The sequence below is a fragment of the Rhea pennata genome, chromosome 14 (genome assembly GCF_028389875.1).
Source record: "Rhea pennata isolate bPtePen1 chromosome 14, bPtePen1.pri, whole genome shotgun sequence".
NCBI lineage: Eukaryota > Metazoa > Chordata > Aves > Rheiformes > Rheidae > Rhea > Rhea pennata.
The window spans coordinates 20,282,012-20,416,667 of NC_084676.1; the positions used below are offsets into that span (position 1 = coordinate 20,282,012).

General features: G+C 48.5%; 4 protein-coding genes and 3 long non-coding RNA genes across 7 annotated transcripts; 5 read left to right on the forward strand and 2 right to left on the reverse strand.

The window, feature by feature from the left end:
- The first annotated feature begins 6,250 nt into the window (after positions 1-6,250).
- SLC22A4 (solute carrier family 22 member 4) lies at positions 6,251-37,621 on the forward strand. Its single transcript, XM_062587129.1, has 10 exons — positions 6,251-6,655; positions 13,932-14,035; positions 15,611-15,765; positions 21,847-22,018; positions 26,246-26,372; positions 28,626-28,726; positions 29,700-29,914; positions 30,646-30,828; positions 33,353-33,488; positions 34,742-37,621. The coding sequence occupies exons 1-10, from the start codon at positions 6,263-6,265 to the stop codon at positions 34,815-34,817; spliced, it is 1,662 nt and encodes a 553-aa protein (XP_062443113.1). The 5' UTR covers positions 6,251-6,262; the 3' UTR covers positions 34,818-37,621.
- LOC134146680 (uncharacterized) lies at positions 23,154-40,524 on the reverse strand. Its single transcript, XR_009959868.1, has 5 exons — positions 40,183-40,524; positions 30,951-31,120; positions 29,691-29,908; positions 29,393-29,528; positions 23,154-24,451 (listed from the first exon to the last, which is right to left on the reverse strand). It is a non-coding gene; the product is annotated as an uncharacterized LOC134146680 (long non-coding RNA).
- A 332-nt stretch (positions 40,525-40,856) lies between these two features.
- On the forward strand, positions 40,857-71,931 carry LOC134146780 (organic cation/carnitine transporter 2-like). Its single transcript, XM_062587311.1, has 10 exons — positions 40,857-41,306; positions 49,809-49,912; positions 54,597-54,751; positions 56,006-56,177; positions 58,750-58,876; positions 63,586-63,686; positions 66,966-67,180; positions 68,018-68,200; positions 69,350-69,485; positions 70,487-71,931. Exons 1-10 carry the CDS (start codon positions 40,914-40,916, stop codon positions 70,572-70,574), a joined length of 1,674 nt encoding a protein of 557 aa, XP_062443295.1. The 5' UTR covers positions 40,857-40,913; the 3' UTR covers positions 70,575-71,931.
- Positions 71,932-96,353: 24,422 nt separating this feature from the next.
- On the reverse strand, positions 96,354-102,876 carry IRF1 (interferon regulatory factor 1). Its single transcript, XM_062587663.1, has 10 exons — positions 102,751-102,876; positions 101,725-101,816; positions 100,726-100,825; positions 100,359-100,535; positions 99,934-99,983; positions 99,674-99,809; positions 99,374-99,499; positions 98,830-98,873; positions 97,876-98,011; positions 96,354-97,413 (listed from the first exon to the last, which is right to left on the reverse strand). The coding sequence occupies exons 2-10, from the start codon at positions 101,809-101,811 to the stop codon at positions 97,313-97,315; spliced, it is 957 nt and encodes a 318-aa protein (XP_062443647.1). The 5' UTR covers positions 101,812-101,816; positions 102,751-102,876; the 3' UTR covers positions 96,354-97,312.
- A 325-nt stretch (positions 102,877-103,201) lies between these two features.
- Positions 103,202-106,344, forward strand: LOC134147031 (collagen alpha-1(I) chain-like; the record flags this gene model as incomplete). The annotated part of the gene is made up of 2 exons (XM_062587732.1): positions 103,202-103,713; positions 106,338-106,344. Coding segments are annotated over 2 exons (519 nt in total), but the record flags the coding sequence as incomplete, so codon positions are not given.
- Positions 106,345-110,385: 4,041 nt separating this feature from the next.
- On the forward strand, positions 110,386-116,405 carry LOC134146973 (uncharacterized). Its single transcript, XR_009959930.1, has 3 exons — positions 110,386-110,526; positions 112,221-115,270; positions 116,010-116,405. It is a non-coding gene; the product is annotated as an uncharacterized LOC134146973 (long non-coding RNA).
- A 4,749-nt stretch (positions 116,406-121,154) lies between these two features.
- On the forward strand, positions 121,155-124,950 carry LOC134146929 (uncharacterized). Its single transcript, XR_009959910.1, has 3 exons — positions 121,155-121,275; positions 122,821-123,014; positions 123,959-124,950. It is a non-coding gene; the product is annotated as an uncharacterized LOC134146929 (long non-coding RNA).
- The last annotated feature ends 9,706 nt before the right edge of the window (positions 124,951-134,656 follow it).

Below are 134,656 nucleotides of genomic sequence, written 5' to 3' on the forward strand. Positions count from 1 at the left end.
AGCAATGGCATATTCTTTGCATGTTCTGCAGTGCCTCTAGCTTGTGTAACGTGTTGCCAACTTGCTCTATGCTTCTCGCTTACTTTAGAGGTGGGGGAAGGGGCACCGTCTTGCATTTAAAGGGATGAATTTGCTCAAGTTGAGTAAACGTTGGCAAGATCCACTGCAAGAGATGCAACCTGCAACTTCCGACAGAATGGACCGTAACTTGCAGTGGTTAACGGGTGATGGCCAAGGGCCTGAGTGGCTCCTTGCATCAGGATCTGGGGTGGATCAGAGTTCAGGAGTTAAACGTGCTTTGTGGCACAGCCCTTGTCCTGAGGGAAGGACGTTGTCTCGGATGGTTTTGCGAAGCTGCTCGTTGCTGCGTGAGTGAGGCTCGGCCCCTTCTGCCGTCCGTGCTGCGGGGTGACGGGCGTTCGGCGACCAGGGACGCGGTGTGAATTAAGGAACGTGCAGCCACTGCTGGTAGCTGTCATGGCCTTATCTCTGCTCTTTATTACAGGGCTGCAAAAAGGACAGAAACATTTAAAAGGGGAGAGAAATAACCGGGACGATCCCTAGCTCCCGGAGCAGCCCGGGAGCCGCTGTAAGGGGGCTCGCCGCGGCGGGGGACCTAGCGGCCAGCAGACGTCCCGGGCAAACTGTCCCTGCTGCTTCCCGCGCCGCGGGTCCGTCTGGGAGGCCAGTGCTGGCGGGAGGTGCTTTTCGCTCCTGAGTGCCTGAACCCAATGGGCACCGAGGCCGGAGAGGGCCCCGAGCTTGCTCGGAGGCAGCGTTTCTGTCCTGCCTTCCAGCACGGTCTCCGCTTGCCGGGTCGTGGAAAGCGCGGCCCCGCCAGACGCCGCAGCCCCGGCGCGCGCCGCGGCCGAGCCGCTTCCCCGGCGTCGCCAGCAGACTGTCTGCACATGTTGCTGATTTTTTCCTGCGGAATATTTTTCCTAAACCACATCTGTAAAAATGTTCCCCGTAAAGCATGAAGTCACCCTCTTTATTTATTTGATTTTTCTCTTTTTTTCGGAGCACGGCGCGTACCCCGAAGCGGACTGCCACGATAGCGCGGTCCGCAGGTAGACGCGCAGCACGAGCGCTGCACGAAGCAGGGCGCGCGGCACGGCGAGCAGAGCGAGAGGCCGGCCCGGTGCCGCGCCTGCGGAGCGGAGTCGCTTCTGCCCCGCGCGCGGCCCCCGTGGGTGCCCGGGGCGGCGTCGCGGGCGGCCCAGCCCCCCGCCGCAGCCCGAGCGCACCACGTTTCCCGCGGGGTGCTGCCGGGTCTCTCTGCTCCCGGCTGGCTCCGCGGCGGTGCGAGGGGCTGCTCCACGCTGCCCGGCACGCTCGGGGCGCCTGGATCGGGGCGGGCGGTCTGCAGAAACAGTGCAGAAATTTCACCAGTGGCTCTTGCAGCGTTCGCACCCAGGGCGTCCGAGAAGCCGCCAGAGCCGCGGTTCCCACGCCTTTCCCACCACGCCACGCCAGCGCCCTGAAAACGCTTATTTTTGTTTTCATCCTTTTGGTGCCTTTCAACCGGAATAGAGAGGCAAAGCAGCTTCCTTTAATTTTCAGACACTGTCTGGTCCCAGAGCCTGGAAGAGCCGGGACAGCCGTGGTGCCGAGGGCGCCCGGTGAGACCTGCCCCGCCGGCACCGTCATCCCTGTTTGCAGGCGAGGTGGTTTCCACGCGGCCTTCCTACTGCAAACCCTGCCATGCCGCGCTGGCGGGCATCCCGCATCCCTGCATCCCGCATCCCTGCATCCCGCATCCCTGCATCCTGCTTCCCACATCCCACATCCCTGCATCCCTACATCCTGCATCCCGCATCCCTGCATCCTGTTTCCCACATCCTGCATCCCTGCATCCCACATCCCTGCATCCCTGCATCCTGCTTCCCATATCCCTGCATCCTGCATCTCACATGCCTGCATCCCACATCCTGCATCCCAGCCCTGACACTTTCCCTGCTGCCCCTCCAGCGCTGAAAACATCGGGAGAGCTCACAGAGCAGTGGCGGAAGCTGGGAAACGCGGGATTTTCCTGTGCCCTGGGGCAGCGCGTGGGGCAGTGGAGGCTGGGAAACGCGGGATTTTCCCGTGCCCTGGGGCAGCGCGTGGGGCAGTGGAGGCTGGGACACGCGGGATTTTCCCGTGCCCTGGGGCAGCGCGTGGGGCAGTGGAGGCTGGGAAACGCGGGATTTTCCCGTGCCCTGGGGCAGCGCGTGGGGCAGTGGAGGCTGGGAAACGCGGGATTTTCCCGTGCCCTGGGGCAGCGCGTGGGGCACCAGCCACGCGGCGCCGGCACGAGCTCCACGAGGGCCTCGGCCGCCAAAGCCTTCCCGGTTCTAACCGTTCGCCTTTTCCCATGTATCATCGTTCAGGTTTCCGACCTGGGGCGTCCTCTCCACCACCCCCCTCGCCTTTATTTTCCTGCCACTTTTGTTTGGAATTTTGGCTCGACTTCTGTAGCTGGAAGGCGGCTGGGGGCCCTGAAGAGACCCTAGCTGAGGGGTGGCCGAAATGCTCCCTCCTCCCCTGCCCCTGGGCGCTGCCCCGCACGGCAGGCTCCTCCTAATTACTCCGGGAAACAAAATTCCTCTGCACACCGGGGCTGCGGGGTGCCCAGCGTGCAGCGGCTGCAGGGGCTGGGGGGTGCAGGGGGTGCAGGGACTGTGCAGGGTGCAGGGAGCTGCAGGGATGCAGAGGGTGCAGGCGGTGCAGCAGGGTGCAGGGGTTGTGCAGGGTGCGGGGGTTGTGCAGGGTGCAGGGACTGCGCAGGGTGCAGGGGTTATGCGGGGTGCAGGGGCACGGGCAGGCCGAGCCCCAGCACAGCACAGGCAGCACAGGCAGCGCTGCTGCCCTCTGCGCCTTCCTCCTGCACCATCTAGCGATGGAAAGCGAAATATCCAGGCATTTCCAACAGGAAATGTGCACCGCGAGGACCCCCCGCCCGGCCGCCGGCTCGCGGGGCAGGGCCCCCCGCGGCAGCGCAGCCGTGGCCGCGCTCACGCACCGTGCCGCGCTGCTGCCCTCCGCGCTTCCCAACGTGCTGCTTCGGTCGGGGCTCCGCGTCTCTCCACAGCAGCAGCTGCGTGTGGATCGTCACCACGCCAGGAGCACCCGTGCAAGCCTGGGCACCGTGCGAGCAGGCAGCGAGGCTCGGGCACTGTGCGAGCAGGCAGCGAGGCCTGGGCACCGTGCGAGCAGGCAGTGAGGCCCGGGCACCGTGCGAGCAGGCAGCGCTGTCCGGGCACCGTGCGAGCAGGCAGCGAGGCCCGGGCACCGTGCGAGCACGCAGCGATGTCCGGGCACCGTGCAAGCAGGCAGCGAGGCCTGGGCACCGTGCGAGCAGGCAGCGAGGCCCGGGCACCGTGCGAGCAGGCAGCGCTGTCCGGGCACCGTGCGAGCACGCAGCGATGTCCGGGCACCGTGCAAGCAGGCAGCGATGTCCAGGCACCGTGCGAGCAGGCAGCGAGGCCTGGGCACCGTGCGAGCAGGCAGCGCTGTCCGGGCACCGTGCGAGCAGGCAGCGAGGCCTGGGCACCGTGCGAGCAGGCAGCGCTGTCCGGGCACCGTGCAAGCAGGCAGCGCTGTCCAGGCACCGTGCGAGCAGGCAGCGAGGCCCGGGCACCGTGCGAGCACGCAGCGATGCCTGGGCACCGTGCGAGCAGGCAGTGAGGCCCGGGCACCGTGCGAGCAGGCAGCGCTGTCCGGGCACCGTGCGAGCACGCAGCGATGTCCGGGCACCGTGCAAGCAGGCAGCGATGTCCAGGCACCGTGCGAGCAGGCAGCGCTGTCCGGGCACCGTGCGAGCACGCAGCGATGTCCGGGCACCGTGCAAGCAGGCAGCATTGTCCAGGCACCATGCGAGCAGGCAGCGAGGCCCAGGCACCGTGCGAGCAGGCAGCGCTGTCCGGGCACCGTGCGAGCACGCAGCTATGTCCGGGCACCGTGCAAGCAGGCAGCGATGTCCGGGCACCGTGCGAGCAGGCAGCGATGTCCAGGCACCGTGCGAGCAGGCAGCGCTGTCCGGGCACCGTGCGAGCACGCAGCGATGTCCGGGCACCGTGCGAGCACGCAGCGATGTCCGGGCACCGTGCGAGCAGGCAGCGAGGCCCGGGCACCGTGCGAGCAGGCAGCGCTGTCCGGGCACCGTGCGAGCAGGCAGCGAGGCCCGGGCACCGTGCGAGCAGGCAGCGCTGTCCGGGCACCGTGCGAGCACGCAGCGATGTCCAGGCACCGTGCGAGCAGGCAGCGAGGCCCGGGCACCGTGCGAGCAGGCAGCGATGTCTGGGCACCGTGCGAGCAGGCAGCGCTGTCCGGGCACCGTGCGAGCAGGCAGCGATGTCCAGGCACCGTGCGAGCAGGCAGCGAGGCCCGGGCACCGTGCGAGCAGGCAGCGCTGTCCGGGCACCGTGCGAGCAGGCAGCGATGTCCAGGCACCGTGCGAGCAGGCAGCGATGTCTGGGCACCGTGCGAGCAGGCAGCAAGGCCTGGGCACCGTGCGAGCAGGCAGCGAGGCCCCTGCAAGCGCCCGGAGCAGCAGGGCCGGCGGCACCGGCAGACCCGCCCGGCCCTGCCCGGCTGCCCCGGCGTCTCCCCCGCAGCCACGGCCCGGGGGGGCTGCCGGCAGCGCCGTGCCGGGCTGCGTGCCGGGATGGCACCGGCGGCACGGCTGCGTGCCGGGCGCCGGGCAGCATGTCGGGTGCTAGTTTGCCCAGAGGCGGGAAGGGTCCGTGCGGCACTGCTGGTACCGGTACCGGGCGACGGTCGCGACGGCTCTCGGAGCCGCTTCCCGCGAGGTAACGACTCCCCGGAGCAGCGTCGCGCTGGGCACTTGCTGCCCGCTCCGAACAGGCGCTAGCGGGCAGCAGCGAGGCGCTGCTGCGGCAGCAGGATGCTGCGAGATCACAAAGTATTTCTCGCCCTGCTAATTCATATATCTTCACTATAAAGGGGGAAACCCAGTGGCATTTCTGTTAAACCTGATGCATTAGGGATCATTGGTAAACTGGATAAACCTGAATACATTATATCCGCCGCCTGTTTCCCTCCGATCCTGCAGCTTTGCAGTCTGGCCACAATTATTTATTAGCATTGCAGATTGTTCTGATGTAGACAAATAACTACTATTTTCTGAATAATTATTATTTTTACTAATGTGCTGTTAATACAGACAATTGCGTATTTGCTGCAAGGAGCTGCCGTGCCCAGCACGTTTTTGGTGCGATCCCGGCCGCTGCCTGCCGGCGAGCTGGGGCCGGCTGAACCGCGCAGCATCTCCCGGCCGCCGCGGCCGCCCTCGCTCCCCGCCGGCGGTGCCACCTGCCCGCGCGGCCCCGCGCTGCCTCCTCCAACGTGCTCGCCGAAGCACTCCCCTTTTGCTGGCTGCTTTTAAAAAACAAAACAAAGAAAGCCCCAAGGCAGCCAGCGAAGGGCCCCTCCCGCCCAGCTGCTGGGGCAGCGTTTCGGGCAGGGGGGCTGCTCGCGGGGGGCTGCTGCGCCCCGCTCCCAGGGGTGCGCGGCCGCGGCCGGTTAGTACTTCTGCCGTTTCGCGGCGAATGCTGCTGGCAGCCGGGGCCTGCTGCGCCGGGCGAGGGGCAACGCAGCAGCTCTGCGCGATTCGTACACCACCTTTTTGGCTGCTTCGGAAGCGGCCGGCACGGCTCGGCTTTCTCCAGTGGCTTTACCAGCCACCCGAGCGTCTTATTCCAGGTAAAAGCAGGAATCACGCGTAAAGCAGTTGGGAAAGCAGAGCACCAAAAGCCTCCGGGGCGGGGGGAGCTGCGGGCCCCGGCCCCGGGGAGGGACAAGCGCGGGGCCATGGCAGGTTTTCGGGCCCCGCCAGCGCGGGCACAGCCGACCCGCGCAGCCGGCTTCGCTCCCGCTTGCGTTTCCCTCGTCCGCTCCGCAGGAGGCGCTGGCGCCGCGGGCTGCGCGCCCCGAGCCGCTCCGCCTGCGCGGTGCCGCGCGGCGGCATCGCCCCGCCAGCAGCGCTGCCCGGCGCCGGGCGAGCCGCGGGCGCGCAGCGCCGCGCCGCGCCGCGGGCCCCGAGCCGCCCCCGCTCCCCGCCCGCCGCCCGCCGCCGGCCCCGCATCCTTTCCGGCCGCGCCGCGGCAGCCGCGCTGCGATGGGTGCGGGATGCCGCGGGGGGGGGGGGGGGGCAGCTCCGCGCAGCTCCGCGCCGCCCCCCGCGGGGCCGGGCCGGGGCGGGGCGGAGCGGGGCCGGCGGCCGCGCAGAGCCGCGCGGGAGCCGCGCAGGAGCCGCGCGATGCGCGACTACGACGAGGTCAGCGCCTTCCTGGGCGAGTGGGGCCGCTTCCAGCGCCTCGTCTTCTTCCTGCTCAGCGCCAGCATCATCCCCAACGGCTTCAACGGGATGTCGGCCGTCTTCCTGGCGGGCACCCCCGAGCACCGGTGCGCGGTGCCCCGCGGCGCCAACCTGAGCGGCGAGTGGCGCAACGCCAGCATCCCGCTGGAGCTGCGCGACGGGCGGGCGGCGCCGAGCCGCTGCCGCCGCTACCGCCTGGCCGCGCTCGCCAACTTCTCGGCGCTGGGGCTGCGGCCGGGCGCCGACGTGGAGCTGGGCGCGCTGGAGCAGGAGCGGTGCCTGGACGGCTGGGAGTACAGCCGCGACGTCTACCGCTCCACCATCGTCAGCGAGGTGCGGGGCTGCGCCGGGGGCGGCCAGCAAAGACCCCAGGCGGCCTCCTTTCTTCGGCGGGGGGTGGTGGCGGGGGGGGGGCGGATAGCGCGGTGCAAAAGCAGGGATGTCCCCAAAGCCCTTCTCCTCCGCGCATCACGGGGCTGCCGGCGGGCGAGCAGCAAGGCCACCGCGCCAGGCCGCTTCCGAGCCCCGCGTCCCCGGGGCTGCTCTCAGCTGCTCGCAGGAGGCAGGTGGAGGGTGGCCCACGCGTCCCGCCGTCGCCCGTGACCTCGGTGTCGCCCCCCCGAGGGAACCGGCTTCCTCGTGGGCCGGGGCACCCTGCCAGGCCGGGTTTGCCTGGGGTTGCTGCAGGTGCTTGGGTGGGCGGTTGCGTCCTGCCGTGGCCAGGCGCAGGGCTGCAGCGGGCAACACTCCCGCTGCGGGCGCCGAGCGCCTCTGCCCCGGGATGCGGCACCGCCAGCCCCGGGGACGCGGAGGGAACCGCTGTCACCGCTAAACCCGTGTCTGGCCCACGGGAAGCAGCCTGGACTGTCCAGGTGTGCTTGCAAACGCTTCGGCTGCGGGCTGGAGCTATCAGCCACTCCGAGGCAGGCGGTGAAAGAAGCAAAAGGAGACGAAAAACTAATCTGCCTTAATGAAGGGGGTTGCGACAACTTGTCTTGGCAGGTGCCGAGCGAGAACCTTTGGTGCCTGATCCGGACGGGACCCCGCAGGGGGGGTTTGTTGTGGGAGCTGGATCTGCCCTTACCGGGGTGCACCAGAGAGGCGATTGCAAATGAAGGTGATGGAAGCCAACTGCCGGGTTTCCATCTGGAAGCCAGATGGAAAATAAAGATACTTGTTTTGGTTAGAACATTTGGAAAAAAAATCTGAATTCAGTTTTTAAACAAGGAAAACAAGAATTGATGAAAAGAGGCAGTTCAGTTAAACTTTGGATGATTATTGTTGTGGCCAGCAGTTTTCACTGTATTAGCAATGAGAAGCCGTCAGAAAAGCTCAGTGAAAACACATCTTCAGTTCTAGAAATCAGTTGAGGAGCAAAGCTCGACAGTGCCCGGTTAAGTGCTTGCTGTGCCACGTTGTCCAACATCGGTCTCGCTCGCGGGGATGGCGCATGAGCGAGAGCGGTTGTCCCAGAGACCGCGTGTCTTCTATTGTCTCTGCTATAAAATGAATTTAAATTTTAACATATGAATTATTGTTTCCTCTGAAACTTAACCAGCTTCTGTGTTAATTCCAGATAACTGTGCTCAGAGCTGACTGTCATTATAGGCTACGGCAGAAGCACTGCGTTTTGCCTCTCCAGGAGAGGTGTTAACATGCAATTAATTCCCTTGGGTCTTCCTGTCTTCCCTTGCCTTCCCCCCAGGTCCCCTCCGCTCCCTGGGATGCAGGCTGCCTGCCTGCTCGCCCCACCCAGAAACACGGCACGTACCCCCCAAAACCTCCGCACCCCCTTGCCAAGGGCGGCGCTGGTGAGGAAGGCTGGGCTGGAGGCTGCCCACCTCTCGTCCACGTTACTCTGTCCAGACCCGTTTTCCCAGCACTGAAGTTGACTCTTCCATGAAGGTGGAAGCCAAAAGCTTTGACTGGGCTTCTGGGAAGAAGCAAATGCCAGGAGAGCTGACCCATGAGTAGTCTGCAAAAAGCACTGAAAAGGTAGTGATCAGCCCTGCCCGCGGGGGAGGATTTGGGGAAAAATCCCGTGCTGTTGTTCAGCAGATTCTGGCCAAAATGTTGCTCCTTCCTGCAAGGCCTCTGAGCTTCTTGCTGTTTCTGGGATGTCCCTCTTGAAAGCAGGGACCAGGCTGCTTGCTTCAGTGTCTGCCACGATGGGATGTGCATGTCCCCACGTGTGCAATCAAACGGGGAACTCATGGTTAGCAGAGGGTGCTTCCCCAAAGCCATGGGCAGCAATGGTCTGTGATGGGCACCCTCCGTATTGGAAGCTGAAAGCTGGTTGCCGTGGTTTGAAGGTGTCTGAAGAGATTTTCTGTTCCTTTATGGCTTTTTCTCAGTAGTGTTTCAGTAGACCTACCAAACTAGTAGCCTGTTCTGTGCTTTGGCATGGAGGCATCTGCTCTTCTTCATCCCTGATGGATGGGGTGGAGATGGTCCCATGGCGAGGTCTGGTACTCGTGATACAGCACACTCAGGAGATGTAGACCACGCTGCTGCTGCAGTCATGACAACAGAGAATATTTTGAATTTCTCTTGAGCTGTTTGTCTTCAGATTTACTCTTGGATGCATGGCCCAATTTTCCAGATTTTATAGCCTTACTCCTTTTTACAAATCTGCATTAGCTTTTTCTTCTTTGATGTGATCTGGCTGATATTCAGGACGGTTAATTAGTGGTTTCTGATTAATAAAATCAGATGGCACTTTCACTTCTGGCAATGAGGAAGGTCTTCTCTATTATTTCTGCTTGGTGATTTTCAGAAAACTTGTAGATCTGTAGTGTTCCTTGCTGGCAGGGTCGGGCAGAACTTGCTGCTCCATAAGCCCACAGTGAGGTAGTTCATGGGAAGGGCTTTGAGGTATCTGATGATCGTAAAGTGATTAAATGGTGTTCTTCCCACGCAGTTTGTATATCTAGAGGTAAAAGCATTTGACTTGAAGCTTAAATGAACTTTGCTTTCTGGTATGCTTAGCCAGGGACTTTGCAGAATTACTTATTTGTGGGTTAATGAATAATTATTCAAGTAAAGATAGTTTGGAAGTTGTAGCTGCAGTTAATTTAGGAAAAAATCTATGTTGTGATTACAGCAACGTTGTAATTTTAGTGTTACAGTAACCGAACAGCTATATTGGATCACCCCGTCTTCCCGTGCTCATGACAAGAGCTGAGCGTCGGCACTAAAACCGTCCCGGGGGAGGACGCGCTGCGCGGGAGTACGGGCTCCGTGCGGCAGGGCTTGGGCGCCGTCCTGCGACCGTCTCCCAACGAACTGGTTCGTCGAAAGCCTCCGGGCAGGGTTGGGTGAGAACCTCTCCCCGCGGAGAGGATGCCGCGGTTCACGGTCAGCCCGGGATGCCGGGGAATCTGGACAGAAGCTCTGGGATGGAGCAGCGTTGCGGAGGCCTGGGAGGGTGGAAGAGCAAAGGTGCGTCCGCCCGCCTCGTTCGCCTCCGTGCCCGCGAGCGCCTCCGAGGGAAGCAGCTCGCCTGACCTGCCACGGAGACGTGGAGATTTTAAGAAAACCTTCCTGCCTTTGAGGACGGTTGAGCATCGACAGAGCGGCGCAGGGAGGCTGCGAAACCTCCCCGGGGGCTCCTGCGAGCAGGGTAGATGCCCTGATCCGTGCTCGCAGGAGGTGGGAGCCCGGAGCGCAGCAGGACTCGCGTCCTGCACCGAGCACGGGGAAACCCTGGCCCGCTCCGGCGTCCGCAGCTGCCTGGTGCCGGAGCAGCGCCGGCGAGACTGGTCCCGCACCGCTGCTCAAGCAGCCGTCGGCGCTGACGTCGAGCTCGGACTGACGCGACCTGCCGAGGGAGATGTGCAACACGCCGCCTTTCGCCGTGTCCCGAGGCAGCCGGGGCCGCTCGTGAGGCCGCCGGCGCCAGGAGGGTGACACTGGGGAAATCCTGCCTCTCCGCTTTGCGCCTGCTCCACCGCTGTGTAAGGACAGGGTGGAAGTTTTCCTCCGTGTGAATGCCATTAGAGGAGGAAAATTTGCATTTTTATAGAAGACGAGGTGTATCTGTCCATGCCGAGCTTTATAAATCACGGTTCAGGTCCTGGGCACTTTGTGATATTTGACCTAAAATGGTCAAATGGATTTAATTGGCTTGTTCGTTTTCTGGTTGGATGCAGTGAGTTCATTTATCTGCATTTTCTCTATCCAGCCAGTTGTTGTATGTTCAGCCGGCCACATCCTGCAAACCTTAAAGAACTGATATTGCATAGTTAATTTTCGCAGCATACACAGTATGCCCTAGGAAAGAGTAGACTTGAACAGCTACGTAGGAGGCATTTGGCACCAATAAAATGCAGGAAGCAACTTAGTTTCATGAGTAAATATTATTTAGCTGGTTTTATTTAGTAGTCAAAGTGCCTTTGGTGCAGTGTAGGCATTTAAAAAATGTTAACGTTTAACCTTGAATGTCTGAAGTCTGAAAGTCGAGAAGCAGCCGCTGCACTGTCAGGCTGCAGAGTGAAATGCCCGGTGGTGACGCAGTTAAGAAATGGCAAGCGTTGAGCGTTGGGGTTTAGCTGCTGGCCGCTATGGCCGGGCCGCCGGCGTCGCGCCGGGAAGGGGCCGTCACCGGTGAGCTCTCAGCCCGGGCCGCTGGGGCACGTGCAAGGCTGGCGGGAAGCTTTGTGGTTTCCAGCAGTAGCACTTTGTTTTGGAGGCAGGGCCTGCAGCTGGGCTGGATCGGGGTTTGTGACTGTCCGGAGAAGGCCACCCCAACCCATCAGATCCCAACGTGAACATCCAGCCATCCCAGATATCTCGCTCTGAGATATTTATCCTCTGCATTGTGGTTGAACTTGGACATCAGCAGTTGCATATCTCAAATGCTTCAACTCCTAAGCGCCTAGCAGAGAAGGATGAACTTGTATCTCAGCGTTTGCAGTGTCCTCTGGGAGCAAGTTCATCCCAATAGCTGGGCCTGCAGCCAGCATGTTGCTCTTGTGCTCGTAGGGCAGCGAGCACCGAAAGCCCTGGGGACTAGCGATAAGTCTCCTGTGCTTCCCTTAGGAGTGATAAAAGGTCATCTGAAGCCCATCGCTGGGGAGGAAGTCACCTCTCCCACAGCCGGGGTTCGCCATCTCCCACGCCGTCTTCAATTTCATTCGCTCCGTTGCTGGCTGCTGTCGGTACCGTGGGGTTCCTCGGCAGTTTTGGGGAGCTCGTCTTGCATTTTAATATCCTGAATAATAGTTGGCTTCATCTGCAAATTTTGCCGCCGTGTTATTTATCCGTTTCGCTAGATTCGTGCTGAATGTACCAAGCAGCGCCGCCCGGGGTATTCGGGGAACCTTTGGCCTCTCCGCTCTCCACGGGACCCTCAGGCGGTGGGTGAGCTTTCCCGAAGATCTGGGCACTGCCAAATCGCAGCCTGGGTCCCTGCGGAGCTTTTGCTCGTCGACGCGCTCGAGGGACGCTGGTAGACTCCTGAGGTGCAACTTTCGTGCATTTGTTTTGTGTTTGAGGGGGAAAATGTAGACTATTGCATGCTAAATGAATCACGTACTGAAAAAGCAAGAGAAACAAATTATTTAATGCAAAAATGTGTCCAGCGTTCATAATTTCCAGCGGTACTTTCGAGTGACATTCCCGCAGCTCCTCGTGCCCGAGGAGGGAACGTTTTGTTTCCGGACAATCTTCGCGTGGGGAACGCGGCGGCGGCGGCGGCGGCGGCGGCGGCGGCGGCGGGGAGGCGGCTCGCGGGTGCCGGCCCGGGCGAGGACGTGGCCCGAGGCGCTCAGCAGGGCTGCGCCGTGCGCACGGGCCGTCGCTGCCTTCCCGTTTCCTTTTCCCCTGCTTTTGTCAGGTAAAAAGCTCGATTTCCTTTCACGCCAGCTTTCAGGAAGCTGCATTGCAGAATTTTGCTTTATTTTAATGTGGGGCTTGATTTCCAGCAAGTTTCTTTACAGAAATCTCCGTTTTCTCTTACATGTGAAACAGACACTTTTCCTTGAAAACAGAACTGTTCTACAGATGATTTTTTTTTTCAGGACTATCACCATCCTTGAAGGCATCAGAGCCTTCCTTATGCAAACACTTCTGTCTTATCAAACACAACTGAGCCAAACACAGATAAACACCCAGGCCTAGTCCACGTCTATCGGCCTTGTTTCTTTTTTCCTTTTTCCAGCAGTGACTAGAAAACGTTGTACAGAAATGAAATATTTCTGTCTGCTGTTAATCAGATTTAAGCATTTGAGGGACGTTCCGTTCATCAGGCCCGAGTCTCCCCTTCACCCGGCCGCGCGTTCGTGTGCGGTTTTCGGCAGCGGCCGTGGGCTGCACTTCGCAGCTTGGCTGCCGGGGTTATTCGGGCTGCTTTGCCCTGCAAGCTGAGGGGACGGGCTGCACGCAGCACCCGCCCCGCCGCCGCGGGGCGACTTCATTCTGGTTTCCTGAATTCCTGAAACAGGCATTGATTCTCTTAAACTACGGTCCAGAGCACACTGCATCAGAGCGCACCGAGTCTTCGTTCGGGCTGAGGTTTGTTTTTGCCGGGTTTGCTCCCAAGCAGCGCCGGTGGCAGGGGGATCCCGACGCTGACCCGTTGATCGCTCCGAGTAGCTTTGGCAGGACTCAACTGCTGTCAGATGGTGTCTGGATCTTTTTTTAATGCAAGAGTTGCTCTTTTTTGTTGTCTGCAACTTGGATGAAGAGCAGACAAAAGTTTGAGCAGCCCACAGAGGAGCTTTCAGCTCACGTGCCCGCGCGGTTTTCTGCTGCTCCTGCCTGCGGAGATGCCTGGGCACCTCATCGCCCCGTCGCAAAGGGCACGTCGTGGTAGAGGAGATTGCCCCGCTCTCTGATATCAAAGCTAATTATTAAAACTGCGGTGTACTTTGATCTGAGGTCTAATTAGCTTACCTTCGTGGCAGAATTACCTAATCGGAGGCCGACACGTCTGAAGTCCGTACGCATGAGCAGCCTTGGCAGGCGTGCCTCCACCGGGGGACGTTCGTTTGAGCAGGAGCAAGCCGCGGCAGAGGCACGCTCGGCTGTATCCGGGGTGCCCCGCGGCGCAGCACGCAGCTCCTGTGTTTGGAAACCTCCTCTGGGGTTACTAGAGGCTCTTACGAGGTGGAAGATTCCACGTTGGCTCCGGTCCTAAAATCGCAGTCAAAGCCAGTTCCCCTAACGAGGATGAGCAGTGAACGGTGCATTGCCTCTGCAGGTTGTTAGAATGAAAAAGACTTTGAAAACACTTTAATATGAGGAACGAGATTTTATTCTATGCGTGCCTTTTTATCAACCCCCCACGGTTTGATAACCCGGGGTCGGCATGTCCTAGAGGGTGGAGGAGCCCCGCGGCCTCCTGAGGTGTCCTCCAGTTCCACCTGCCCGTGGGAGCTGATCACGCTTCTTCCCGTTTTTGCTGGCCCTATAGCAGCATCTGAGGAGCTGGAGACAGGCAGAAACACAAGTGTGGGCAAACAAGAGCAAACTGCCTTGAAACCTGCGTGTTTTCAGGCACATGCAGTCAGTAAGCGACCGGTTTCGTTGCTCCGCGGTGGGTTTTGGTGCACATGCCTTTGAACGCCGCGTTGCCTGGAGGTCTCAGCCTCTCCCGCTTCTCTTGCAGTGGAACCTGGTGTGCGAGGACGACTGGAAAGTGCCGCTCACCACCTCCTTGTTCTTCGTGGGGGTGCTCATCGGCTCCTTCGTATCGGGGCAGCTCTCCGACAGGTAAAGCCACTGCTCCTGCACTTGCTTTTAAAGAGACTGGAGTTAAGCCTCTCTGCTACGCCCCGACCGATGTGCATGCGCAGAAAACGGCCAGAGATGGTGGATTTTTTAAGAGGCGTAAGGGAGTTAAATGCCCAGTTCTTCTCATGTCCCATCAAAATTAGGTAACTGACTTTGTTTCCTTGAAAATCCCAACCCAGTTCCACCAGACACCGAGATTTATGGTCGCTCACACCCGGCAGGATAGAAGGAACCGCTCTCTGCGGTGGGTGATGGCCTTGCTCTGTAGCTTGATGTGGTCGCATTCACAACCAAGTTTGTTTCTTTAGCCATCCTTTCTAATAAAGATGTTATTCTTCATAACATGTTAATTCATTCTAGGAGCTGTAAGACAGGAGAAAGCCTTTCCCCTTAAGGGGGAGGAAGCTCTGCACAGAAAAGATGGTTTGATGGAGCTAAACTACATGTATCCAATAATAAGAAAAAAAGATGACCCATAAAAGGATAGCAATGAGGTGACACTCATAGATGTAAAATGTCAAGCAAATGTTACAGACATTGGGCAGGTATCTCCGCGGCATTTACTCTGCCCTCACGAGTGCCCGGCGCAGCGTACGTGCGCCTCTTCTGAGCTTCTGCTTCCCCGTTGGTCTCCTTGGCCGCGGGGTTGCAGTGGGGTCCCACGCACAGCTTGGCTGCGCCCTCTGCGTGAGGACCTCCAAAGAGTTACACGGGAACCAACTTCTGGAGCTGCTCAGCCCAGGGTTTTGGAAACCTGACGTGAGCTTTAATCTTAAAGCCTCGCGTATTAAATTCCATGTGATCTGAATTTAATCTGATGCCTTCTGACCCCAGTACAAAAGTCAGTGAGCGTTACTGTCTGAAAGGCAGACGAGATAATCACTAAATCTCTCTGCTGCCATTTGCCTACCGGGAACATCTGAGAAAATGCCTGGTGCACGCAGGCTTCGGCTTTGGGGCAGGTTCACTTGCCCCGCTGCCACCGGGCCGCTGATAGGGCGTTTCGGTACCAGCTGGGAGGTGAATGCTCTTGGAAGCGTTCTGGCAGTGAAGGGTCTGCTCGAAGCCCGTAACTGAACGGTTTCGCCGATGCTGCTGCAGGAACCTAGGTAATCCCAACAGAGACAAGCGGAGGAGGATATATTTATGGTGACTCACAAGAGAAAGATTGAAAACAGTTGAAAAAGCTGTTTAACTCTGAAAAGCTGCACTGCTTTCATAACGTGTCAATGCCAGCATCTGTACGTTCCCATCATTTCCTAACTTCTGGCTGCGAGGCTTGCAGGCCTCCTGCTTCTCTCACTTATGTGCAGTTGTCTTTCTCCCTGGTCCCTGTCTACTGGCTCCCTGGAGTTTCTGCTCTTAATTTCTTAGCTCAGTTTATTCCCTGGATCTCAAAAATCTTGCTTTTTTACATCCTTATGAAAATGGTGTGCCGCTAAACTCAAAGCTGGGAAGCTTAGGGCTGCATATATGTGCTCCATCCCTCTTCTGTAGCCCAGCTCCATACATGAATGATCCCTCAATAATATTCTCCTTTGTTTTTGGCAAAAGGTTTGGCAGGAAGAGTATCCTCTTCTCCACTATGGCTGTGCAGACCGGCTTCAGTTTCCTGCAGATCTTCTCTACCAGCTGGGAGATGTTCACAGTGCTGTTTCTCATAGTGGGAATGGGACAGATCTCGAACTACGTGGTGGCCTTCATACTGGGTATGGATGTGTCTGCATTATATCAAATGTTTGCTTAATCTAGTGCTTTTTTTCCCCTCCTCTTCTTCTAACCCTGCATCATTTAATAAGAGACACTAGTAAATCATCACTAGTACGATTCCTAATTTAGGCCAGCAGTATATTTTTTTCTTGGATTCTTTAAAGAATCTCTCTGAATAGGTATAGTCTGTGCATTTGACAGGTTTTGAGAAAAAAATGATGCAGGAATTAAACACTTATTTCCCTTCTCTTCAGAGAACGGTTAAAAAAGTTTAGGAGAGTGTCACAGTTTGTTATCTGAAAAAACAGGTCTGAGATAAAAAAAAGAAGTTTCAGTCTCTTCCTTGCCCCAGCACCCTTTGGCAGAGGGTTTTCTAAATACCTACTATCAGGCAGCAAACATCTTAAACCAAATTTTCTGCTGTAAACTGCCTGATATAACAGGTTGCCCAGAGAGGTTGTGGAGTCTCCTTCTCTGGAGATCTTCAAGGCCCGCCTGGATGCAACCCTGTCTAACACGCTCTAGGTGACCCTGCTGAGCGGGGAGGTTGGACTAGATGATCTCCAGAGGTCCCTTCCAACCTTACTGATTCTGTGATTCTGCGATTTAAATGAAGGATGAAGCTTACTGAACTGACTTCCATTAAATACCTTATTTCAGTAATTAGCAAGTTACAAACTGAAACTTTCAATGATGTAAAACAATAGTAGATGAAATAATGAAAAATTCTGAAACAATGACAAAACCTTATTGAATGGCTTCTCAAGGCGTTAAGTTGCTGAATACAGGAAGATAAAAACCTGTTCTTCACAAGCAGTGGGCTAGGTTAATCCTTGCTTCTAATGTCATGGAAGTCATCAGCATAGTCTGCACTAGGGTGAATTCATTCAGAATTTCAGGAAATAATATTCTGTGTTATTTTTTCCCCACGTACTCATTTTAGAAAGCTAAAACTTTAAAACTAAATGCACAAAAGGTAGGTCTGCGAGTTTCTCTCTTAGTACACTTGTAATAATAGATTAACAAAATTGGAATGAAATTAAGGTAAATAATCTTGCTTAGTAACACTTTTGTGAATTATTTAGTTATTTGACTTTGGGTAGGTGGAGTATATTTTGCTCTAATTTTCTCCTCGTTGCAAGAAGCAGATTCTTGAGCGAGCTCATTGTGAGCACGTTGCGTTCGCCGCCGGGAGCAGTGTCAGGAAACGGTAACTCGCTGCAACGAACAGTGTTCCTCGCTTTAGTGTCTTGGCCATGAAGGAGAAATCGCATAACTGTACTGTGGGCGTTTTGCTTGTCAAGTATTATTTTTCAAGATGACATGTTTCTAAAATAAGTGTATATCCCCTGATATACAGTTTGGAACTGAAAAGGAAAATAGAATACAGAATAAACTAGGGTATTTGCACAGATTATATCTTCTCTATATTACATACAGCAAAAAGTTTGATTTGTGGATGAGAATGATAGTCCTTCCTATAAATAATCCACATATGCTCAGACAGGCTAACATTTTTCCTTCAATACAGAGTTAAGGAATCAATGACTAAACTCACACTCCGAGTTTACATCTCTGTCTCCATCTAGGAGAACAGCAGTCTCATCTGGCTTCTCCATTTGATGCGGCAGTTAATATCATTTTGTAGAATACGGAGATACAAGAAAAATGCATGAATAATTTTAATCACAATTCTAAATTTAACTTAGCTAAGAATCCAGAGGTCTATTTTCAAGACATTTGTGATTTAGGCTGTCTTTCCAAGGAGCATTAAGGGGCACGGCTGGCCTCCCTTTCTGTTTTGCTGTTACACTTAAACAAGGGTTAACGCGGAGGCACAGGCTCGCGGTCTGCCCGGCACGGGGCAGGCTGAAAGGTGCTTTGGATGCGGCGCCAGTGCCTTGGCCGCAGAATATACTTTATATTCGCTTTTCAAGCGCTGGTGTCAGAATTACAGGATTAATTCGAAGTCATTTCTAAGTTATCGTTCTAGTTCAAGTTAGTCATCAGCTATCTGTCATCAAGGAGGAGAGAGCGGCACCTCTGGGGGATGACCCTCCCCACCCTAGACGTGCAGATCTGAGCCTTTGGCATGCTCCGACCGGTGCCGGGCTCCGCACGCCTTCGCGGGGCTCCGAGCGGTGCCGGTGGCCAGGCACGCTCCGGCGCTTCCCGCAAGGAGCACATGGCAAAATACGACGATACACCCATGAAAAGAAAAACAACGTGCTTTCCCGTGCACGCCCGGGACACTGCTACAGCTTACTCGCCCGAACTAGCTGTGTGCGTGTTTTGCAATACTGCTGTCCACGTTCATGAGAACAGTCTCCTTTCTCAGCTGCCCGGGAGCGTCTGCAGAGATTTTTCTCAGTTGCTTCCTTTGACAGTTCTCTCAAACATTTTTCCTTGCCTTTAGGTTGTTTTCTGTGCTGAAAACTTTTCTGTTCAAGTTCTGAGATTGTAAAACAACAGTTAAGTTTGTGGAGGCATGTTGATACTGTCCCAGAATAGTTATTTTCTGGTCAGGGGGCTGAGGAAGAGGAGAGGAAGGAGGGAAGGTAGAGGATTGTAATTGAAAGATAGATGCACATGAGGTGTTATATCATGTTGGCTTTGAATTGCCACAAATCCTACATTTGAACATCATGCCTGGTCCATATGAATCGATGTTTCAAGTATCATCCCTGAGAGCCCCTGTCTACAAAAGCAACCAGCAGAAGACAACAGTTTAATTTATCCCCTTGCCACTGTCTATCCCTAACAGTTCATATTTTCAGTTTTCTTACTGTGAATTTGTTCAGTTACTCCCTTTTTTAAACCAAAAATGTATGTAGCTATTAAATAGATTTTTTTTGGCCTTTGGAATTTTTTTTCGTTTTCTATGCAACAGTAAATGTTGAGGGTTTTAACATTTACATAACTAAAACATAGTCTTCAGACTTCCTGAGGCCCTCCTGTTTGTTCAGGATAATCTGCTTTTTAATTGCATCCCGGTCAAGCTGGATGAGTTGTGGCACTTCCAGTGCTCTTAGTGGCTCGGAAATTTCCATAGACCTTTGGCTGAGTGCACAGAGAAACGAGGTAGAACGGGGGGTGCGTCTGGATTTTATTAAGCAGAGGCTGGGCTTTTTGTTGGACAAGAAATTAGGTGCTTTTGAAGACTTACAATGTTCTTGACTTTTGAGAACTGGCTGTTACCTTGGCACTGAGCTGCATATGATGCAGTTTGTCGGTACTCCTTTAGAGATGCCTGGTTACTTGAACAGAAGCTCTGTTAGAAGATGGTATCTTCACGTTTTACATCCTTGAACCTGTGATCTGTCCCTCCAATATTGCAGCCTTCTGTTCCAAAAAAATCAATGGTGAAATCTGTTCCCGCTTGACTGTAAATCCGCATTCTTTCCCCCAGAAGACCCTGTGTCCTCTGCCATGCCCAGACCTGTTCTTTAGTGGAAACATTCAGCAGTGAATTGCAGGTTAAATCCCGAAATGGCTGCTTTGGGGAACCGGCCACGTCCCGGCTGAGCAGGTCGCGAAGGCTCCTGAGACTCTGTGGTCCTTAGCCTGTGCTTATCTACCTTGGCTGATGTTGAATCAAGTCAAGCAGGAGTTGCTCCTTCTCTAAACTCCACGGATACTCCTGGCGTCTTTCCTTTCCTCAGTAGCTTAGTGGCTCGGTTTCGGGGAATTACCGGTTACTACTGGTGCTCGTAGTGCGTCGCTGGGCTGCAATAGGGCAGCACAAGGCTTTTGTGCCTCCCCGGGTGAGCATGTGTAAGGGAGAAGCAGATTTCCCAGGTAGGCGGGAAGCGTGGGAAAGAGTGGCTGCACCATGCCGCGAGCCAGGGCAGTGTCCCAGAGCACGCTGCTCTCCCTTTTCCGTGGGGCTGGAGCAGCCAAGGGGACCAGAGTGAGCAGCAAAGAGTTTCCTGATGGGTGTAGGCTCCCGACAGCCGGCAGCGGGGAGAAGCCCGTGCGGAAAGGAGTGCTCATCGCACAACCCGCAGATGCTGCACGGGACAGTCTGGGATAGTGTGCGCCCCGGGGCTGCTCTGATTTACGCTAGGACTGCGCTGGGACCAGGGCGAAAGCAGCAAATTCATGGTTGTTCTCCTTCTGGCTCCCGAGCCAAGATAGCCGCCTGGCCGAGGAGGTCGGGTCTGTGCGAGGATTCATAGGATAGCACTGAGCAACGCGGTGGGAGGTCCCTATCGCCCTGGGCAAGCGCAGAGCGACGCGGGCTGCGTTGTCGGTGCAGTCGAGCAGTCACAAGCGACCAAGGCAATCGTGGCGGGTGAGTGCCATGAGCGGAGCAGACCCCTGCGGGCGAGGGGAGGCAGGGCCAGCCCAGCGCGCGGTTGCTGCAGCTCGGCCGGCGGCCGGTTAAGCCAGGGGGAAGCTCACACACATCTAGTACAAACTGCTTGTACCTCTTCACAGATTTATTCTTTCAAATCAGATGCAGCTTGTTGGGGGAAGGAGTTAAAAGCTCTTCAGACTGGAGACCCTGAAGAGGGGAGAGGCAGCACAGCAAATCTGACGTTCGGTTGCTTCAGAGAAAATCCTAATATAGATATATTTTTCTGTGAAGAGCATATTCTCTTCATGAACATGCGTTCAGGGTGGTTTGCTTCCTTTTAAAGGCTTAGGATGGAGAAAAGGTTGCGAAGCAGCATAGCGGAAATGATCTAGGCAGAAGCATGAAGGATGGAGTCTGAGGCCACACTGAAAACCTGAACACATTCACACTGAGATATCTAGGAAAAAAACATCCTTTAAAAAAAGCTAAGGGCCAAGATGTTTCAAATACAGGCACTAGAAGACTTGGTCTCAGGCATGTGTTTACTCTGCCCAACAAGAAGCAATACGCAGACAATATAACTTTTATCAGTTCACCCAAGAGTTTGGCTGGGATTAATATACAACCCTAGCGCTCAGTATTTTGGAAATCAGGCTAGTGAAGATACTTTAAATGTGCCCTGCTCAGTCTTTCCCAGGAGGAGAGGCCACGCAGAGCTGTTTGGTTCAGCTGGAGCCTCCGGCACTTGCCCCTGCAGGAGAGTTTTGCAATAGCAAGCGTAGGCAGATTTACAGTTCGATCAAAGGCTCGCGGTGCTGCCCCCCAGTTGGGCTGCTCTAACTATCCAGGTGCATGCCACTAGGCTGGCAGCTAAGGAAAAAGAAACGACATAAACTCTGTCACTGCAAGCTAACCTATAGCATGGGTTTGCAGCAGGCTGCACTAGCAAAGTCGGTTTGGTCCCCGTCCCCGCGGTACGGCGGTAGAGAGCGAGGCCACGTGTCGCGGGGGCTTTACGCCTTTGCAGGAGCATCTGACGCTGGCCACTGCTGGAAACGGGATGCAGAGCTCCATGGGCCAGTTCTTTAATCCCAAGATTCGTAGAGCAAACCACAGAGGAGTTCATATTTCATTATGCATTTCCACATAGTAACTTTTATTTTCTGTTCCAAACTTATTTATACTCCTGGGAGATGTGAACAAACAAGGTTTCATTAAAAGGACACTGTCAACTGTTTCATTTTTTAATTTGTCAACCTTTGCAGCAGAGGAGAATTCAGTGAACCATGAGTCTCCTAATCTTGTGTTAGATCTGTGAGCAAATATTGATGGCAATAACGTAGAAACTGAGTAGATGTTGCTATTAGAACTACGTTTAGTGTTGAAAACAGTTTTGTCTCAGACCCTGCAGGACTACTGGGGTCATTGGAAAAGACCAGATTGTGGCTGGTCTTCGAATTGGTTCAGTGGCTCGGCTGCTTCCAAGGAAGGTGCACAGCAGCAGTCTGGAGGGGTCTCCCACCAGATCAGTATCACCTTAGAGACGATCTGTTACTCCTTGAGTGTATTTTGGACTATAATTTGCTTATAATTTGAACTGCAACTCCTTGACAGTGTCCCTTTAAGGATTATAAGAGAAACTGCTCTTTTTTTAAAGATTGTTCTAGCTACTTTTTGTAAATTTTTTTGTAAATTACTTTTTGTAAATGCAGTAAATTATTTAGTCGTGATTAAAAAGAAAGAGTTAAAATGCTAATCCAAACTCCCTTGTTTTGAACAGGAACAGAAATTCTTGGCAAGTCAGTTCGTATTATATTCTCTACATTAGGAGTTTGCATATTTTTTGCAATTGGCTACATGTTGCTGCCACTATTTGCTTACTTCATCAGAGACTGGCGGATGCTGCTACTGGCTCTGACTGTCCCGGGGGTGTTCTGCGTTCCTCTGTGGTGGTGAGTGCAACCGTGCCGCAGGCTGCTCAGCTTCAGAAAGTCCCATCTGCAGCTGATTTCTCCATTTCGAAATGCTGTATAACCAGAGGGGTATAGCTTCAACTTGCTGTGGGGTGCTTGTTTTTTTTTTTTTAATTTATTTTTTTCCCTCCTCTTCATTTTTGGCATCGTATTTGCCATGTGAGCAGACCTTGCTTTGAAGTGGAAGGAGTTTTCTTGTTTTTTCCTTTTTGCCAGTTTTAAGTCAGGCCAGCTGTCTGCTGAACCTCTCTGGCCATGTGCTTGAATCCACTTTTTTACCAGCTTTCCAGTGCAGCTTGAGAATTTTGTATTTAATTTCTACTTTTGAACACTATTAATCACCTTTTTGTTTGCCCCTATACTACTGCTGAATGAGTTGTACTATACCTCATTTTAACTTTTTTGCTTCCTTTTTTTTTAAGCCATTTTTTCATGGGGATTCAACTGTTGATTTGTACTAAAGTCTCACTGAAAAGCTAGACAAGTTTTGTGTTACGTTACACACATTTGACATGGGATAGGCGAGGGATGTTTAGTATTAGACATTGAATATATTCCCGTACAGCCTTCTGGAGTGAGATCCAGGGCAGGTTATGCTTCATGTCTCGATTAGTAATACTCTACCCTTGGAGTAGGAACTTTGTGACTTAAGATAAGTCCATGATTTTATTTTTTTTTCCAATTTGCTTGTATCCTTATTACCTTTGGCATTATCAGAATGGTTTGGAGCCCCCAGATTGTGCGGCTGGAAAATACTCATTATCAGCATCCCAGAGATGCGTTTACCGGGTTACTTTAGCTCCCAGGTGCAGCAGCTTTTTCCAGGTGGCGGAACACAAGAGATGTACTTTCTTGTAAGGAAAGGTTTCACTTTGGCTATATCAGACCCTCCACCCACGAGAGATCCTCAAAGCAGAGGAGGGTGAGTGAAGCAAGGACAGCCCTAGAAGACAAATGGGATGTTTTGCTTCTCCTCATGTTTATTTTCTTTCTTAGGCTGAATTTTAAGTTCTTGTCCAATTTCAAGGTGGATCAAATAAAATGTTCATTCCTCTAAGGCAGTCCCCAAGAAGAAAAAAAAATCTTTTAAATTAAAAAAAAAAAAAAAAAAACTAATTCTAGATTAACTCAGTAAACTGCAATGCACATTTCACAGTTTTGAAAGCTTATCTGACTTGCTTGTAGATAGTGCCTGATCCAAATACCATGCAACTCCTCCCTGAATGGCTCTCCTGATTCTTTTATAGTACTTTTACACAAGCTGAGAAAACCTTTAGTATATTACTTTGACTATGAAGTCACAGAACGTGAAGCACAGCTAATCATATGGATCTCTACTGGTTCAGCCACTTCTTCATCCTGTAAAGAGGAGATACCAACTTCCCTGGTCTTTGACAGTTGGGAGTGCTGCCTTGGGACTGGCCCAGCTTCTTGCACATTGGAGATGCATGGGAACTTAGAGGCTTAGGCATGTCTGTGTTTTAAATCTAAAGCAGAAGAGAATTGTGGAAGTCGATCAGCACAGACTGCCACTTGCATTATTCTACATCAGTGCTGATGGGCTCTCCTCCTTTTTCCTTCTCGTTTTCCTTTTTCCTTCAGCTCCTCCCCAACCACTACAAATAGGCATCAGCTCCTCTTCTGTAAACCCCGGGCAGGTAGGCACACAGTCAAAGACAACAGATGCTGTGTGCACAGCCATGGGGAGGCTAGAAGGTATTGCTTGATCTCTGAAAGCCTGGGAAAGGAGAAAGACTTGTGTAACATCTAGAAGCTCGTGTAGCATGAGCCTGAAGGTAAGTTCTCGCAAGCTGTGCTCACAGCTGGGTGAGCTGAGGGCAGGAGAAGATGAGTTTCAGCATGCACCTGGGGATTTGTTTCCCTGTTTTACTAGGAGTACCAGCATGCCAGACAGTTTTGAAAGCAGAGGGGACAGAGCCTATGCTGAATTACAGCAGTGACAGGTACCTGGCAAAGGGCAAGCAGCTCCACCACAAATGCCCACTTAGCAGATCTTGTAATCAGAGTGCTGACAGAGCATGAACAGGGGCCAGAGATAGCTCAGGGGAGCAAGCGTTGCATGTAACCTATGGCTTTATTGTCTTGTTTTGCTCGTTTCCAGGGATACCAACAACAGGCTTTGGCAGTGACAGCCTTGCCCAGCGTAGATATTCTCCTGTTTTTCTTTGCATGCAGTCCTCACTTGGCACTTGAGGAATGCAGTAACTCTGGCTAAGCTGAAGGTCGGCTGCTCCGTGGCCTGCTCCTGTGAGCCACCCCACACTGTCCTCTTGACTGCTGAGTCCATGTTTTCTTGTCATCTTTCCATCGCATTCATTCACCTCTGCCTTAACGCTCTGGTGGGAATGTGAGTGCATCTTCGCTTGCCTGTGGTTGCTCTGTGTTGTCAGGCTGCAAAAAGAGTTAAGGAAAACTTACTGCTGTTTTCAGCTTTGCAAAAGCATTATAGAAGGGCAAATATCCTTGTGCTGTTGCTGCCCTAGTCATCTGTTACTTTTTGGAGGGATAGTTATTTAGAAACTGCAAAATAAAAGAAGTAGTATCTTTCATGCTTCTAAATATAAATATAATTTGCCCCAAAAGTTATGTGAATTGGTTCTTTCTTTTCTTATTGGTCTTAACTAAGGAACTCCTTTCTTGCTGTTATCTTGAAACAGTTATATCTACTAGTAAGAAATTAATATAACTATTAGGTGATTTAGATCTACTGTTCTTTAGCCTAAAACATCTCCTGCAGATCTCAGTCCTTTCAGATATTTTGCTGGGGTTTTTTTTATCTTAAAGGCTTAAAAACAAATCTTTAAAATTATTTTCAGCTCCAACTCTGCTATCATCTGATTTTAAAGCTAGTCAGAGGAGTTTAGGAGTTATTCTGGTATATTTGACTTGAAATGTATTGAAGTTCTCTGACGCAGGTGTATTTCACTCTGCACCACGCAGCTGTGTTTTCCCCAGCGATGGGGAAAAGCTAGCTTTGATTGCAAGCCTGTCAGGTTGATGCTACAGTATGAGCACTATGAGGCATGTGAAGATTGTCAGGGCTGCTGTCTTCTCCTCCTGCCTCCAGAGGCATGGCTTCGGAGCCCTGCTCTGAGATGTATTTGGTGGGAATCTCCATGCTTCTCGAGAGCATGCACAAAATTACGATGCATTGCACCCTACAGTCTGGGACTAATGAGATGATAGATGGGGATCCAGGTGCAAAACTGTGTTGAGACAGGTTGGTATTAGATGGAATTATATATCCGGACCCATACTTCCAGGAAAATGTTACTTATGCATCATCCTTCTCTGTTACTCTTTTATTCATTCCTATTCCCAAGATTCCAAAATGTTTCCAGTATTGTCTCTGCAGTCTTGTATTCATCAACTTACCCACAAAGCAAAGCAGTGCAGATAGCTTACCTCTCATAAATTCATTAGTAGTAGAAGAAGCTGATAGAAATCATCTGACACTCAAAACCTTTGACATTGCTTTGGGTCAGCCCTTAGGGAATTCATTGGAAAAGGAATGTCTGACCTGCTTTTTTTCCAAGGAGAGGAAAAATTACTGCTAACTAAAGAAACCGAAGTAGCATCTGTTAATCTTAAAGGATTTAGTTAAGGAAAGGTGGGAATTTCTGTCCTGTGTTTTGTGTCAATTCTCTCAGCATGTGCCTGGAATTGATTTGGAAGTGTTATCTACTCTACTGCTACTAGCCTTTAGCTGAAAGAGCCTGCGTCAGACTGGTGGTAAAATCAAGAAATTTGTGTATAAGCTTCCTGTGACACAGAGCCTTTAAATATATCCTCTATGCATTTAAAGCATTTCCACACTGTAAGCAGCTTGGTAAGGGTAATTTGTTTAGCAGTAGCTAAGCTACCCATTTCTTTGTTGTTCATCTGGTAACTTCTGCCTTTTTGGTGGGCTTTAGTTATCACCCGAGAAACAGCAACCTAGAAAAGGGCCCAAGCATGCAGCTGCTTAAGCATGAAAATAAACATGTCCCATATACCTGAATTCTGCCGTTGATTCCAGCGGCACAAATTCATGAATTACATTACCCACATGCTTTTGTGTTGACTGTATACTATTACAAGCAATCTGTGAGAATAAGGGTAACTCAGAAAAGCTATAAGTGTGTTTTTAATAAGATTATGACTTTTGTGAAAACGTTGAGTCATTTATTCTGAAACTTATTACAGGATCATTCCTGAATCCCCTCGGTGGCTGATCTCCCAGGGAAGATATAAAGATGCAGAAGCTATTATCCGAAAGGCTGCGAAAATAAATGGCATTCCAGCCCCAGCGGTGCTTTTCGACACCATGGAGGTATATGTCATATGTCTTGTTACTTTACCTCTTCAACCTCTTCAAGCCAATTAATTTATTGAGAAGCAGCACAGAAATGGTTTACAGTGCTGAAGGCTGGCATTTACTGTTGGCACGAGGTAAGTGATAGCTTGTTGGGGTTAGCAACTCCAAACTGAGAAGCCAGCGCATTTGCTTATTTGTTTGTTCTTTACAGTAAAATTCTCCCCTTCAGCTGAGGTTGGTTGTGGTTTTCAGACTTAGGGTCACTCCGATTTTATCATAATTCAGGCAGTTGAGAAGATCCAAGGAGAAGACGCATTTGCTTTCCTCTCACTTTGGCACACTATTAGCTGCTTGCAAGTTAGCAGCAGCTCTTCCCCGATAGCCGTGGTCCCGCGCCGGGGGCCGGCGTGCCTGCATGCCTGCGTGGTGGGGAAGTGCCGGGGCAGTCCTCAGGCCTCGCTAACCAGTGAAAGCACCAAAGGGCACCTAAAAGTGCACGGGAGAAGTAGAAATATAGTGAAGGGAGTAAATAATATGAAGCTCTTCTGCAGTCTGGTTTCTTGCATTTTGTCTTCGCTGGTAAAACGAAGGCAGCCCAGCGCAGCAGTGGCCGGCACCCGGGCGCAGCGCAGCCGAGGGCACCGGGCTGCCTTCTTCCTGCGCTCCGCTCCCCCTCTAGCGGCTGCTCCTTCTCCCTAGCCAGCTCCTCCGTAACGGGCAGAGCAATTCTGCCTGTTCAAAAAAATCCCAGCCTCACTTCCAACCCTGTGTTAATAGCGATCGCATGTAGCTGGGTCAGGTCTTACGCTACGGCTTTACTGTTAGTACCTGCGTTTTCTGTGCCCTGGCCAGTGATCCGACAGGAAAGCAAAGCGCCGCCTGCACTGTCTGCAGGAGAGAAATGCTGCTTGCTCTGTCTCTAGTTGGCAACACCAATTTCTTCAATGTTGTGCTTAAATTTCAGCTGGGTTGCTTAAGCTCTCTTTTCAAGTGTGCATTTGAGTGCAAGTTCAAGTGTATGTTCTAGTTATGGGAAGTTCATCCTACCAAAGCTGTCAGAAAGCACTTTCCTTGCTTCCCAGCCAGAGTTCAGATGTCTTTCATACTGGAGATCACTTTTCAGTCTCCAGTGGAATCTGCTTTTCATCATTTCTGCATATTTTTGAGACCAACTGGCAGCTCATCTATCCTTCTGCTTCGTGGGAATCTTGCATGCCTAAGTGCCTGTCCACAAAAGCCGGGGGATTTCATCTGCATACTGAATCCTCCATTGAAGTATTTTTCAAACACTGCCAGGAAAGCATTCCTTGGAAACCAAAATCTTTCCCTAGGAGGCAAAATCTCCTGGCTAGCCAAATACAGAGAGCCAGGAAGGCCCAGCAGTTCCTCTTCTCACAGGTAGGTCAGTGCCATGAATTGGCCTTTACCTGAAGCCACCAGCTTGAGACCGAGGGGCTCCCTCCGCCTCCGTGTCCCTTGCCTTGCGGCTGCTCTTCTGAACCGAAGCAGGTACCAGCTTTCGCGCTGGCCCTTGTGCTCTCCAGGAAGCACTAGGTGCCTGCTGAGCCCTGCAGCGAATCCTTCCTTCGGCCTGGGGAACACCGGCTTGGGAGGAGCGCCCGGCTGTGCGCTCCCCGCTGCAACCCGCCGAGGAGGCCTCTGCGCCCGCAGCAGCAGCGTCCTGAGACCAGCAAGCAGGATCTTGCCTCAAGCCTCAGACTGGCTCCCCATCTCCAAAAGCGCGAGAACGGGGAGGGGGGATGTGGTGTCGCGTGCTGATCTTGGCACTGAGCTCTAGCCTCCCGCGCCCCACTGGGGCAGGGCGCTGGCAAGCAGGCAGCGAAACTGGAGGATCTTGTGCATTTATTTCTCACCATTTATGAAGTTTGAAGAAAAGAGAGTTGAGCGGATGCTGCACAGAAAAATGCCTTTGGTAGCATTACTACTGGACGTACTGCATCAGATCATGAAGGAAGTTGTAATGCATCTTTTCTGTCAGCTGATACTCCTTTTTAAATAGTCAGCATGTTGCTATCATTTCCGTGCTAATGCACAAAACTGGACGTTACCCTGGAGTGCAGCTGGGTGCAGAGACAAGCTATCTACTTAACGGACACTTTCCCTGATGCAGAACTGGCTCTTGGGCTGACTAGTTATCCCCCAATATAGGCGTAACTTCATAACTGCCCAAACTTGTGAGTGTGCAAAGCTTGTTTTGCTCTTAGGTATGTGGGAATTTTTTTGGTTTTGTTTTCCTTTTTCCCTCAGATGCAGGATTCGAAGCCTCAGCAGCAGCAGAAGGCTATCCTTCTGGACCTATTTCGAACCCGAAACATTGCAACTATTACTATTATGTCATTACTTTTGTGGTAAGGAAATGTGTATTCCTAAAGTACCCAGGCACAAGCTCTGATCTGAGGGCACATGTCACAGTTTTAGATAATGAATCTTAGTCTTGGACCCTACTTATCCATGGTCCTTGGCTAGTACATGGCCTTCAGTGATCCTTGCATCCACACTGGATTTATGCACAAGAGAGTACTACTCTAGGTGAGAGTAGCCTAGACTCAGATGTAAAGTACTTGGGAAAACATAAGAAACAACTTTAATTTGGGGGCTTTTTTGGTTTTGCTGTTAAGAAATTCTTGTCCTCATCATTTCTATTTGAACATGGGCAGCAACTCAGTAACACAACAAGAACTAGACCCCACCGCCAATGTTTTTGTTCCACTTTGTACAGTGCCTCACTCGGTGAGATCCTCATCCCTGCCTGGGGCAACTCCAACTGCAGGACACAAGTAATACCGCATAGGCAAACTGTGATCCTTTTCTGTACATATTTCCCCCAGCAAAAAGGAAGTGGCTAGTACTGGCATGCCATAGCAAGGCAGTCTTGAGATTTGAAACTCGAACATCCAGCTCTCTCATGAAGATTAAAATGAGATTTAATGGAACTGCCAAGGGGTGGGAGAGTCTTTCACTGGAATTTGGTGTAAATAATAACATAGTTGGCATTGAATGTTTTCAAGACTTACTTTATAGTGCTGTTAATGAATCCATTGCAGTGAAAAGCCTTTGTGTATGACTTCCACAAAGCCCTTCATTTAATATTATATATGCAGGAAGGAAAGAGAAATCAGAGGTCTCTGCAAGCTGCTGTGGATATGCTCACTGCATGGAACAAAAGAATTAGAAAGATGGGGTCACCAGTGAAATTTTTAAGCCACACTGTCCATGGTCATGCTTTGCAACACTCTTATTTCTTTAACAAGATCTGAGGTAACACTGTAGTCACTGGAAGCACAGTATTCCTTAATAATTGATTTTTATTACCTTTCTCAGGATGCTAACGTCGATTGGTTACTTTGGCCTGTCACTCAGCACTCCAAATTGGCACGGAAATGCCTACCTCAATTGCTTCCTCTCAGCAGTTATTGAAATTCCAGCTTACGTGATTGCCTGGCTTCTCCTCCGCTCCCTGCCTCGGCGGTATTCAATATCTAGTACCTTGGTTTTAGGAGGAGGTGTTGTCCTCTTCATTCGGCTGATTCCTACAGGTACGGAATTCAATAATGACTTAGTAGTGTACAATATTTATAGTATTTTATTTACCTATGTAATCGTTCCAGAAAATGTTTGGAAACCGTGATCAACCTTATAGTCTGAGGTCAAATTTATGCTGATCACTTGCAGCCATCATTTTTTAACAATGTACATATATATATATGCTGAGTCACACACATCTTCTTTATTGTGTCAAATTACTGAGCTTTTTACAGTCCAGAAGAACTAGCTTGTAAAACGAGAGCCAAAAGTGAACTGTGATTTATGTGGTTATGACTAATGGCTAAAAAACCCTGCAAGTTTTCCAGATTTCACTGTGTATAAATATCCACAGGATTTTGCTAGAGAAGGATGGTTGTAAGCACGTGATGCATTACTGTGTAAATGCAGACTCTCGTTCCAGTTCTTGATACTGCGACAGAACTCACATCTAGGAAATAACCTGTCTAGGAATAAACCTGTCTGCTCCTTCTAAACTGTGCTCAACAGGAAGCTTGGAGACAAGTGATCTAGGCATTGGGTTATTATGTTGTGCAATTAAGATCTTATGATGTAAAAAATGAGTAAATAAATAAAACACCACCAAAGCTGGGGGCATGGGGCAGGGGTGAGTGCAGGGAACGGGGAAGCGATCTGGTCCATGAGAGGTAAAAGAAATAGAAGTAGTAAGTGCAGGATGTAGTTTATTCACCTTAACTTTTTTTTTCCACCCTTCTTCCTCCAGATTTTCATGTACTGTCTGTTTTCCTGGTGATGCTTGGAAAATTTGGAATCACATCTGCATTTTCTATGCTTTATGTCTACAATGCTGAGCTATACCCAACATTAGTCAGGAACATGGCAGTTGGAGCTACTTCCACAGCTTCCAGAGTGGGCAGCATCATCGCTCCTTACTTTGTGTACCTCGGTGAGACTTCTTGCCTTGTTTCCCTTGAACTAGACAGGCGCTGTTCAGGGGACTGGGACAGGGCCGGTCAAAACCAAAGATGGTAAAATGATAATACCTGTTGCCAAGATGTGACCAATTACCTGTGATACTCCAGCTAGCTTCCCAGAGGCATCCTGGTATCAGGAGAGTTTAACAAGCAGTGATATAGCAAGTAAGCACAGGTAGGAAATTCATTGCATTGTACTCCGTGGCCGAATCCTGAGATGGGTATGTCAGAAGCTGGGAGGCCAGGCAGCAATTCAGATGCTCTCTAAGGCAAAATGGGGAAAACATACAGACTGAGAAGCACAAGAGAGTGTTTAGTTGTAAACTTAGTAAGGTGATTTTTATGGGTTAAATCAGGCACTCAGCATTAAGAAAATACCAGCATGTTGTGTAAATTGTGGACACACTGTGATGCACTTTCTGTTTTATCTGACCATGTTTTTTTCCCTCTTGACCCTCCATCTCATTCAGTGTAGTAGATGATTATGTTCACTGCTACAGAATAGCTATTCAGTATTCATTTTGCTTTTCCTTATTGTTTCATGCCTTGCATGACTTCTCTAAGCAGAATTAGTAATTTCCTCTTAAGCTTCTTCTGACATTCATTACCGTCATATTCCAAGTGCTGTACTAATATAATTGATAAATCTTAAAACAAGCAAACAAAAAAAACCCAACACTTCCAGGATACACAAGAATGATCCCCATGTTGCAAACAGGAAACAGTCACAGAGGCATTAAGGGATTACGGGTGGCAATATCTGTTCAAATTGGCGGCTAGTCTGGGATACTCCATCTCCGCCTGAGCCAGACCTAGTTTCTTTCACTCAAACACATTTCACTTCCTTCTGCCATCACTGGGTCTGACTCAGCCTCCCTTACACCTAAGTTACCCACCTGCTTTGCTTCCTGGGGAGCTGGCCCTCACCTGTGTGAGCTGGGTCCGGCTCTGCCGTAGGGGTGCACTGCTGCTTTACTGCTGACTGGGGAGGCCGGAAAAGGCGAGAGCCTGCCGCGTGCCGCTCGCACAGGGTGTCTCGCCTGCGCGCTTCGGCGTGACGGCGTTTTTAGCTCATCAATGACACTTTCATATCCAAAGGCTTTTTGATTTTGTTTTTCTTCCCCCTCCCTTCAGTATAGAATTACTTGTCGATGGCTAAAACTTTGGGTTGTTTTTGTAACAAGAATGGTGAAAAAAATGTTCTCTTTATTTTGTACTTTTACTTTCCATTTGTACAAATAACAGAGCATGACTGCAGTGCTCCTTAGGATCTTCATTCACTGTTGCAGCATAAGTAACACTAATAGAGATACATATACAAGACAGAAGTTTTTACATTTCTTTCTTTCTCACGGATTTCCTTCACGCCAACCTCTAAGAATCTTGTTTCAGTCATCAGAATACGTTCCTAAATTTTAGGAAGCTTAGGAGAAACTCATGAGCTACTGATATTTGCTACAGCTAAATTAGGACCTTGCAGTTCATCCAGCTCGTGAACACAGACGGAGATCAAATCACAAACTTTGGCTCTGTTGTGAAATACCTAGGGAGTCTTAATTTTAATCCTCATTTATTCCATACATTATTAAGTATACTGCTTTATCCCAACTAAAAAATAAAGCTGTCAAATCCTATTTGGTACTTTCTCTACCTTAAATGCATTAATTGCTGGCTAATCCCTTTACTGAAAGACCTTTTCATTTCTGTGCTATTGGGAAATGGAAATCTTGCATCCTGCCCAAACACTTGCGCACTAACTTCAGGCTTCTGGCAGTGGCCACTATTTTCTAGTCCAAAATCAGAATCTGAGTAAACCAAGGTCACAGCCTCTTGTCTGTCATGGGAAGCCTGATGCTTTCTCCACTTCTATTAAGGCAAATATTTAAGAATTCCCTTGTTAATGGCCTGCTAATCAGAAATTAGCCTGCAAAATTGCTGTAAGTCTCTTCTCTTCTTTTGCACAAGACCAGCAGAATACAGAATCCCAGACAGCTGATGAGTGTCTGGTTGCTTATGAATGCTTCTTTTCTCACACATTTTTCATCTCTCACATTCTATTATTTGACTGAAGATTTGGTTCCAGATGACAGCATAATACTGATTTTCTCCATTAGTGATTCTAGCACAATTGTTATCTTGCAAAGAGATTACCTATCACAGTTGAAAGTGTACAGAAGAACTATTTGATGCTATGCCAACAGTAGTTGGCAGTACGGGGGGACTGCATGATACTAATGATAGCTGGTGATCATTAGTATCATATATTATAGTTTTAAATTGGGGGAAAAAAGAGGTTGGCTTACTAGTAGATACCACATATACCTCAGTTTGGGGTTAATCTGTGATAATTATAAAGATTTCAACTCATTATTCCAGGTGAGTTCTCTATTACAATGATGTCTGAAACATAAATTTTTATTTATTTTGTATTTATTATCAATCGGTTCATTGATTGTGGGTGTATAATTAATGTTGTCACGTCCTGTGTTCTGCCAGATGCCTACGACAGATTCCTACCTTATATCCTCATGGGAAGCTTGACTGTGTTGATAGGGATCCTTACCCTATTTCTCCCTGAAAGCTATGGTAATTCTCTCCCTGAGAACTTTGAACAAATGCTGAGGGTGAAATGGTAAGTAAGTTTTATTCGTGCCATATTTCACTGGAATTCAGGACCTCTTTGTACATAGTCTCTTTCCACACTCAATAGTATGTTTTATCAGATCTACTGCAAAACATCAAAGCTTTCAGAATGGCCTTTAGTTTTGTTAATTCAACAGATAGTGATGTTAAGCAGTTTTTCCAAAATCTCTGAACTCGAGAGCTGATGTGGTTGAAAGTGGGCACTCACAAATCAAGGCTCACCTTCTCATTACTTTCAGACTGCTGCTTCCTATCTCCAAATCTTCCCTTTTACATTAAGTATTATTTTCCCCCTTTAGGAGAAAGTTATTTGGATCATGTATATATATAATAGTCTAACTCTGACGTATGGCAAAACTATTCATTCAGTAGAACTGTCTACATTACAAAGTACTTTACTCCTTCAGAGTAAATTCATTACGTCCTACTCAAAAAACACGAGATTTCAATATTCCAGCCTTTTTTACTTTGAGAGGGTAGAGATACTCCAGAACTACTTTTCTCTCAGTCCATTTGGTTTAGCTGTAAGCAGACAGTGTTCTCTTGTCCCACTAGATGCTTTTTGGGTTACCCTGGGCAAACGTGTCCACCTGAAATCTGTGTGCACACTTTATAGTGCTGGTGCAGTGGAGATGGCTAGAACTTGCTAGTTGCTATGGTGGGAAGAAAACTCTTGGGCGAAGCAGAGGAAAGTTGAATTAGCCCAAGTGCAGCTCCGCAGCTGCTATCCAGGTTACTGAGAATTTGTACTGTGAATAGAATTCACCCTTATAAGCAGTAATAACCTGAAAAAGCTTGGAACTGCCTATAACTAATCCTTGGTCTGTATAAGGACCTGTCATTGCATTTTCAGAATAAGAATTCTCAGGTCAGGTTCCCTAAGAAGCGCATGCTGTTCCTTGTCACAATTAGGGACTTCTCATATGTCTGACCTGTGGCTTTTAAGCTGTGCAGTTGATGAACTGTGGCTACAGTCAAACTCAATTCCCTACACAAGTTCTTGCATAAACAGAATGAAGTAACGTTCACTCAATCCCTCAGTTACTCATATTCAAGTTCCAAATGTTTGCTGCATAGCTTGTTTCATCCAGAAAGGCATGCTTTGCAGAGCAGTGACTTTTTTTTTCCTAAAGTCTGTATTAGTTATGTAACGTGATTATTTTAGCAGTGCTATTTGGGAGTGGGGAATATCTGGTGTCATTCTGTAAAATGTTCTGTAGCTTCTCAGTCTCTTACTTTCAGTTTCAGAAATGGACAACAAACTGCTGATGTTAGGAATTCAAAACAGAGTCCTAAAATTCTGGTAACACCATTGTGAAGAAGGCTGTACACTCTCAGAAGAGCTGAAAGAACAACAAAGTCTTCTCAAAATGTATTTTCTACCAGAGGAAAACAAACAGAAACCAACAGTCAATGCTACTGCACCATAGTTATGAACCTATTATCCCCTTTTGCTACTGTACCAAATACATAGTTTACTGAACAGATACTGTCTACTCCCATAGGATTGTTAGTCTGTAATTCAGTGTCCTGGTAGTTCAGCAGATACGGTCCCTGTCGAAGATGGGAGCTGCATGTGCTGCGAGTGTTTGAAGAGTAGGCTAGAAATGAGTATTAGGAATAACACGGCAATGACTCTATTCAGTAATGTACATAATGAAAGCGCTTAAGGGAAAACTGAAAGGCCAATTTTTTTTTAAAAAAAAAAAAGACAGGTAACATCATGCTGGTGTTTTCTCTCACTGTGCATATCATTTGGAAGAGGAGCAGCTGGGTACCTTTCTCAGCCTACATCTCTAAAGGAAAGATTCCAGCCTCCTTTGAAATCTGTACCAAATCCTAGTACACTTTAAATGGAATCAGAATTTACTTGTAGCAAAGCACACACAAACTTCACTGTTTTTTGTTTTTTTTTTTTTTTTTTTTTTTTTAATAAGACATTGGAATGAGTATATTTTGATGGTCTGTACTTCTCCTAGGACTTGGGATCTGGTTCTGATCCAATTCTCCCTGTAAAATCTAATGCTTTTTCACAAATCCTGAGCCCACTGAAATCACTAGGCTTCATGGATCAGCATCTTTGTGGGGGAAGAAATCTTTAATAAGAAATATAGCTTCTGACCTACTTCTGATGGGCAATTTCCACTTTCAAAAGAAACAGGCTTCAGCAAATTATTCTATTCGAACGTAATGTGCAGTTTTAGCTACCAGATTTTCATGCTATATTGGCATAAGCAGTTTTTAAGTATCATTTTGGGGGTGTTTTTTTTTTTCCATTTCATTTCTCCTTGAATATATGCCATATTATGCTATACTTTCAGAGAAAACTCCTTCCAGTTTTGAAAGCAGCTACAAAAATCTTTACACTATTTGCAGATATAAAGGGGATTTGATGCTCACAGGTATCTGATGTTCTGTATGGGAGTTGTTCACCTATAGCTGCTGAAAACTCTGAAAAGGGGCTAATTTGGAATCACACAGTTAATTCTAAACAAACATCAATAAAGCCAGTGTTGTTTTTCAAGTTCTACAGGTCACGTGCATTTTTTATTAAGTACACTAAAGCAATATTAGATGAAAAGACAAATGTAGTATAGTTTAGAGTTGTGCTATTGCTGTTTTATAAACACTACATGGTTAAAAAAATGTACAATATTTATTGGCTGCACATAGACGTTTTGGTCATATAAAGTTTATCAGACCTGGTAGACTGATTTTTATCCTCTAAGTAACAATAAGCCATGATTCACTTTCTATAACAGCCAACAGAAGCATGAAGTTTCACCTCTAATATGAGCGTTCACGGCAATTTGTCTGCTGCTGGCCCTTTACACAGGAATGAGTAAGTTCAAGCACAAATACAAAATTTTGTAATGTTTAAATACAAGTAACTTGTGCAACTATTTCAAGCTGCTATCTGAGACATGGAAATACCACTTCCTTTCATATTAATTTTCTGCGGTCATGCTTTTGCCATAAATGTAATACAGCACAAGGCAACCATTATCCTGTGATCCCTCACATTGCCTCATCTCTTCTCAAGCTGGAATCTAATGACAGAAGTATTTAATTTTGTTTTTACTTATTATAAAGATATCTATAGAATAACTATTTTGACTTAACTAGATTTCTCAACAAAACCTTTTTATCAGTGTGAGACAGTTTGGAAGACTTGGTTAAATACAGGTGGTATATTTTTATGAAGATTTTTATATTAAGTTGGTACATCTTTTATGTGATCATAGGCTCAGATACTTCTAAGAGGCAAATATTTTTATATTCTTGAACTCTGTAGTGTCTTAAAGTCTAGTATTCCTTTTTTTAACTAGGAGAAAGGGTTGTGGGTTTTTTTAATGTCTTGTTTTAATCAGTTTCATTTTTCTTCCTTACACTGTTATCTAAAACTAGTGCCAACATTTTAATATTTTAATGGCAAATTAAAAAAAAATTAACAAGAGTGGCATGCAGTTCTCAGAAGTACGTGAGGTTGTTATGAGGACTTTAAATAATGTTTGAGCTTAGTGAAAAAGAGAAAGGGAGATTGCTTCAGCTGATGAAGCATTTGCAAAGAAATTTTCTGTTCTCTGCCAGTAAGTCTTTCACAGTCTTGAACAGTGATTCCTAAAGAAACTCAAAGAGCAATAGTCTGTGAAAGACTGAAAAGGGAATGAAGTTGTATGGCAGGAGTGCCAGTTCTGGCACGCTACTATTTTTTTAATTGTAAGGCTGAAGAAAGCAATGTTTTTTTAATAGCTTTTCCCCAAAATTAAATTTATTGCTAGTGAACTATCTAAGCCTTCACTGCAATCTTCAGAGACCTGTCTACATGTCAAATACTCGGTGGGGCTCAGTATAGGACCTTTGTGTTTATGAGCAACTCGGATTATTGTGTAAAGCTCTGAGCTAAAGATGGGGAGAAGGACTGGCTGGATTGCTCCCACTGAGTTCAGCGGGAACTGTACTATTCCTCATATGTCACTTCTGTCACATTTACTAGAGTTTATCTGTGTAATCTTTTACTCTCAGTAAGACCTGAAGCTAACTTATTGGATCTGTTAAAACATAAAAAAAAGTAGCCGTTGTCACTTGTTAACTTTTGTCTTTATTGTAATAAAAATGTGCAGTGCCATTGTGTAACTTACTTTCTGAATGGATTACAATTGAAGAATAAAGTCTAACAATTTGTGCAAGGAATTTTAAATACTTAATTTAAAATGTATTTAGCATGGCTTAGATATGTGGCTTAGATATGGAACCTCCCTCCTTAAAATAAGCTCTTTTACTCAAGAAAACTATTTTGTTAGTAAGTACTAGTATAGGCCAGTTTTTATGGCCTAAAAACTCATTCTTTTGATGGTTAAAGCCTAATTTCCTGATCTTACAAATTAACTGAAACAGTAACCTTTCAGGCTGATGGGTCTCCACAGCATTCTACCACGTGCATTTGCAGGTCAAGTATATATCCTTTAAAGAAATGCTCAAAGATGATTTTGAGACTTAACTTTTACTTTATTTTTACTTTGTCCGTTTCATTTCTCATAGTAACCAAACATGCTGATAATAACCAGAAAAAAGATACAAGGTTGTGTATAATTGTCTTTCTGATTAAACATGAAGACAGAGGTATTTTATGATTATTGTTTAAAAATGATTGTCAGACACAAATATAACTTGCATAAATTTTTGTGGGAATTCTGATATAGTGATTGTGTCAGCTTATACTTTATAGTTGTCCTAAAATCAGAAAGAAATTAAAAAATCATTAGCAGCAAGCAATAGTGTAGTTTTCAATGAGATGCAAAAAACCATAAAGACTAAAAAGCAGCATCGTCTCCAGTATTTGAAAGCACCTCCACTACAAAGGCAGTCCAGGTAATTCTGTCATACTTTCCAAACTCAGAGATTAAATATGTTCCAATTAAACAGAAAATATTTACCTAACTATTACCCATCAGAAAAGCTTCCTGTAAATCACTGACCCCCCTGAACAAGATCCAAGAACCCAATACATACCAAGAGTCCAAGGTTCCTATCCCAGAGAAATTGGATCTTCGCAACAGTAGATATTTTTAAAAATCCTCAAAATTGTAAAGCAATTCTCTATACTGCAATGACACATAAAATAATCTACAAATAGCAGCAAACTGTTTTTTTTTTTTTTTTTACTAAATGGAGAACAAGACAGAAAATAATCAGTATTTTATTATATAAAGTAAGCCAGTATCCTTTACCATTAATATACATGTTTCCTAGTCTTCCTAAGGCAAACAGATAATTAAACTTTAGACATATGGGTTGCTTATAGTCAGGCTATTTTCTTCTTGTTTTAAATGGGTCCTAATCTCCTGGGCTTATTTCCTTTTTGTGATTCCTCTCATCTGTATTTTCTGATCATCTCATTTCCTGTTTTATCCTAACATTCTGTGACAATAGCCAAAATATGCTTATACTACCTATAACTCTTACTCGTATTCTGTCCATATGAAAAATTATTTTGCCAGATATACTAAAACCTATTAAATAATAAATTAGGCAATACAAAATGAAATTAAAACAGAAGCTTTACATCCTGTTATTTTGAATCTTGGTGATTCCTTTGGTTACTAGATCTATGGAACTTAACACTTAAAGAAAGGAAGTTTTTAAGCAAAATCTGTCAGAAATACATATTTTCCATTGTGAACAACTGCAGATTTTTACAGCGCTATGATTCCAACATGCAAAGAAAGCTCTTTTTAAATACAGGCATTCAAAAATAGTGTAAGATGTATACATCTAGCTTCCATCAGTTGGAGGTGGAGGAAAATAAACAAAAAAGGGCAATCTGAAACTTGAACTATTTCTGCAGAAGACGACCATTTTTTGCACTTACGGCCATATAGCTTTGTAACAGACCTCTTTATGGGAGTGGTCTTCCTGCCTTTTTGACAGCGCTGCTAGGTAACGAGCTATTATTTTTGTCCTAAGAATAGAAGACTTCCTTACATTTATCAATTGTCAAACATGTAGTACATGTCACCTCAAATGAAAAAAATCACATTACTATTAGCAAACTCTTTTTAGACCTACAAGCAATACTGCTGAACAGACAATGGGAGTTCCAGAAATAGGTTGTTGTTTCAGAGAGTGACAAGGTAAAGAACCAGTTTACATCTGGGCTTAGAGAAAGCTTTCTTCCTTTGATCATGCATAGAACAAAATAATCAGCCAAAGGCTGACTCAGACATGTGTGAGAAGCCCAAACCACGGCTTACCAAACCCCTTAGGCTGCTTGGCTCATAACCCATAACCAAACCAAGGATATTGCAGTCCACTGAATAAAGGATTAACCCTGGCTTCTGAACCTGCTGGTGATAAACAGAGATCTGAGGCCTGTTTTCATGACCTGCTTCTGCCAAGGAGTCACGAGCAGGCATAGCACATGCCAGCAAGCGGGGGCTCAGGTGCCTGGGCAGGCGGCGAGCAAAGGCATAAGCAGATGCCGCACAAACACCATGTCAGACGCTTGTGCTCGCTTGCACCTTTGAGGATGCACGTCCTGATTTTCCACACTCATAAACTGGGGAATTTATGCAAGTTAGTTTATGACAATGTCAAAGTTAAAAAGAAGTACTCCAGTAGCAGGTAGAAAAAAATCGTTTTATGTAAAGAAGAAGTTTTTTCAGCCTTAATAGCACTCCTACCTGACAGACATTCACCAGAGGCCAGGCAATGCCTCTCCCAGTGTCCCAGCATCTTCCTGCCTTCTCTCCTTTGAGGTAAACAAGAGTCCGCGGCTCTGACCAGCCCCCAGGCAAGGGCCGAGTGCTCCCTTCCTCTTTTCCTCACCACGCGTCTGCGGCTCCGTGGGTTTCAAGGGAACCGGCGCGCTAACAGGCCCAGAAATGCGGGGCTCCGCCGCCCGCAGCCACCTCAAGGCAAGGCACGGCGCCCTTCAGTCCCTTTTGCTTCGCTGCTCAGCCTCTCCGACTGCAAACTGAGAGAAAACACCCATGACTTTTACTCAGAAAACAGGTATCTAAAGGCAGGGAGGAGCTGCAATGCCCCCACCGCCCCCCTCGCCGCCCCCCGCTCTCCTCAGCGCGCCCCTCGGCGCCGTCCGCCGCCGCCGCGGGCGGGGCGGGCCGTGCCGTGCCGTGCCGTGCCGTGCCGCAGGGCATGCCGGGAGCCCGCCGCGCCGCGCCGCCGCCATCGCTCCCCGCGCCGCCATCCCGGCGGCGGCGGCGGGCGGTCGCGGCGGCCCCACCTGCGGCGCCCCCGCGGGCAAACCCCACCCCTCGCCGCTCCCGCGAGCGAGCGAGGCCCGGCCCATGGCCAGCGCCGCGCCGCCGCGCCGCTCCCCGCCCGCGCCAGACGGGGCCGCAGGTAGCGGCGGCCGCAGCTGCTCGGCGCCGCCGCCGCCGCCCGCCGCGCGATGCGCGACTACGACGAGGTCAGCGCCTTCCTGGGCGAGTGGGGCCGCTTCCAGCGCCTCGTCTTCTTCCTGCTCAGCGCCAGCATCATCCCCAACGGCTTCAACGGCCTCTCCATCGTCTTCCTGGCGGGCACCCCCGAGCACCGGTGCGCGGTGCCCCGCGGCGCCAACCTGAGCGGCGAGTGGCGCAACGCCAGCATCCCGCTGGAGCTGCGCGACGGGCGGGCGGCGCCGAGCCGCTGCCGCCGCTACCGCCTGGCCGCGCTCGCCAACTTCTCGGCGCTGGGGCTGCGGCCGGGCGCCGACGTGGAGCTGGGCGCGCTGGAGCAGGAGCGGTGCCTGGACGGCTGGGAGTACAGCCGCGACGTCTACCGCTCCACCATCGTCAGCGAGGTGCGGGGCTGCGCCGGGGGCCGGGGCCGGGCCGGGGCCGGGGGGCGCCGCGCGCCGGGCCTCGCTCACAGATGGCTTTTAGGTACCTCCACAGTTAGCGCCGGAGAAGCCTCTGTGTGTGGGGGGGGTGTGTCATAGCTTCGGTGTTCAGCGCCTTAGACTTGTCCTGCAGTCAAATCTGGCACACCAGGTTTATGTCGGAGGGCTAGCGTGGTTATTTTCTCCTGTTAATGTTAACTCGCAGGAATAGCGTCCCGAACGCAGCGGCTCTTCTCGATCGCTGGGTAGCGTTTGTGTATTAACTGCGTAATCAGTTTGGTCCGGTGTCCCCAGAAGCACAGAGGGCCGGTGCAGGAACAGCGGGTTCAGCTGGCTGCTGGGATCAAAGATGCCTCTTTGAACTCTGGAGATCAAAAGGGTTTGTTTTCTTTTTTTGAAAACAAAAAGCGGTGGGAGTCATCCGTTGTTGCACACACGGTGCAGCCAGAGCGCCCTGTTCCGATACCACGTCTGGAAGAGCCGTGCACGTTGCGTGTCAGCAACACGCTTGCCCTTGCTGTGCTCTCCACTCCACCTGCCAGGAGCGAGTCAAAATTCCCATCTGCTGAACTGTTTTCAGCAAATCAGTTTTCCAGTTAAGGTAACCAGACAAAGTTGAAGCTATGCTGACCGTGCCTCTTGTCTGAGGTGAAAGCTGTGCAGGCCTATAGGCACGACTGGCGTAAAATACAAGCAAAATGGATTTCAAGGAATATTTGGATTTCAAAATTTAGCTTTTTGCGAAGGCTTATAAGGTATTTGTACCATTGAATTGCCTGTTTGTATCTGTGAACAAGCTTTGCAGAACTGTAGCTACATTTGCCACCCAAAGGCCTCTGTTTCTTGCCTTACAGAACAGGTAGCAATGGATGTTCCTGTGCTTGCTTTCTGGACTCTGGTCTGAGCCCAGAAACGCTCCTTGGGAAGAGGGCTAGGTGAGGAAGCGAGCATGAGGGAGAAGCCACGCTCATACTAGCACGCAGGCCAGCATGGACATGGTGAAATTTTAGTTGTTAAAAACTACTTTTGAACTTAGTGGCTGAGATCCTGATTTTTAGATTTTCTAGATTCTGATTTTTACTGAGATACACTTGTCAAAGTTTGATGCACTGTTACAGGCAATACAAAAACAGTCAGCAGCATCTAGAATTAGTCAAGCTTGCAGATAAACATACCGGTTTTGTTCTGAATGCCGCAGCATAATGGTTGACCTGGCTTAGACATCGTTTCAGTTAGTACTTTGTATCCCCAAGCTCCATCTCGCTGCAAATTAATGTGTCTTAATTATCAACTAACTTTCAGAAGTTTTATAAGAAATGGAAGTTGCTAACGTTTTCCCAGAATGCTGCAGCAGCTCTCCCATGTTGTCTGTGTGGTTTGGCGGATGCTTTGTGTCTTGGGGAGGCAACGTCTGCCTGCCAAGACATCATGCTTTGAGGCAGTCTTTTTTTTTTCCCCTCTTCCTTTTACATTAATGTTTCTGAGCCAGTTTTGCAAGAGCCATGGCCTTTCACACGCTTTCAGGTTTTCAGTGTTAAACTTGTTTAATTTCTTGGCTTGGTTTTATGAACCGCTAATCTTGTGCTCGGTTGCTGAATAATCATGAAGACCTTTGTCCCAGATTTCTGTAGCTGGCCCTGGGAGGGGGAAGGGGAATTTTTTTAAAGAAAGGGGTTTGCTCAAATCTCTCGTGACTGTAGAGAAAGATCCTCATCTAGATTTCTGCTTTTCGGGGGAAGAGGAGGCTTGAAACATTTAATACTCTCACAGTTGAAGATGGACTTTTTCTCAGTTCTGCAGACTGAACAAGAAAATGTTGTTAGTCAGTCTGGAGTAGTTAACCAATCTGTGCGTAACAAAATCCCTTTTCATCTTTCTTTTTGAAATACCGTGTCTTGAGGAATAAGCAAAGCTTTGCTTTGTGTAAATAAACCACCTGTGTCATTCTTATTCCTTCCTACATCCTATAAAGAAAGAAAGGAGAAGTAATATAAATTTATATATGGTACTAAAAGGAATGCAGACTGGGATAATTAAGGGGGGAGAAAGGCTTAATTCTTATCCCAGACAAATCTGCAAAAGTCTGCTATCTGTTCTGGGACTATACAGGGTAACTGGGAATAGGATTTAGCTGTAAAGTGGTGGCAATAGTGGACTAGAATGACAGGATGATATTCTTGGATATATTCTTAGATGATACAATGATGAAAGCATTTTAGTCCATACGGGAGTAATCTTTTATACTGAAACATAAATAGAAAAAGGATTTTGTGTATGCATGCTCACCATCAACTTTTCAAGTGTCTTGTATTGTTTATCAACTTGAAATCAGTTCTTTATAGGCATGTTTTGGTATTGCAGACTTGAACGTTTTCATCCCCATAGTGGTTTTCTTAACAAATTTCAACTACTGATGGTTTCTGCAGAGGAAGGATGCTTACCATTGGAATTAGAGTTGTCCTGAGATAGAACTGGGATTCTGAATCCTGCATGAACATGCAGGGATAAAAGGATCTCATGCATATTTTAGGTCCCGGAGTTTTCCATCCCCTTTACACCAAGGGTTTAATGATGCTGCTGTGCTGTCGGATCTCAGTTCCTGAAGAGTAGTAAGTTATGTCAGACCTTCAGGAAAAAACAAATTGAGGCTGAAGTAGCAACATCTGGAATGACACAATTTAGCATTGTAATAAAAGTGTGTAATTCACTTTTTGTTGGAAAACAAAGAGGGTTGGGTTTTTTTTTTTTTTTTTTGGGGGGGGGGGGAGGTAAACAGACTTGTGTTAGGCATCTTAATCTACACAGGCTTTGCTAATGGTGGAGCCAGCAGCGAAGCATTACTCAAGGCTGTGTCATCCGGGTTCAGCTCTCACTGACCTCCTCATTCATGTTAGTGTAGGTGGCTTTCTAGACCAGAAGCCATATGAGGACTTCCATTAGGTTTCATCATCGTTTAAAGCAATGCACCTTCTTTCTTGGCACAAAAATATCAGCTTATTTTTATGGCTGAAGTTAACAGTGACAACTTTCCAGTCCGAAGAGCTGACACAACTACAGAATAACTTTTAACTGAGTTCCCGTATCTTATTATTCTTGTCAGAATAAGGACAAAAGTTCAAATTTCAGCTCGTAAGATGAGCATGAATGGCTGGAAGATGTAATAAAATGCTTGAAAATGCTGAGGTTTTCAAGATGTGGTTTGAGTCTATAGTACAGGACTATAGACTCAAATTGAACCTAATCACCTTTCTGGCTTCAAAACATAAGATAAGGTTAGTGTTTTTGAAGAATTGTAAGTTTATAGCTGATATTAGTAAAACTGAAAGAATGTTCATTTAGATATACTGTAGACAATGTAATGATAGGGTAATTTGCATGGGTATAAACAGGAATGAATTCTGAATCAAAGTTCCTAAGTGCTGAGTAGAGAGAATGCTAGATCTTTTGAAGAACCTGCCTCTATTTACAGAGAAGCAAGTGGTGGGAGACAGTAGAGTATATCAGATTAGATTCCAAAATTATTGCTAATATTTTGATTTTAAAATATTAGCACTTGGGGATATCCCACTTTTTTCAATTATGTATGTTCTTCTCTGCAACAGCAGAAACATTTTTTAAAAAATGAGAAAGGATGGGGGGCACAAAGTACTATAAAGGTAAAATTCAGAAGGATCTTCCTTATAGAACAAGAGTATAACTATGTGAGCTTCTTGAGGTATTTGGTTTTTGTCACTGTCCATCTTTGTTAATGATTCTAGTAATGCTGCTAGGGAAGTACAAGTGCTTCTGCAGGGGAACAGTTTTCTTTGTAATCTGAGAAACACATTTCTTGTAAGGTCACACATTCTATTGTTGGCTTTGCAATTGCTTTTGTAACTTTCCAAACATACAGGGTGGTGGTGGAATTTTTGTTTCTTGTGATACTGTAGTGCAAGAACTCGACATTTTGAAGAGCCCGTCTTTAATTAGATTTGCAGTTTTGATGTTGCCATGAATTACAAATATTGGGCACTATTATGATGAAATATGATTAGAATCTTGTTGTTAGCAGATAGATTTTTGTTAGTTACAGTTACGCCATCTTATCAGAGTTGACAGAACCACAGTAAAAGTTAAGCAGGATAAGGGATTTGCATCAGTGTCTGGATGTAAGCTGTTGAAAGATTTAGTGTTGGTAATTCATAAAGTGCCAGCTGTCCTATTGAGGCAAGTTGTATTCTGTGAGTGCAATGGATGCAGACCCTGTACACCCAGAATATAGTAGCTGTGATCTCCTGAGACTTTTGAAATTCCTTGAGAACTTAGAAGAACTAAACTTTTTACTTGTAGTCTGGCCATATCTTCAACTGGACTTGTGGTGTTGTGTCTGCCTACACTTCCCTTGTAATTTTAGTTTAATATCTTTATTTTATGCTTTGAATGTTACTGCACAGTTTGCTACTGTTCAGAGAATTCAAATGTTTCATCTTGGAGGTAGGTGAATTTCCTTGCGATTGTCATTTGTATGAAATTTGCAGTGTTTGCTTTTTGGATAAGGGTGTTGTGTTAACATACAGTTTAAAACTGGAAAGGCATATGACAAGAGAATGCAGGAAATACCAGTCTAGCCAGATTGACAGTTAAACTTCTATTTATGCTGCTTAGTGTAATTCTGACTAAACGTACAGTAGTATTTCTTGTTCCTTCTTTTTGTGTGTGTGATTTAAAAAATGGAAGCTAATAAAGCTTCCACATAGCTTTCCATATGTCTTGCCACATAGCGAGGGATTTTGAATTTATTTTAGTTCCAAGTAGCTAACTTACAGTGCAAGAGATAAGATAGAACTCGGAAAGTGCATATGTGATTACTGTAAATATCTAGGTCTGCTTGTTGCCCAGGCTGTAAACTGCTGATTGCAGAGCCGTTCTGTGGGCTCCTTCTCGGCCATGCCTGATGCCCAGCGCGGTGGGATGGGAGCGCCATGTAGACCAACAGCACAGCCCCTGTGTGGGGGTGCTCTTTTGCAGATATGCACTGGGGTCTGGTTCTGTCAGCTGGCTGAAAACTGACTGCTTCATCCCCTCTTTGCATCCTGCCTCACCTCAAACTGTCCATGCTGTCTGTCCCCAGCCCATCCTCCCTTCCGCATCCCCTCTGTCATCCATCCTCACCACCCGCTGTTACCAGCCCTGGAGTGCTCATCTCGCAGCCCAGCCCAGCTCCAGCACACAAGCAATCACTGCTGCAGGGTGTGAAGCTGCTGGCAGATACATCACCCTGACCTAGTGAGCTTTTCAGGAAATGGTTGCAACCCAGTCAAAGTAGCTGTAAGCTCTTTGAGTAAGAAAATAAGTTTAAACCGCAGTAGAGAATGTCCTCCTGCAAAATCATTGTAAGATTCAGTAAGAACACCATGTGCCATGTGCTACATGTTGGTGTTAAGTTGTTTAGGAACTTGATGGGAGCTGCTGTTAGGGACAAAGCTAAGTCGTGTTTTTTCTCCCGTTTCGAGCCCTGATAACTTGCTGAGGTTAACTTTATCATATTCACTGGGGCAAAGGATGTGATTTCCAGCAGCCTAATTCAAAGGGCACTGAGAAATGAAAATAGCATCTGGTGCTAGAGCACTAGATCATGATATATTGTGTCCTGACCAGTACCAAGCAGCACCATCAGCAGCAGAAGTCAATCAGGAAGTCATCCAGGGATACTTGCTCTTAGTAATGCTGGTCTTCAACTGTGGTGCTTCGGTGCCATTTTCCTGGGCAGCATAAAGGTCAGGGATGGGTACAGTGGGGGAATTAGAAGACTGATGCCATGTCACTGATAGGAGCCATACAGTAAAACTCTTTGGTAAGTCATTAAAAAGCTGAAGACTTCAGCATTGATTTACTGCAGTAATGGACCTTAAAAACCTTTTGTTCTGATTGCTGTGCATGTATCGAGTTTTATGACCTTAGGCTTTCTTTATGGCTTTAAATAACTGCCATTCGTAACCAAGATAGTCTTCCCTTGGAAAATTGATGTGCAAGTTGTTTGCTTTCATGCCTGGTTGAATTGCTGTTCAGCATAACAGCTCCTAAAATTGTGTTACTGGAGTGGATGGAAAAACAAGATGGTAATCAGAGTGGCATTTTAAAGGCTGGTATCTCTCCACCTGCCAATGCAATAAGCTTTTTGGCAGGGCAATGCAAAATGTTTTAGTCCCATGAACTTTTCCAAGTAATGTCTCTAACTCAGTGGTCACAAAGTGTTTATTGCTGGGCACAGACATGTCAGTATTTGGAAAGCCAAGTGTTGTGCAACTTACGTGTCAAAGTACAAAGTGGATGATCGATAAAAGGAGATGGCTAATTCACAACTACAGAGTGACCAGCCGAGAAGTAATGACTCTGCTAAATCTTTGACTGGTTGGATTTTAGTTCCGATACCGAAAAAGATGTCTAGTTCTAGTAGCTGCTACAAGGAGTAGACTTTGTGAATAGGCAGGTCTTTATTAATGCAAGATTTCCACCAGGAGTAGTATTTGTTATCCCAATAGATGTGATCAAATGAAGGCATTTGATAATGACCAAAACCTTTGGCTACTTAGATTTGATAATATTCATTTGCTGCGTATTTCCAAGATGCTAGATAAATTCTGCTGAAGTTTCCTGGCTGGTTTAGGCTCAATAAATGACTGTCAGAATTGTTTAAACTTTTTAAAATCTATAATGAGGTATAGTTTTTTGTTGAATAAATAGAGGTTTATTACAAATATGTTAATTATAATTTAAAATTAAAATGATATAGCTGTGGTAAGAGAAATCCCTTGTAGTAAGATAACTATGGTAAGATAAATCCCTATTGAGTGCTATAAACTCCTTAGCCATTAGAAAGCTCTGATTCCTAAAGGAGCTTCAGTAATGATGCATAACTGATGGTGTTGGTAGGATTTATTGTACCACTGTGTTAAGTGTTTGTGTTTGTGGTTTAGAATGTGTTTTGAAACTGGAAGAAGTTTTGAAAATCAGGGCAGGAATAATTTTGAGGGCTATAAAGTCTACTGTAAGAAGAGAATTCTAAGAAATGAAATCCAAGGGAGATTTATCAAAGGAAAGGCTAAGAAATGATTTGGCCACAATTACAAAGAGGGAAATGTTGTATTTTGTTCACTCTGTGAGCTTAAATAATAATAATCCTTAGAAATGAAGCCATAAGATAGTTTAAGGGATGGAAGCTGAAGTTAGGTGAATGCAGATGAGAGTGAAGTCTGCATGGATGAAAATAATTCATCTCTAGAAAAACTTATTGATGATAATTCAAAGACAGATGCTATTCCATGAAACATTCCATGAGATTTGCTGCAGGGATCTTGAAGTGAAAAACTACTTCTTGTGCTGTTCGTTCAGTGCAAACTTTTTAGTATTCCTTCCACCTTAAAGCCTCCACTGTGGTGTAGTTGCAGCATGAACTATAATAGGCTGAGGTTTGTGAGACGCCAGAGTCGAAGGCTTAATGGTAAAGAAACGACAAAGAATGAAGAGAGAGAAGGGAAAAGCCCATTCCTACTGGATTTCAAAAAATGGCCAGCAAGCAAAATGAAACGCTGACATTACCAGGTGACAGAGCAGCAACAAGGTAGATGGCTGTTTTCAGACACACAGCAACCTGGCTTTCTCGCAGGGCTGATCAAAGCAATGATATTTGATCTAGAGCAAATTTAAAAAGTTAAGAGGAAAAAACACTATTTATTTGTTTGGTTTGAGGGTCAAGGCGTGGGGAGGGATTAGTCATTGTGGTCAAAGTAAATATTTTGATTTTATTTCGACCATTTGAATGCAAATCAAATCTCTAAAACTTTCCATTCCTGAAACATCAGAAGGGGGCCTTGTAGGAGCTGTTTGAATAAATAAAGTTGGGAGGATTTGGCCTGGCCTCTGAAGTGAAATTTGGTTGCCTCTAAATTCTCTGTTTGCGTTTGGCATCTGTGGGGCTGCATCATCTCCTGCATCTCCTCCTCAAGCAGGTTAAGGAGCTTGCTCGAGAAACTCTTCCAGTCATAGCACAACAGAGAGGTAAGGGACAAGGTGTCCCTGCTGCTTTTTTGCTTTCTTTTAATATTTATGCAAATTTTCCAGATAACAAAAATAAAATTAAGACTCTTTGAATAACAGCTGTTGATACAGATTTCAAATAACATGCATGTTATTCCAGAAACATCAAGATGCTTATTCCAGAAACATCAAGCAAGTGAGAGATTGCAAATTACTGCAGTCTTTAATAAATATGGTTTTTTTCCTTCCTCCTTTTTTCTGAGATTGTTTTTGTTATGGAAATATTGGTTTGATTGCTCTATATATACATTTGTATCCCAAAGATCAGAACTGAGATTTTCCTGAAGAACTCTAGTATACTTTCATTATCTAGGCTCAGCCAAGGCATTTTTGGGGATGTTTATTAGATGTTTGTGTTCTCTCTTTAAAATTTCTTTCTCCTTGCAGTGGAATCTCGTGTGTGACGATGACTGGAAGGGACCCTTTAGTACCTCGTTGTTTTTTGTCGGTGTCCTGTTTGGATCCTTCATATCAGGACAACTCTCAGACAAGTAAAGTATATACACCAAAGCTGCTGGCTCTTTGTTTAGTACTGTTTTGTAAGCAGTTCTTCTAATTAAAACTTGCTATAAGTGTCTTTCTGCAACTACTAACAAGGAGGGTGCTGATGTCTTTATTCCATGATTGTCTAATCAGAGTAAGTGTCCTAAATTAGAACATAATGTTATGAAGATTGTTAGTGGATGTTTATCTATTTTTTCTTATATTTTTTTTTGTTTTGTTTTGTTTTCTGGATAAATCACTCTTGAAGCCAACTTGTTTTTAATGCCAGAAAACAGGTGTAAGATATCAAGTTCCTTCTGAAAAATCAAGTCCATGACATTCTTTTTTAATTACTTTGGACTATGTTCAGAGAGACCCTGGGGCTTGTTTTCCTTTTTTGATGTCAAGTTTATAATTTTCTTTATAAATTCCTGTAGCTTATCTTCCTCATCATCAAATGCAGGGTCTAAGTCCAATGTTTATGGAAGGTGGAAAGCATTAATGCTAGTCAGCTGTACTCCAGAGAAACAGTGCCTTTTTTCATTTGTGGGAATTTGGGGTTTTTTTGCTATGTTTCTAGGCCCAGAGTGTCCTGTCTTTTCTGTTTATCAGTACAAATGCAAAACAATGGGAAGCATCATGTATTTTTAATTTGTGATGCAGTATCTTTTTTTAATCAGTATTTCAGATATGATGGGGTGGGTCTTAACAGATCCATCTAGCTACTGTTGTGCAGATCTTTGGGTAATACAAAGTATATACTTCAGTTGTTAGTACTTGAAATTTTTGCCTCTCTGTCTTTGTTACTGTTGTCAAACTTGCCTTTAGACATATCTCAGTACATGCTGCAGTTCATCTGCACTTCAGAGAATCATAAGGAACCTGTGGAAGTCATCTATTGCAACCCTGTGCTCAAAGCAGGGTCAGCTAGAGCAGGCTGCTCAGGACCAAGTCTTGATTTTGAATATCTGCAAGGATGCAGACTCCACAACCTCTCTGGGCAACCTGTTCTAGTGTTTGATCACCCTTGCAATAAAAAAGTTTTTTTCTTATGTCTAAATAGAACTGCCTGTATTTTAATGAGTGCCCTCTGCTCTGGTCCTGCCATTGGATACCATTGAGAAGTCTTGCTCAGTCTTGTTTACACCCTCCCCCCAGGTATTTATACACATTGATAGGATCCCCCTGGGTCTTTTCTTCTCAAGTCAGAACACCACCAGTTCTCAGCCTCTTCTTCTTTGAGAAAAGCTCCAGTCACTTTTGTGCCCCCTTGCTAGACTTGTTCCAATGTGGCCATGTCTTTCTTGTACTATGGGACCTAGAACTGGAGATGGGACTCCAGATGTGGTCTCACCACTGCTGCGGGGGGAGAGGGGGGATTCCCTTCCTTGACCTTCTGGCAATGCTCTACCTAATGCAGCCCAGAATACTTTTGTCCTTCTTTGCTGCAAGGACACATTGCTGGCTCACATTCAGCTTGGTGTCTACAAGGACCCCCCAGGTTCTTTTCTGCAAAGCTGCTTTCAGCTGGTCAGTCTCCAGCCTTTGCTGATACATGAGGTTGTTCCTTCCCAGGTACAGGACTTTGCATTTCTTGTTGTTGAATTTCATGAGATTCCTGTTTGTCCAGTTGTTGAGATCCCTCTGAATGGAGTGCAACCATGTGGTGTATTGACCACTCTCCCCAGCTTTGTATCATCAGCCAGCATTCTGTCTCATCATCTAGGTCATTAATGAAACGTTAAAGAATATTGACCCTGGAGTACTCCAGCAGTGATGCCTCCAGCTGGACTTGTATGCCACTTATCACAGCCCTCTGAGCCTGGCAGTTCAAGCAGGTTTCAGTCCATATCACTGTCCACTAATCTAGCCTGTACTTTATCAGCTTCTATGAGGATCTTCTGAGAGACAGTATCAACAGCCTTACTAAAGTCAAGATGACATCCACTGCTCTCCCTCTTCCACCAGGCTAGTCATCTCATTGTAGAAGGCTGTGAGGTTGGTTAAACATGTCTTTTCCCCTTTGTAAGTCCATGCTGACTTCTCTCAGTCACCTTCTTTCCCTTCATATGTTTGGAAGTGCTTTCCAGGATTACTTTTTCCATCCTTTTCCCAGGGATTAAGGTGAGGACTGATCTGTACTTCTCCAGGTCTTACTTGTCTTTCTTGAAGATAGGAGTGACACCTGCTTTCTTCCAGTCCTCAGGAACATTCCCTGATTGCCATGCAATAATCTCAAAGATTGAGAGTGGCCTTGCAATGGCATTGGCTGACTCCCTTGGCATTCATGGGTTCATCCCATCAGGACCTGTGGACTTAGTGTGTCTACTTGTTTAAATGTTCCCTAACCAGATCGTCTTCCATGAAGGGTAAGTCTTCCTTGGCCCAGAGTTCCCCACTGGTCTCAGAGGCCTGGGATTTCTGGAGGCCATTCTTACCAATAAAAACTAAGGCAAAATATATGCAGAACTAACTATTTCTATTCGCTTTCTGTGCTGCATGCATTAGTATGCATGCAAGTATTAGTACTTGCTCTTGAGGGAGACACGTGGTTGTGCTGATTTCCCAGGCCACTACCTCCTTACTTGATTGTTGGTTGTCATCTCCCTCCCCTGTCCTAGATTATAGCTCTCCTAACCTATCTGACAAGCTTGTTGGCAAAGATACTTTTGCCCTACTTAGGTGGAGCCTGTCTCTTCCAGACAGTGCTTTCCTCAAAGAGGGTCCTAGAAAACAAAATGCTAGTACAAATACCAGTTGCACAACTTATTGTTGACCCACAAGATCTGTCCACTCCTCCTCAAAGCAGCAAGATCAAGGAGAAAACTACCTGAGCCAAGCAGTCATGCTTCGTGTTTTCCAGGTCTCCCCTAGCGGTATCATTGTTGCCTACATTGGAAGAGCAGCACGGAGTAATAGTCTGAGGGCTGGACAAGCCTTGTCATTCTTTCCACAAGATCCCAGATCCCCCAAAAAGCAGCAAATCTCCCTAGATAATGGGTCAGAACGGCAGATGTGGGTCTCCCATTGTTATCCCTCACAACTTCATTCTGGTTCAGTTGCTTCATTTGACAGAATTCTCAGCCCCTCATCAGCTATAAAGGTGCTAAATCACCTCTGTAGTTGCCAGTCTGCAGTGGGGCTGGAGGTGTCCTCCTGGTGCCAGAAGTCACGAGCTTCCAGCCTTCGCCATCATGAGTGTCCATTTCGCAACTGAGTAAGCTCAGCTCTCTGTTCCTCCTTTGGTAGGGCTGGGGGGTTGATATCTTGATGCTGCAGGGTCTTGGAGAAGTGCTGGTCGGTCTCTTGCTCATCATCCTTTACGCTGTGCAGTCTTCTGACCTTTCCTGCCGCTCCTTTACTCGTGACACAGATCCTCAACAAGCACCTATCTGCAGTCAAGCAGACCATCTCCTGCTGCACCAGCCTCTGCAAGAGGCCCCCGGCTCTTCCTGCAGCCCAATACCTGCAGAGCTGCATCCCTCCTCTAGAACTCCAGAAGGCATCTGATGTTACAAGGCTGGTTGCTCCAGGAGCTGCTGGAGACTGTGCCCTGTGGTACGTCACCACCGCTGCTGCAAATGTGGTTGCCATTCTGAGGAGTGTTGCTGGCCTCTTCTGTGCGAACCAGTGCACGAACTGCTGTGTCTGTTGGCTGCCTCTGCTAGCTGCGCTTTCCTTTCCTTTGGGGACTGACATTTAGACTCTGACAGCCTGTTGGAAGATGGGACAACTTCTAGAATTCTCATGTTAGCTGTGAGGGCAAATAAATGCAAATAAACTGCTAAATGGACAGTACAGCTCATCCATGTACTCTCATAACTACTAAAGGACAACTAGTTTGTGATCAAAAGACCAAGTGCATCTAGCAACCCCTTTAGACTGTTTTGGCAAGCCTGCACTCCGATGTGTACTGTTACAGTCTGCCACCACCTACTGGTCTGCTACAGAAAGAGCCTTGCAGTGCGCTTGAGCCTTGCAGTGCGCTTGAGTCCTGCATGCCTGGCTGCAGGGACAGACAGGCGGGAGTGCTGGAGTGAATCAGTAGTTCAGAAATAACAGGTAGTTGAAAAACTATTTTGCTGGTGGTCTGTTCTTAATTCATTCTAATCCATCTAAACATTACAGCACACAACTAGATTTCGTGGTGAAGCTGAGTTTCAAAACTCAACTTGAGTTTTATTGTTTGAGTTTTGGGTTTGCTGGAACCTGCATTCATTAGTCTTCCTGTCACAGGCCAGGAAGCCTACTTGGTTATGTAGATGCCCAGACCGAGACATAGGGACTGACTCTCTTACAACTGAACTCAACATGGGTTTAACATACTCATCTGTGTAACAGACTGAGTGCACCTTAGAAGAGAAAGCATCTAATACTGCTCTTAAGTTTTAATTAATTTACTTCTCAATGATTTGTCTCCCTGTTCATCTTACCAGTAAAGAGGGAATAGTGTTCCATCACTTCCTTAAAGTTTAAGTTGCACTTAAATTCTTATTTCTTCTTGGCTAGCAGAATTCTTAATGTATTTAGAGCAGTTGTATATGTCTCACGTTTCCGTAACCTCTGCTTTCTGCAGGTATTTTGTATCTAGCTAGATGTGCATATGAGTAATCTTGTCTTTTCGTTTCTGAAGATTTCTTCCATGCTGTTGTATAATTAATTAATTTATTTATTTAAATCTCTCCATGGAAGGTTTGGCAGGAAGAATATTCTGTTCGTAACTATGGGAATGCAGACTGGCTTCAGCTTTGTGCAGGTCTTCTGTACCAGCTGGGAGATGTTCTCGGTGCTCTTTGTGCTGGTCGGCATGGGACAGATATCTAACTACGTGGCAGCGTTTGTTCTTGGTATGGACTACTGTTGCGCTTAGCATGCATTCTGTATTTGTCTTCTCTTCCCTGTTTCTTTTCAGTACTGGCCGGGGTTGATTTATTTTGCCAAGCAGTACTGTTAAGAGTGTGTCCTCACCAAGCATGAATAATTCATACTGTCTTTGGAAATTTCCAGTTGATAGAAATGCAGTCTGAATCAGTTCTGTGGTTTACCATTCTAAAAGGTAAAAAACAGAAATTGATTATTTGAAGCAAAATCCATCTTTTATTTGGAGAGATGTGTAAGATGATATCCAGGGGTTGTATTTTCCATGGAAGGCCTAAATGCACACTTGAAGTACAAAATTTTAAAAGAAAAAAATATAAACATTATAAAATCTCTTTAAAACAGCCTATAGTAAAAATTAAATGGCATAATGATTTGTGATTTGTGTATTTTCAATTTAGCTAAGAGACTATCAGTCTTCAATTAATATTAATTACAGTAACTTTCTAAAGCAACAAATATTGGCAAGATATTCCTTTGTAACTGAATAAAGCCGGTACAGCCTGTGAAAACAATGTTTAGCTAACTTCACAGCAGATATTGTGCTGCACCTTCTGTAATCTCTGTAGATTTCTGTAGAAATGAAGATTATATTTTTTCAGCCTCTTTTGATTTGCAGGTCCCTAAAGGTTTCTAAAGAGAAGTGTTGATGCCTGTTAGTGCATTTAATTCAACTGACAGTAGCCTGGCATTTGATAGTTACCATGCATGTGCTTCAAGTATACGCTCCAAGAGCTTGCAGGTTTTCCAGTTAATGAAGAAATAGATAGCTTTTTAGGAGGCGATACGCAGCAGAAACTTAATTTAGGCTTCTCTGAGTTTTTCTTTAAAGAAGCTGATCTCTCTCTGTAAGCTGGAGAGAGCTTATAGAGATCAAACTGAAGTTAACTGGTGTGAGCGTTTTGTAGTACTTCTGGTGTTTTTAAGTCTTCAAGTGAAACGGAAGATTCTAAGGACACAGAACTACAGAAATTGTAGCCACTTCTAGCTACAGGAATACTGCATGGCTTCTCTCTCTTCCCTTTATAGAATTACTTAGATTGATGCAGGATCATTGCATGAAGTAGATCTGTGGTGCCTCTAAAATTGGAGAGCAGAGAGTGTTATTTGCAGTAACTACCCCATGTAATGTATTTCAAAGACAATTTTTAACATTATTTTTGATAAGTTATTTGGTTGCTCTTAAGTTAAAATGTTAATCTTCACTCTCTTGTTTTGAATAGGCACTGAAATTCTTGGCAAATCAGTTCGTATACTATTCTGCACACTAGGCGTTTGCATATTTTATGCATTTGGCTACATGTTGCTGCCGCTGTTTGCTTACTTCCTCAGAGACTGGCGGACGCTGCTTCTTGCTCTTACTTTACCTGGGCTACTCTGCGTCCCACTCTGGTGGTGAGTGTAACCAAGTTTAAAATAAATTAGCCTTTAGAAGTTCTTGCTGGCAGATTTTTATGATCCAGACTCCCTGCCAATCGGCCTGTAACAATAAAGTCCATGAGTGGGCATGTGGAAGAATGGGCATTGCATCCTTTGCTGTTCCCAAGATCTTATAGATATGGAGTCTATACCTGTGCGAGTGATCTCTAACTTGTGCCTGAAAACTCTGTTCTTCGTTTTCTGTCAAAAATTAAGAAAACTCATCTTTTAGAGAAAAAATAAGAAATAATGATATTTTACACTTAAATTTCTGAAAACCAAGAAATGCAGCAAAAGAAGCATACTCATGTAATAATTCTGCTCGAGTAAGGCTCTGACATTATTTCACACGTTCACTTTGCCTTTATATTCTAAACAGAAGTCTTGTAGCCAAATACCTGTTGTATTCTCACACAGACACGTCTACTTACTGTTTCCTGTCTTTATTCCCTTCACTGTCAATAGCTTTTGTATGTGACATTATTTGGCACTATATTTTCATTTACCCACAGGCCACACTCTTAACTGTCTCCCACCTGCCAGTAGCATTCATGTCCACATAACCCTGAGCTACTTCACCAAGGTGGCTTATATGACACAGTGCTGAAACAAGGTACACTGCATCTGTCAAGGCACATGTGTACCTCTCTTTTCTGACATGCAGAAGTTTTTAGGAGAAGCTCTGCAACTCTCCAAGGAGAGTTCTGCTCCGAAGAGTCCTTCCACCACTCAGTGTTGCTGCTGCTGTAGTGCTCAATGTAACTGAAGTGCAAGCAATTAATTGCCAGAGGCTGTTACCAGCTTCAGACGATAGCATTTAAGTACATAGCTACGCAACATTATGCTGGTTTCCTGGTTTTCAGAGGTTTGACTTTTGTTGAAGTAGATGTTCCAGAAGGGTGTCAAATACTGCAAGGCAATCCCAACTCTGCATTAGCATATTTTCTTGCCTACGTGTGTGGAGAAAATTTTATGGTGGTCACCAGTGCTGTTTGGAAATGCTATAGGATTCTGATGTTCAGTTCTTTATTTTCCTATGGGCTGGAGTGTGTCCTTTTCATATTACCTGTCCATCTCTGACTTTTGTCTCACTGTAAATGTGTGCTGGAAAGATTTGAGAATTCCTTTTGGGAGTTGTTTTTTGGTATTTTTTAACAAAATTTTGCTGCTTCTAAATATAATGGACCAGCAAAAATAGTTGGCTTCCCTGCTTGGCATTGGCTAAATAGATGTAGAAAATATGTAATCTGAAGACAGTTTTTTCTGTGAGGAAAAAGTAAATAGGTGATCTCCTGTATAGGTGTAGTTAGTAGGAAACTTGCATCAAATGTTATGCACTGATTTGATGATGATGATAACAAATTATAGAAATATTTCAATTTTTCACGTTGTAGTAAAATTGGAAATCAAGCAGATTTTATAAAGTAAAGATGCAGGGGAGGGCATTTTACAACATGGAAGTACAGCAGTATGCTAATTTGTAAGAAAAAAAAATAAAATTGGTGAAATGTAATATGAATCAAGAAGAAAAGTATAATTAAAGAACCATGGCAATTATATTGCTTCATAGATAAAAGACACTTGTCTCAGGATTATTGTCACCATTGCAGCTGTCAGTCAACAAGGAAGTGAATAAGCCATGTTAACTTAAAGTCTGTTAGTAACAGTGCACCAGATTCTGACCCACTGCCTCCCCTTTGCATCAGGTTACCCTGGGGGCTGATCAGTGAAGGCTGAAATGTGGCTTAGAGCTGCTTTCCACTCAAATCTACCCCTTGCTTTTTGAAAGGTGAGCCCTCACTTATCATTTCAAAAGAATTCACTTGTTCGTGCACCAGCTGAAATCCACGAACTTTAAGAGTAGGTCTGATTTAAGGGCAGAATGAGAAACCAGCTATTTTAGAAAGCCAGGCAATGATGAATGTGACACAGATATGCAAGTACTGCTTTTCAGCTTATACTGCTTTGCAGCTTGTCATATCTGTGAGACTTCAGTGCTTTCTTCCATAGTTAATGAAATACTACTTTTAAGTGGCATGTAAAGTTTAAGTAGTCCACACGGTGGTGGTGTTTCTTCTCTTATACTAGCAACTGAGGTCTAATTCCATCTAGTTTCTCTTAGGTTGAATGACTCATGAGATTTCCCATTTCTGACTTGACTTTATGGCAATATTTACAATTACTAATTTTATGTGTGTTATTTTAAGCATTTGCCTCTTAATATACAGAACGCTGCTTGTGTTTTCTGAATTCATTTAATTAAATCTTTCTTCTCTATACTTTGAAAGTTTTGGTTGCTTTTTTTTTCTGGATCATAATTCAGTTCCTTAGTATTTCCTAAATCCATTAAATCCATGAACACATTTTAGTCAGGTCTTTTTCAGTACACTAATCTGCTTTTGTAACTCTATGATATTGGTTGTCACTGCTATAATACCTGAAAGGTATGGCAAGTTTTCCGCTCTTTGTTTTTGAAACAGTGTGTATTGGTGTCTGCAGCAGTACTGTCTCTGGAAATGCAGGCACTTTATTCCGAACCTTTTTGCAGGGTCATTCCAGAATCTCCCCGATGGCTGATTTCTCAGGGAAGATTTCAAGAGGCAGAAGCCATCATCCGAAAGGCTGCAAAAATGAATGGCGTTACAGCCCCGGATGTAATACTTGACCCTATTGAGGTAAGATTCATTTGGCAGTGAAGTTGTTTGCTGGACCTTATTAATGACTGTGCAAAGTGATTAATTTCCAGCCATATGAATTGAGTTATGCCTGCAGCATATTATGCATCTCTCAAGTGGGTAAAATGTCACCTTTTTTCCCGAAGCTTTGCAGCAGGATACCCTTCCCCACTTCTTTAAGACTTATAAAGCCCTTGCTGTTTCAGTCCCATGTAATGTTCTAATGCAGGCATCCTTTTGATCCAGTCTATAGCCGTCTGTTCTTTTTGAGTGGTAGCTTTTGGGGAGAAGGTAGTGAATTCTTTTGATACCATTTTATGATCTAAAGATAGCTGTATGAAGCTGATGGCAAACTAACAGAGAGTGTGGTTTATCCCAGTGACTGAGTACAGTAAATCTTAGTCCAGACAGCTGGCAAGTGTCCTAGGATTCTGGTCTTTAAGGCCACTGGGACCTGGCCGTGTTGCTCTGAGGAGTATATCTCAGACTCAGCAGAGAATGTGTAAGCTCTTGACCTCTCTTGTTCTTTGTTTTCCTCCAGCTGATGATCTTTTTGAACAGAACAATCTGTGTCACAGTGATCAGATGCAGATAGTAATACTTCCGCTTTGAACAGGTTTTTATGCTTGCCCAGTCTAATACAGAACTAATCCTGAGCAGTGGCACTGGAAATGATGGTATTCTAGTTCAGTTTCTATTCCATATTAAAAGAGGTCAAAACTCAAGTTCCTTTAGGATGGAGTAGCTAGCAGTGTATTTTCTTCCCCCATCCATTTCTTCCAACCTGCCATTGTTTCCTCTAGGCATTTTCCCATTGTCTGAGCTGTTGCTGGCCTTAAAGTGTAGAAGCAGCTCCAAACGCATTCAAATGTGACCTCCAGAAGTCAGACAAGTACATCGTTTGCATAATCCAGGAGAATGGGAACCTGTGTAGGCAGATTCGTAGAGCGTGTCTGGGCCCAGTTACCCAGTTGTGTGCTGGTTGATAGCTGACATTTTCCAGTTGTTGATATGAAAATTGGTCTGCTCTTGATGTCACTGTACCCTGGGTATTCACTTTGTTTACAAGGCTTCTCTGCCATACTGAGGAAAATGGTTAGCCATTAAACTGTAATGTGTTGCTATTGAGATTGAAACAGCTTCAGCTTGGGCTAAAGTTAGTTGAAGTGGAGACAATCCTGTTTGTGCAGACTTGTTCATAGAAAGTGGGAGAAACATCCTGATCTCACTTGAATAGACTGAGAATGCTGGGAAAACCCAGACCTTCTGATAATTGCTTTTCCCCGGATTTTCATTGGAACATATTTTCTCTGTTCTCCTCCTTATGCTGTAGACGTGAAAATTCACCTATTCTCAGCACCACAGTCAGAGAACAGGTTTAGCTGTGGCTCCAATTCTGCTTGAGGCCACTGCCCCCAGAATGTTTCCACCTCTCTTTCTTAGAAAGAAATATTAATCTATTTGCCTCTGAATAGGGTAGGATTATGAAGCAGAGAAAGGCAGGGGCTAGATGAGGAGTATTGTCCTGGGAACAGTGGACAGAGGGGGAAATGCTGACTGCTGCTGCTGGGTCGCTGGGGTGGCAGGGATACACAGTGCTTCTTTGCAATCAAGCAGATAAACCATAGCACATCGACTTCTGTAAACATGGCTTACTTAACATTCTGACACTCAGAAGAAAATGAGCTAGACTAAAAGGTTCTTGTTTAACTCCTAAAACTCCTTACCATCTTCTTTTTTTCCTTTTTTAAGTAAAATAATACTGTGACAAAATAATTTGTGCAAAGTCTTTCTTCAGCAGTGGTCTGTTTACCCTGTTGTTTTGTTTGCTTTCTGAAGACTTATACTTCAAAGCAGGAAGCACACATCTTCTCTTGAGTTTCTAGAAAGTGTGATTACACTGCGAGGAGATTCTCAGAAATCCCAGCTGGATTTTTGGCCACATACAGTTGGAATGTGCATTCTGGATGGAGGAGTGAACAGAACTTCCATTTCAAGAATATTCCTAGATCCCATGTGGCTGGAAAGCAGCACCTGGAGTACTTAGCCCCCAGAGACTTAAAAGCATTTAGGATCCCTAAATGGTGACTAGCTGCAGACAAACTGCGCAGTGTAAATAGGTGCCGAATTACTCCATGTGAACTGGATTACATGTTTGGATAAGTATCGTTTTTGTCCTCACAGCCCTTTCCATTCCTTCCTGTTCTGGCCTGTCCTGTTAATGATTATACTGCTTGGTTATCCAGCTGCTGAAAGGCAGGGCACTTTTCTCTCATGGAGTATGACTGTTTGAATTTTACTGTCTTCCTGGTTTGTTTTGTGGTTTGTTTGTTTCTTCTTTTCTTTTTTTTTTTTCCTGTTTCCTGTTTGTTGGTTTCTTGGCAACAAATAGTGGCAGAACTGGAGAGTCTTTAGGAAAGATCATGTGATTTATGAGAAAGGGCTGTGCACTGTAAAGCTATCTGCAGTTTGTGTTGTGGGAGGAATATCTCTTCAGGCAGTGTGACAACTATAAAATAGACAGCCATTTTCCTTAGTAGAAAATGAAGACCCATGAAAGCAGATACACTGAAGCTTGCAGTGCAACAACATCCGGTCATTATTTTATCCTCCTGGTCTTCAGAACAAAATATGTGTCAGAAACGTCTTTCACTTGAATACAAACATTGCATCAAGTGTAATGACACCTCTGTTTCCATTATCACAGATAAAGTTTACAAGAGAAGGTAACTCTTGTCCTTCAACTTAAAATATATATTAAGGGCCTCAAGTCAGTGTCTAGGAACTAGCTTGCCAAAAGAAACGAGCACATAACTGGACATGAAGAGGTTCTTGAGAAATAAGTTAAACTAATGGTTGCTTTTGTCTCTGGATGAGTATGTTGTGTCCTAGAATACATCTAACTTTTTCCACTAGCCTAGCCTACTATTTTAAGGAAAAAAGTATTGCAAGTTAACCTAGAACAGAGTGCAGTATGTTATATTAGATTAGACAGCAAGATTTCTGAAAAGTCTGTAGTAGTTAGTGATTGCACTATTTTGAAGCTACAATCATAATTTACTTTTATCTGATAATCATGTACACATACTGTGAAATAATACCTAGTGCCAATAAAAGGCATTCAGTCCTTAAACATACCCAATTAATATATGATATTCTCCACTCAAGCTGAATTGGAAAATCATGTGAAGAAGAAAGCATTGTATGCATGGTTTTTTTGTGTGTTTGCACACAGTAGAGCTCTGTCAGGCAAGAGAGGTTCTTCTAGTTGTGGAAGGAGAAGTCTTTGCTTAAATATTGTGAGCTGCCAAGACCGCTAACAATGCGATAAGTGTTGAAATTAAAAATATTTCAGTATTATTACTTTTTTCATTTGATAATTTTGAGCTTCTATGGAGGATGCGTGTTTCTTTCTTTGTTAGATTTCCAGCTATTAATAAGACTCCCAGATTCGCATAAGATTCTTTTTCTGTTAAGATATTTTGTATCTATGTAGGAAATTGTAGGACCATGATCTTATTAACATTCTTACTGTGAGACTATAAAAAATCAGCATGAAATTGATAAGCGAGTAGCCTGGGATAAATCCTGAAACTTGGCATCTTTTATGATGACAAATTATGGTATGTCTAGAAAACACACCATTGCCATATAGCATTACTTTGTCAGAGTTCACAGTTTTAATCGATGGAACATGTGCTCTCAGGTCACCTTTTACATGTTTTGAAAAATCCCTCCCTGTACTCTCTGTTTAGGAGTCTAAATTTAAGTCCACATTCTTAAAAATTCTTTGCTTTTGTATAATCTTATCAAGCACAAAACTTGTTAGCGTGCTTCATGCATGAGTATCTTTGCATTGTTTACATGGAAGTTGTTTTATTTTGAAGAGCTGGGAGGTTTCAGAAGGAAGAGAGAGGGAATGTGTTGTGTTTTTGCTTAGGTTCATACAAGGAGATTTTTTAAAACAGGGTAGATAATGATAGGGACTCTTCAGCTCATCAAGCAATATGTCCCAGGGCTTAAATACGTTACTGTTAGCTCCAACATGAGGAATTGTTTACTAAATCTCTCCTGCTGCACTTTAATCTTGTTGTTTTTTGCCTCGTCTGCAGTGGACATAGAGGACAGTTTATTGCTTTCTTCCTTTTGCTAATCTTTGAAGACCATTCTTAGTCTTCTAAGTCTCCCTCAGTCTTCTAGTCTTAAGCTAGATAAACTCTGTTCTTTCACTCTTTTACAGATCACATTTTCAAATGTCTCATCATCCTTCTTGCTCTCTTCTTGACTGGGTGTAGTTGATCTACATGATCCTCAAGGTTTAGTGCTGAAAACTGGACTTAAGAACCAGGCCAGCAGTGATACATAAATTGTAAATTAATGCTGTTGCTTATTATTCAAATATAAAAGTAACAATAAGCAGTTGCTTTATTGGGCCTCAGGTAGAGAAAATAAATACTAATTTCAGCCTAAATTTTAAGTGACTTTAAATCAAGAAGGAAGAATTGCTTTTACAGGTAGGTGGCTTTTATGGCTAATATCCTCTTGGTTAAAACTAAGGTGCGTGTTCTTGCTCTGCAGCATGTTGAAAGGGAGCAAGGTTCTATCAAAATATTGATACATAAATTGTTTTGGGGGGATTATTTTCACAATAATTCTGTTTGCAGGAATTTAGTGTTCCTATATTTGTGTTCCTATATTTTTCTTTCCAGCTGCAAGACTTGAATTCCCAGAAGCAACAGGCACACAACATTTTGGATCTAGTGAAAACCCAAAATATCCGAACCATCACAATTATGTCGGTGATTCTCTGGTAAGGAAAGGCTGTGGCTTAGGCGTAAGTAAGCACACAAGCAGCAAAACAATAAGAAACTGCTCTTTGAGCATTTTTGCAAGAACTTCAAAGGTATTTCAAACAGGTATGGATAAAGTTGGTTAGCTTATAGACCAGTGAGCTACTGGCTGAAGCTAAATGATTCTGGTTGCATATGTTCTTTATTTCAGCAATAGCCTAGAAACACATCTGGATTGTTTTCTCTTTCAGAAGCAGAGAAAACTGCCTACTTTGAATTAAGCAAGAATCAAATCAACTGACTGATGTATAGGAATCCTAACTGATATTAGGAATCGGGGAATTCTCATGTGCCTGGAATGAAATTTCTAAGAAGAATGATTTGTGCCCTGTCCCCAGTTGGAGAGCTACTCTCCAGGGGCATGAACACAGCACTGGCTGACTTGTCGGGAAAATCTTTCTATCTTTTTTTTTATATATATATATTGCCTCTTAAAGGGATAAAGCTGCCTTTAAGTTCTAGTTTGAGATTTTCTTAGACTTTCATGCTAATCAGTCTTTTCCTCTGCCATTCTCAACCTTGTTTTATATTAGCTGAAGCAAAACTTTGTGCTCAGTGTCAGCTGCCATTTTGCAATGTTGGAAATCTCAGCGAGGCTTTAATTGATATTGTTTGTGTTTGCAGAAGAGATAAAATGGAGAGGGTAGTTTTTATCTTGGCAGAGACTATCCAAGTGAGATTTAATTAGTGCCTGTACCTACTGTGTCCTAACCAAGAAAGTCCTTCAGCTGTGTTGGATGAAGGTCTGTTTGCTGTCTCTTTGAAAAATGTTCCTTTGCCTTAGTGGGGTAAAAGTTTGAAGTTTAGTCTGCCATTCTACCAGTGTGTGCAAGCTGGTGTGGTGTGGCTTTTTGGATGAGGTGATGATTTGGCTGATATTTAAGCCAGCTTCTCTTGCCCATTGCAAAGCACAGTGCTCCTGACACACTGAGAAGGGATCTTGAAGGGAGAACAGCTCAAAAAAAGAAAGGAGTATGTTGTTTCTTTGAGGAGATGTCAACGCAGTTTCTGTATAGTGTTGTCTTCCCCTCTTCTTAACTCTAAATGCTGATTCATATCTTTAATTGGAAGTTAACTAGAGAATTGAGACTGCCTCATTTCTTGTAACTTACATGGAAGTAGAGAGTTTATAGGCACAGCCAATTTTGTGTACATGGATGAATATATATCAATTGTGAAACCTATTTGAACAGCATTTCTGGCAGGACAAATCATTTCAAGGAACAGTGACATGGCAGTGTGTAATCCATTCCAAATGCTGAATAACTATTTACTGCCTAATAAAAGAAGTTTTGTGGTAGGAGGAAAGAGCCAAACATATGCAACTTACTTGCATAATCTTATCTATTCTTGCAAATCTTGCAGAAAAATATTCAGTGGGTTTTGACTAGTTTTCTGCTATTTTTACCTTGTATGTCAGTTGCTTAACCTCTTTTTAAATCATTTCCCAAAATATAAAGCATCCTATTCTGATCCATAGCAATGTATTTGGCCCACAGGTAGTATATTCTGAGTTATGATCTAGAGTGTCTCATACAAGAAGCTCTGTAGAACAGAGTTGTTACAGATAGCAGTACATCATAGTCACATATTGCTGAGGGTTTAAAATAGCCTTGTTAATTTTGAGTAGGTAGCAGGCCTTTAAACTGATTTCTCTGCTAGTTTTGTGTCAGGGAGGAGAAAATTTGGCCTCTCATCACCCTCAAATGTGTAAATACCACAAAATTTTTCATAGAAAATTTTTGCCTGTATAAAGGTTTGCCTGTATAATAAGCTATGGCAAACTGCTACTGAAAGTGAGTTCCAGAAGGCTCAGCTAGCTTATTGCATGTAACAGTAACTCCTGGGAGCACCGAGGTGGGTGTTCTGTGCAGCATCAACAACGCTGCGTAATAATTGCTTTTGAAATGAATAGCTTTAGTTGGCAGATCATGCACAGAAATGTGGGTTTACCCATAGTTACACGACTTTATGCCTTCCCAGGTTTAGTGGACAACTTTATTTTAGGCAATTGGTCCATAAATGCTCTTCCCATATGAAGTAAGGAAGAGAGACTAATCTTCGATCATAACTTTCTGTAAGGAACAGGGATCTACTTTGTTCAGTGCAGTGTTTTGCTTAACATCTCCAGGATTCATTATAATATAAATGCTGAAGGAAAGGAAGCACTAAGAGCTCTGTGCCTAATTGTTTTACGCTTCCTGATCCAGTGTCCGTTATTTCTTTGTTTACCATTTGTTACATGTTGGTGAAGTATAGCCTTCTCCCAGCATCTCCCAAGATACCACAGGATTTGTCTCCAAGGTCAGCTGTGTGTTTTCTCTGACCAAATGGGAGCCAGCTCCCGTCTGGCAGTGGCATAGTTAAGATGGCAATATTCCCTGCCAGTGAGCACTGATCCAGGCACAGAGCCATGCTAATGGGACTTGGATGCTGTCCAGCCAGCTTGGTCTATGAGGAAACCATACTCCTCCTCTCCTGCTTCGTACACAAAGCAGGGAGGAATGACACAGAAACACTTTTGTCTACCCAGAGTTCGCTATTACTGTCTTTCTAAACTTAATGAAAAGCCTCAGCTTCAGAAGCAGGCTAAATTCAGTGGTCCAGACTTTTAGGCTAAGGTTATAATCACTAGTAATGCAAACTTCTGTATCCCTACGTTATAGGTGAATCACTTCTCAGGGGTGGCCTGAAATGTGGGGCATAGGTGAGAAGCAATCAGCCCCTCTCCATCAGTTTGAGTAGCAGGGACAAATAAGATCTAAAAGTGACAGATACTGAGAGCTTCTTTGCAAGGTCTGAATGAGAGCAGAATTGATAGTTGCAAAGTCATGTAATGGCAGCAGAAATGATGATCACTATAGCTGCAGGAACATCCAGCATGGATTAGCTCATAGGCCTGTTCCACAGCAAGGCTAACAACAGCTCCAGACTTGCCTAATCATGTTAATGCTGAATAGGATGTTTTTTATTTTTTTTAAATCTTTGAATTGCAGAGAAACTCAACAAATAAAATGCAGCAGCACTGTGTAACTGTTACCTTGCTGTTTCTGAAGTCAGCACTTTAGATGCTTGCTTCAAAGCTGGAAGAATAGGGTAGATATTGAATTTACTTTACATAGTGAAATTGTAATTTCTCAGCTTAACAGAGATGTGAAGAGGTTCCTGCTAACTTGTGTCTTTATGAACCTCAGGAGGAAGAGCAAATCTGTCTGATACTGTTCTTCTGCTTCTTTCAGGATGATAATCTCTGTTGGTTATTTTGGACTTTCACTTGACACACCTAACTTGCATGGAGACATCTATGTAAACTGCTTCCTCTCAGCAGTGATTGAAGTTCCAGCCTATATAATTGCCTGGCTGCTGCTTCGCAATTTCCCCCGACGGTATTCAATGGCTGCTGCGTTATTCTTAGGAGGCTGTGTTCTTCTCTTCATTCAGCTGGTGCCTGCACGTATGGAATCCTTAGTTGATATCAAACATGCATGCTAGGTGAAGTCCAGTACCATGCATTGGGCAGATGTGGACAAAAAGTATCTTGAGGGGACTGAATGTAGATAATTTTTTCCTATCTTCGCCCCTCTTCCTTATCTCCCAGTGCTTCTGCACAGGGCGCTTACAAGGCATGTCAGTTCAGATACGTTTTTCTAAAGGTGGGCCATTTGCTTTGTGATCTGTTGGGATCAGCACTGCAGTCCAGTTTTACCTGAATGTACATCTCAGGTGCCTTAACAAGGTCCTAGAGCAAAACTAGAACATGACTAGATGGAGTTTACTGGGAGGCTGCAGAACTTACTTCCCAAACAACTGTCAATGATGATTTTCTCTTTAGGGCTTATGCAAGGTTGTATTCCAGGAAAGCCGTTGTGGAAGTATTTATCGTAAGCAGAGAAGCTTTAGTGAACAAGCGTGGATACCTAAAATAATGTTGGGCAATTAAAAAGGAGGGGAAAATAACATTTGTTGGATATCAGACCATACATATCTTTAGGCCAGTTAGGTTATGATGGTTGTGGTCTCTTTCTAATAATGGTGTTAAATTTGGTTATGGGTGGGGGCAGGAGATTTGTGTATAACACGTGTTTACAAATCAGGTAATAAACAGAAGGAAACGAGCAAGAATTTGTCATCCTAGCAGTAATAAAAGTTGCTTGTGCTCATAGATGTGTGCAGGAAAAAAAGACACCAGATACTGTAATTAATTAGACAGGAGTTATACAAACACAATTAAATTAATAGATACGGTGATTTGTCAGAGTTTTATGAAGGTCTTCCTGCATTTTGATTTCAGATATTCGTGTCCTATCTATTCTGCTGGTGATGATAGGGAAATTTGGGATCACATCTGCCTTTTCAATGGTTTATGTTTACACGGCTGAGCTCTACCCAACAGTAGTGAGAAACATGGGAGTTGGAGCAAGTTCCATGGCCTCCAGGCTAGGCAGTATCCTCTCGCCTTACTTTGTTTACCTTGGTAAGTTACTGGCCATTTGTCTGGTACCATGCACTGGGCAGATGCTGGTATTTGGAAAATATTGTTTCAGTATTGCCTACAAAACTTAATTCTGCTGATGTAATTGCATCCAAACCATCTTTCTGTGTAGGAAATGTTGTTGCAACATCATAGCCACAACATAGGAAACCTTACAAGACCTTTCAGGAGGGGAAGGTGATTTTGCTTAAAATAAATTGAAATAAAATAGGTTTCGCTTGCACTCACACTCACAGTCATACTCACAAACACCAGAATGTGTGCATCAAAGACATATGTTGAGCAGTCTGGCACCACGATGCTTGTGTCCTGATGTCAGGTCCAGAATCCACCACAATGACACGGAGGACGAAGGACACTGACTGTCAAGTCCTCCTCATGTCTCCTGCGTTGCTGTTAGGCTGGCAACCATGTTCAGGTTTTGGATAGGCTTTTTACCCTTGTGGAGCTGACAGTGGTCAGAGTCCCACCTCTGTGAGTCATTGGGATTTGCTGGCTGTTCTTTATCTCCATTTCCGGGGGCATCTTGTGAAACTGCAGGTAGATGTGCGCGCCCAGACGCTCATGTCGTTCTCCATTCATACCAATCTGTGCCTTTGTGTTAGAATTCTTTACATCTCTTTGTTGTCATATTGTGCATGGGAAGCTGCAGACAGTATCTTTTATGTGTGTCTTGTGTTAGCTGTAACATGCTAACATGCTGTAACCAAACGATTACCGCTTCTGTTCTTCTTTGCTCAGCCTTAGGTCATGAGGGTATAGCGAAGTTTTCCCTTGCAACAGGATTTTTATTCAACTTTTAAAAACAGGAGGATCTCAAAACATTGCTGAACAATAGTCATAACACACAGAAATTGTTTCAAGCTTATTGAAGAGGTACTTTGAAGACTTACAATCTTACAAACTCAGTAGGATCAGTTTAAACTGCTCGCATAGCCATTATTTCCTGGTCTCTTGCATTCCCACATACAAATCAACATCCACTTTGAATGCTGAACTCTGAGGGTCTTTTTTTTTCTTTTTTTACCAAAAGCTTAAACCTTGCAGGGATAAAGCTGTGTACCCAAGTTCATAGATATGAATGTTATTCATAACTTAAAGTTGATGTTCACTTTTCTTGTGTTCTGCTAGGTGCCTATGATAGATTCCTGCCTTACATCCTCATGGGGAGCCTGACTGTACTGTCAGGAATTCTCACTTTATTTCTGCCAGAAAGCTATGGTATGCCCCTTCCTGACACAACTGAGCAAATGCTCACAGTGAAAGGGTAAGTGTTGCCTTCTAATCTTTTTTAGTTAATCTGTTCTATCTATAAATTTATAAACATGCGTGTGTGTGTATATTTATATTTCTCCTTGTATAGCTCCATCTTAGATTTTAAAGAACTTAGTTTGCTATGTATAAAACATACCAACAGTAGTACAGATTTGACTCAGTAGAGACTAATGAATTTATAGCACAAGTAATGATGGGCCAATATACTCTATAGCATAGCAGTTTTGGTTATAAGTTGGCTATGCACTGGTAGGAACTCTAAAAGTTATAAGAACGACTGAACAGTTAGAAAGACTTGTTTATGAGACACAGCTTTGAGCAGAGTACCTGGAGAGGAGGGGAAGACTTGTCTAGGTATGGTCGGGGAGGGAGTTTGGCCTTGGTAATTTAGTTAACCCTTCTGTTGAAGATAAAAGAGCCCGGTTGGAATCTTGGTCAATCTTTCCAAGTTTGTATGTACATATTTAGGCTCCACACTCACCATTTTACTCTGACTGAATAAAAGTATGTGAAAGAAATGCATTTATAGAAAATATGTTGCTTTGCATAGTTGCTTTTAAAAGTACAGTGATACTTTGAGTTTTAATCAAAATATTTTTGACTGGTAACAGTCCTGGTTAAAAGTAGCTTGTCAGTTAAATAGTCTTAATTTTAGCCTGTATGTTTTAGATAATTTTGCAATATCAAAGGCTATTAAAAAAAATTGTTTATCTTTTCAGAGTCTTAAAGTCACGTGAGTACTGGCAAAAGGCTGAACTCTTCCATTTAGTTCCATTGAACTAAAAGGGCTTTGAGAATATTTGTCCTTTTGTTGTGACTCTGATTTAGGAAGGTACATAAGGAAATACCTGGCATAAGAATGGAAACTACCCAACTGAAGCCAATAGGATGTTAAAATTAGGAAACTATAACGTCAAACAGTGTTAAAGATATTTCTCTCCATATATTTATTACTAGTTATTTTTCTTTTTTTCTTTTTTTTTTTTTTTATAGACTAAAATACAGGCCAGCACCTAATAACACAAGAGTTTCAAGGAATGAAGAAGAAAATCCAGTGATTTTGAAAAGCACAGCTTTCTGATGAAACTCCTATCTACTTCCTGGTGCACTGAAAGTTAAATGGACTTTTCTTCTAATATTCCTTCTAGAAAGGGCTAGTGGCAACACTTTGCTTCCTGTAATTTTAACTTTATTTATTAATTTGAACACTGTGTTCCATACATTCTCTTTTTATATGACCGTAAATACTGTATAGCCTTTAATGGGATTTTCAGCCTCATTAGTTTTAATGCATCGATAACATGGAACAGTTTCTGATCAATCCTTTGAAACTTTAAGCATATAGTTCAGATTAAAGATGCTTGAAAATGGGTTCAAGGGCTGGCAGAGTACCTAGATTCCCTCAGTGAACCTTCTTCAGAGGTAATGCATATCAAGAGTTAAAAATTGTCAGAAAAAAATTGCTAATCAATTTTGGTTCCTTGGCTTCTGTCTCTGGGCAGAAGGAAATTTATTTATTGTAGTAAAGGGTATGAAAACATACTGCTTGGTAATCTTACTCAAGTGACTTTGCACATGCTGATCTTTTTAACCAGTTTAGGAGAATGAAAAGAAAGATTCTGAAAGTTAAATTAAAACTTGATATGCTTTAACTCAGAATGAACTGAGAGGGTTGTCTTACATAAAATACTGCTAGTATTGGAAGTTTTGCTAAAAAAAATCCACTTGTTCCCAATGCTGTTTTTCAAATATAAGTATCTGATGACATTGCTTACATCTGACATTGGAATGTGACCTGCTTCAAGGTCATATTTATTTTAAATGATGCAAAAGACTTCATCTGTATGCGGGGGGGGGAATGTTAGTTTGGGGTTCTTCCTGTTTGATATGCATTGGAAGTTTTCTGTCTAAATTGTTTTTAAAGTCTTCTGTGCAATTTGAATGACAGAATCAAACAAGTGTAGGTCTGTTTTCAGAAAGTTTAATTCTCTTGTCCTTTTTCTCTCTTTCTTTTACACACTTGCATGCACAACACACACAATCAATGATATTTAGAGCTATTTTTTTTTGTTCTACACCACTGCATTGACTTTATGTGGAGGAATTTATTGAGAGCAAAATTTAGTATAAACTTCTGACCACTGATTCCTGATTCTCAAGTGTCAAGTGTATGATTTTTATGAGGTCTGTTATTTCACATATGTCATGAAATCAGTGAAGGGGTTTTTTTAATTGTTAAAGAAAAGAAAAAGAAAAAGAAATCATGTTGACAGTCTGCCAAGTTCCTTGGGTCACAAAAGCACCCCTGGTAGTACCTGTGTTTCTTTAAAAAATATATCTATATGTATGTCAGTCTCATTTATGCTGTTCTGAAAGTGCATTTACATTATACTGTGACAGATTTGAATAATGAAAGCATTTGTTTTTTGTGGTACTTACTTGTGGGGTTTTTTGTCTTGTAAAAAGTTTAATAAACAGAATCTAAACATCTATGGTCAAAGCTGTTAGGGGCCTTACTTTCTGGTACAGCAGCTGTTACGAAAGTTTTTAGCATTTCGTTACTGCATTTAAATATTTAGGATCAGCTGATTTAAGGCTTTTGTTAACCATCACCCCATATTCTGTCCACGGAACCATACTGTAGTAGTTGGATTGATGCACTGCTTTGTGCCCCCTAAACCTGCTTGCATTAGAAACAAGATGTGGAAAACATTGTACATACTATGGTTTTCTAACTCCTGTGACAGATGTCTTAATTATTAGGGTTTGCTACTCTTTCTCCACCGTTTTCTCACATTATTTGTTTGTTCCAATTTCTGGATATAGCAGGTAGTTGGCCAACACTGCCATGTCACAGAAAAATACAAAATGTTGTATTGTAAGTTCTTCTGAGAAAGGTCAGAGTTTCAGCAGGTTCAGTGTCACTCCTGCTTTGATAGATTGACAGGTCCCTAGCAGAAGGGTTTATAATGCAGTGTATGATTTGAAACCAGTGCAAAAATTGAGAATCTGATTTTTGCAGGCCTCACCGCACATCATTTAATAGGCTTGACATGAGCAAATACATGCCAGGAGAGTGCATGAAACTACCTGTCTCTCTGTCGAGCTAATCAGGAGGAGTGAACCTCCCCTTTTCCAAAAGATGCAATGTAATTTGTCAGTTCATCACTTTTGTTTGCAATGAATATTTTTTTAAAAAAAAGAATAAGGTCTCAAACTCAGTATAAATATTTTCCTTATAAGTCTTATCAATTTTATAGTATTAGGAACTGGAATATACTGAAGCAACTTTGTGTGTTTTAGAAGAAATATGATCACCACAGGAATTTGAGACAAAACACATTTAGCTGTAACTTCCTAGTAATGAATTTGCCAATGTAAGCAACTGTGTCCCACATGTCTCTGCTGTAATCTGTTTCAGAAAATACTCTGAAATGTTAAGATACATCTTGTCTGGTACGTGATCCTTTACAGAAATTCCTGTCCTGAAGTCTCAAGTGCAAATAGCATCTGATGCAGATGTTTGTCTCCATTGTTTTATGCAGGTATGTGCCTTGATAGTGAGACTTCTGTTCTTGAATATTTAAATAGTCTAATGTTTACTAAGTGACTTTTGAGCCAACCAAACTGGGAATCTCACAATTATGACTAATACTGCAAAAACACAATGGCAAACTCTGTGTCACAAAATGTATTTCCTTCCTTGATAATCTTTTTAAACAGAATGTGTGGATCAGAAACATAGAATTTAATACAGCGTACTGGGTTACTTTATTATCCTGCTCCGATTCTCAAGTTCATCTTTAAAACAGGGAGCTTGTTTTAGTGCGTAGTCAGGACCCTGCTAATACATGTTCCCAAAAGAACTCAAGGGAATATTTGAAAAGCATCAGCAGGTAGGTGATCTGCTCTAGGCAAATCAAACACAGATGAAAGGAACGGACACAGCAGCTACCTGGTGGTGTGGTGCTGTCACTGCTGGCGGCAGGAGGACTTGCAGCACTGCACGTGGCTGTGGATGCCGAAGAAGAAAGCCCGGGTACTGCACAGCACCTGGGCGCTGACGGGGGTGCGCTGAGCGCTGCGTTTTCAGGCGTGACTGACTTGGGAGAGCGTGTGATACTGCTCACAGACGTTTTGTGGGCAGGTCACTTTGAGTGTTACGCTGATGTGGAGCAGAATTAGGACCTACTTTCTGAGGCCCTGCTGTAGGTGGGCCACTCTTATAACTTCAGATTCTGTGGGACGCCACGCGTCCCGGCGGAGCCGCTGTGCGAGTGTGACGGGAGGAATCGAGCTCCGGCGGGAGATGCTCCTCTCTGCCCAGCCGCGGAACAGCGGCGTGCAACATGCGGCAGCAGTTCAGGCCCAAGGTGAGGTCGCACCGGGGTATTGCAGATCCTCTCTTTAGAGAGGAGTTAATGTTTTTCCGAATGCCGGTTTGCCTGGTGTGCCAGGCAGTAAACAAAGACCTGTTCTGTTGCACTTTGGCAAAGCTGTCCTTTGTGCTGGGAGTACCCTGTTATCTTCAAAGAAGCAAAGAGGGAGTCGTTGTAAGGTGGAAGGGACAGAATTTGCCTTTGAAAGAAGAGTTGTGATAAAGCTACGAGGTCATTGTACTGCCCCGGCGGGTAAAGGGGACTTTGACATTCAGGCTAAGTTTAACCTGGGAAAGGCTAAAATGTCTCTGATATCCAGAATCTGCTCCTGGTAAGGTGAAGTTATTTGCTGAAAGAGAACGATACGCAGCGCAACATGGTCACCAGGGGAGGCCTTATACCCTGCAGCTAGGATCGCTCGATTTCTAGCTCTGAGATCGACTCCCTTCATTGCCTTGGGGAGTCGCATCTTGTGACTTCGGTTTCCTTGTGCGCGGAGCTGAAACACGGTTAACTCAAAGGTACCATAAGCAGTGTTTTGCCAGAGTGACGTTCCTGTTAGCGTGTTCAGTTTGAACTCGCGTGACTACGAATGTAGCGCTTAGAACAGTACTCGCCTTTTGGAAGCAGTTGGCTTCAGATCAGTTCTGATGCTGTTTTTGCTAATGGAGGGGAACACCTGTCCCTACTTCCAGGTTACAGACTGGAAAACAGAAAGCCCAGGGTGGTGGTGCATTACCTGGGGACTTGGACTGGAGCGAGTCAGGTCTAGGGCAAGTTTTTCAACTCCTAATCATCATATCCTTTAAGTTGCAACACTTTGATAACTGTACGTGAAACTGCCTTCAGCGCAAGGAGGGGCATTATTTAATTTTCTCACTGTTCTCCTACACAGGTTGTAAAAGTATTGTTTTTTCAGGGGACTCTCATTCTGCAGTAGGATAATACTACTACTGTGTTGCTGGTCTCATGGATTTTGTGATTGATGATGTGAATTATACCCATCTCTGCTCTGCAGCTGGTTCTTTCTTACAGTCTCACCCGCAGGGGCTTTTCCTTTTTAATGCTCTGCGAGGTGCTGTGTGTGTGAGCACGAGAAAATTGATGGGACTGTCTCTGTAAGTAAATTTATGTGTTTTACTATTTGTGGAATAGAAGCTCTCTCTTGGACAGTTGTAAATGGTTTCCTTAAAACACAAAATCAGCTTAACCAACATAGTGCATCGCTTACAAATGCATTTGGGGGGTGATTTAACCTACTAGTAATGGCCACAGCCTTGTATATAAAAAGACAAATATTTTCAAATGAAAGACTGATTTCTTCTCAGAATGTACGTATTCCTAGCTGTAACTAAGTTGATTCTTAATATAACTTTTTTTATATAGAAATACATATTGTTTCAGAATAAAATCATATCAGGAAGTCTCTTTAAATGAAGTACGTGTTGGTTTTTTGTTTTTTAACATCTTCATGTTTTAAGGAGCTGTTGTTTGCATAAGAGCTTCTTCATTTTTTAGAGTCCTGTGGGCATGCTTAGTGTCTTTCATGATATAGTGACCTTTTCCCCATAGGTTTTTAAATGCTCGCTAAAAGCAAACAGGGCTTCATAGTGACAGGAGCGCTGCCCGCGACCGCGGGAGAGGCGAGCGGGCGGTGAACGACAGGAAGCAGCGACGGGGACGCTTGCTTCCCGTCCCCTCCCTCGGCGGGCGCGGCGATGCCCTCCTCCCTCCTGGCCCGCCGCGGAGGCGAAGCCGCTCGAGCTCCGGCTGTGCAAATAGTCGCAGGCAGAAGTCCCGCTGCGCCGGCAGCCAAACTGCGGCTTCCTGGCACCCCTGGCCACGGAGGCTCTCCGGTGCGGCAGCGCCCGGCGGCATCCCGGCCGCCCGGGGTGCGGTGGGGGGACGCGGCACCCCAGCCGCTCCGCGCGGAAGCGCTGGCTGCGCACCGAGAGGGGAGATGCAGTTCTCCTTCCCTTTCTGAATTTTTCTTTCTTCTGGTCCGAAATGCATCGATCAAAACTACCCAGGAGATCTCTGCGCGGCCAGCAGTAATCACAAGCCGTGCAAACGCCGCCTCCCGATTCTGCCGCTGGGTTTCTGGGGGCTTCCCCCAGCCGTGCTATAGGAAGGTATTTGCATGTAGAAAAGCAGAAGTTACCCAGGGAAAGAGCAGCTGAGTCAGATGCGCTAGAAGGTTTAAGAAAACAGCTCAGGGGCTCCACCTATTACTGCTTGTTTTTTGTTTTTTTTCTCTCTCAGTAGCAAGCATTTGGCGCACGCTGTACGAGATGAGGGCACAGGTTGACTGGGCAGCTCCTTTTGCCTGTGCCCTCTGCTCGGGCGAGGGGAAACCTAGCTCGCTTGGTGTCTACTGGTGATACAGCAGCAGGAGGCATGAAGCTGAATTACTTTCCTGTAGAAAGAGGAAAGGAAGGCATTTATTTACAGTGATAAACGTGAAGTACCATTAGAGCTATGATTTTTCTTTTTTTAAATTGTACATTTGGTTTCTTCTTAAAAAAGAAAAAAAAAAGAAAGTAGTTTGCAGAACTTGGTCCAGACTGAGAGGTGCTATCTTTAAAACTTGGGCTACTTCTAATGTGTCTTCTTCCTCTAGAATTCAGTAAAACAGTAGGAAAGTAGTAGTAGGAGATAACAGGGCACCCAGCATCCCCCGAGGCACTTTTGCAGTACTAAGCTGGGGGCTGACCCCCTGCGAATAACCCGCTGCTGCCTGCGGGCCTGGCTGGGCCGGCAGCAGTCCTTGGCAGCGAGGCTGAGCCGGCAGAAAGGGCTGTAAAATCCCCCGTCCTGCTCCATGGGCCCCTATGCAGGGATGTCGCCCGGTTTCCTAGATTTGGAGTAATTCTCCCGTGGGAGACCTGTGATTCGGGAATTCCCTGTGCAGCAACGAGCCCCAAGCTGTTCTCAGCCGAGTCCAGCGGAGCCGGACAGCACGACCCGACGTGGGAGCAGGTCTCCAGAAGGGCCGGCTCAGTAGGAGCCTGCGGCTCCCGGAGCCGTGCTCCGTCCGTCGCATCCTCCCCCTGCTTCCAAGCACCGCCAGATCTCACCATCGCTTCACAGCGCTCGGTTTTGGACGCTCTCATCCCGTTTCTCTTGCAGCTTGATCATGCTGCAGGTTTTCGTTCTCATGTTTGCTGACAATTTTCTTTTCACTAGCAGTAACAAACATCGGTGGGGTGTTTTTTTGTTTGTTTTGGGTTTTTTTGACAAAAGGTTGGAGAAAATAAGTTCTCTTTAACTTTCTCAGCTGGCAGAAAGTTTGGTGCTGAAAATACTGATTCTGCAAAGAATGGTGGTTTCACGGGCAGTACAGACCGCTCTGTATTTCACCGGGAAGCCGAGTCTCACCGTAACCACGGCGCCGGCGGAGGGGCGCTTTCGGGCGGCTGCCGCTACCGCCCGCGGCCCGGCCGCTGCAGCCGGGGGCCGCCGGGCGCTTCGGGCTCGGCGCGGGTTCCCGGAGCTCGGGCCGGGCTTCCGCCAGCGGCCGCCCGCGGGGTCGGCGCTCCGCCGGCCGCGGCTCGGCGGCGCCGCTCGGGGGGGCGTCGGGGCCGCCCCGCCCGCGGGAGGCCGGCGCGGCGCCGGCGAAGGGAAAGCGAAAGCGCCGCGCGGGGCCGGGGCCGGGGCCGGAGCGCAGCGCAGCGCCGGGGCTGCCGGCAGGTAGGAGACGGCCGGGGGGAGCCGGGCGGGGGCTGGAGACCCCCGGGCGGGGAGCGCCGGGGGCGCTGCCGGCGCGCGGAGGAGGAGGAGGAGGGGGGGGAGGAAGGCGGCGGCCGTGGCCCCCCGCGCGCTGCCGCCCCCGCGCTGCGCCGAAGCGACGCGGTTGCGCCGGGGGGGCAGTTTGGGGGCCGCTGCCGGCTCTGCCGCGCCCCGCGGGGCCGCTTCGCCCCGCTGCCGGTTCCGGCTCGTCGGCGCTGCCCGCTTGCGTTACACGAGCGGAAAACTTTCTCGGAGGTCGGGCGCAGCTTGGCTGTTCTTTCCGTGCTTGTGTTGCGAGGCCAGCCGGGAGAGGGGAAGGAGAGACCTTTTTCTCCCGGGTGCAAACGGTTCCGGGGGCCTTTCCTCGGCCCGGCGCTGTCCCGCTGCTTGGAGCGGGAAGGGACGACAAATTAGGTGAAAATATGTTGCTTTAATATCAGCTGATTTGCACAAATTATAATAAATTATAGGCTTACCTTCTTTCTGCTCTGCATCGGGTCCAGCGTTAATTGTGGCTCTGGTAGAGGCTTGCGGTGGTCGCAACCTGCAAAAGGCGAGAAGGAAACCTGGGCAGGAGGAGCCCGGGGGACGCGTGCGAGCGGGGAGGCCGGGTCGGAGCGAGGGGGATCCCGCTGCCGCTGCGCCCGGAGCTGGCGCCTGCCGGGGCAGAGGGACGCGAGATCGGCAGAGTTGGGAAGCGCTGGTGGAAGTCTCGGAGGTGCGATGGATGCCTTTCCACACTCCGCAGCTGGCCTTCCCCCCTCCCCAAACCAAGGGGCAGATAAAGCCTCAGCAGGGAGAGGTTGGGGGTTTCAAGAGTCTGGCCTGAGCTGCATCCCTTTTCAGGCAGGTTTTTCCCTTCCTGGGTAACTGCACCTGCAAGTCACTCCCAGGTGTCTCAAGTCAAGGAAAAGCGCAGCTAAAGGTGCGAGCTCGTCACTGGGGAAGCGGCAGAGGCTTTGGTAGTGGCTGGGAGCTGTGCTGCTGCGGTGCTCGCCTGGGCCCCGAGCTGCTGAGCAGGCGCCCGCGCCCGTGGCCTGGCTGAGCTGGGCGATCCCCCCCGTCCCGCTGCCCGCGGTCCAGCCCCCGTCCCGGGGCGCGCTCGGCTACGGCCCCCCCGGAAAGCCGGCGCGGTGGCTGACGCTGCTAAGCCCAAGAGCCCCTCGAAGCAGCCCAGCTGGGGCGGCGGCGTGGGCGAGGGGCGCGTGCTGTGGACCTCGACCTCAGCCCCGCCGCGGTTTTGTGGGCGAGATGCGCTCGCTGCGAGCCGCCCCGGCGCGGGGAGGCCTCGCCTGCGCTGCGCTCTCCCGGCCCACGCTTGCTTAGTGCTGCGCTCAACCTGAGCAAGGTGCTGCTGCTCACTCTCGCCTCAAAGACGCTCGGTTTCCCTGCAGCAAGCCGGCGCCGCCGCACCAGCCCTGCGGGAAGCGGCGTCTCAGGTGCGAGCTGGTGGAGCGGCGGGTTGGGCACGGAGCGCTTCCACCAGGAGCTGGAAAGAGAAACTGCTTTTAAGCTGGAGAAGACTTGAGTTTTGCCAGTCTCCCTCCATCATGCTTCCCTGTCTGCACGAGCTCTCAGAGGCCGAGTTAATGATTTCCTGGGAAGAGGCGGTGACCGCGGGGAGGGGAGGTTTGCTGCGAGCCCTTGGCGGAGGTGCGCCACCGGGAGCCCCGCGGGGCTGGCTGCTCGCCTGGCCACGGCACGCTGCTTCCCTGCTCCGGCGAGGCGGTTTTCCCGAGCGGCCTTGCTGCAGGCTCCTGAACCACTGCACGAGCCGGGCAGCACCTCTCCGTTTAGCAGGAACGCTGCTCCGGCGATCTGTCATCGTGTTTCCCACCAGCCTTTAATGCGCGTTCATACGTTACTGTTTGTGACATACGTTTGGGTTTTTTTCACTGTACCACGTTTTGGTTTCCATCTTTCCTTGCTGATGTCTCATCTCGTAAGCGTGAGCACGGGAGGCTCCAGTGCGGTGAGTGGTGCTGGAGAAGAGATGAGAGCAATGAGGAGAAAACGAGCAGCTGTTTCGGTGCCACGTGCGTTATCTGCGTGGATCAAAGCTCCTCTCCGGCGAGCGCAGTGCCGCCCCCACCCCGTGGCAGCGGTCCGCGGCAGTAGGTAGAGCAGTTCTCCCCACCCTGTTTCTCCCTGCTGCAGCAGAGCAGAGGGTGTTTGGCTGCGCGGTGGAGAAACCAACGTGTGTCCGCGTTGAGATAATGCCGCAGGGAAGAGATTAGATAGAGAGAGAGGATTGGGCCGGATCTGCTCAACCCTTGGAGTTCAGACCCGGGGAGCGGGAGGATCGCGGGCCCTGGGCGCTGCTCCCTGACTTTGCAGCTTCACTGAGCTTCACTAATTTTTACACCCTGATGTTTTTACCCCTCGTTTGGTGAAGAAAAGGCACAGTCGAAAGCCTTCCTCAGGAGGTGAGTAAACGTGACAGCAGCTGTTCAGTTTTGAAAGCCTCTTTCCTGAAACAGTGAACGAGGGTGTGCAAAATAGCTGACACTTCCCATGCAGCAGTTGCATCATCTTCCTCTAAGCACGCGTTGTGGTCAATAGAAGTGTGATGTGCGACGGGTCTGTGATAACAAGCACGAGCACGGGCGGTCCCTCAGCACGTAAAGATGCCCCGGATGATCGGCCTTGAAAGGAGCCTTCGCTTGTGTCAAATATGCAGCACAAGTACAACTGCCTTTGCTGCGCAGGAGGTGTTGCAGGCGCCCGCAGTGCAGCGCGTGCCCCGGCGACGGCTTTCGCCGAGGCGCTGGGCCGACTCGAGGGGTTGCTCTGGGGCGATGCTCTCGCACGCATCTGCATTAGGGGGAGGGCTGGAAGCTGCTCCGAAAATAAAATACAACCTGTTTTAGTAGTGCTGCTGATATACTGCCTTGCAGTGCCTGTGTTACTCTACTTCCAGCTGTGTGAGTGTATACGCTGCAGCTGTAACTATTTTTTATGAGTTTTAGTACATGAAGCACAGTGCACTATAAGCAGCTGCGGCTTTGCTTTTTTTCCAGTTTACACTCTCTACTGCATGTGCCAATGAAGAGAAAACTTGTTTTTTCCTGAAGCAGTGGAGATGTCTCAAATCATTTGTGTTCCCACATTGCTGCTAATGACCAAGTCTGCTGGGGAGAAGAAGAAGTAAGGGTTTTCTGCCGCTTGTGGATGCAAGAACTGTTTGTGCCGGGAGTTCATGTGTCCCGTCACAGGATGTTTCATGGCCTCCACCATTGCCCAGATGTTGCTTCTGCTCAAGGGCAACTGAGCAAAGGCACTTGGGTGGGTACGGCAAGGTGAGCGTTGTGTGTCTTCCCAAAACGTCCCCCAAATCAGGAATTGGAGCTACGTGGTTGACGAGCCCGTTACGCAGTTTGCCCTCGTTCCTCGTCTGGGGCGACGAGAGCTGGGGGCGGCACGCTCGTGCCCCCGAGGGGGCGGCTCGTGCTCGCAGCCCCGGCCGAGCGGGTACCCCTCTCTGGCAGCGCTGCCCTCTCTGCAGCCGGTTCGGCTCTCCCGGTTTCCGTGAGGTTACGTTTCCTGGTGTGATTCATGCAAGCTCACCTGCAGCTCGGCGCGGTGGCGAAGCCGCAGCGTTGCAGAAGGCGCCGTGCGGGTGGGCGGCCACCCCGCTCTCCTCCGCGCCGGCGGCCGGGTGCCGATCACCGGGCTCTTTGTTTCAAATCCCGCTCGTTTCCTCCGCGGCGGCAGCACGAGGCTTTCTGCAGCTCTTCCCACGTCGGCACCTCAGCCGCAGGTGCTGCTCCCGCGCCGGGTGCCCGGGGCGGCGAGAGGCGCCCAGCAGCCGCCCGGCTTTGGAAGCGCCCGGCTGTGCACGGCGTGGGGCCCGCGGCGAGCTGCTCGGCTGGGAAGAGGCGCTTGCGGAGCAGGATGGAGCAGGAAGCCGGGCTCCGGACTGCCCTCCCTCCGTGCTGCGCGGGGACCAGAGGACCCGGAGCGAAACCCGTCTTTGGCGAGGTCCGGCGGCGGCTTTGCTGCGGACCGTAACAGGATCCCGGTTTCCCCAGCAGCTTCCTCTGAAGGAGGCACGCGATGAGGGCCCCCGAGCTGCCCAGCACCGCTGTTTTATTTTGAGAGAGCAACATTTGCTAAGTGCTTTTCCTCCAGTTAAGCAAACTATTTATATTTTTCATACTCGGCCCATTTTCCCTGCAGCGTTGAGTCTTGCCCTGCCTGTGGCTCTCAGATTCGTGCTCCAGTAAAAGCGGAGTCCGGCGCGCATGACCTTGATCATGAACCACGTCATTAGCTCAATTTTTGTTTAGCATGTTTTGAAAATAATGGAGAACACTGTCTCCTAGCCAGTATAAACAAAAATTCCATCTAGATAATATTTCAAAGACTGTGTATCTGTTTGTTGAAGTCCATCTCCCCCACCGGTTTATCTTGCCTCTTCTCCTCCGGTTAGACCATGTGTGTACATGATGCACGAGACAAAATAAGCCTACGTGAATTTTCACTGTTACCATTTTCTCTCCCATAGCGAGGAAGCCTGTTTGATAATGTCTTGTCTTTAGAGGTAGGTATGTGGAGGTGGGGTGGCAGAAATCCCCTTCAGCCTGAGAGGCTCCTGCTTGCGGCGCGCTCCGTGCCGCGGAGGTGCGTCCTGCTCCGGTCCTGCCTCGTGCCGCCCGCCGTGTCCCGTGGCCTCTCCCCTCCCCTGCACGATGGCTTCCCCTTAGCAGGAACTCTTGGGCTGGAGGGAGCATCTCGGTCTCCGTCCAGGCCTCGGATGAAGACAGTTTTGGAGCAGAGCTGAGCACGCCAGGGACACGGCGCCTTTGGTGCCTCTCGCCCTTCTGACGTCACAGGTATGGCGAGATGTTTATCCAGATCTTCTGGGAGAAACCGGGCTGAAAGACAGCAGAAGGAGATCACGCGTTTCCGTTTCAGCTGAAGGACGTATCTACCCACCGCTTAAGGACCCGAGCGGCTGGCTGAGGTGAGAGCGTGGCTCGTGGCGGCGCGGTGGCCCGCAGGAGGTGGTGGCCCGCCACGGCCCGCTCTTGGCGTTGCAGGGGCGACCAGCGCTCGCGGAAAACGTCCCTTGCTGCTGTGGTCCCCTTGGGAAAGGCCCCTGCTAGGGCAGAGAAGGGATGAAACGATCCTCCTGCGCTGGCTCGCTCCTGCCGTGGTTTGGGGCTGCGGGGCGAGTCCGAGAGCAGCGCGCGAGCTGCCCCTCCAGCCCCGCACCGGCGGCGGCCCCGGGTGCCCCCGGACGCCAAGCAGGCGGCACAGAAGCGGGGCGGCCGGCGGCGTGGAGCGGCGCGCGGCGGTGCCGGCCGGCGGCGGCCCTTTTCCGCGTTTGATCCGCGGCAGGCTGAAGACGCGGCCGAGCGAGCTCAGCGAAGCGGCTGCAAGCAGAGAGCGCCCTGCCAGAAACCCGCCTTTCTGCTAAAAATGCAGATTACCAGAAAAGTTTGGACTAGCCCCCGGGTCGGTGCGACGGCGTCGGGCGCCGGCCGGCGCGCGCCGAAGCTGCTCCGGTGGGCGCGCGTTGCGGGACGCGTTGCGGGACGCGCCGCTGAGCGCTTCGAGCTGTCCCGCTGAGCTCGTCCCGCGGCACGGCACGGCACAGCACGGCACGGCGCGGCGGGCGGCTTGCGGCTCGCTGACGGAGCCGCGACTGCGGCCGAACCGGCCCCCCGCCCGCCGCTGCTGGGGCTGTGCAGCGGGCGGTGTTTCCCGGCCTTATTTACTTAGTAAATCAGCTCTATTTCTGTCTTGCTGTCTTAACCCGGCAGCAGCCCTCCTGCCTGCCCCGCGGAGCATCGCTCCCTGCCCCTGACTCCCGACTCCCTTCCCTGGCTGGGTCGAGCCCCCCGCCGCGGCAGGGGAGGCGCAGGGCGGCGGCGCCGGCCCGGCCCGGGGGCCCCGCGGCCGGCCCGGCCCCGGGCGCGCGCCGCGGCGGGCAGGGCTGCCGGCGCGCGGCTGCGGTTAGCTGCCTCGAGGTGTGCCGCTTCCTCTTTCCCATCAGTTCTTCTCTCGTGATTTCCTATTAATCGTCGCCCGCTTTCTCCTGCGCCTTGGGACACCGGGAGCCGAGATGCTCCCGAGCGCGGCCAGGCTGGCGGCGAGCCGCTCCGGCGGGCGTCCGAGCCGGACCAGCTTTGCATCCGAGCTCGGAGAAACGCCTTTAGCTCAGCAACGTCAGCATCTTTTTGAAAACGTGAACTGAGCTAATTGCATTTGCTACTGAGAAACGCTGCAGTAAATGTTTCAAGGTGACTAGGTGGTAGGGTCAGCAGATGGATCACACTCCAAAGGATGCAGACCCACATGCAGAGGCTTTCGTGTAGGACCCTTGCCTACACGTCGTGCACCATGCAGGGACAGCAGGATTCCTGCAAAGACCTCCGGGCCAGGTCCACATTTCAGTGTGGAAAACCAGGGAAGTGGCCATAAATTGCAATCAGGACTGCTGTAGAAACTGTGGGCTTGGAAAATTGAGGCATTATGCTACTTTGCGGCAGACACATTTTGATAAAAGGAAAAAGAGGCTGAAAAGATGAGCGGGCAGTTTGTAATGTGTAATAGCGGACCTAGATATTTCTCTTCACTGTACTAGCTGTTCACTGTACTCCGTGACTTCTGCTTTTTTGCACTTTATGTTGCCTGTCTCCAGTGTGCCAGAGCTTAGGAATTTGCCCTTGGCTCACGCTCCTTCCTGTGCATGGATCGGGTGAGAAGCCTCTTTGGTGTGCTCATTCCTCAAGTCCCAGAGATGGTTTTGAGGAGCAGTGATACTGCTGCTTGTCACTGCTCTGGCAATACTGAAAGTCTTTTCAGTTATCTAGTCAACGCAGCCAACAGCTTTTACAGATACGCATCAGTGATCCCCTCTTGCAATGCAGCAAGGCCGTCGCTGTGCAGGTGGAAAGGCGAGTTTGAGTGGCTGAAGCGAAATACCACGAATGAACGTTCAGGTTGAGGCACCCAAAGGTGGAAATGCATCAGCAGTGACTGGCAGAGCTTTGCCAGCATCGCAGGGATGTCAGTCGAAGAGCTGGAGGTCAAATACGGGCACCCCAGGCCTACAGGGGCTGCTACTCACCGGGCGCTTCTCAAGCTCTTCATCCACCTGCAGCTCCCCAGGGCTACTGCGGACTACATAACTCTGATATCAGCATTTTAACTGAAAACATAGAAATGCATTGCCACGAGGCAGAGCGCTAGCAAGTGATAATGACCACTCTCATTTTTCTGCATTGCAATTTCGTTGTCATTTATTTCTTGGTACAGAGGTAACCACATCATTTCAATGACATTTTAATGATTTTTTTTTTAGTAGCAGTGTCAATAATGGTATAATGGTATGGTTGTCTTGTTTGTGTTGGAATAATAAAAAGGCAGGAAAGCAAATGCTGTAAAGATATAAAGGGTTATAGACGTGCGGAGAAGCTGGCTGAGGGCAAGGTTGTGTGCTGGTTTCAGTGGCACTGAACTGGAAAGCTCTGGTCTTCGGTAGGGCTTCTTTAGGGGTTCCTGGGTATCTCGCTAGAGCCAAGGTGTGAACGATGAGGATGCGGGTCCAGCCTCTCCTTCTCAGGTTAGCAACCCGGGGGAAACGCATTTTGTTGTGCCTGTGCTCCGGGAGCCAGAGGCGCTTCGAAGGCTCTGGGGCAATCTTGCTGAGGGGCAGCTCGCTGCTGCACCTGACACAGGGGCAGGAGGAGCTTAAGGCGATGTTCCTGTGCTGAAAAGATGAAAAAGTCAAAGAATCGAAGCTGTAAGTGAGAAAGGAAAGAAAAGCCCTCAAGTGCTGAGAAGATCCCCTCAGCCCCCGGCACCCGAGCTGCGTCCGGGAGCGCTGGGAGAGGCCCTCCGGGCACCTCTCTGCTGGCCCCTCCAGCTGCAGCCCGCTAGCAGGCATCGCTGTAGCTATCGACTCTTAAAGCGTTATTAACGCACAGGAGCAGGAAGTCAACGAGGTGAATAAGCCTCCCGGGATGAAGCGGCGCTTGCAGTGCCGGCGGTCGCCCGGTTTGCACCGGGAGCCCCGGGCGGGCGCCGCGCCGGGCTGGGGCGAAGCGCGGCGGCTGTCGGGCTGGCCGGCGACCTCGGCGCGCCGCGGCGTGCCGTCAGGCCGTGCCGGGGGCGCTGGCCTCGGCCTGCCCGTCCCCTTCGCGCGCCGATGCCCCCGCGTGCGGCTTCCTCCTCCCCGCCCTGCCCCGCCGCGAGCGGGACGGCGCCGGGACTGCAGCCGGGTGGATGGACGGACGGACGGACGGATGCCTCCAGCCGCGCTGCGCGTTGAACTCCGGCACAGGGCTCAGCAGGTTTATCCGAGCGTGAAAATGGAAGAAAAGCAGTATTTCTTGAATTCCCCAAGGAATTCCGGGAACACCTTTCCGGAGCGAAGCAGCGAGATCCGTGCGCTGGGGGCTCGGGAGGGACCGAGCGCGGTGCCCAGAGGCAGCTCCGATGGTCTCCCGGGCAGCAAGGCGGCTCTCGGCCCCGCGTCCCGCTGCAGCCGCCCCACGGCGCGGGGCCGGTTCGGAAAGCCCCTGCGCCCGGGCCGGCCGGCCGGGCCCCAGGGCAGCGCCGATGCAGAGGGCATCGGCGCTAGGAAGAGTATCCGCGTTTGTTGGGTTGCTTTCGGAGCGGCTCGAGAGCTACGGGCAGGACCTCGGAGGGAAATAACGAAATGCAACGTAATCGCCGCCGAAGATGTTGCCGTAATGAGGCTGGTTCAGCGCGTCGACGTGAGCTGCGCGGCGGAGCTGTTGGTCTCCGCGCGGGTGTGATTATGGGCATTACTGTGGCAAAACTTGCCAGGCGGGAACAGGAAAATCCAAGGCTGGGGGGTTTTCAGTCACACTTTGCAAAGACAGCGTGAGAAGGATCTCCACGGATCCAGCTCCCGGCGGGCAGCCGCGGGCCACGGAGCTCCTCGGAGGCGGCTGGGGGCTCGCCGTGCTCGAGGGAGGCTCTCCGGGGCCATGCGCCGGCTTGGCCCAGCTCCCCCGGGGCAGCGTTGACATCTAGTGAGAGTAAACGGTCTGTGGGATGGAGCAAGGACGCTGGCTACGGACCACTGGGGCAGGAGGCAGGAAAATTACTGAGAGCCGCACACGGGCGCACGGCCGGATGGCCGCTCCGGTGGGCACCTACGACCGTCTCCTGCCCCCTGCCCGGGGGGGCTGCGGAGGCTCCTTCTCTGGAGATACCCACAGCTCGCCTGGACGCGGTCCGGGGCGGTGTGCTCTGGGTGACCCTGCTTCAGCGGGGCGTTGGACTAGATGATCTGCAGAGGCCCCTGCCAACCTCAACCATTCTGTAAAAATTAAAACCTTCAGCTCATGCCACCAAGCCCGTAATTCTGTTTCTCTTAATCAACCGGACCGAAACAAAGGCAGCGCTAGCGCGGCTGCCCTCCCGCAGGCACTCGTGGGCCACCCAGTCCCCGTCAAAGGTACGGCTGACGAGCGAGCGAGCTCCTGCGCCGGCCTGCCCTGCACCGAGCAGCTACTACAGCTAGCAAAACCCGTATATAAACGTGTGCAGCAGGCACCTGAGATGGGCCACCTTGCGATGGAGGGAGCCTGCAAGTTGCCAGGGTCTCTGCTGTCACGAGACACCGGGACTGGTGACACAGCCCGGCTTGGGGAGTCTGGGTGGTACCTCACAGGTGGGTTGACCGCCTTCTCTACACATCCTATAGGTAAATAGCTTACAAATTTGGAATATAGCTAATTCTAACGTAGAGGACGGGAACCATCACAGCAGCCAAGGTAAGGACGACCAGGGAGGGGGGTATGACGCAGGGACTTCTGTATTCCTGCAGGGAAGAGATGTGTGAAAGGGTCCTGAAAACGGGACCCTGGCTTCGGATTTAAAGATCTTGTTTAAATGGGTGGTGCCCGCACCAGCCGTGAAGCATTGCCAGGTTGAGGTGTTTTTCGTCTTAGACTGAAACAAGCACAGTTCCTTGTGCTTGAAATCTATGGCAGGCCTGAGAGGGCAACGTTTTTCTGGCTATTCTTGAGGAAAAAAAAAATGAAATGATTTTCCTACTCCTGGTTGCAATAGAGTGGGAAACACTGTCAAAAAAATGATCTTAGAAAACTTAGAAAAGTGCCATTTTATGCCGCTCACTTGTCCAAATAAATCATTATCCCAACGTCACAGATCTGAGGTTTTGCAAGAACTTACTCTTTTATTTTTCCAGTATAATTCTGTCTGACAGCTCTTGCTTAATAATATTTTCCAAGGCATTTTGCATCGTATGAAGGGTGTGTTTTGTGCGAGAGCAGGCGCATCGGCTGACTATTGGCAGGGTACCGTTAGCGAGCTTCTTTGTGTGCGTGTTCAAGAAATTAAGCACAACTTGAAAAAATAATCTGAAATGAATACCAAATACCAAGAAGTTTTTAGAGGATTCCAACCATCTGAGTTACTATTTGTTATTTGCATTCCCTTTTCCAGCAGGTGGAAGTACCTGAAATAAATGGGAGAGAGAGGACTGTGCGGCCTTCCCCGTTCCTGGAAGCTCCCGGGCAGCATCCCTGCCGTCGGGGCCTTCGTCAGCCACCACGGAGGGTTCCTTTTCCAGCCGGTTTTACACTAAACCGGCAGCCGCTTTGCTTACCCGAAAGCAGACTCCGACCTTTGCTTCGCGTGTTGCAATCAAAGGCGATGGCGGAGCGCTCTCGGTGCAAAAGGGTGCACGGGTGACAGGTCCCTCCGCGTGTCCTTCAACACGAAACCCAGGCCCCCGCGTCGCCCTCGCGCCCCGCGTAGCGGCTGCGTGTACGTGGGCTGCTCGTTCGTCATGTTGCGCTGACAGTGCCATATATCAGAGAGCAAACAGGTAGAAAACCGGCTTTTTTTCCAGCTAGCAAAACCTGTTCAATCAAGCTCTGTGCTGGTTACAGGAGCTCTGGGAAACGCTTGGCTTTACCGTGTGTGTTAATCGCTGGCTTCTCTCCTCGGGCCAGCGGCGCCGGAGCCGCTCCGCGGGGGGGGACGCCTGTCCGCTGCCCCCTTTCCCGGTGACTCTCTTAACTCTGCTAGAAGCGGGGCTCGCGCCCAGCCCCTCTGGCTTCCGAGCAGGCGGGTCGGGACCCTGCCGAGACTTCCCGGGAGCCTGCCGCCCGCCTTTCCTTGGGAGAGCCTTTCGCCCGCGGCTCGACCGACGGTCTCCTCCTGCGAGCTGCCGCTCTCGCACGCGCTGCCTGATCGATTCGGAGCTGGGGAGCGTCTCCCCTCCCGGCGCTCCCTGTGCAGCCCGTGCTAAACTCGCCAGAGATTTTGCTCGAGCGTGTGTAAAGAGACGGGTAATTTCCCTTCCTCCAGGCTCTGGTTACCAAATGCTGTGTCAGCATTAAATCTGATACTAGGAGGGAAAAAAAACCTGATTACTGCGGATGTACTGTGCAAAACATTAAAGTCTACTCTCTTATTTGTTCGGCTGTATATTTGTATCTCGGCGGCACGTTCCCTCTATATTTAATACAGCTGTTTCTCAGTGCATAAGATTTCTGTCGTGTTAGACGTGAACTTCGTGGCTCCATACGTAAAGGAGTTAGAAATTCATCACTGGTCAGGTGTAATTTCTAGTGGTATTAGCTCTGACATGGTTAACAGACTTTTGGATTCTGATCTTATGATTTACTCATTTAACCCCAGTATAATTTTTAATCACATCAATTAAATTAATTCTGATTTGCATCAGAATAAATTAAGACAGTATTGGGCTAATTTCATTTTTACTGAGAGTGACGTAAGGGCTTGTTTATTTAGTCAATGAGGAGAAGCAGAGCAGTGCAGATTCACCTTCTTTAGTAGGAGCTGGATTAATTTGGTTGATCTGGTTTGTGGCCCTGAGAGCTTGTCACCAAGGCAGTGGCGCAGCAGAGACGTCCCTAAAACCCCGTGCAAAACCGAGCCCTGGAGCCCGGGGAGAAGAGGAGGCAAAGCCGCCCTGGTGCTGCGGCTCCAGCCCCTGCAACACCCCCGGCGCCTCGAGATGCAAACCCTCCCCTGGGAGGTGGGTAGCAAGCCCACCGCTGGGAATCGGGCATCCTGCTGGGACCTACTGGGGCTGGACAGGCGCCCGAGCAGGGCTGGCGGCTGCGTCTCGCAGTCTTGGCTTTGGGGGCTGAAATCCAGCTGAGCCTTTGAACGTCTCCAGGGTGCCGAAACCCAGGAGAAGCAGAAGGGCGCTTCCCACCAGGACGTGTGTCCTGTCGCTCTGCCCCATCTCACCCCGAGTGCAGGAGCTTGCAGTTCGGGTTTGGCTAAAATAAGAAGTAACCAAAGAACAGCGTTCCTTCCTCATTTCCGATCCTGGCCCAGGCCAGGAGGTACCGCGATGCACTTCCCTGGAGCGCAGCACGGGCCGCCGCTCCCGCCCCGGCAGCCCCTCGCTCCGGCGCCGCGCCAGCCAGCCAATTTCTTGAGATTGCACAGATTTTACTGTTCCTACCTGCTTTTTTTTCGAAGTTCATGAGATTCACATTCCTATGCGATGGATCTCTGGTTTTCCAGTGGAGCGTCAAGTGGGTGACATGGGTCTTCCTGGAAGGGAGAGGGGATTTGGCTGCTGCATTTTCTGTCCCGTTGGCCTTGATGGAGAAGCTTGTATTTCCCTGCATTTTTTCTGAAGCAACGTGCAGTCCGTCCTTACACGGCATGCACTTTGTCGCAGTAATTCACAGAAATCAAATGACTTGGAGTGTGAGCTCTCTGGAGCAGCGGCACCGTCCCGTGAAGTTTTTTGTCTTGCATTTGATTTAAAAGTACAAGAAATTTTGTTGGGGGGGGAGGAGGATTCCTGTAAACAAAAATATTAGTAGAGATTGTTTTGCACATAAATGGTCTGTTTTGTGTGATTTTATGAAAAACCAATTTCCTCTCTTCTTTCTCTTTTATACACTGCTTCCTTCCTCCTCAGTTTGCAAGAACATTTTTCGGTATTTTTCAAGCAACTCTTGAAGCTGCAAGGAGAGGCGAATTTTTGCCTTGCAAGTAACTCGGTGTAGGACCGTGAGCAAAGCGCAGTTCTCCGTATCTCGCCTCCGGGGTCCCCATTCCTGACGCGAGGAAGACGACGTAAGGCGGCGCCGCCCTGGTAACTGCACACTGGCTTTTACGCCCTAAGAAACCTATTGCAGCTCAGATTTGAGGCTTAGGTTCCCTGCAGTGTGTTGGCAGGATTCGTTTCTTCGTTGTACCTGTAACGCGTTGGCTCAGCTGCGTCCTTAGGCAGCGCCTCTCGGTCTGAACATTAAAGTGGAGTAGAGCAAAGGCCAAATTTAAGATGTGAAACCGGTGGAGATTATATTTCGTACTGCATAAAACGCCCCTCCGGAGTTTTCGGTTCTCCGTTCCTGCAGCGTCATGTAGGCCTCTAAACAGCGGCGTGGTGGATGAGCTAAAAAGAAAGGCAAGAAAAGAAGAAAAGCCCTGTGGCTTTGGAGATGTTCACTTCGAGCTTGTGGTTAGCGTTTCCCCGGCTGCGCCGGGGGCGAGGGCGAGTTCAGCCATCGCGCTGCTGCTCGGCCCCTCCGCGCCGGCTCCTCCTGACCGACGCGACCCCCCCTCTGCGCTGCCTTCCTCCGAAGAGCCCGCAAGCCTCCCCCCGCGCGCGGGCCGCGAGCGCTCTCGCTCGAGCGCCGCTGCCGCGCCGGCGTCCGGAGCAGCTGCCGAGCGAGCAGCCGCGTTGCAGGCTGGCGCGGAGGAAACGCTCGCGGTCCCACCGTGTTACGTGCAGCAGGAGTTAGGCATGCGAGGAAGCGCATGGGTGTGGAAGCAGCTGCGAGACTTCCCAGCCACTTCCCTTTCCCGTCAGCAGCTATTGCTTCAGTTCTCATCTCCTAACACCGACCCTTAGGTTCACTTCAGGCCCTTTCCACCAGTTTGCCAAGGTTTCCTTGGACTAAAACGTGGTTGAGTGATTGAAATAAAATTTTCCGTATTGTATTTTTTCTTTGAATGGACATTTACCATCCTTTCTGCAAAATTCTTCTCTCCTTTGTGTCTGCTAGGGATACAGGTGGAGTAAGATCCCCCTGCACCAGGTTACTCGCTGCACCCTCGACTAGAGGACGAAGCTCTGCCTCCTCCTGCCTGCGTTCAGCTTTTCCCTGCTCACACCTCCTGCACTCTGTTTATCACCTCTGTGCTCCCTCCTTTCACAAACAGCAAACTAAAGGGCCGCCAACCTCTCCCTCACAGACCCTCTAAAAACTTGCCAGTGTCAGAGCAGTTGAGAACGGCTCAGACACGGGCAAGGCGCCGGGCTGCGGCCGCGGTCTCGTCGTCTCACCCGCGAGGCTGCCGCCCCGCGAGCGTCTGCCTTTGCGGGTCGTTACGGAGCGCGGGCTCAACGCGCGTCGGGCTCAACGCGCGTCGGGTCAGAAAGCGGGTGGCAGCAGCAACGGCGGCAGCAGCAGCCGTCACCCCCCAGCTCCCCGCAGCAGCTCGCTGGAACTACCTGTGGCTTAGAACTGCTGCAGATGTTTTTGATTTCATTGCGCTTCAGGAGAGTGCTAAATAAATAAATGGGAAAGGCCTGAGCTGATCCCGTGCTGCGGGCGCTGCCCCGTGCCGGCACTGCCCTGAGCGGGAGCGCAGAGCGTTGCTGGAGGAGCCAGCGTGCAGAGGGGCCTCTCTACCACGTGAGGAACGTTGCATTTTAAGACAAAATGAATCTTTTTCTGGCTTTTCTTTTTTATTTTTATGTACAGGAGCTAGGGCTTCCTTTTCTGGTGGTTTGCAGTGTTTCTGTTCGCCCCGGCCCCTCTCGCCCTGCCTCCGGTGCCGCCGCGGTGTCAGCATCCCCTGGCTGCGATTCCCTGGGCCGGGGCCAGGGCCGAGCCCGAGGGCAGCTGGCGCCCGCCGCGGCGCGGGACCGCGGGATGGAGGCGGCGTGCGAGGTGCCCGACGCCTCTTTCCGCCTGCGCTGGTTGTCCTCAGTTCGCGTGTAGCTCACTGAAATGTGGTGATCTGCATGTGCTGCCCCAGCTTGAAACTGGCTGAAAGGCAGAGCTCAGAGGGTCATCACCAGTGGTGTGGAGTCTAGTTGGAGGCCTGTGGCTAGTGGTGTCCCCCAGGGCTCAGTACTGGGTCCCATCCTGTTCAACTTCTTCATCAATGACCTGGATGAGGGGACGGAGTGCCTCCTCAGCAAGTTTGCTGATGATACCAAGCTGGGAGGAGTGGGTGACACACCTGAGGGAGGTGCTGCCATTCAGAGAGACCTGGACAGGCTGGAGACCATGAAGGCGGAGAGGAACCTCATGAGTTTCAACAAGGGCAAGTGCAGAGTCCTGCACCTAGGGAAAAATAACCGTAGGCACCAGTACAAGCTGGGGGCTGACCTGCTGGAGAGCAGCTCTGCAGAGAAGGACCTGGGCGTGCTGGTGGATTGCAAGCTGACCATGAGCCAGCAATGTGCCCTTGTGGCCAAGAAGGCCAATTGTATCCTGGGGTGCATTGGGAAGAGTGTTGCCAGCAGGTCAAGGGAGGTGATCCTGCCCCTCTACTCAGCCCTGGGGAGGCCTCATTGAGTACTGTGTCCAGTTCTGGGCTCCCCAGTACAAGAGAGACATGGAGCTACTGGAGAGAGCCCAGCGTAGGGCTACGAAGATGATCCGAGGGCTGGAGCACCTGCCCTATGAGGAACGGCTGCGAGAGCTGGGCCTCTTCAGCCTGGGGAAGAGAAGACTGAGAGGGGATCTGATCAATGTGTACAAGTACCTGAAGGGAGGGTGTCAAGGGGACGGGGCCAAACTCTTTTCAGTTGTCCCATGTGACAGGACAAGAGGCCATATGCAGAAATTGAAGCACAGGAGGTTCCGCCTGAACGTGAGGAGGAATTTCTTCACTGTGAGAGTGATGGAGCACTGGACCAGGTTGTCCAGAGAGGTGGTGGAGTCTTCCTCTCTGGAGATCTTCAAGGCCCGCCTGGATGCAACCCTGTCTACCGTGCTCTAGGTGGCCCTGCCGAGCAGGGAGGTTGGACTAGATGATCTCCAGAGGTTCCTTCCAACCTTACTGATTCTGTGATTCTGATTCTATGAAACATGCGGTGGGGGAGGTTTCCCACGTGGCGGAGAGGGTGGTGGGTCTTTGGCCCTCTGCACCCAGATCACATGGGCAGTGGTTCCCGTGGGACTGTGGGGCTCTGCCCCTGCTGATCCCAGGGAAACTTTTTCTGCCTGATATTTCCTGGCCCGGCGGGGAGGAGACGCTTGCTCCCGGCTGAGGGTTCCCCTTTCCTCGGGCGGTACGCCCAGGGGCTGCTTTTGCAGTTTGACGGAGCAAATCTCAAGCGCTCCTGCTCGCGGCCGGCGGGACGCGGCGGCAATTCGCCCCCGCCCTCGGCGCGGAGGCAGGGGGTTTCGCCGGGAGCCGGGCTCTGGCGGGTGCTGGCAGCAGCGCGCCCGCGATGGAGCAAATGGAGCCTTACAACCTTCACCGAAAAATGTTAGCAGAGGGCGCCTTGCCCAAAAGCGCGTGTTTCGGTGGCAGCGTGCCGCCGGCGAGCCCTGTGCCAGGGAGCTGGGGCAGCCGCGGGGACCTGGCCTTCCTCCTGCTCCTCCTCCTCGGCCTGGCGGCCCGAGGCGCTGCCAAGGGCTCGCTGGCCCGACCGTTGCGAGACGCCGGGTAAACGCCTGCGGGGAGAGCGGCAAAGCGCCCGCGGGACGTGGCCCGGGGCCAAGTCGCTTCCTGTCTGCCGGGCGACACGCGAGATGGAAGGGGAGGATAAAAGCGCCTTAGCTGTAGGAAGAAGGAGGGTATCGAGGCAAACCAGTTCTGGGGTTTTGTCTAGATACGGCCTTATCCAGGGCTCGCAGGAGCGCTCGTGCTGCGCGAGCCTCAGCTCGCGCCCCGCAGCCGCCCGGGCAGGCAGCGCCGCGGGCAGCTCCCGGCTGCAGGAGCGCGGCCGCGGCGCGGGACGGGCTCGAGCGCCGCTCGCTGCCGCCGTGATCGCCCCCGCGCCCGGCAGGTTTTGCGCCCGCCGCCTCCGCTCGCGAAGCGGCATTCAGCCCAGCCTGGAGGGCTGGCGATGCCGAGGGGCACGCGCCCAGAGGCTGGGGTGAGGGGCGCCCGTCGGCCCCTCCGCGCCAGCACGGCCCGCGGCAGTGCCGGCGAAGCACCCCGTTACCTTCCCAGCTCGGGGCTTGCTCTGCGGCCCCGCGCCCGCAGCGCTCCCCGAGCGTGGGGAGGGGGAGATGCCCCGTCCCCCGCAGAAGCGGAGAGGAGGGGAGAGCCGGCCGGCGCCGAGGGAGGAGCGCTGGCGGGCCAGGCCGGGCCGCCCCGCTGCTGTCTCGGCAGCAGCTCGCCTTTGCCCTTCGAGCATAAATTTTGCGCTACTTTCTGCAGCTATAAATTCATACCTTTGGCCCGAAGTCGCGCTCCTCTTTTACAGCCGTGACGCCGCGGCTCCGGCGGCCGCCTGGGAGGGTGTCCGGCTATGGGGCTGCCGTCGGCACCGCGAGCGGAGGCGCCGCGGGAGCGACCGGCCCCGCCGCCTGCTGCGAGCCGCTGCGGGCAGAGCCGGGCGCCGGAGCGGAGCCGCGCTCGGGCCGCCAGCGAGGCGCCGGAAAGGCCGCGGGGCAGGAACGCGTGTGCCCCCCTCCCGCCGCGCAAGGGCGGCTAATCCCTTTGGACAAAAATCGGGGCAAAGCAATAAGCTTTTTTATTTTATGGTCCAGGGTTTTCATTAAAGCTACACTTAACGGGTCTGTAAAGACTTTAATCTTTGCGGTGTTGAAAATCTTGGTGTTCCCAAAGGTATTCTGCTTTCTGAGTCCATCATCTAATTTTCGGTAGGTTTTTGTCCTGGTGGCATCCTACCTCACTGAATAACAGGGATTTTGGCCGTGTTTGAACACAGTCTCAGCCCCAGCGTCTGCGCTGCGGAGAGCCCGACGTCCAGGCTGCGAGGCGCTCTCCTCGGCCGCCCCTCGCGGGCGCTCGGCCCCGACGGCCCGTGCCCTTGCCCGGGCAAGCGGCAGGGCCGCCTCCTCGGTCTGGTGCAGGAGACCCGCGTCCCTCCTGCGAATCCCGCCGGCACCACCTCGAGATGGTGCACGAGCTGCTAAACCTCGGCGTCCGCCGAGTCCCGGGAAGCTGCACGCCTCCTCCGTCGCGCTTCAGCTGCTGCTTGGCTTCACCTGGCCCGCGAGCAGGCGGTTCGCTTATCTTTTTCCTCTCCTCCTCCCCATAAATGCTCAAAATAAAAGCTATTTTGAACTTGGCACTTATTCACCTAGCCTCCCGGCTGGGGGAATTACTCTCTGCCATGCTCCAAGCACTGCTGGCAGCACGGGGAGGTTCCCCTCGCGCATCCCTCCCCAGGTAACAGGCTCGCGGTGCCGCCCAAGCACAACCCCTTTCCCCTGGCGCGTCCCCGGGCCCTTCGTCCCGCGGCTGCGTTGGGTCGGGTCGCGCACGCCGCAGCCCCGCGTTGAATTTGCATTGCTCCGTGTCGCTTGCAGCCCAGCAGCTGCAACTGGAGACCCAGGCGTGCCACCGTCCCGCTCTCGCCCGGCCTCGAGGATGCAATGGCCTTTAATCCCCTTTCGGCCCCGAAAGCACGGCAGACGGACAGAACGTAGCATGGAGAAACTAAGCGTTCCCTCCCGCTTCCTTCCTAGCGGTCCACACGCTTTCTGGTTTCAGCTAGGGCTTCACCCCCGTGCTCCTCTGGCAGGAGGCTGCCCCGCACGGCTGGCCAGACCCGCTGCTCTCCCACGGGAAACAGAAAGCACAGGTCGTATATAAAACATTTATTAACACAAATATACAGCATTTTATATACAAAAATAAAATGTACAAGAAAATATTCTGTTACAACTTAGTGATTCAATTCCTATGTCTTAAGCATAAACTAGAACTTCTTCCATTCTGCGTTCTCGCATGCCCAGTGCGGTTTCCGACTCGTTACAGTACTGCTGGCGTCCTCCTAGCACGAGCAGTCAAACGGATCGCTGAAAGGCAGCGTATAAATAAAAAGTTCTGCCTCCATCAGTGCAAAAATTGTCTCGTGCTGCAGCTCTTCACCTATTATGTGGAAAGATATATACCATGCCTACTAGCAGGATAACATCTTATGAGTGGCTCTCCTGAATATGTGTACTATATGGAAGCAAAGCCTAAACTGAATTTTCACATTTTATTGGTCTAAAACCTATTTACACAAGTTTCAAAGATCTGATCTGAAGATGAACTATGTGGTGCTTGAGTAAATGAGGGCCAGTTAGCAGAAATTGCACCAGCTCTTAAGAGTGCAAAGACAGTCTTGAAGCTCACGGCTTCGCCAGTGTTGCACAGGTAAGCAGCAACCAAAACGAACGTATTAGCAACTCCTTTGCGCTGTGTCCCCTTAGCACTCCCGGGTAAAGTGCTCATCGCCTCTCACCCAAAGGGACAGCGCACAGCACGCGCCAGACCCCGCTCGCATCAGCAACGTTACGGCAAGGGCTTCGCATCCGAAGTGACTACCAGGTACGTGCATCTTCAATGCAAAGAGTGCTGCTAACGCCTGGGATTCCCCTTTTTTTTTTTTCTTTTTTCTTTTTTAAAATGGCGTTTTCCTTGCTTAATTTTTTTAACACCTAAGAGTTAAACGGAATAGAAAAGCTACTTTCTGCTTCCAGCCAGTAACAAACAACTTCTTCCGTTCTCGTCAGGGCTGTGAAGGGGTCTTCACAGGCGGCTGCTGGCCGGCGGCCTACAAGCCGCAGGTGATGGCTTGCATGGGGGGCCTGACCGTCTCCAGCCAGGAGAAGTCCAGGCTGGATTTTTGGTCGAAAAATCGGAACTCTAATTCTCCTAGAGAAAATAAAGTGAAAACGAGTAATGAATCATGTGCAGCAGGAGTAAAACAGTTAGTAGATTCTAACAGAAAAATATGTAAGGATTCCTCAAATGAGGAGTAAATAGATTAGTATTTTGCTGAAGTACTATTTATTACTATTGTCCTATTTTTAAGCTATTAGTAGGGGAAGTTCTTCAGGTACACTAGCAAGCGCCCCACTGCCATAGCTTAAAAGCATATAACCTTGAGACAAATCCGCAGCATTCTCCTACTGATATGATTTTTTCCTGGATTTTTTTTTTTTCTTTTTTAAACCTCAAATCCCTTGCAGCCTTCCGCCAGGCTCATCAGAAATCTCAGGACACGGGGACGTACGTACGAAGCCTCGACCTGCTTTTCTCCCTCCCGCTGGGCGTTTGCCCGGGAACCCCCCGTCCCCGGCGTCCTGGCGCCCAGCCCCAGCGCAGGGCTCCCACCTGACGTCGTGTCGATCTCGGCGTCCTGCTCCTTGTAGCTGTAAGCGCCGCAGCCGCTCTGCGAGCCGGGCTCGTTGGTGAGGTAGCCTTTTCCCCCGACGCTGGTCGTGTGCCACTCCGGCGCCGGCTCCAGCAGCTGCAAGAGCACAGGGAGATGGTGATAAGGGCTGAAATTGAGGGCAGGGGGAAGGAGAATGCGCCTTTTTTTTTTTCCCCCCTTCGGTTGTTGATTTTTTTTTGCGCCCATATGCGCTAAGTAAACTCCCTGCAGCCAATACAAGCTTAGCGATGGCAAATACAGCAAAAGAAAGGTTTCGTTTTGACATAGCAATGAAAACCGGCAAGACTAGGTCTGTGTATGCACATCGCAAAACCACATTACGGTTCGCCCCAGCATCGCCGAGAGGCCCAGCGCCGGCGCTGCAGGCGCCAACGGCTGCCGGTGACAAACGGCGGCTCCTGCTTCCTGTAGGCACCGCACCGTCTTCCTTAAAAAACCTGATTTTATTCCAGATTAAAACTAAGCTGATGCAAAACAGAGCCAGAGCACCTTGCATGGAGGAAGGAGCCCTCTTATCAGAGGGATTAGCATAATGTGTCTGGACATACACACACAAGAGGGGCAGAGAGAAAAAGAAAAATTTCTGGAGAACACAAGTCTCTGCAGGCTCTGGTGGAGCACCTTTGTTTCTAGCAGCACCAAACGGCTTTCGCTGACTTTCACAGAAACAGTAAATATTTCCATGTATGCAGATTCTCTAGTTTGTGCCTACCAAGGGGCCTCCCTGCATGCAAGTTTTTCAGGCTTCCTCATTAACCAGGGCCATGGATTGCAGTAACTCTGTGTTCAGCTCGTGTAGGATTATCAGTGGATCCACTGATGACTTTTCTCCCCATCTCAGTGCAAACAGCGACCTTCACCAATTTCAATCTCAACAGAAGGGCTAATTTTACCTTAAAAATCTCCGATTTCATTTCATCTTCATCTTCATCTGTGACTGTTTTGGAAGTACATAAAAAGGAGAAGAAAACAGACATATATTTTAACCTTTTCTCACTAAGCTAGCACTCGCACTTGTTTACCACCACACCCTACTTCACGTTCTCGTCACACAACACTTTTCAGCAGTCTCCTGCTCCTGGCACCGCTCTCTCCTAGAGCACCTGGGTCAGAAATCCCTCTTCTCCCTCATGCATTAACCCTCCTGAGCCATAACATTGGCATTTGGAGATGAAGTTTGCTCTAAGAGCCGGGTATGAGGCCTTTGACCTGTAAGCAATGACTTCTGGCCAGATCACAGAAGTGAGGACTTGCAGTCTGGTGGCTCCAGTAACCCAAAGCCATCAATCAGGAGGAGGCTGTTTTTCTACAAGAAAACTCTTGTTTCTCCAAACGCCCCAGGGCACACTTTCATCCTGTTGCCTTGCCTACAAGCTGCTAGAGCAGGGCTACTTCCAAGAGACTCAAAGGAGTGAGGAGGAAAAAAGCAATACCAACCTTCTGAGGACGAAGCCAGGGGGGACACCTGGAGCTGGTAGAGGTCATTGGTGCTGTCAGCCATGGCGATTTCCATGGTGGTCCTCCAGTCGGTCAGGGGGCAGTTCACCTCACAGGGCGAGAGGTCTGCAGGGATGCAGCGGAGCGGGGTTCAGCGTGGGCACACACCACCCCATCTCCCCACCGTCCATTTCACACCATCCCAATGGAAAGCTGCCGTCACCTTTGGGTGATGAACTCGTTGCCTTCACCTGAACAGCACTTTCCACTGTGGTCAGTGAGCTAAAAGCTGAATCTCACCTAAGGTGATGGATGTGCTCTCCACCTCCACTTCCTGGCCCGTGTAGCCATGTACTGTGTAACCACTGTGGTCATCCGGTAGAGTAGTATTGGTTAGGCTTTCTACTGACTCCTCTGTCCTCGTGTCTTCATACGACTACAAAAATAAGGGCAAAGCATGAGAGACTTGACTGAGAGTGTACAAGTTCCCATATGAAAAAGATTAAGCAAGAAAACCACCAAAACCTCTAGCTTCTTCAGTTGCTTCTACAAATACATACCTTTCTTTTGCTCCTGTTTCTTGCTTCTCTTGATGACTTCGACTTCCTCTCTGTTAAATAAAAATAAGACCGATGTGAGAAAGGGCTTCCCAGCCAACATTTTACATGAGTATGAACCACTGCAGCTTTGAACTTTCTGCTCGGCAAGTTTTGCTGTCGGTCTCTGCAGAAGTGAATCCCAGCCACTTCCTGAAAATCCCTTCTAGGTATGTTTTAAAAATTCAGGATAAAATGAACTGTTTGTACAACCTGTTACTGTATATGTGCAAAGGGTTACTGTCAGCAATACCAGCAACTAACCCCAGTAACAGTGTTGCTACCAGCAGCTCTTCTAAACCCTGGTGCAAGCGGGGCAGGAAGTTCAAGGGGTGATGGAAGCGCAGGAGCAGGTGCTGCTCAACCCAGCTGGGTTCCCCCGTGCCTACCTTTCTTCTGGTCCTTCGTCAGGGGCGGCAGCATTCGGTACACTCTGACTGCGCTGGAGCCTTTGTTGATGCTTTTGTCCTTCACTTCTTCTATATCGGGCAAGGAGTTCATAGCGCAGCGGAAGTTTGCCTTCCAGGTCTTGGGGTCAGGGTCTTTCTCGCCTATCTTATATCTTCCTGTAAATAAGAAATGGTGTGAACATTCAGACTTCTGACTGCAGCGGCAGTTCTTCCCGCACAGGAACAGTTCTTCTCTCTTTCTCTTCTTAAAAGTTAATATGATTTCCTGAGCTGCAAGTGAAGACAGAACAAGCTGCCATGCTCGAGGTGTCCCCCCGAGGGACGGGACCGCGAAGCCAGCACGCACCTGTATGAATGGCCCAGCTCCGGAAGAGGCAGGCATCCTTCTCCATGTCCCAGCCATGCTTCGCTGCGTGTTTCCATGGGATTTGAAACATCATCTTATCCTGAAGTTAAACCAACAGAGTTTTGAATTAAAAAAGGAGATTCATCATATGCCAATTTGTGATGATGCATTTAATCAAAGATACTCAGTAGCAGCACAGATGCTTTATAAATGCTCTGGCCCCATATTTTCGTTTAACACCTATTTTGTCCCATCTCTTTTCCTTGGCCCATCTCTTTTCCAAGAGTTCTGCAACCGGTTTATGATTTACCGCAGAAAGAAGAAATATTGTCTATTTTATCTCAGAACCATTTGACTAGGTTGCCTCTCATCTATTGATGTATCAGAAACTATGGCGGGTTTTCCAGGTACACTTTGGTGGAGAATCCCTTTTAAAGTTACCCGGAAGAACTTGCGTGCATCCTCAGAGAGGCATGTCCTAGCTGAACTATCGCCTTCAGATACAAGCAAAAACTTCAGAGAAAAGGTCCTGGCTCAGTAAGGCCGAGGATCTCGCCCACTCCACAGTTCTCAGTACCAACGTTTGCAGTACCAAAGTGAGACATGGTTTCTTCTAGGCCAGATCTTAAAATTTAACTACGGAGCAGAGAGTGTAACATTAAGTAGTTAACAGGGACACAAGGTGCCTTGGCTCAGTGTGGGCATCTGAAGTTAAAATAAGCCTTGGAGTTTTCTTGGTCCTCAGTCATGTTCAGACTGCTTTTGTTTAAATTTATCATTTCCCTCTTGGGGATTTCCAGAGGAAAAGATTGGAATTACTACAGTCTGTAACCCCTCAGAGCTGCTTCTGAAAATAAAAATACTTTTAAAAAAAAAATCATGATGCATGAAAAAAATTTTCCATTTTGTTTTCCTCTCTATGATCTTCATTTATATTTAGCGACAGCTAAGATCCGAGGATGGTTAATGTTACAGAAGCAATAATAAAAAATATCTCACCTTGTTAATCCATATCAGTCCTGGTATCTGATTGGAATTAATCTGCATTTCCAGCCAGGGCCTCATGCGCATTCTTGACACCGGCATGTTGTCTAGGAAAGAAAGAACAGCTCCAGCAAGCAAGTACTCGCTCCGGACGGCGAGCGCGCTGCTGGCCGGTCCCGCTCCCCTCCGTCCCGGCCGGACTCCGGCGGCGCCGTCCGCGGCTGCGGGGCCGCGGCTGGACGCGGGGTCCCGCGCGGGCCGGCCGGACGCGCGGCGCCCAGCGCGGCTCCGCGCCCCGGAGGCGGCGGCCGGGAGGCGGCGGCGGCGGGCGCGCTGCGGCGGGCGCTCCCTGCGCGGCGGCTTGCTTCCGAAACAGCTGCTGGGCTGCGCGAAGGGAAGCGGCGAGAGGGCTGCACGACCCCCACCAAACCCGCCCGCTAACGCCGCAGCCCGAGCCCGCCTCCCGGCCGCCGCGACGGAGCGCGGCGGCGGCAGCTCGCTATCAGCCTCTCCTCCGCGGCAGGGTATTTCCTGTTTTTGTTTTCTCCAGAGAGACACACCAGGATTTCCACAACAATAGCGCGCCCAGCTCCCCCCGGCGCCGGGCGGCGGCCGCCGCGCTGCCGGTGGGGACGGCCCGCCGGCTCCCCGCGGCGGGGGCGCCGCTCCGCCGCCCGGGGGCTGCGCGCCCGCCCCGCCCGCCCCTGCGCCGACGGGCCGCCCCGTCGCGTCGCGTCGCGTCCTGTCCCGTCCGGGGACGGGTTATGTAAGGACCCGCGGCGCCGCCGCCCGCTCCCCGCCGGGGAATGCCCGGCGCCCCCCGACGGCACGGAGCCGCCGGCAGCGCACCGGCCCCGAGCTGCCGTCGGGACCCTTCCCTTCCCCCGCCGCAGCGGCCGCCCGCTCACCGCCTCCGCACGGCCAAGGCCAGCGCTGCAGCGAGCCGAGCCGAGCCGTGCCGAGCCTCGGGACCTCTCCCACGGCCCCTGCCCGCCCTTGGTGCCGTGATCGGGAGGGGACGGGACGGACGCCGCGACTCACCTCGCCGCGCTGTGTTGTGCTGTGCTGTGCTGTGCTGTGCCGTGCCGAGCCGTGCTAAGCCGAGCCACTCCGAGCCGAGCTGCGCTGCGCCGCCCGCGCGCGCCGACCCGCCTCTGCGGCCCGCGGGGCGCGCCCTCGGGTATAACGCGGCGGCGCCCGGGATTCCCCGCCGCCCCGGGCGCCGCCGCGCCGCGGCCAATCAGCGCCGCCGCGAGGGGCGGCCGCGCCGCCCATTGGCTGCCGCCTCCAGCATCACTTCGGGGAAATCAGGCTGTTGTTGTACCAGCGCGCGCGGGGGGGGGGGAGGGGAGGGGAGGGTGCCGCTCGCCCCGCCCCCCGCCGCTCGCCCCGCCCCCGCGGCGCCACGGGGCGCCCGGGGCCCTCGGGGCGCTCGGGACCCTCGGGGCGCTCGGGACCCTCGGGGCGCCTGGGGCCCTCGGGGCGCTTGGGGTGCTCGGGGCCCTCAGGACCTTCGGGGAGCTCAGGACCCTCGGGGCGCCCGGGGCCCTCGGGGCGCTCAGGACCCACGGGGCGCCCGGGGCCCTCGGGGCGATCGGGACCCTCGGGGCGCTCGGGACCCTCGGGGCGCCTGGGGCCCTCGGGACGCTTGGGGTGCTCGGGGCCCTCAGGACCTTCGGGGCGCTCAGGACCCTCGGGGCGCCCGGGGCCCTCGGGGCGCTCGGGACCCTCGGGGCACTCAGGACCCTCGAGGTGCTCAGGACCCTTGGGGCGCTTGGGACCCTCGGGGCGCTTGGGACTCTCAAGGCGCTCAGGACCCTCGGGGCGCCCGGGGCCCTCGGGGCGATCGGGACCCTCGGGGCGCTCGGGACCCTCGGGGCACCTGGGGCCCTCGGGACGCTTGGGGTGCTCGGGGCCCTCAGGACCTTCGGGGCGCTCAGGACCCTCGGGGCGCCCGGGGCCCTCGGGGCGCTCGGGACCCTCGGGGCACTCAGGACCCTCGAGGTGCTCAGGACCCTCGGGGCGCTTGGGACCCTCGGGGCGCTTGGGACTCTCAAGGCGCTCAGGACCCTCGGGGCACTCAGGGCGCTCGGGACCCTTGGGGTGCTCAGGACCCTCGGGGCGCGCAGGACCCTCGGGGCGCTCAGGACCCTCGGGGCGCTTGGGACCCTCGGGGCGCTTGGGACTCTCGAGGCGCTCAGGACCCTCGGGGCGCTCGGGACCCTCGGGGCACCGGGCCAGGTTGGCAGCGGGGCAGCCGCAGGACCGCAGGCTTTGGCCGGGCCCCCGAGGTGCTGGGCCTCGCATGGGGGCCCCTGCCCCCGGGGGAGCTTGGTCCCACGGCCCACCCTGGCGCTCGGCCCACAAGGGTCCCACATCCCATGGGATGCTCAGCCCCGTGGCTCGTGAGGGTCCTGCGCCCCGTGGGGGGCTCACGCCACAGCCCACGAGAGTCCCACGAGGGGCTCAGCCCCACAACTGTCCTCTGCAGAAGGGCCCAGGCTGCCGCCTGCCGAGGCGCTTCCCCGAGCCGAGGAGCTGCTGCCCCGATGTGCCATGACCACCCAACACGCGTAGTAGCAGATTTTCCACCAGGCAATAGTGACACTAACAAATTAGCAAAGGAAGTGAGTAAAACGCAGGGTCCAGCTGAGACTATTTTTAGCCAAGCAGGAATTTGGCCAGGACTTGGGCTGCTCTTACTGAACTCGCGGTGACGTTTCCGCCTCCCAGTGCCATCTCTGAGCTGCCCAGTCCCGCGCAGCGCGAGCGCGGGCCCCCCGCGCGGTATGGGCTCCATCACTGTCTCCTGTCGACAGCGAGGGCCCAGCCTGTGTCTCGGTTTATCAGGTGCTGCTAATTTCCAGAAGGGATGCAGTAAGGCTTGGAGCAATAGGAACAGTGATGGGCAGCAGGAGCAGAGTTGATGTAAAATGAAATTAAATGTGTGAAAATTACCAGTAATGTTCCTGATCATCTCTTCTACGTTTATGCTTTTATAGTACGTGGTGGTCGGTTTGCGTCCAGTTGTCCGGCGTCCACCTGACTCCTTCAAATGTGCAAGCAGACCTGCCGGGGCGTCCTGCTGCACGCAGGCGTTGCGTGGGCATTAACCGCAGGGCTAAAGCAGCAGGTCAGGGGAGCCCCCAGAGCAATCCCCATTAACATTGCAGTGCAACCGAGTCCGGGGACACAGGCCCCCATCTCCTCTCGGCAGGTGACTTTTGCAGTGAAAAGTGGTACCATGGACGTGGGCTGGACTTTCTCTGCAGTGCGTTCAGAAGCCTGGACAGCCTAAACCGCGTTCCTTGGCCTAACGACGACTGTAACACCGTCTCTTTTCAGTGCCTTTTCTCAAAAAACTCCCAGCTGAGATCTGGTCTCGGCCACCCCCTTGTAGGTGTCCTTCACTTTGTTGGCACAGAAGTCGAAGAAAACCCCTCGCATGCTGCAGCAGGGTCCCCTAGGCAGGTCTCTGCAGGCACCTGCACTGCAGGTAAATTCAAGGCAGGTTAAACACATAACCAGAGCAGGAGAGAGGTAGACAGCCGAGAGCCCTCGGACACGTACAATTTGGCGTCCATGAGAGGGCATAAATTTGCTCTTCAGGGTGAGGCATTAGAAAGAGTCATCACGTATAACCTGAAGAAGTAACCTGAAAAGGGGATGACAGAATGTATTTGAGGTTCCAGTGCAAAAGTCATCTACAGAAAGAGTCCCAACCCCTTTTATACGACCTACGTGTTGACAAAAGATGAGCCTGCAGTTCCCTATAAGCGCCGCCTGCCCACGCTTTATTTGTTTCCCTCTCGGGTACCTTTAAGAAAAATTCACTCTGAGCTCCCTGGTCTGATGGGACAGTGTGTGTATATGGCAAATGTATCTTAAATACTTTTAAGGACCAAGTTTTGAACAATGTCATGTTTGATATATGACTTGGGTACTGTTATGCTACTTACTGACTGCTTTTGGTCTGTATTTTCAGTGGGAAAGGGCAGCAGGCATCAAATGAATATATCTAGAAATGCAGAAAGGAAGGTTAACAGCCTTAGCCCTGAATCTCCACTTCTTTCCACTGATGTAAATCCGTATGGATCCCGCTCAATGCGATACACAACCTGGGTACGTTATGCCCAGATCTGCACACAGATTTCGGGGGCGAGTGGCCTGCGCGAGCCCCATGCTTCTTGTTTGCTTGCTTCTTTGTTATCTCTCAGCTCAAACAAGGAAATAACAACTGGTTTCTTACCTATGTTATTATGTATCAGACTCTCCTTAAACCAAGGTTACAAAACCTATTCCTTATTCCCATTTATACTATTACACTAACAATCTTTGCAGCTGCATATGGGAGCAGGTAAATAACATACAGTGAGAGTATACACCTGAATTTGGTCTGCATTTACAGAAAAACATGTGCAGTGAGCAATACACATGTTTCAAGAAGTGCATAGATGATTGGCTATAAAAACATTCTGCTCCACCCAGTTTATCACTCAGCGAGAAGTTCCACGAATTCCACCGTCCGCGGCGCCCTCGCAGCGCTGGAGTCCTCTGCGGGGCTCTGCTTCATGGCAGCTTTACCGTAGGTAAGGCCTGGGTGGCCTTCTGGTTCTGCACCCTTGCAGTCGCTAACGCACGCATTTTCGTATTACCCCTGTGATCTACTAGTCCTCTTTTTTAACGCTGACCTGAGACGCGGAGAAACAGGTCATTAAAAGCATGTAATCACATTTACCCAATACAAGATGATCCCAGGTCTAGGGCTGTTTCCCTCACCCAGAGGAAATACTTAATAGTGTTTTTACTTAAAAACAAATCAAATCTCCAGCGGTGCTCCAGCAGGTGGTGTTTGTTATTCTGTAATGGGCACCTGTCCATCTCGGTTAATAATGTCCTGAAACAAGGTGCTCCTAGGAAAAATGTGTTTCAAGCAATGCTAAAAAAACAGGAAGCGCTTGGGATCAACTGCAAAGTTCCTGGCGTGTTCTACAAGAAGAGAGGACTGTGACTCCGGCGTACGGGCTGAAACACAGCTCTTGATTTCCTGTCTTAACGGTTGTGGTCGGTTAAGGTGCCACGAGCAGCCGCCGAAGACGCCTCCGGCGCGGCGGCCGGCCGGCGCCGGGCTGCGCGTGCCGGGCAGGCGGGCGGTTTGCGCGGGCAGGCGGAGCGCACGTGGCCCCGGCGAAGCCGCGGCGCGCGCTGCAGCGGAGCAGGGGGCCGACGGCTCCCTCGCCCCGCGCTGCGCGCGACGTACGTGCAAAGCACACGACCCCCGGATTTTAAATCCCGACGGCGCGGGAAAAGAAGGAGCTTGCGCCGCGGCGGGGAGGTCAGTTAACTCTCGCGGGGATCGCTGCGGATCAGACAGGCAAACGTGGCGAGATCTCCAGGCGGGGAAGCGACGCGCTGCGGATCGCGCCGGCCGCGGGGCAGAGCAGGGCCAGCCCGGGCTTTGCTGAGCGGCGAAGGGTGCCCAAGCGCGGGTCGCGCCCGGGCAGCGGCGGCGGCGGCTGCTGGGCGATGGAGACGCCCGTGGGGTAGGGGGCACAGGAGGGATCCGCCACCCCTGTGCGCCCAGAGCTCTCCGCGAAGAGACAGCCTGTCGTGGGTACTAAAAAATAAGCGGGCAGAAGGCAAGGCGCGCAGCGGGGCGAGCGGGGCGCGCGCCCGGGGCCGAGGCCGTCCGACGGTCTCTGCTTCGGTCCTTGCCTGGATCAGGCCGCCGGAGCGGGGCTGCGGTGGGAAGCCCCGCTCGGGCGCCGCGGACGAGGGCGGCCGCAGAAATCTGCCTCGGGCGGATGCCAGCGCGCCCCGGGCGGGCAGCGGGGCCCCACGCGTCCCCCTCGGGCAGGGGGAGTCGGTAACCACAGGATGGAGCGCGGCTTTGTGGAAGCGGAGAGGGGGCGCGTGGCGAGCGAGACCCTCTTATCTGCTTCCTTGCTGCTCCGTCTGCTTCCTCCCATCACCATATCGTGACATTTTCATGGCCACCAGCACTCAACAGTCCTCCAGCTCCAGCTCGGGGGGTGTTTGCCCTCCTACCTGCTGCTCTCTGCTCCCCCTTCCCTTCCCCACCTCTGCCCCTGCTGTCCTGGCTCCCTCCAGCCGAGAGACCAGCTCCAGCGCGGACCCTCTCTCATCCTCTTCCCCACGGGCTTCCTCCCTTTTCCCCATCAGACAGTCGTTTCTCTTCGGAGCAGCTCTCCCAAGGGCGTAACATCGGTGCGCAGCGAGGGGATGATGCTCTGTGCCCTGCCAACAGCATCCAGCAGCTGCACAGCGCAGGCGCCCCAGGCCCCCGCCTGCCCCCCGCTGCACCCTCTGCCCTGAAAGGGGTTGATGCAGCGCTGCAAAGGTCCGGTACGGGCCTTACCAAAAAGGCCGCTAACAAAAGAGATAGCTGCTTCCCCGCCTGTAGTCTTGAGACTGCAGTGCTTATTGCAAGCTGTTTCTATTTCTTATAAATGCTCCTTTTACAAAAAGGAAGTTTGGTTGAAGCACATGGAGGAAAATAATAAGAAAAATGTTGAAACTCTGCCCAGCTGGCATGAGGTAATACTAGCAAGTGCTCTGATCCTCAGGCTGCAATAAATACATCCTGGGATGGGCCGCTTACAGTTTCCTGGAATCCGAGAGACCTATTTTAGCACCTAATCCAAGCAGTCCTGAAATCAGTTCAATTCTCTCCATTGATAGCATGGTGAATTTTCAAACTAAGCATAAAATGTCATGTGCTTGGTTTGGTAGGAAAAAGGGAAAAATTTGAGAATTTTGCTTGTATGTCCAGAATTTCCCTGTTCTTTGCTTTTCCCTCAGCTTTGCAGGAGGAAACAGATCTTTCATGAAATTCTTGCAGAGGAAATTGAAGTTTGTCAGTGGGCCTGATCCAGCGAGAGGCAAAGCACCCTGACAGCTGTCCAGAGTTTGCCTAACGAGGGAACAGACCTGCACCTGAGCTGCCCCACCAAAGGTCAGATAAACTCAACCCTGTCCCACCTTTTGGGACTTTGCTTGCAGAGGAGAGATTCCCTCCTCTGCACATCCCAAAGGCAGTAATGGGGCCATGTCGGCCCATGGGGTCCGGGCTGCAAGACCTGATGAAGCCAGATCTGGAGCCCTCTCATCTTACACTGAAGTCCCATCAGTGCAGCTGGAGCTCTTTTGGCTAACATCAGTAGAAGAAAGGTGAGCTTTGTATTAGGGATTTTTGTATATATGCTCAGAATATCCATTTGAATTTACTGTGCATGAATTAATTCACTTTTGACACATCTAAAGAGCAGAAGCTAAACCAAAGGTAGCTACAGCCTGCAGGACAAGAGGTATGTCATTCCAAAATCTCTGCCCTGTCATCCCAGCAAAGTGGCTGCCAAAAGGGAAGACCTTGCAGATGCAGGAGGGCAGAAGGGCTTGTCCCCTTAGCTCAGCTAAGGGCTGGGGGGACAGAAGACCAAAGGCTGTTTGGGCAGGACAAGCTGGGCAAGCCCTTCACGTGAAGCCTGCTCTCTGAGATGAGGAAACTTCTGCCTATGTGCTGCAGGATGTTTCTGTTGCAAGGCCTTGGTGCACAAGCTGTGAAGGGACTGGCACATTCCTACCTAGAACCTCCTAGGGAGACCACAGCAAGAAGCGAAAAATGCAGTATGCCAAGCAGCAGACACATTAAACCATCAAAGTTTATTCCCAGTTTGGCTATTAACTTGCTGTTTGAAGACCCCCAAGTGTCTCTACTCAAATACAGACTAAAGGTGAGAACAGCAGCCGTACTTGATAATAACAGGCAAGAGTAAGGTGTGATGCTTCAGAAATAGTTGGACTAATTTCAGCCTGGCTGTTAGTGCAGCCTGGCTGCCCCGTGCCAAGGCAGGTCCCAGTGTGTAACACCAGTTTAGCTGCACAAGAGCCGAGCTGGTTGCAGCTGCTGTTTTCAGGTGCTGCTTTTGAGATACCCTAATGGGGGTGGCTATAAACACTGCTCCCCCCCCTCCCCCCTGAAAAAGGAAAGTAAGTGGGAAAGGCTGAGCTAAGGACTCAGCTGACCACTGGAGAGCTTGCACAGAGCAGTTTGGATGAGTGTCTCCTGGCTGCTAGGACAGCCATGGACCTGCTGCAGAGCTCATCCTAGTTTCCAGCAGGGAGCAGAGGGGGAAGCCCCCCCCTGAGTGGTCCCGGGTGCTCCTTGATGTGCAGGCAACCTTGGAGGGTCCAAAACACCTCCTTGCCCATCAAAACCAGCCACATATCAGTGGGCCGGGCCAGAGTGACTGCTGAGGAAAGAGCACCTCGTGAGGACGGGCTGCCCTACGGGACCCCCTTCCACAGGTCACCTTCTCCATCTGCCAGGTGGAGACTATTTCTTGTGGGGGGGGGGGAGCACAGAGGGGATTTGGGGTTTTTGTTTTTTGTTATTTTTTTTTCTCTCGTTTTCACAAACTGCCTGTGATGCTGCAGCAGAGACCTGCTGCCGGTGCCTCCCCGCCCCGGCGAAGCACCGCAGCGGCCGGTGGCCGGCTGCCCCGACGTCGTGGTGGGACTGCAGCGAGGCTGGAGCGCGGCGTGTGTTTGACATCTGAGTCACGCTTTGGAGCGCTGCTGGCTGTCGTGGATCCGCGGCGGGAAGCACATGACCACCCGCTGCTTTCAGTCGCAGAATTGCTGACTGATCTGGGAGGAATGCAGAAGCTGCCCTTTCGCGTGGGCGACGGGGGCGAGGGCCTCGGGGGCCGGCTTCTGACCCCGAGCAAGGCTGCGTTTGCGAACCGGGGCACGACCGAACCGGAGCACGTTGAAGCACCAGCAGAGCCAGCACTGGTTAAGTGGGGCCACCCCGCTTCGGGGCGGAGGGGTGCAAGGGACCCGCTTGCTCCTCCAGCCCTGGGGGGCTGCAAAACGCGTTTTCTGTGTGCAGCGCCGATTTGTCCTTTTTTTTTTTTTTTTTCCTCTCTTTTTGCTTTCTATTTCCCCCTTTTTCTCTTTTCCTGCCCCAAAAGCAGGTCTGGCCGCCGCTGCCCCTCCCGGCTCCGCCGGCAGCCGCGGAGTTTCGGTTTCCCGCAAGAGGAGCGGCGGCGGCGGCCGCGCCGCTTCCGGGAACCGGCGCGGCCGGGGGGGGGGCCCGGGGGGGGCGGAGGGGGCCGCGCCGCCCCGCGCCGGGGAATCCCGGGCGCCGGCCCTGAGTCAGGGGGCAGGAATCCGCCGGGACTTCCAGCCGCCGCGCCGGGAAAACCCGCCCGCGCCGGGAAAGCCCCCCGCCGGCCCCTGGCCGCGGCTGCGGGGCGGGCGGGGGGCTCGCCTGGGGGCAGCCTCCCCCCCCCCGGAATTAAACAGCCCCCCGGAATTAAACAGCCCCCCCGGCCGTCGCTGCAGCCGCGGAGGAGCCCGGGCGGCCGCGCGCCGCTTCGCGAGCTCGGCCCCGGCGGTTCCGTCGCGGCCCCGGCGGGCTGGGCTGGTCTCTTGACAAGATGCACCGCGAAACTTTTTTATTTTAACCGTTTTTTTGGTAAACTTTTGGCGTTTTTTCTGTGCAAGGAGTTTTCCTGACGTGCTAACGTCGGGGGGTGGTTTCCAAGCTCCCAACTGAAATAAATTTGCCGGTAAGGTGTTGCAGAGCCAGCCTGTGCGTGCCTTCGGCTCCAGCTCTGCCACGCTGGCGCCCTGCGCCCGTCTCCCGGCAGCACAGCACCCGCTGCGCCTGTGGCCAGGACCCGCTGCCCGGCCCGGCACGCTTAAGTCGTAGTGCAGATGCTGCGGTGGTAGCTTGGGGGAAAAACAACTAGGATTCAGCTTCTCAGGTGAATCCATTTGTTATTTTTAAGAGTTCCCATCTCTGATATGTGACTTGTCTTACTTGCCCAAGTATCGGAGGATGGTTTAATGCCGTTGTCACGTACAGATCTATCACCAGCATTTTCCATTTTTGTGTTGCATTCCACGTTCATTTGCTGTTGTGGTGATTCTCGTGGTGTTTTCTGTAGCCTTGTAAAATAGGAGTGCTGGTAAGGCCTTGCCTTTGCCTGCCAAGCTCCTCCGAAGTGCATGCACTGCTCCAATAAAATCTCACCCATGATCTTTTGCAGGAAGTGTTGACATGCACATGTTTAACGGGCTTTTATGCCGCGAGTGTGGCAAAGGGTTTATGCTTGTTATGCTAACGAGCGTTTGTTTGCTAGTCAATTGCTTTATGGTTTTGGGTGGCACGCGAGGCCGGGAGTTCAGGCTGGTGCACCCGGTGCGATTCACCTCGCCGGGACTCTTCGCCTCCCAGGTCACCGGGCCGAGCGGTTTTGGCTGGAAATGTTGGTACCTAGCAGGGTTACGGAGGCAGGTATAACTATAGTTACCTGCTAAATACAGTCAGGACTTTAGCAGCTCTAACAAATCAGAATTACTATGAAATCATTCAGTTATGTTAAAGGAGTACGGTGGCGTCGTTCTCTCATAGGGAGAATGCAGATTTAAAAAATGAGTAAAGTTTTTTTTTTTTTTCTTCCTTTATCCTCTCTTCTCAGAGCTGAACCATAACTGCTGAAGTTGAGCTGTCAGCACGTTGCAGCCCACTGCTTCTGGGACCTCCCAGATCATGGAGAACCATCTTGGCTTGCACAGAGGGGAAAATGCTTTCCCACTGAAGCAAAAATGATCTAGTGCCTGGAACAGGGAAGACGCAGCCAGCGCATGTGCGCTCGGTTCCTCATTCTGCTCCGAGCTCTCTGCACTGACCTCTCCCCATCGGCCACCGGAGCCAGGCAGCAGCAGTAGTCACCTGTCTTACGGGAAGAGCTTGTTCAGTAAGAGATCCCAAGAGGAAAGATAAGCAGCGCTACGTAGAAACGTGGCAAGAGCAGCCTGCCTTTGTGCTGGCGTAGCAGCCACTGCAGCGAGATCTCTGGGCTTGAGCTGATATGAGGGTAATAAAGTAATATAGAAAATAATAAAAAGTATAAACAAAGATCAAATATTAGAAGAGGCAGTGTCATTAGGGATTTCTTTCAGAGGTTTTCTTGGATTGCTGTTGACATTTTGCTCATCCTCTTGAGGTAATACTTAGTGCTTTCTGCTTTTCAAGGCTGTAGCAGTGCAGCATTAACTGTTTGTTTATTGTTTTGCTTTTTGGCACAGTTGAGCTCTTCAGAAATGACTCTGTGGTATTAAAGCTCAGCCCTGCCTTTGCTCAGGGTATCCACCTGTAGCACTCTCTGGTGTTGGGGGTGGCAGATAGGGCCACTGTTGGTTTGCAGGCCAGGACGTTCCCTGCGTTTGGGGTGAGATGCCTGGGAATGGGGTGACAAGCCTGCAAACCAGAGGAGCATACAGTTCCCTGTGGTGGTCACAGCTTGCACATCTCTGTGCAAGCACTCAGGTTGATGGACTGTATTGCAAAGTGCTTGAAATTTTGTTGCTGGGAAATGACAGGCATTTTGCTTCATGTTCTCATTGTATTTTTGGAAGCTTTTGCCCGAGGTCCACATGTTTCTATTTCTAAAGGACTGTTCTCCTATGTGACACATCCCGCCTGGTGGCTGGGCTGCTCTCTGCAGCTGGGCTCAGCTGCGTGGGGGCCTGGGCGAGCTGCTGCGGTGGGGCTGGGCGCACGGCGCTGTCCGGGGCTGTGCGCGTCGCTGCTGTGCTGCCGCGCCGGCAGGCGCCGGGCCAAAACGTGTGCTCGCGAGCGATCACCCCGGCGGGGGCTCCCCTTCGCTCCGCTCACCCTGCGGCTTCAGCAGACGTTCCCTGTCCCCTGCCTGGTCCTGGAGAAGCCGTGCCCCTAAATGAGCCGGGGGACAGGAATGCCGATAGAAGGGATCTTCCAGCTCGAGTGCAGACTAGCTGCATCTGCGTGAGAGTTACTCTTGGAAAGCAGAAGAAAAATTGCAGCTGACTGGCTTAAATTCATGCCGAGTGCAATTCCCTAGAAGCCGCCGAGCTGCCTGCGGATGCAGTTTATCCGTCGTATCCCATCGCCCCGGCCTTTCGGATTGCTGGCCACCTCCCAGGCCGCCTGTGCTTCCTGAGGCTGTTTGCGGCGTCGGGGGACGCTGGGAAGGGGCAGCGCGGGAGCGCAGGATGGAGCAGGGATGGCAGGCGGCCCTGGGCATGCTGCGCCCTCAGGGGCCTCCATCTGCCCTGCCGCTTCCTCGCCCTTCCAAGGGCTGCGGTTCAAAGGCTGTGTCAGGGAAAAGACTGATTTCCATGATGTGACGTTGGAGAGAGAGGTCTATTTTGGAGTCGGGCTGAATGTTGACACCCCCAAAATGGAAAAGGCTGCAGCAGCCGGGAGCTGGACTGGGTGGGAGGCAACCTTGGGCAGTACCTGTCCTCCCTTTCCCCTCTGCAGAGCTGTTCCCAGTGCGGTTAGCAAGCGTGCAAGCCCTTGCTAGGATTAACTTCATTACTTCTTTTTTTTTTTTTTTTTTTTTTTTTTTTTTTAAATCCCCCTCTGTTCTTTCTACCGGGAAAATAGCCGCAGAGTCCCGCTCGGGCCCTTCGGGGACAGTGCTGGTGGCAGCGTCCGCATTTTTTGGCCTCCTGCTGCCACCTGCCGCCAGCAGCCCGGGCTTCGCAGGCGAGCGGGCGCTCAGCGCTGGCTTTGCCCCCGCGCCCCCCCCGAGGAGACGGAGGCTCTTCTGCACCGCTGCCAGCAACTGTGGTTGCTCACCTCATCATACAGAGCTGAACTATGAACCTTGGGTGAAAGCTGGCTGATAACTGTTGAAAACACTGGGAAGTAAGTGTTCAAACAACAAAGTCGTGCTTTACCTCTGCATATCTTTTCTAGAATCACCAATATTCTTACTGTGCTTGAACAAAGATCTCTAGTGATGTCTGAAAAAAAAGAGTTATGCAGTGATATCTGCTGTCAGGAGAAGTTAGAAGAGGAAATCCAGGACAAATGGAACCAAACGCTTGGAAATTCTCTGCTACAAATTCCTTTTCAGTAGCTCACATGCCCAGATGGTGATCTAGCAGACTGAAAGCAGAATCACTGTTGTGCAGGATGAAAGAGTCCAAGGAATAATTTGAAAAAAAAAAATAAAAAAAAGAATTAAGGGTAAATTATTTCTTGACCTTTTCCAGAAGAAGCTTCCAAACAGTTTGTAGAGGCAAAGCAGCACCTAAAAGGAGCACTCAGAAAAGGGCGAGTTTTACTTTTCCAGTGGAATCCTCCCCTTTGAGATTTCTTTTGGCCATGCTTTTATCAGATTGTTGAACAATTGTTAACGAATAGACTTTTCTGCTCCTTGTCTCCCTTATCCGAAAAGAGCGTTGTCCCTGCTGCCATGTCCTTGCATGTGATGCCCCAAGGAAGTGTTGCAACTCATTGGGGTCGGATCTTCCCTTAGCTTTTGTTCATGTAAAAACTTCAGAGATCTTGTCTTACCCCAGTTCAGACTGAAATTCTGGAAAATTTGTTTCTTTTTTCTGTTTTTTTTAATTAAATTGTTATTTTTTAAATCGTTTCTAGTGAATGTCACTTTTCCTTGCCTGCTTGCGGTGTGGGACCAGGAGGATCTGTTCGCTCCGAACAACGTACAGTTAGCGTGGGAAGAACCTGCTGCCGGTCAGCTTTTATTCCCTTGCTTTATCGACCTACGTATGCTTCGTTCTGACGTCCCGCTTCCAACGTTTTTAGTTACAGCTCGGCACTTCGCAGTCTGCGCGTGAGGAGGGATCGGAGCCCGAGTCACCAAAACCCTCGCCAGTGCCAGAACCAGCCCGACGCAGCTTTCCGATTAAACCCTTTACTTCTTGTCCTTCCCCTGGCAGGCATCTCGCCTCCAAATATTCGCACCTTGGAAGCGAGCAGTGGCGCGTCTGGCAGGAGCGCGTCCCGCCGGTGCCTTGGGCGTCCAGGGGGCTGCTCCCACCCTCCTCCGCACCCAGGGGTGCCCGGCCCGGCCTCGCGCCTCCCACTCCCCGCTCTGCCGGGGGAAACCTCGCTCCCTCCGGCGGAGGGGCTTTCCTGATCTTCCCCGCGTCCTTCGCCCCCATCCCGCAGCCCAGTCCCCGTTCCGGTGAGCGCCGAGACGCTCCGCTCGGCTCCTGGGAGCAGGGTGCGAAGCTTTTCTGCGAAGGCAGGGGTTTGTGAGGGTTTACTTGGGAATGGCGAACGGATCTGAAGAGAGTCAGGCCGGGCGGCTGGGATGGGCGGCAGGGGATGCTCCGAAGACGCTGGCAGGGGCCGTGTCCGAGAGCGCGAGGAGCTGCCCGGCCAGCTCGCAGCTCGCCGCTGCAGCGAGCAGCTCGGGTGGCTGGACTGGGTGACTGGGTTCTTCACCCTTTCTTCTAATTTTTTAAAGGTGAAGCAGAGAAAGCAATCAGCTTTTCCATGCCCAGCCCCTTGGTCGCCACGGGCCGTCGTTCGACGCTCTGCGGAGCGCTAGCGCAGTGTCCTGAGCAGCTCTGTCGAAGCAGGCCAGCGCCCCGAAGGGTCTCCTTGCAGCCCCCCGCTCAATCTGCGCATCGTGGGGAGTAAGTAACCCTAGCAATACGATAGCTCGTTCATCTCAAGGATCTAATTCTGCCGACAATCAGAGATTCGGCAGTGGCTAGATTTGCACAAGCATGAGCTTGGAAGAAATTTGTGGAAAAAGGGCAGAGGTACACATTTATTCATCTTATTAAAAGCACTAAAAATACAGAATAAATATTTTATTTGAAATATATATATCTGTAAAAGCTTATGCAAAACATAAAAGGTGCAATATTATGTGAATATGACTTTGCTGGTCGTCCTGATTTCGAAGCAGTGGCAAAGCTGTCGCTGTACTGGAAGAGTTCAGCTGATACAGTCGCACCGACCAATCCTCCCTGCTGCGGAGCGGCGGGATCGTGGTGAGGTTTTGCCGGTGTAGCCAGGACCAGTTCCCTGAGCACAACCCACTCTTCCAGCCACGTCGCTTGCGTGCTGGTTCCCGGGCTGTGCGCGGGCTCTCGCGCGGCCGGGAGGAGCGCCCGGTGCGGGCTGGCGGCTTTGCCCTCCAGCCTGAAAGGTGAGCGATTCCCGGGGTGTCCCGCGGAGCAGCCGCGGCTCCTCGGCCGTCCGCCTCGAGGAGACGGCGAGGGGAATACGGCCGCACCGCACCGCACCTCCCGGAGCCAGGCTCCGCTTAGGGCACGGCTCGTGAAAGCCCCGGCGCCGCGCCGCGGTTGAGAGGAGGCAGCAGCGGCTGGCGCTCGCATGCGCCCGGGCTCGTTCTTGCTGTGACTGTTCTGCAATTAACTGTAGCGAATCTAAACTTGACCTTTCCACGTGAAACTAAAAAGCTTCCTGACCAGTCAGGTAGTTGCATAATACTCTGGGCTTTTTGCTTTATCAAGCATTTAAACTTGCATCTGAAAACACAAGTGGCATTTTGCCACTGATAATTTCAGAGATTACGTTTCCGATATGACCAACTGCGGAACCACTGGAGATGGAGATGTGCCCTTCTCGATGTAAACACAAAGAGTACTTCGAAAACGAATACACATTTTACTGCTTGTTTAGATTTACAGCAAATCCTAGAAACTAATAACTTCTTACTCTTGGGTTTCTTGATGATTTTCGGATGAACGTTGTCAGTTTTTCTATGAAATGTTTGGGGTTCTTTCTTTCTGTATCACATTCCTCCTGAAAAATTAATCAAAAAAAAAAAAGTCGTTTAATACGCAACAATTAAAGGGTAGAAATGTGAAACAATACCAGGATTTCTTCTTGCCTTTACTAAACAAAACTGATTCCCTTTTGTGTAGCAACAAGGGTTGGGCTGTGAGTCGTGGACTGTGTTTTAATAGCTTGCCCTGCTGCATGATCTCTGATGCAGTAGAAAGAAATTCCTACCTCTGTTCCCAGGTGCGGTGTGAGCGATTGCTTCAGTTTTTCAAATTTTTGGAAAAAAACACCAAATTTTTTCATATCCAGATTATTTTTCAACAGTTCCATTCCTTCAAAGATTTTGTTCACACAGTTTGCGTTCTAAGAGGGAAGAAATAACAAAACTGAAACACACAGAGCTGTAACTGTGGGCTGCAATTAGTTCATTAAAAATTATCTTGATTTATAGTCAATGAGCTGGGTGACAAATTGCGTTACCGACTTGGGGACTCATATCTGGAAACGATTTAGCCGGGATTCGCCCCCAGAGCCGCGAGCGCCGGCCGCGCTGGTGCGGAGCGACGCGAGCCCGGGGCGGAGCAGGGCGGCGGTGGTTGCACTTCTCCGGGTTTTAAGACATCGGCTAAGGGCAGGAGCACGAGGGAGCTGCCGTCGGAGGCGGGAGGAGGTTGGAGAGGAGCGCGACGGGGGAAGAAGGTGAGGAAAACCCTGCCTAGCAGAGGAGGGAAGCGTGGAGCGGGGCACCCCGCCGGCGCGGCCCCGGGCGCCGCCGGGTAGCGCGCAGCAGGATCGGACCTCGCTAGCAGAGGCCGCGTCGTGGGAAAGCGGCTCTCTCTAAAACAACGCCGTTCGGGCAAGACGCGGTAACGCAGCCGTTCAGTCCTGTGACTACCGCTGAGGATACGAACATCCATCTCGAAAAGCAGGCTAAACATCCCGGTAGGAGAGCGAGTCCTTGGGCGAGCAGGGCGCAGGCGGGCAGGCGCACCGCGTCGGTGCCTCTCCTTCCTTCTTAATTGCCTTTCATCGAAAAAGTTGCTTCACAAAATCACTAGTGGGCGTGGGTGTGCTGGTCTGCAGGAGGTTCATAAAAGTCTAACCCAAGATTAACCTTTATCCCTGGCTACTTTTATGTCACTGTATCTGAACGTTTTTAATAACGTTGTAGTTATCTTACTGCATCTTCCTTTAAAATGTACTTGTTTGTATAAAAATAGCACTGAAAGTGCAAAACTCTTATCTTAAATTCAAAGAGAGTCTGAAATACAAATTGAGTACTTCAGGGAGACAATTTTAAGACTATCTCTTAGTTTCAGATGACTAAACTTAGGAGAAGGTTAAGTTTATTTAAAAAGAAATTTTACTCACCTCTGTATGAAGTGGAGTTTCAATCCTCAAATTCTGAAAAAGAATATATTAAGTAAGACTTTCAGATATTTTCTTGCTACGGTTAATGAAGAATACGATGTTGCGTTAATAGATGGCTCGCCTTTTCGTGAAAGTTAAGAGAACAAGACGATTAAACATCCCGGGTTTTAAATCAGAAAAGTGTATTTTGAGCTTACCTGCGCATCCTCTGTGACCGAGTTACAAATCTGCTCCAGCAAGGCCAGCAGCTCGGCTGCGCCGCTCGCGTGGGGAGCAGCGCAGACGCCGGTAGCCAGCAGGATGAAGTACAGCCGCGTCTGCATCGCCCTGACGTCTCGGAGCATCTGCGAGTGCTCCGGGACCCATCCTCTACCATTTTATCATCTCTCTAGAAGGAAATGATCAGTTTAGGGTGATTTTTGAAACTGATAAAAAAATGCCACTTGGTGAGATTTTTCTGGAAGAGAAAGTTTCCAGTAAATTTTGTGCTTCTTCTTTGGGCGTTCTCCTTACCCAGTCAGCATTTCTGCAGAAGTAGGTAGCAAAGAGGCAAGGATGTGGCCTTTTAATGTTAAAATCAGTAAAACGAATAATGACCTGAGCCATGCCTACGTCTCCGGCGCACTTCTCCAGAAATCAAAGGCTGCTTCCCTGATACCGGCGTTCAGCCTCCCGGCACGCAGCGAGAGAAGAGGCTCGGAGGCTGGGGGGGGGGGGGTGAAAATCCTGCAGGAAGAAAGAATGTGGACTGTCGCCTGGAAAGGCGAAGAGCAGCGTTTGTGCAACGGCCCGGCCCGGCCCAGAGCTCGCCTCCGACGAGAGCCGGCCGTCGGCCTTCGCTCTGTGCGATCGCGGCGCGCTCGCGGAGCAGGCGGACGCCTGCCGCGGCCCCGCTCCGGGCCGGCCGGCGCCCCGCGGCCCCGAGCCCCCCGCCGCCGCCGCCGCTCCCTCGCGGGCCGGCAGCCTCCGCCCGCCCCTGCCGCTTTTTTGTCCCCGCTCCGTGTGCATTTGGTATTTCAGTCGCTTCTACAGCATCGCAGCGCTGTCCGAGAGCGTTATACCAGCGGGGCGCTTGCTTTTCTTTGGCTTGGTGAATCTTTATTGTTTAATCAGGAATTCCCAAGAACTCCGTGTTTTGCAGTTCCCAAGAAGCAGATAAGCTTTTCTGTTACAAATGCCAAGCGTAAGCTGGTCTTTCTTCAGGAATCTGGCTGGCTCCCAAAAAAAAGCGAGGTTTGTTCTTCATCTTTGCATGATCATTGAGTCTTTTTTGTTAATTTCTCCAAAATGGTACAGTCTGGTTGCACAACTTCATTTTTGACTCTTCCGCTGGAGATAGCACCAAACTGTGCAAGTGTCATTTTTTTTTTGTTTGTTTTTTTAACCCTTTAAGCTAGCTCAGTGTGCCTGCACAATTTGTAATCACATATTCCAGCTTCAGATTCCTTACTGGTCTGATAGGGTTTTTTTTTAACATCTGGATGCATGGCAAAGAGGGTGAAGGACAATGTAAGAACAAGATAGGACAGTGCGAGCAGGTGGAGATCCTTACCCCGGAGATGCTCCACGCACCATTCATCTCTGTGGCTCTACAGTTAGTCTGATTTGTGGATAGGGGCAGTGTGAACACACTGCAAGCACTACTAGTAGTGATAATCATAATAAAATGCAAAGTAAATATTTCTGAAGGAACTTTGAAGGGTGGAGAAAAAAAACCAGGTGAAATCCCCATGAATAACTTGTAAGAACTGAGCAAGTTAAGTCTGCAATTGCACTGTATTCACGGAGTCCTTGTGCGTCCCGGGAGGCCTGGACTCACATGGATGACCACCCTGGCAGGGGAGGCAAAGCCATCTGGGCTAGCAGAGGCCGGATCAGCCCCGCAGTGCTGTCCTTGTCCGTGACCCATGAGAACAGGCACTGGTCGAGTGTGGTGCTCTGCCTTGGAAGAGGTTGATAGGCTAGACCAGCATGGAGATTGCTGGAGCATTTTCACGTCTCCTTGAACCTCATGGTGGCTCGGTTGCATGTTCTTGTGCAGGTGCCACCACCGGCACGTGGCAGCACCTGGATTGCAATAGGAGCTTTCAGCACTTTTTGCTTGACATCAACTACAGTACCGAGCTGCTGAACTAACAGTGTCATGAAGCCTCCGCAGCAAACACTGCAGCTATGAGCCCTGCAGTTCCCCAGGGAGGTGGACTTAAAATGATATGCAGGAACTAACGAGCTGTTGTACATTATTGTCACCTTAGTGTCTTTTTGCTGGCCTCATTAGCTTAAAGCTGCAGCTGTTTGCAGTAGCTGGTTTTGCTCATTCATCTAGATAAGCAAGAAGTTGTGATGCTCAGATAAGGCTTATTTACTAGCAGACTAGGTTGGTGCAGCATGGAGACCACGCAGTAACTTGCGTCTTTCTAGCTTGCCAGGCTCAAGAGAGTGGAAACTTCTGAAAATATGGAAACAGACTTCGATGACTTTCCTGGAAGAACTTTCCCCTGAAGATGGCAACGTCTACTTGAACCATTGACATTCCTCTGCATGAGTGCAAGTCGCAGCAAAAGTGGAGGAATTAGATGGAGAAGTTTTGCAGAGTTGAGGTAAAGCTCTGGGGTGCCTTGGGGTGAGGAAGCCTGCGTGTGTCCTCCTCCTCTTCCCTTCCATGTCCGAGGTGAAAAGAAGGGGAAAAGGGGCCTTGCAGAGCCCATCCCACCTCCGAACTGCATGTGGTGCAGCAGCCGTGTTGGCCAGGGTCAGCACGCTCTGGGGAGGGCTGCGTGAAGCGATGTGTGGGTGTTCCAGTGGTAAAGGAATGTGTGGTGGCAAAGGGTGTCCTAGAACAGAGTGACATTTGTGACAGACTTTGTGTTCTTTCCTCCCTTCTCTGCAAGGGCAAGCTGGAGGTACGAGTGGATCGGAAGGCTTTGGAACATACCGTCATTTGTTAAGTTCTCCTTAATAAACGGGTAACTTATGACTAATGTGATCTTGCATGTGGAAATTGCATTTCATCAGTTAACTTCAGTAGTAAATGTGATATCATTTGTTAAAGATAAGTGTTTCTTAGAAATTTCTTCGGTTGTCATAACATCTCAGTTGAGCTGCTGCTCTGTCAGGTACCATGTGGTCCCATAAGGATTTCTGTAGCAGCCAGTGCCGTATTTGGTCACATAAAAAACTGCAACCTTGTTTTGTGGGAACAACCCTCCCACCTGGTTATTCTCCCCCCAGCTCGCAGGGCAGAAATGCTGCTCAGGACCAGAGACTGCATCTCGTCCTGCCTGGAGGGCCAGCTTAATTTGCACAAAAGGATAAGTGTCTTGATGGGGCCAAGAAGATTCCCAGAAATTGTTTATAGTTTCTATCAAAATACAAATATGCTAGTAGTGAATTGTGGAAATGATCTGAAATGCCTTCTGCAATTGGTTATATTTAAATATTTTGGGTTGAGGCCCTAGTTTAAAGCAATCTAGCTGAAACTTAGTTCTCTCTTATCCTGGCCAGCTTTATGGCCCCAGCTTGGTCATCTCCTGTGGTTGCAGTGACTGTTTTACCTTTAGTTATATTCTCACCTCTTCCAGAGGGCAACAGAGAAAAGCGAGATAGGCACAAAAAGCAGATCACTAGCAGGGAACCTGGAGTCCCTGCCTGGAAGATGACGGAACTTGGAAGCTCCTTACCTTGGAAGCTAACAGATGAAATGCTGGAAAAGCACCCCAGAGCTATGCTGCCCCAGAGCAGCAGTGCCCCGGAGCACCCTAAAGTGCATGGCTGCTTTTTTGAAAGTCAGTTCTAAGCCAGGAAAAAAATCAGAAATTTTGGAAAGGCTGGTCTTTATCCAAGTAACATGAAGCAAAATGTTTTCTTAAGAAATAGGCTGATTGGAGGAATGTTGTTTACGCTTTGGTAATGTTCTGTGGGAGTGATCATTCTCTGGAAACCACATGCGAAGCATCTGACTACCTTTTCAGGAAGAGTGGACTTAACTCCGACCGGGAGATCGGAGCCTGCTGGACAGAGGTGTCTGGGCAATTCAGCGACACTGGTTTCTACAGGGTTATTTTAAATGCAGTATTTAAGCCTTTCACCAAATACAAGAATAAAGCACATAATGCAAGGATTAACTAAGGTTTTCGTTTTCACAGATACTCCCTTTCGTTTTGCCTGGACAGAGTGATCCACAGCAAGAAGCACCCGCTTCTGCTGGTCCCTTTGGTGGCGTTGAAACGTTGGCTCTGTTGAAAGAAAAGAGGAAACGTTGCCCAGATGGCCCTGCTGGGTTTGTTTGCACTCCTTTCTTGCTGCTTCTCGAAGGCAAACCAAGGCAGAGGATACACAGGTAAGAGAGGAGAACAGGGAAGAGAAGAACACAGTCTCTGTCTTGTGCTGGATAATGTCATTTTGGGGCCTGCTATGAGAGCCGCCCTCACCCCAGCTTCACGGCGCTGTTGCTCAGGGTGAGACGCTTGCTCTAGGGAGGACGAAAGGGATAAGATAAGAAGAAAAACAAGGGAAAGGGAGATGACGTGCAGAGGAGCTGGCTGCTCCCCAGGACTTAGTGAAAGCTAGGGGAAACGCTGTTGTCTTTGGTCACTCTCTCTACATCCCAGTCTACAGTTATACCAGAAACGTTACCAGTGTCACGGGAAATGTGCGTGGGAATGGTGGCCAGAAGAGTTTAAAAAAAAAAAAAAAAAAAAAAAAAAAAAAAGATCCCCGTGCTTGCCCACTGAGCCCTTCTGTACGCCTCCCCGGAGCAGCAGCGTTTAGGAAGTCGTGTCATGCTCGGTTCTTTAGATTTTGATCTTTTTTCTTGCAACGTTAAGATTTCTTATTGTTTCTAAAATCCTTTAGCTTGTCCTGCCCCAAAATGAAATTGGTAGGAGCCTGAAAACCTGTACAGCTTTTGTTTGTTTGCTGTCTGACTTTTATTGCTAAAGTGACAGGCTGAGTTTGAGTGCCCCCGAAAGCCCTCCTCTGAAGAAGGAGCGCTGCTTTGGTGTGTGGTGTCCTCCTCATGCAGCAGTTTGAGTTTTTGCCTGCAAATCTTCAAAATGAAAGTTTGGAGGCTTTCCTTAATCACGTTTCTTTTTTGGAATATACACGCTTTTCCTATTCACTCCTAGGAGTGTACAGGGAATGCTGAATGTAAATTTGAAAGTTTGCACAAATCAGCTTCATAAACTCTTCTACAGCTTTTAACTCCCAGGACTCCTAAAAATCTTCATGTATTCAGTTTGAAATAGTATCGTTACTTTTTGTTCTAAAACGATTTTTCTGCAGGTTGGCCAGATTGAAAACGACTAATGCACAGTGTTGGCAGTGGAGTCCTTAACGCTGGAACCCCACTTTTCCCACTCAGCTAGGCAGGATACTCTAAGATGTTCTAAAGGACCCTAAATTGTCATCTTACCCTGGCAGCAGTCATTTCTGAAGAGCAGACACCATAAAACAGGAATTATAAGTGCTTCAAACGCTGTTGGCTGCAGAGTCTAGTCTTCTGCTAACACAATAAGGAAAATGTTTCTCAAAGAGCAAAATGAAAAGAAATTAAGACTTCTCTGTTGCTCGTCAAGGCACATCACAGCTTTCTCTGTCAGTTAGAAGAGAAAAAAATGAAGCACAGCAGATTTGGCATATTGTGGGGCTATAGCTGGAAATCTCAGAAGGAAGGCCAGTTTCCTCAGGATCCTCAAAAACGCATGTACAGAGACTCCAGCTTGCTGGTGGCCTTTCACACAGAGCACTAACTGCATATCGCCTTCTTGTGATGGTCCTATTCCAGCAAGGGTCATCACAAAATCACAGTTCTACTGTGCAAAAATATTTTCATTAGTGTCCCTTTTCAGACCAGTGCTACCTGTAGCACTGTGGCGGGTAGGAGCTGACTATATGCAAGGCTGCATGAAAACAAGTTGTATCAGGGCGCTCTTCTGCTGTAGAGCTGCCTTCACTCGTTAACCCCAACGTGGTCTTTTAAGCAGTCGGTAGCATTTGTCTGTGTTCGTTTCATGAGTTTTAGCATGGCATTAGTGAGCACTATCATCCCCACTCATAGGTATATACTACTTTTCAGCTTACACTTTTAAAATACTTTAACATACATTAGGAAAAAAGTTGGGTTTTTAGGGAAGAAAGGTGAGTTTTTAGCATGACCTATAATAGCAGTTACAGTCACTCAACAATGTTTGGTTGAAAGATTTGTTTTTTTTTTTTTTTTTATATATATCTAGGATTATATGGTCCTTTGCAAACATTATTTTCTGTGGTAAAATGCTGGGTTTGATATTTTTCATTTTTGTGCAGAAAAATAAAATGAAGCATAAAATGAAGAAGAAATGAAGCTCTCCAGTGTTAGATCATTTATAGTTGCTGCATGTGGAAGTTGTTATTAAAGTACCTATTGCCCTGTCTCTGCTACAGGTCAGGTTTCCTGGCTTACTAAATCTCCAGAGATGCACAGTCATCTCCACAATAGCTGAGTTAAAGCTCCTGGGATGAGTCACAGGAGCACTGTTTACAGAGATACCTTTAAATGTTAAGCTGTCTCAAAATTAAATATTTCAGTATTTCCCACGGTTGCTAACTCTCTTGCAGTGACCGAGCTGTGTGACTGGTCAGTATTCTTGCATTTCCTCTTTGCTTCTGTTTTTGTTCCTTTCAGCTACGATTTATAATTTCACAGTCTAATGGATTAAGCACTTTTACACTACTAATAACAATGATGTCTGGTTTCATCTTAACTTTTCTCAGTCACCAAGGCAGGAATCACTTTGCTAAGCCATTAGGACTTGAAGTCATCCTCAGCTCTCGGGTAGAGATCTCTTGTTTCTCTGCTTCTCGTACTTTGGGTATTTGTTACAATCTTCCAAATGTACTTACCTGCTACAGTCAGTTCCTTGAACATACTTTTGCTAAATTACTTATTCAAATGTCTTACTTCATAGGTGAGTTTCTATGACTTCCCCAAAACAAGTCGATGGCAACTATGTTTGACTTGCACAGTGCCCAGATTAAGCAGTTCCTCAAACTGCTTCAAGCCGCAAAAGCTAGACAGATGAATTCACAACCACACAGAAACCCTTTGCATTTGATTTTGAAAACATCATGCACTTCTGTGCATTAGCAAAAGTATCATTTTCCTCTCACACTTCAGATTCTAGAAGAATATAGTATCTTTATTTAGAAAAAATAAATCACAAATACATCTTTCACTTTATAAAAAAAATTATTGGAAAAAAAACAAATCCCATCTAAATTAGACATCATTTACTACTGTTTTTGTTTATATTGTTATAATTACCATTAATATATTTCTACCACACTATACCTACACAGGGTCTCATATTTGCCTGGCACTGTGCCAACAAACACACATTTCCCTACTCTTTGCTCCAGAGTTTGAAAATAACTTGGGTTGAAAATAAATTTTGAGGTGGAGTAATATTACAATAAATATGTTCTGTTTTCACAATAAATATATTAAATAAATAATGTTTATAATACTGATACACTGCAGTGCAGTTATGTTGCAGAATTTCAGGAAAGCACATTGATTTCAAACTGAATGAAACATATTTAAAAGTAAGCCTTTCCTCAATTTTTTCTCCCGACTTCAGAAAACAAAGATTCTGCCAATTTTGTAAACATTTGTGGTAGAACACACTTATGGATCTACCTTCTAATCTATATATTTTTGATTTCATTCACACAGTTTTATTCAGCCCTTTATAAATATACACTAAATATTATATCACACAAAATTACAATAGAATTCATAACTTTAAATACTTCTTTCATTCACTATCACTTCGAACATTACAACTCCATAACATACAAAAGCTCTCTATAAATTAAATAAATACATAAATACCTGTAGTAAGAAATAAAGCTATAAATATCTGATAATATATATAAAACATTCACGTTAAGGGTGTGCTGTCTCCTTGCGGGAGCTTTGCAGTATGCTGTCAGAACTAGCTCTAGTGTTGTATAAGCCACATGTCCAGCTAGAGGTGTTGCTAGTGTCCATCCATGGCTTTTCAAGCACAGTGGTTCTCTTCATTCAGCCTTTGAAAGAACTTTTCATAGCGCTTCAGGGCAGTCGGAAGTAGCACTTCTTTCATCTGACAGGAACCGTTTTCCTTAGGTTCCTATAATAAAAACAATAGATAATGGTAATAATAAGGATAACAACAATAATAAGAGTATATATTGCTGGAGAGTATTGGCTGTTGTTCAAGGCAATATTTTAATAAGAAAGAAAGATAAATCTTCATGAGTGAAATGAGAAAAGAAGACTTTTGAAGATCAGGAATATTTCTTCCTGACTGTGCAAGTTTCCTTAATAAGATGTGCTTAAGGCCGTTTCTTACTTCTATTTTGGCTAGTGACAAATTCAGGGTTCATTTAAGGGTTCATATAAGGTAATACATCCTTTAGAAAACTGTGACTTCCATCCCTACTCCATGAACTTCAGGTAAGGATTTTCTATAAAAGCATTACTTAATGGCAGCCACGATGCTCAACACCACAAAATTAAGCATGTGCAAAGATAGTATCAAAATTTTGTCATTGATTTTAGTAGACCAGGATGCTCAGAGCTCTTTGATTTCATATGTTTTGAAAACATATGAGCCAGATTGGTCACAGTGATTTCAACTTTTTAATCTGTTTAATAATGCACGAAAAACTTACTATATATCTTTTGTTTAAATTTCTTATTATGTGGGCCATGTTTTTCTCCATCAGAGAAACATACGCTGTCGTTTCGTTATTCTTGAAGTCTTTTGCTGATTTCAGCTGTTCCATGGTAGTATTAAGGTGATAATGCACACAGTTGCACTAAAAAAAAAACAAACAGCAAAATTATATTCTGTCAAATGAGGTAAATTTTATCTCCCATTAAATTCAAAATCTAACTGTAGGCACAGCAAGAACAGAAATGATCTATTGTCTCTTGTATTTATTTGCATACAATTAGGGAAAGGGGTACTTTTCTCTTTTTTCTGAGATTTTGGGGGGTTAAAAATCTACAAGAGGAGAGAAAGGAACATGTAAAATTAAAACAAGTCATTAAAAAGGCCATACAAATCAACAATGGAACAAGAGTTGTAAAGAAGAATCAAATCTGTTGGTGATGTGGTTTCATAAATTGTAATGAGTAGCCCAGGAAGATTAGATCTGCTAATTACCTTTCATGATGTTGACTTCTAATTTTACTAACTTAGCTAGCATCTTCATGTGGAAGGACAGAAGCACCATACTCTTCGGTCTATAAAGTGCTGCTTTTCAACTCCTTTAAAATTGCAGACTCGTAAAAATTTTCCTCTACAAATAGGCTGCCTTTTCTTAGTTATTTTTCATGAGCCTCTTGTAGCTCACAGAGCCTGAGGAATCTGCAGACCACAGATTGAAAACCACTGATCTACAAGGTTGTGTATGACAACTTCTCATGCCTGCACGCTGTTTCCTTCAGCGACAAGCTCAATTATGTTTCACAGTTAGCAGAAAGTCTACATCTACAGACTGTATGCTCTGTTACCTTAACTGTATTCATCTATTTACTGAGAGATAAGAACATTTCAGCATTGCCAGTATTAGCTATATTTACTGCCTTGCGCTCTAAATGATCACATTTAGGGATCTACACAGTAGTCATACAGTAAGGATGCAAACAGTCTCAGCACTAAAAACTATCCATAAAAACTCTCTATAAAAACTTGAGACAATGACTTCCATAGGAATAAAACTAGGTCTCAAAGGCCCTGATCTCAAAATTTGTTATTTCTTTGCGTAACTTCATGCACACAAGGAATTTCACTGATTTTAATGGAACTGCCCATGCACATACAGTTAAGCATGTGCATTCAATTTTTGTGCCTTACCTACTAATAATCTCTCTGTTTCTCTCACAATCTGTTACAAAGTAGTATCATTTTCCAAATGATTAACAACAGCAGTAGTAAAGAACCTTTAGAAATCTTACCTTAAATCTGCCTGCTGGTACGTGAAGAAAGATCTAAAATTAAAAAAAAACAAGATAGTGTTAGACGACACTTCTAAGTGACTGATACATTGTTAAGCATCTCTAACTACATATCGTCTTCATCGGGTTTGCTATTTCTGAACTTCCTTTGGGGAAACAATTACAGCACCAGCTTCAGCGGAGAGGTTATCACACAGTGCCTTCAACATCTCAAGTTCAACAAACAGAAAACAGGAGACATAAACCAGAGCTGAAACTAGCCCATACTCAATTCTATATTTCCATCAAAAGACCTGTAGAAAAGTAAGGGGAAAAGATAATGACCCACCTCATTGTTTGCCAGCTTCACTAAAACCTTGAAGTTTGTATCAAATTCTTCTATTGCACTGCCCATGGAGACAGATAGACAGCAACTCAACAAGAAGAAACAGAGTAACAACATTTTCACTTCCAGGAAAGCCATGTTTGATTTATGCCTTTCGAACACCAATGCAGCCTATATATATACTCATGTACACCTTGAATATTGAATTGAAGGGAAAATTTTCTCATATAGGAAAAGGCACAAGAGCACAGTGCTAATTATTATAGGCATTGTGGGATGCCTCAGTGGGGACAGGTTGGGAGTTTCCTTCTCTCTGACATCAAATAAGGGGAAAATACCTTTGTAGATAAGAGGTGTAAATTTCTTGCATGATATCAAAAACTCTTCACAGGAAATGGGAGCATTCCTTGTATAAAAATACATTTATGTGGTATTATTCTTATTTTCGCATCATGTAAACAGATAGATGGAGATCTGGAAACCTAAGTAGCTCTTATATTGCACTCAATTAATATAACATCCTTTGTTCAATAGGATTTTCTAAGATAAACTGCAATTCCAGTTCTGGTAAGGAGGCATTCTCCTTCAAAAAAATAGAAGCAAATCTTTGAACATACACAGACCTCTACACCACCTTCCAGATGTGACTTCTTCGGCCTTTCTCCTCTCCCCTCCTTGTTCTGTGAAATTCAACATGTAAATACACAGCTAGGAAAAGCATGGCTGTAACTAGCAACAGCCAAATAGTAAAAGGTAGAAATTAGCAGTCCTGGCATCAAGTAAAAACTCTGTTTGAATTTAAAGAAGTCCTTCAATATTAGTGGAAAGATTGTACGTACTGAAAATACTGAAGTATGTGAAAGATTTAAAACATTTTTCAAATGCCTGCAAAGTTTATGTCAGAAGGCAAGAATCACTCACAAAAAGGTTATAACTTTCCAGCAAAATGAAACAAATCACTGAACAATCTGAGAGTCATCTGGTTTTCCATAGTATAGAAGCAACCTGCTTGAAGTCATGGAGACAAAGATGTGCACATGACAATACTCATTTCTTGATTCCTAAATTTATGAACAGATCTGCTTCATTCTTTTTAAAAATACTGTTAAAATATTTTAAATTTTATAAACAATTTTTGATATCCAAATCCCTATTATTGACTTAAGTTCAGCAAGAGAAGTGTAACTAGAGGTTAAAAATATCTTGAAAGAATCTTTTGATACTAACTGAAAGGCTATTGAAAAAGCCTTCACTACTAGGCTCATAGATGTCCTAGCTTAAGAGCACATAAAAGAAACACTAGTGACCCCCTTGGCTGAAAATGTTTAGATGTTGGAAGAGCATGAGGGGAGTGATACAACACTTTCCTCTGTAGAAATCAGCATTTGACCACAGTTAGAGACAGGATGCTGGGTAAGAGGGACTTTTGCCTGACCTAGAATGGCCATTCTTTCATAGACGGAGAGCGAAAAGAAGCATTTATGACAAACATGGCAGAAGAAAAACTATGATCGTATGAAAAGTTTGCCTTACCCACAGTGTGGATATAAAGTATGCATTTAGTTATATTTCACAATAGTCATAGTTTTCTTAAAAGTAATTAACATGGGAATTGACATGTTTAGCATATCATATAGTAATAGAATATATATTTGTTATATTTAACAAAAATTAAAGGAAGAAACATTTATTCTTCCTCTATAGGTGAATAATCTAATTTTTATTGACTATCACTGGCGCCTGAATTATAGTATCCCAAGAATGTCCTAGCTGGTTTTGAACCAATGAAAAAGTTTGCCCTAAACTGATCATGTTCCAAGATGCCATACCACCTATGTATGATTTGGGGGAGGGACAAAATGCACAAGATTTTTAATAAAGCTAAAAGAGATTTCTATCCATCATCCATGGATAGAACCACAGCAGTTCTTTTTAATCACGGTATCAATGAGTCTTACGGAAGAATTTGAATAAAGAATGAGTGGTGACATTAGGGGCAGTACGTGGGAGTAGAGCGGAAAAAGTGTATGAAGGCACCTATGGGATAAGAGTCTCCCAGTAAGATGCCACTCACCCAGCTGCAGCAGAAAAATGAGATCAACGCGTAAGGTTCCATTGTCCAGATTACTAGTGCAAACACGTTGCACGTCAGACTTCGTGTCTATACTCATCCCGTACTTATTATCTACCACTGATGTGGTAGACCGCAAAGAAATTAGAAAGAAGACAGGATGATCTGGCTGGGTCTGTAAGTCTTTGGGAAGAATGAGTCCTGCTAGGGTAGAGGTAGGCGCCTGTGGCTTTCCTCCAGGCCTGACTTGGATCTGAACTGAATTTTCAAATCAGGAGTACAATAAAAATCTGCATCTTGCAATTCGCTGTGAGGTGATGCATTAAATTACACATAAAAGCAACTCAGACCAGTGAAAGCTAGCTCTTCTTTTATGTTAGCCTTTAGAACAAGTTTGGAAGGAGAGCTGTGTTAAAGACATACAAGTACAGGGTGATTAATGTAAGATAAAATGTAATATAGGTTGCCATAGATTGATAATGCTAAGCTGACCGGATATCCTTGATAAGACAGTTGATCCTCTAAGCAGAAGCATGTGGTATATTCTAGATGCCTGGATTTTAATAAAACAGGGTATCAAATGCTAAATTATTCATTAAACCGGAGAAGATCTGAAACTCTTCAGGTAGGTGAGTAGTTTACTGAGACAAGGCAAGAATAGTGTTGAAAAGGAAAGTTATCAGGCTGGAATAGGTAAATGTTGAATGTCCTAGATTTAGTCTCTCTGTGCTATTGCCATTAATAATGCTGTTGATCAGGTGAACAGGGAACTTGGCTTGGTTATCTGGGAAAATGAGGACTGAGAATATATGCAGTCTATAAATAGATGAGGAGAAAAAACAGGAAGAAGAGTATCTAAGATACAGGACAATGTTAACAAAATAAAGGTAAAATTATAAAGGTAAATTTGAAGAATTATAAAATGTATAAATATATAAGATTTTTTTATTTTATAAATAAAAAGAAAATTCAAATGGGGAACAATCCAGCCATAAGAGGTTCAGACTGGAAACTAAAAGAAAGTTTGCATCACTAGTTGATCTTCTATCTAATGTTCCAACTAGTTTTAAAAGAGAGCTTGACAGATTTCTGAAAGGGATGACAAGATAATATGCACTGCATGGACTGGAAACAGTGAATCAGACTTCTGTTCCTCAGCCTTTCACTTTCATCCTTCTACATTTATAGATTTATATATTCTGAAAGACTGGTAACTATGCTGAGTGTCCATCAAAAATACATCACAGATAAAGAAATCATTCCCACAAAACAATCCTGCAGTAGCTCAGAAACTGATATTATGGTTTCTTACTGATTTTGAGGGGAAAAAACTGTGTGTGGAACAGAAAACTCTTGTGAGAAACAACTCTAACAACTAAGTCTGCTAATGAACAAATTTTGGAGAATACTCCAGAGACCAGATTTTGGTTCCAGAGTCTGGGTAGTCGAGTATCATCATCCAAAAGCAAGGCAGAAGAGCATGGCCACGGAGGAAGCAATAAGACACTGATGGCATTGTACTACTGAACAGCTGAATCATAATAGTTACATAGACACAAGGCAACACAAAAAATGGAGCATAATCTATCTAGAGGAGTTGCATCTGCTTCTGAAAGATGGATATGACTTTATCTTCGACTTCGTCAGCATTCATACAGCCTGTCTTGCCAGTAAGTCCCAACGAAGGGAGTACTAACCTCTTCTTGTCTCAAGAGCTGTAATGGCTGTAGTTGGTGTTTTACCAACCTCTTTCATAATCAAAAGAATTAGGATTATCACCAAACTGTAATCATAGACAAAGCCTGAAATGTTCGCCACAAAACCACCTGCTGGCTGCCTATTCATGATAAGGTCTAGGCTAACTTCATCTGTCATTTATGTTAGTCATTTTAATTGTAGATGACGGTAAGACTGAGTACAAAACGCTTTTTTCCGAAGTTTGCCTCTGTCATCTAACCATGAACTTGACTTGCTGCAAGACTTGCCACTTTGTTTCCTTTCATACAGGAAGCACTGCAAGCACTAAAATAAGCTGGTAAACTATTAATCAAATTCAGAGTTGACCAAAAGCTTAGGCAAATGAGACCTCTGGGACTGGCAGTTCACCTGGTTTACCTGCCGGTGAGATGGAGATGGCCTGGGGCTGCAAGGAAGAGGTTCATGTGTCACGGAGCGTGCAGTGGCTGCAGCTGCAGGCACAGCCCGCCCCGCGTAGGGACTACCCCATCCTCGGCAGTAGGACAAGAAAGCCCTTGAGGAAGAAGGAAGTGGCCATCTTCTGACTTTTTGTCTCGGCTGGACCTTTCCCTCACTGAAAAATGACTAGTGATTGTTGACAAGAAACAGTTGTTTCTTGCAGTGGATGTAGGAGAAGGTTCATACGAGGTGGTAGAGGAAGCCTATAGGGCCTGGGAAGCAACAAACTCAAGCAGTAAGAGAGACCCTTTTTTCCATCTTGAAATTTCCTCTAGCCCCCCAAGACTGACCCCAAATTTCCCAGATCTCCCTCAAAACTCCAGTACTCCTTTCCCATACCTTTGTGTCTGCGAAGGTTCGAATCACCTCTGATTAAACAGTACTCAATGCACTAACTGTGCAGTACCCAGAGTCTATGTGCTCCAGCTCTGATGATACAGCGCTGGACACACTGTATTACCCATATGGTGCTCTATCAGGTGTCTTCTTTATGCACTTTTACTTGTGATTATTATTGCCATTGTTTGGTGACATAAAATTGCAAGAGATTCACTTTCTCATAGAAATAATGACCATAGGAAAAATCCAGATTTGGCTTACAATTTCAGACTTTCCAAAATTCAGGGGTTTCCCTCAAATTCTTTTTCCAGAATTATGTTGAATGTACACAACAAACTGTGCCAAGATCAACAAAGTTAAGAATTTATATTTTCACAGGTGCCCAGGAAAGTATAGATAACGCTTGAGAACCTAACCAGCAGTGGTCAAAGTTTTTCGTATTGTAGGGGGAAGTGGTTATCTCTTTTCTCCATTTACTTCAGAGTAAGAAATAAACATTTTTAAGTGATTTGGACTTCCACATCCTCATCCTGGTGAACTCTGATAGTAACAGCAGCTCTGCCTCTGCAGTTTCTGCCATTAAATCCAATAATGGATATATATATTATATATATGATCCATTTGTCTCCTGTAACTGTTTCAAGTTGTACTACTTGTTTTGCTGGTGGAGCAGGACCTCTACTACACATGCACTAACCACTACAAAACATGCACCCTTGCTGGAGACAACAGCTCTGTTTTCATTTTTTCTTTGGTTTCCTCTTGTTTGTCGAAGAAACACAATTCAGGCTGTTAGTACTGTGATTGTGAAAATATATCAGACAGATAGATGTAGTGGCAAAAGACTACATGGAACCTTGCCTACATTATTTAGCAATCTCCTTTCAGATACATACAGAAGGAATTTCTCAGTACTTTCTAACTGTGTTATCATTTAGTTGGGAAAAGGAGTTTTTCTTTGGGTTTCATTCCAGATTATATAAATTGCTAAAATCACTTGCATAAAAACATGAAGTTGCTTTTGCTCTTTGTTGACCAACAGGAATCTTTTTTCTTTCACTG

Bases quoted from the DNA above. Each gene is read 5' to 3' on its own strand.
- SLC22A4 (XM_062587129.1), top strand. From the start codon at position 6,263: ATGCGCGACTACGACGAGGTCAGCGCCTTCCTGGGCGAGTGGGGCCGC. The intron at 6,656-13,931 runs GTGCGGGGCTGC...CTTCTCTTGCAG, and splicing joins GCTCCACCATCGTCAGCGAG to TGGAACCTGGTGTGCGAGGA. The intron at 22,019-26,245 runs GTGAGTGCAACC...AACTTATTACAG, and splicing joins TTCTGCGTTCCTCTGTGGTG to GATCATTCCTGAATCCCCTC.
- LOC134146780 (XM_062587311.1), top strand. From the start codon at position 40,914: ATGCGCGACTACGACGAGGTCAGCGCCTTCCTGGGCGAGTGGGGCCGC. The intron at 49,913-54,596 runs GTAAAGTATATA...TCTCCATGGAAG, and splicing joins TCAGGACAACTCTCAGACAA to GTTTGGCAGGAAGAATATTC. The intron at 63,687-66,965 runs GTAAGGAAAGGC...TGCTTCTTTCAG, and splicing joins ATTATGTCGGTGATTCTCTG to GATGATAATCTCTGTTGGTT.
- IRF1 (XM_062587663.1), bottom strand. From the start codon at position 101,811: ATGCCGGTGTCAAGAATGCGCATGAGGCCCTGGCTGGAAATGCAGATT. The intron at 99,500-99,673 runs GTGAGATTCAGC...GCATCCCTGCAG, and splicing joins GAGCACATCCATCACCTTAG to ACCTCTCGCCCTGTGAGGTG. The intron at 98,012-98,829 runs GTAAAATTAGCC...GTGCTCTTGCAG, and splicing joins TGAAATCGGAGATTTTTAAG to CTGCTGGAGCCGGCGCCGGA.